At 53.9% G+C, this 119,073-nt stretch overlaps 41 protein-coding genes and 2 non-coding genes across 43 annotated transcripts; 26 read left to right on the top strand and 17 right to left on the bottom strand.

Annotated features, from left to right (window-relative positions):
* The first annotated feature begins 1,216 nt into the window (after nucleotides 1-1,216).
* On the top strand, nucleotides 1,217-1,287 carry BZA05DRAFT_t251. The gene has a single exon. It is a non-coding gene; the product is annotated as a tRNA-Gly (tRNA).
* Nucleotides 1,288-1,766: 479 nt separating this feature from the next.
* BZA05DRAFT_476185 (uncharacterized protein) lies at nucleotides 1,767-2,661 on the top strand. The gene is made up of 3 exons (XM_051488236.1): nucleotides 1,767-2,176; nucleotides 2,251-2,345; nucleotides 2,403-2,661. The coding sequence occupies exons 1-3, from the start codon at nucleotides 2,041-2,043 to the stop codon at nucleotides 2,526-2,528; spliced, it is 357 nt and encodes a 118-aa protein (XP_051336702.1). The 5' UTR covers nucleotides 1,767-2,040; the 3' UTR covers nucleotides 2,529-2,661.
* Nucleotides 2,662-4,273: 1,612 nt separating this feature from the next.
* On the bottom strand, nucleotides 4,274-6,698 carry BZA05DRAFT_458403 (uncharacterized protein; the record flags this gene model as incomplete). The annotated part of the gene is made up of 7 exons (XM_051487602.1): nucleotides 4,274-4,510; nucleotides 4,582-4,786; nucleotides 4,865-6,004; nucleotides 6,071-6,125; nucleotides 6,185-6,270; nucleotides 6,346-6,454; nucleotides 6,514-6,698. The coding sequence occupies 7 exons, from the start codon at nucleotides 6,696-6,698 to the stop codon at nucleotides 4,488-4,490; spliced, it is 1,803 nt and encodes a 600-aa protein (XP_051336701.1). The 3' UTR covers nucleotides 4,274-4,487.
* A 1,595-nt stretch (nucleotides 6,699-8,293) lies between these two features.
* On the top strand, nucleotides 8,294-9,256 carry BZA05DRAFT_137914 (uncharacterized protein). The gene is made up of 3 exons (XM_051478866.1): nucleotides 8,294-8,899; nucleotides 8,955-9,015; nucleotides 9,115-9,256. The coding sequence occupies exons 1-3, from the start codon at nucleotides 8,495-8,497 to the stop codon at nucleotides 9,147-9,149; spliced, it is 501 nt and encodes a 166-aa protein (XP_051336700.1). The 5' UTR covers nucleotides 8,294-8,494; the 3' UTR covers nucleotides 9,150-9,256.
* Nucleotides 9,257-9,762: 506 nt separating this feature from the next.
* BZA05DRAFT_377508 (Ctr copper transporter family-domain-containing protein) lies at nucleotides 9,763-10,828 on the bottom strand (the record flags this gene model as incomplete). The annotated part of the gene is made up of 3 exons (XM_051481839.1): nucleotides 10,048-10,828; nucleotides 9,926-10,011; nucleotides 9,763-9,871 (listed from the first exon to the last, which is right to left on the bottom strand). The coding sequence occupies exons 1-3, from the start codon at nucleotides 10,420-10,422 to the stop codon at nucleotides 9,763-9,765; spliced, it is 570 nt and encodes a 189-aa protein (XP_051336699.1). The 5' UTR covers nucleotides 10,423-10,828.
* Nucleotides 10,829-11,231: 403 nt separating this feature from the next.
* Nucleotides 11,232-14,017, top strand: BZA05DRAFT_406854 (FAD-binding domain-containing protein). The gene is made up of 2 exons (XM_051484562.1): nucleotides 11,232-11,710; nucleotides 11,776-14,017. The coding sequence occupies exons 1-2, from the start codon at nucleotides 11,556-11,558 to the stop codon at nucleotides 13,685-13,687; spliced, it is 2,067 nt and encodes a 688-aa protein (XP_051336698.1). The 5' UTR covers nucleotides 11,232-11,555; the 3' UTR covers nucleotides 13,688-14,017.
* Nucleotides 14,018-15,071: 1,054 nt separating this feature from the next.
* BZA05DRAFT_137745 (cytochrome P450) lies at nucleotides 15,072-17,104 on the bottom strand. Its single transcript, XM_051478865.1, has 6 exons — nucleotides 16,810-17,104; nucleotides 16,465-16,760; nucleotides 16,278-16,407; nucleotides 16,147-16,226; nucleotides 15,963-16,094; nucleotides 15,072-15,911 (listed from the first exon to the last, which is right to left on the bottom strand). The coding sequence occupies exons 1-6, from the start codon at nucleotides 16,928-16,930 to the stop codon at nucleotides 15,153-15,155; spliced, it is 1,518 nt and encodes a 505-aa protein (XP_051336697.1). The 5' UTR covers nucleotides 16,931-17,104; the 3' UTR covers nucleotides 15,072-15,152.
* Nucleotides 17,105-18,164: 1,060 nt separating this feature from the next.
* Nucleotides 18,165-19,023, top strand: BZA05DRAFT_406849 (thioredoxin-like protein). Its single transcript, XM_051484561.1, has 3 exons — nucleotides 18,165-18,330; nucleotides 18,408-18,753; nucleotides 18,824-19,023. Exons 1-3 carry the CDS (start codon nucleotides 18,319-18,321, stop codon nucleotides 18,877-18,879), a joined length of 414 nt encoding a protein of 137 aa, XP_051336696.1. The 5' UTR covers nucleotides 18,165-18,318; the 3' UTR covers nucleotides 18,880-19,023.
* A 352-nt stretch (nucleotides 19,024-19,375) lies between these two features.
* Nucleotides 19,376-21,698, top strand: BZA05DRAFT_137700 (kinase-like domain-containing protein). The gene is made up of 5 exons (XM_051478863.1): nucleotides 19,376-19,502; nucleotides 19,559-19,611; nucleotides 19,666-19,820; nucleotides 19,891-20,138; nucleotides 20,193-21,698. Exons 1-5 carry the CDS (start codon nucleotides 19,463-19,465, stop codon nucleotides 21,602-21,604), a joined length of 1,908 nt encoding a protein of 635 aa, XP_051336695.1. The 5' UTR covers nucleotides 19,376-19,462; the 3' UTR covers nucleotides 21,605-21,698.
* On the top strand, nucleotides 21,699-22,204 carry BZA05DRAFT_137701 (uncharacterized protein). Its single transcript, XM_051478864.1, has one exon. It carries the CDS (start codon nucleotides 21,793-21,795, stop codon nucleotides 22,153-22,155), a length of 363 nt encoding a protein of 120 aa, XP_051336694.1. The 5' UTR covers nucleotides 21,699-21,792; the 3' UTR covers nucleotides 22,156-22,204.
* A 630-nt stretch (nucleotides 22,205-22,834) lies between these two features.
* BZA05DRAFT_357447 (uncharacterized protein) lies at nucleotides 22,835-23,846 on the bottom strand. The gene is made up of 3 exons (XM_051481433.1): nucleotides 23,605-23,846; nucleotides 23,206-23,541; nucleotides 22,835-23,136 (listed from the first exon to the last, which is right to left on the bottom strand). The coding sequence occupies exons 1-3, from the start codon at nucleotides 23,607-23,609 to the stop codon at nucleotides 23,031-23,033; spliced, it is 447 nt and encodes a 148-aa protein (XP_051336693.1). The 5' UTR covers nucleotides 23,610-23,846; the 3' UTR covers nucleotides 22,835-23,030.
* Nucleotides 23,847-24,357: 511 nt separating this feature from the next.
* On the bottom strand, nucleotides 24,358-26,737 carry BZA05DRAFT_137663 (uncharacterized protein). The gene is made up of 2 exons (XM_051478862.1): nucleotides 26,426-26,737; nucleotides 24,358-26,340 (listed from the first exon to the last, which is right to left on the bottom strand). Exon 2 carries the CDS (start codon nucleotides 26,291-26,293, stop codon nucleotides 24,515-24,517), a length of 1,779 nt encoding a protein of 592 aa, XP_051336692.1. The 5' UTR covers nucleotides 26,294-26,340; nucleotides 26,426-26,737; the 3' UTR covers nucleotides 24,358-24,514.
* A 3,052-nt stretch (nucleotides 26,738-29,789) lies between these two features.
* BZA05DRAFT_137640 (SEN1 N terminal-domain-containing protein) lies at nucleotides 29,790-36,389 on the top strand. The gene is made up of 8 exons (XM_051478861.1): nucleotides 29,790-29,959; nucleotides 30,041-30,304; nucleotides 30,355-32,612; nucleotides 32,679-33,684; nucleotides 33,746-33,955; nucleotides 34,015-34,774; nucleotides 34,832-36,067; nucleotides 36,117-36,389. Exons 1-8 carry the CDS (start codon nucleotides 29,916-29,918, stop codon nucleotides 36,285-36,287), a joined length of 5,949 nt encoding a protein of 1,982 aa, XP_051336691.1. The 5' UTR covers nucleotides 29,790-29,915; the 3' UTR covers nucleotides 36,288-36,389.
* A 715-nt stretch (nucleotides 36,390-37,104) lies between these two features.
* On the top strand, nucleotides 37,105-38,859 carry BZA05DRAFT_438280 (uncharacterized protein). The gene is made up of 3 exons (XM_051486489.1): nucleotides 37,105-37,428; nucleotides 37,522-37,715; nucleotides 37,774-38,859. Exons 1-3 carry the CDS (start codon nucleotides 37,182-37,184, stop codon nucleotides 38,761-38,763), a joined length of 1,431 nt encoding a protein of 476 aa, XP_051336690.1. The 5' UTR covers nucleotides 37,105-37,181; the 3' UTR covers nucleotides 38,764-38,859.
* A 276-nt stretch (nucleotides 38,860-39,135) lies between these two features.
* BZA05DRAFT_377496 (uncharacterized protein) lies at nucleotides 39,136-39,940 on the top strand. Its single transcript, XM_051481838.1, has 2 exons — nucleotides 39,136-39,617; nucleotides 39,687-39,940. Exons 1-2 carry the CDS (start codon nucleotides 39,357-39,359, stop codon nucleotides 39,897-39,899), a joined length of 474 nt encoding a protein of 157 aa, XP_051336689.1. The 5' UTR covers nucleotides 39,136-39,356; the 3' UTR covers nucleotides 39,900-39,940.
* Nucleotides 39,941-40,910: 970 nt separating this feature from the next.
* On the bottom strand, nucleotides 40,911-41,019 carry BZA05DRAFT_t238. The gene has a single exon. It is a non-coding gene; the product is annotated as a tRNA-Ile (tRNA).
* Nucleotides 41,020-41,133: 114 nt separating this feature from the next.
* Nucleotides 41,134-42,030, bottom strand: BZA05DRAFT_406830 (uncharacterized protein). Its single transcript, XM_051484560.1, has 2 exons — nucleotides 41,713-42,030; nucleotides 41,134-41,650 (listed from the first exon to the last, which is right to left on the bottom strand). Exons 1-2 carry the CDS (start codon nucleotides 41,907-41,909, stop codon nucleotides 41,524-41,526), a joined length of 324 nt encoding a protein of 107 aa, XP_051336688.1. The 5' UTR covers nucleotides 41,910-42,030; the 3' UTR covers nucleotides 41,134-41,523.
* Nucleotides 42,031-42,109: 79 nt separating this feature from the next.
* BZA05DRAFT_406828 (uncharacterized protein) lies at nucleotides 42,110-43,718 on the top strand. Its single transcript, XM_051484559.1, has one exon. The coding sequence runs from the start codon at nucleotides 42,150-42,152 to the stop codon at nucleotides 43,548-43,550; it is 1,401 nt and encodes a 466-aa protein (XP_051336687.1). The 5' UTR covers nucleotides 42,110-42,149; the 3' UTR covers nucleotides 43,551-43,718.
* A 246-nt stretch (nucleotides 43,719-43,964) lies between these two features.
* On the bottom strand, nucleotides 43,965-45,505 carry BZA05DRAFT_406824 (NUDIX hydrolase domain-like protein). Its single transcript, XM_051484558.1, has 3 exons — nucleotides 45,392-45,505; nucleotides 44,547-45,345; nucleotides 43,965-44,497 (listed from the first exon to the last, which is right to left on the bottom strand). The coding sequence occupies exons 1-3, from the start codon at nucleotides 45,436-45,438 to the stop codon at nucleotides 44,387-44,389; spliced, it is 957 nt and encodes a 318-aa protein (XP_051336686.1). The 5' UTR covers nucleotides 45,439-45,505; the 3' UTR covers nucleotides 43,965-44,386.
* Nucleotides 45,506-45,564: 59 nt separating this feature from the next.
* BZA05DRAFT_406822 (uncharacterized protein) lies at nucleotides 45,565-48,021 on the top strand. The gene is made up of 4 exons (XM_051484557.1): nucleotides 45,565-45,890; nucleotides 45,951-45,991; nucleotides 46,048-46,085; nucleotides 46,138-48,021. Exons 1-4 carry the CDS (start codon nucleotides 45,600-45,602, stop codon nucleotides 47,781-47,783), a joined length of 2,016 nt encoding a protein of 671 aa, XP_051336685.1. The 5' UTR covers nucleotides 45,565-45,599; the 3' UTR covers nucleotides 47,784-48,021.
* An 89-nt stretch (nucleotides 48,022-48,110) lies between these two features.
* BZA05DRAFT_406820 (Elongator complex protein 4) lies at nucleotides 48,111-49,664 on the top strand. Its single transcript, XM_051484556.1, has 2 exons — nucleotides 48,111-48,672; nucleotides 48,728-49,664. Exons 1-2 carry the CDS (start codon nucleotides 48,189-48,191, stop codon nucleotides 49,447-49,449), a joined length of 1,206 nt encoding a protein of 401 aa, XP_051336684.1. The 5' UTR covers nucleotides 48,111-48,188; the 3' UTR covers nucleotides 49,450-49,664.
* A 623-nt stretch (nucleotides 49,665-50,287) lies between these two features.
* BZA05DRAFT_406817 (uncharacterized protein) lies at nucleotides 50,288-51,340 on the top strand. The gene is made up of 2 exons (XM_051484555.1): nucleotides 50,288-50,987; nucleotides 51,044-51,340. Exon 1 carries the CDS (start codon nucleotides 50,297-50,299, stop codon nucleotides 50,972-50,974), a length of 678 nt encoding a protein of 225 aa, XP_051336683.1. The 5' UTR covers nucleotides 50,288-50,296; the 3' UTR covers nucleotides 50,975-50,987; nucleotides 51,044-51,340.
* Nucleotides 51,341-52,144: 804 nt separating this feature from the next.
* Nucleotides 52,145-53,657, top strand: BZA05DRAFT_137526 (uncharacterized protein). Its single transcript, XM_051478860.1, has 3 exons — nucleotides 52,145-52,398; nucleotides 52,466-53,347; nucleotides 53,405-53,657. Exons 1-3 carry the CDS (start codon nucleotides 52,267-52,269, stop codon nucleotides 53,645-53,647), a joined length of 1,257 nt encoding a protein of 418 aa, XP_051336682.1. The 5' UTR covers nucleotides 52,145-52,266; the 3' UTR covers nucleotides 53,648-53,657.
* Nucleotides 53,658-54,439: 782 nt separating this feature from the next.
* On the top strand, nucleotides 54,440-55,695 carry BZA05DRAFT_406812 (leucine-rich repeat-domain-containing protein). The gene is made up of 5 exons (XM_051484554.1): nucleotides 54,440-54,606; nucleotides 54,679-54,719; nucleotides 54,791-55,051; nucleotides 55,125-55,259; nucleotides 55,320-55,695. The coding sequence occupies exons 1-5, from the start codon at nucleotides 54,528-54,530 to the stop codon at nucleotides 55,515-55,517; spliced, it is 714 nt and encodes a 237-aa protein (XP_051336681.1). The 5' UTR covers nucleotides 54,440-54,527; the 3' UTR covers nucleotides 55,518-55,695.
* A 104-nt stretch (nucleotides 55,696-55,799) lies between these two features.
* On the top strand, nucleotides 55,800-60,091 carry BZA05DRAFT_438272 (uncharacterized protein). Its single transcript, XM_051486488.1, has 22 exons — nucleotides 55,800-56,130; nucleotides 56,260-56,349; nucleotides 56,441-56,471; nucleotides 56,655-56,932; nucleotides 56,991-57,075; nucleotides 57,137-57,492; nucleotides 57,546-57,633; nucleotides 57,690-57,724; nucleotides 57,787-57,824; nucleotides 57,878-57,902; nucleotides 57,976-57,990; nucleotides 58,063-58,137; nucleotides 58,202-58,215; nucleotides 58,291-58,305; nucleotides 58,388-58,402; nucleotides 58,482-58,586; nucleotides 58,652-58,668; nucleotides 58,749-58,766; nucleotides 58,847-58,910; nucleotides 58,997-59,063; nucleotides 59,131-59,168; nucleotides 59,313-60,091. Exons 1-22 carry the CDS (start codon nucleotides 55,995-55,997, stop codon nucleotides 59,727-59,729), a joined length of 2,022 nt encoding a protein of 673 aa, XP_051336680.1. The 5' UTR covers nucleotides 55,800-55,994; the 3' UTR covers nucleotides 59,730-60,091.
* BZA05DRAFT_137285 (uncharacterized protein) lies at nucleotides 59,728-60,273 on the top strand. Its single transcript, XM_051478858.1, has one exon. The coding sequence runs from the start codon at nucleotides 59,876-59,878 to the stop codon at nucleotides 60,230-60,232; it is 357 nt and encodes a 118-aa protein (XP_051336679.1). The 5' UTR covers nucleotides 59,728-59,875; the 3' UTR covers nucleotides 60,233-60,273.
* Nucleotides 60,274-61,503: 1,230 nt separating this feature from the next.
* Nucleotides 61,504-62,677, top strand: BZA05DRAFT_341702 (uncharacterized protein; the record flags this gene model as incomplete). Its single annotated transcript, XM_051481009.1, has 2 exons — nucleotides 61,504-62,324; nucleotides 62,383-62,677. 2 exons carry the CDS (start codon nucleotides 61,504-61,506, stop codon nucleotides 62,675-62,677), a joined length of 1,116 nt encoding a protein of 371 aa, XP_051336678.1.
* Nucleotides 62,678-74,595: 11,918 nt separating this feature from the next.
* On the bottom strand, nucleotides 74,596-75,273 carry BZA05DRAFT_357422 (heat shock protein 9/12-domain-containing protein). The gene is made up of 3 exons (XM_051481432.1): nucleotides 75,223-75,273; nucleotides 75,015-75,141; nucleotides 74,596-74,956 (listed from the first exon to the last, which is right to left on the bottom strand). The coding sequence occupies exons 1-3, from the start codon at nucleotides 75,233-75,235 to the stop codon at nucleotides 74,785-74,787; spliced, it is 312 nt and encodes a 103-aa protein (XP_051336677.1). The 5' UTR covers nucleotides 75,236-75,273; the 3' UTR covers nucleotides 74,596-74,784.
* A 1,042-nt stretch (nucleotides 75,274-76,315) lies between these two features.
* Nucleotides 76,316-78,152, bottom strand: BZA05DRAFT_406775 (PI31 proteasome regulator N-terminal-domain-containing protein). Its single transcript, XM_051484553.1, has 4 exons — nucleotides 77,830-78,152; nucleotides 76,945-77,764; nucleotides 76,513-76,881; nucleotides 76,316-76,424 (listed from the first exon to the last, which is right to left on the bottom strand). Exons 1-3 carry the CDS (start codon nucleotides 78,002-78,004, stop codon nucleotides 76,716-76,718), a joined length of 1,161 nt encoding a protein of 386 aa, XP_051336676.1. The 5' UTR covers nucleotides 78,005-78,152; the 3' UTR covers nucleotides 76,316-76,424; nucleotides 76,513-76,715.
* Nucleotides 78,153-80,663: 2,511 nt separating this feature from the next.
* BZA05DRAFT_406770 (uncharacterized protein) lies at nucleotides 80,664-83,718 on the top strand. Its single transcript, XM_051484552.1, has 7 exons — nucleotides 80,664-81,240; nucleotides 81,308-81,463; nucleotides 81,520-82,091; nucleotides 82,150-82,326; nucleotides 82,394-82,426; nucleotides 82,491-82,991; nucleotides 83,044-83,718. Exons 1-7 carry the CDS (start codon nucleotides 81,000-81,002, stop codon nucleotides 83,329-83,331), a joined length of 1,968 nt encoding a protein of 655 aa, XP_051336675.1. The 5' UTR covers nucleotides 80,664-80,999; the 3' UTR covers nucleotides 83,332-83,718.
* Nucleotides 83,719-84,850: 1,132 nt separating this feature from the next.
* BZA05DRAFT_341869 (regulator of chromosome condensation 1/beta-lactamase-inhibitor protein II) lies at nucleotides 84,851-86,261 on the bottom strand (the record flags this gene model as incomplete). The annotated part of the gene is made up of 2 exons (XM_051481013.1): nucleotides 84,851-85,714; nucleotides 85,800-86,261. Coding segments are annotated over 2 exons (1,326 nt in total), but the record flags the coding sequence as incomplete, so codon positions are not given.
* A 2,967-nt stretch (nucleotides 86,262-89,228) lies between these two features.
* On the top strand, nucleotides 89,229-90,836 carry BZA05DRAFT_406761 (uncharacterized protein). Its single transcript, XM_051484551.1, has 4 exons — nucleotides 89,229-89,574; nucleotides 89,654-90,012; nucleotides 90,071-90,294; nucleotides 90,357-90,836. Exons 1-4 carry the CDS (start codon nucleotides 89,445-89,447, stop codon nucleotides 90,442-90,444), a joined length of 801 nt encoding a protein of 266 aa, XP_051336673.1. The 5' UTR covers nucleotides 89,229-89,444; the 3' UTR covers nucleotides 90,445-90,836.
* Nucleotides 90,837-91,393: 557 nt separating this feature from the next.
* On the top strand, nucleotides 91,394-96,613 carry BZA05DRAFT_137051 (uncharacterized protein). Its single transcript, XM_051478857.1, has 4 exons — nucleotides 91,394-91,863; nucleotides 91,925-93,093; nucleotides 93,145-93,984; nucleotides 94,050-96,613. The coding sequence occupies exons 1-4, from the start codon at nucleotides 91,644-91,646 to the stop codon at nucleotides 96,525-96,527; spliced, it is 4,707 nt and encodes a 1,568-aa protein (XP_051336672.1). The 5' UTR covers nucleotides 91,394-91,643; the 3' UTR covers nucleotides 96,528-96,613.
* A 23-nt stretch (nucleotides 96,614-96,636) lies between these two features.
* On the bottom strand, nucleotides 96,637-99,991 carry BZA05DRAFT_406758 (topoisomerase II-associated protein PAT1). Its single transcript, XM_051484550.1, has 7 exons — nucleotides 99,666-99,991; nucleotides 99,517-99,611; nucleotides 98,603-99,450; nucleotides 98,135-98,542; nucleotides 97,858-98,081; nucleotides 97,213-97,803; nucleotides 96,637-97,156 (listed from the first exon to the last, which is right to left on the bottom strand). Exons 1-7 carry the CDS (start codon nucleotides 99,797-99,799, stop codon nucleotides 97,033-97,035), a joined length of 2,424 nt encoding a protein of 807 aa, XP_051336671.1. The 5' UTR covers nucleotides 99,800-99,991; the 3' UTR covers nucleotides 96,637-97,032.
* Nucleotides 99,992-100,962: 971 nt separating this feature from the next.
* On the top strand, nucleotides 100,963-103,181 carry BZA05DRAFT_406755 (nucleotide-diphospho-sugar transferase). The gene is made up of 5 exons (XM_051484549.1): nucleotides 100,963-101,491; nucleotides 101,572-102,012; nucleotides 102,070-102,602; nucleotides 102,657-102,754; nucleotides 102,818-103,181. Exons 1-5 carry the CDS (start codon nucleotides 101,438-101,440, stop codon nucleotides 102,892-102,894), a joined length of 1,203 nt encoding a protein of 400 aa, XP_051336670.1. The 5' UTR covers nucleotides 100,963-101,437; the 3' UTR covers nucleotides 102,895-103,181.
* Nucleotides 103,182-103,183: 2 nt separating this feature from the next.
* Nucleotides 103,184-104,100, bottom strand: BZA05DRAFT_406751 (30S ribosomal protein S12). Its single transcript, XM_051484548.1, has 3 exons — nucleotides 103,716-104,100; nucleotides 103,548-103,648; nucleotides 103,184-103,484 (listed from the first exon to the last, which is right to left on the bottom strand). The coding sequence occupies exons 1-3, from the start codon at nucleotides 104,074-104,076 to the stop codon at nucleotides 103,422-103,424; spliced, it is 525 nt and encodes a 174-aa protein (XP_051336669.1). The 5' UTR covers nucleotides 104,077-104,100; the 3' UTR covers nucleotides 103,184-103,421.
* BZA05DRAFT_406749 (sensitive to high expression protein 9-like protein, mitochondrial) lies at nucleotides 104,101-106,015 on the bottom strand. Its single transcript, XM_051484547.1, has 2 exons — nucleotides 105,365-106,015; nucleotides 104,101-105,278 (listed from the first exon to the last, which is right to left on the bottom strand). Exons 1-2 carry the CDS (start codon nucleotides 105,843-105,845, stop codon nucleotides 104,338-104,340), a joined length of 1,422 nt encoding a protein of 473 aa, XP_051336668.1. The 5' UTR covers nucleotides 105,846-106,015; the 3' UTR covers nucleotides 104,101-104,337.
* Nucleotides 106,016-106,503: 488 nt separating this feature from the next.
* BZA05DRAFT_420993 (HAD-like domain-containing protein) lies at nucleotides 106,504-107,477 on the top strand (the record flags this gene model as incomplete). The annotated part of the gene is made up of 5 exons (XM_051485673.1): nucleotides 106,504-106,555; nucleotides 106,633-106,667; nucleotides 106,730-107,252; nucleotides 107,301-107,360; nucleotides 107,407-107,477. The coding sequence occupies 5 exons, from the start codon at nucleotides 106,504-106,506 to the stop codon at nucleotides 107,475-107,477; spliced, it is 741 nt and encodes a 246-aa protein (XP_051336667.1).
* A 63-nt stretch (nucleotides 107,478-107,540) lies between these two features.
* Nucleotides 107,541-110,710, bottom strand: BZA05DRAFT_406736 (chloride channel). The gene is made up of 10 exons (XM_051484546.1): nucleotides 110,395-110,710; nucleotides 110,328-110,343; nucleotides 110,114-110,272; nucleotides 109,931-110,059; nucleotides 109,797-109,864; nucleotides 109,360-109,719; nucleotides 109,230-109,307; nucleotides 108,852-109,177; nucleotides 108,246-108,793; nucleotides 107,541-108,193 (listed from the first exon to the last, which is right to left on the bottom strand). Exons 1-10 carry the CDS (start codon nucleotides 110,554-110,556, stop codon nucleotides 107,562-107,564), a joined length of 2,478 nt encoding a protein of 825 aa, XP_051336666.1. The 5' UTR covers nucleotides 110,557-110,710; the 3' UTR covers nucleotides 107,541-107,561.
* A 144-nt stretch (nucleotides 110,711-110,854) lies between these two features.
* On the top strand, nucleotides 110,855-111,598 carry BZA05DRAFT_447458 (histone-fold-containing protein; the record flags this gene model as incomplete). The annotated part of the gene is made up of 4 exons (XM_051487158.1): nucleotides 110,855-110,927; nucleotides 111,005-111,090; nucleotides 111,148-111,238; nucleotides 111,300-111,598. 4 exons carry the CDS (start codon nucleotides 110,855-110,857, stop codon nucleotides 111,596-111,598), a joined length of 549 nt encoding a protein of 182 aa, XP_051336665.1.
* A 145-nt stretch (nucleotides 111,599-111,743) lies between these two features.
* On the bottom strand, nucleotides 111,744-112,534 carry BZA05DRAFT_426825 (signal peptidase complex subunit 2; the record flags this gene model as incomplete). Its single annotated transcript, XM_051486030.1, has 4 exons — nucleotides 111,744-111,959; nucleotides 112,033-112,281; nucleotides 112,366-112,400; nucleotides 112,495-112,534. The coding sequence occupies 4 exons, from the start codon at nucleotides 112,532-112,534 to the stop codon at nucleotides 111,744-111,746; spliced, it is 540 nt and encodes a 179-aa protein (XP_051336664.1).
* Nucleotides 112,535-112,768: 234 nt separating this feature from the next.
* Nucleotides 112,769-114,140, top strand: BZA05DRAFT_406729 (ubiquinol-cytochrome c reductase). The gene is made up of 4 exons (XM_051484545.1): nucleotides 112,769-113,118; nucleotides 113,296-113,384; nucleotides 113,435-113,733; nucleotides 113,808-114,140. The coding sequence occupies exons 1-4, from the start codon at nucleotides 112,845-112,847 to the stop codon at nucleotides 113,839-113,841; spliced, it is 696 nt and encodes a 231-aa protein (XP_051336663.1). The 5' UTR covers nucleotides 112,769-112,844; the 3' UTR covers nucleotides 113,842-114,140.
* Nucleotides 114,141-114,587: 447 nt separating this feature from the next.
* Nucleotides 114,588-116,696, bottom strand: BZA05DRAFT_458347 (serine/threonine protein phosphatase PP2A-2 catalytic subunit; the record flags this gene model as incomplete). The annotated part of the gene is made up of 8 exons (XM_051487601.1): nucleotides 116,060-116,696; nucleotides 115,759-115,800; nucleotides 115,595-115,700; nucleotides 115,342-115,522; nucleotides 114,928-115,280; nucleotides 114,786-114,858; nucleotides 114,668-114,717; nucleotides 114,588-114,610 (listed from the first exon to the last, which is right to left on the bottom strand). Exons 1-8 carry the CDS (start codon nucleotides 116,216-116,218, stop codon nucleotides 114,588-114,590), a joined length of 987 nt encoding a protein of 328 aa, XP_051336662.1. The 5' UTR covers nucleotides 116,219-116,696.
* Between the last annotated feature and the right edge of the window lie 2,377 nt (nucleotides 116,697-119,073).

Genomic DNA, 119,073 nt, shown 5'->3' with positions numbered 1-119,073 from the left:
GTGCTCCCCCATGGTGCTCCGCGAAGGGGCGGACTCTGCCTACGGTATTTGGCGTGGCCATAGCGAGGAGGAGCGATGCTATGGGTGGTTCGTTGAGAAGTCCCAAGGGAAACCAACATCAATGACTTCACTAACTAGAAGTAGAGAGTCCTCCCGTACTTGGGTATTCCTGCAATTAGCCTAATATCAAAGACCTTTTAATTCTAACCTTACAGGACTACGTGGACCAAGTTTCTACTACTATACCTGTAGGAATATTCTTATTTCCCACACGAATTTCGGCACTAAGTAGTGTTTGAACTTAGTGGCGGGAAGAGCGGGCATAGATATTGCATATAGGGTCGGCGGGCATATGGGACCCGCATGCCCGCCCGCATTGGCGGCGAGCCATTATGTGCATCAATGGTCCCGCAAGCCGTCGGACCCACTGCTCAACACCAGACCGAAGTGCGCAGCTCTGGATCCCGGGAACGGGTCGCTCTTAAGTGAGTCTTGCCCTAGTCCTATGCCGCCGTCATCTGCAGCGTGAGAGGACAGCCATATGCCCACGACCGGACCGATCACCGGTAGGAAGCTCGCCAGCGCCGCATCCAGCCGAGTGACCGACATCACGTTTTAGACCGACCTACCTATGGGCCTATGGCCATTCTGAGCCTGGAACACCGGTCGTCATTCGCTGCCATGTAGGAAGTTGGAACCTGTATGTACGCATGTCGTCTTTGTGTACCTCCGAAGCCTTGTTCTCACTCGGAGTAGGTAGAATAGGGGAAGGGGGAGGGATCCGTAAAGTGTTCGGGTTTCTAAGGTTCGTCGTTGAGGAAACCCAACTTATCACTTGCTCCGATAGGTCGCTGCTTGTAGCGAGGATTTAGTACATACTCCTCTCGGTCGTGGTCAATGGTAACGTGAGGTTGCATCGCTACTCACTCCCAACATTGATGATAGGTTGGGGTTCAATAGCTCCGAAAGCCACTCGAGCTTCAATAGCCACTCGGCCTTCAATGGAAACTCGAGGTTTAATAGCACCTCGGAGGTCCGGGCAGATTGGTCAGCTCAGGTTCAATGGCAGCTCGGAGGTTCGGATATATTAGCTAACTCAGCTTCAATAGTAGATTGAGCTCTGATTGTGAGTCCCAGTACATAATTCGCTCGAGCTTCAATGGCGATTAACTACTTGATTACTATAATGGCATAAAGTCAAAACATCCAACAACCAGCTTCCGTGGTCCAACGGTAGGATAATTGCCTTCCAAGCAATTGGCTCGGGTTCGACTCCCGACGGATGCAGCGTTCTTTTTAGTCATCTTTTTAATCTCCCTCTTGCCACTTCCCATTCGCTTTTATGATGCACTGATGCACTCTTCTTTTGCCATTTTTTTGACCTCATACTTCTGCCACTTCCCATTCACCCATGCCTTTGCGCCTCGCGACATCAAACGGCGCTGGAGCGGTCATTCGGTTGAGTTGAATTGTGGTGAACTGCAAGATCTCGATATCCTCCCCCAAGCATCCTACTATAGCAACCCATGTAGGCATGGCCGCAACGTAGATGCCTTAATTGCTTTTAGACGCTCGTGCCAGGGTTCATTTGGAGTTACATACTCGGTAATCAGGACAGTGATGAAATCAGAACTCAGAAATCCGTGCAGCCTCTCGAGTCTCGGTCAGCGGATAGAAAACCACATACGCATGCTCGCGGTTGACGCGCACTTTCCATGTCTCCTACCGCGGCAGCCCCGTTGACGGTTGCACTGATGTTGTGGACGATCCTCGGGAGGGATCAACTTCACCGGAACTCTAGTTAGCGCGCGGAAGATCATCAGTAACGTCATCGGGGGTCGGCCAACTACGGTACCAACCATTACATCACGGCAACCTCACCTCACCTCAATCCAGCACATCTGAGTATTTAACACAGTCCTCCTCGAGCTCTCGTCTGGTCTCCTTCATACATACTCAATCCCAATCCCCACCAATCCCCGCATTCCGAAAGAAGAAAAATCCAACTTTCAATTTATCTACATACAACACGAAACCAAAATGACCAGCTCCCAAGTCGGCAACGCACAGACCTACGAGTCGAGCGACCAAAAGACCAGCAAGTCGACTGGAACGAAGCCCTCCGACTTCGCCTACGAGGTGGGCGTCAAGAACTCGCACAAGGATACGGATTCTAGTATGCCCATACCCACTACCCTTCCTTACAGTCCATCACTCGATGCGATATCTGACCGCAAAATAAATAAATAGAGGATCAGCGAACAATCGCCAACCGGCTCGCCGCCGCCGAGAAGAAGGATAAGGAGCGGCCCGACCATTCGGAGGATAGTGATCCGCGAGCTCCGGTAGGATTTCCCTAGGGCGGTGAGGTGCACGTGGGGATGTGGGCTAAAAGGGTGTAGGCACTCAAACATGGAAACGAGCCCTCGAAGGGCGCAAAGATCGATGCAGAGTTGCAGGCGGATGATGAGCTGTATCTCAAGCAGAAGGGAAAGAAGGATAAGGATACGCTGCCGGGGAAGAAGTAAGAGGGAGAGGGCCAGGCGAGCTGGCTGTGTACCTACATAATTTATGCGTGGAATGCGCACCGGATGAGAATCATGACGAGGAAACATAAGAGATTATTCGTCCGGATGGAAACACCTGGCCAACAAACTGGACAAATACACAAGCAGTAGGAGCGTCGCCATTGACAGTCTAGACAGGCCGTATGTGATAATCAATCGACGTTCAAATTCTCTCCCACACGCAAGCAGAAGTGAATTACAACCAGCCCGTGCCTTAATAGAATCGTGTCGATAGACAAATCCGCATCTCACAGGCCTCTCCTAGCTACAGTAATCGACATCCTTTTGCCGGCGGCCGGCCATCGGTTCACCCACCACTTCACACTATGTGCTTTTTCAGACGGCAGTACCGGTATTCGACATAGGTAGTCCAGTCCGTCCGTCCTGAGCCTCGGACTGGACTGGACTGTATCTTGGCCGTCCGTCCGGGGGCAGTGTTTGGACTGACTGGTCCAACAAAATTGAGGGCAGGACGGCCTGCAGTCGACTGCAGTCCGCACCTAGTCCACGGAATACATGGACCGGACGGACTACATTTATACATGCAGTCCGTCCAAATGGCCGAACAGGACCAGATCTTGGCAGGAATATGGCAGGATATGGATTGATATGAGTGGATATGTATTGATATGGGATTGATATGGATTGATATGGGAGGATATGGATTGATATGGTATTTATGGGCAGATATGGGTAGATATAGATTGATATAGTATTTATGGGTGGATATAGGAGGATATGGATTGATATGGTATTTACAGGTGGATATGGGAGGGTATGGATTGATATCGACAGCCCGGGGCGGAAGGCAAATTGATGTTCTCTCTCTCTCACACCCCCCCGTACTTGTACATGCCTCGGTCACGAAAAACTACCAGCCGGATCCCGTGTACTAGCATAGGTAGCTCTTTGACGGTTGTAATCTTGGCTTCGTAGTGATTGTTCTCACGGTGTTGGTGGAATAGGTGTGATCATGTGATGTTGGAGTGAAATCTGAACCACAAGTAGAGCTGTAGGTGTTCATTGATGATTGCGCTATGAAGCGGGTGACGAGGCTGGCCGCATATGTGTATCAACTAGCGTTTAATGATCTTGGTTGAAGAGAAGGAGTTGCATTGGGGTGGAGGCCATCGTTTTCCCGAGTCGCGACTCGAGATCGAGGGAGAAGTCATGATCACACAAGTTACAACTTCGGAGCTATATACTGTACAAGCTTCAACATTCCGTATGCACATCTCTATGTCAATACACCTCCAGTAAATACCATACGATCCCCAAAACAAGTTGCAACTATCAGATATCTACCTACCTAAATAGGCCTGTTCCGACTGAGTCACCAAGATTTAATATAGAGCCGGTAGTAGGTATCTTCGACCCGGTTTTGTAGAGCGGGGCGACACCGATTGCTATAAAGTAACCACCGATAACTATGTCGACCCGTCACCCAAAAGTCGGGAATCGACGGTGAGTAGATTTCTTGATTGAACCCACCGGAAGTCTGGAACCCCCCGTGATGGCAATGCCGAGTATCTCCGCGGAAATAACCAGTGTCTAACGCGTATGTGCATGTAAGTGTGGTTGCAGCTTACTGAAGTGCTCGCTGGCTTCTATTCCAGCACCATGGGGAATCGGATCGTCTCTTAGCCACGAGAGCGATTGAGAATAAGTCGATCTGTTGGTTGAGCAGGTCAATAGATGCATTTCACAGCGCCAGTGGGTACCGTAAGTCATCATGCCGTGCCTCTCATCTGTCTGTATGATTCACGAGCGCAAGAAGCTGTATCATACCGCGCGCTCGAGTGAAGCATATCCGTTTAGTTTATATCCATCTTCAGGCAGCATTCATGCCATATAAAAAGCATAATATGTCTATATGTACCCCATCCTCCATGTATGTACCTACCAATGTATTCACTGCGTCTACGCATCTAGATTCAAGCCCTCTGCAAAAAAAAAACGGTGTAATTAGCATCGCACATAACTATCCATTGCAAGCCGGTGGCCAGGAACATACCCAGCAACACATCGATCCTCGCCAGCAGCTCGTTCTGCAGCTGCTCCTGCCGCTCGAAGAAAGCATCATGCAGCCCCTCGTTGTCGCCATCATCGTCGTCTGGCTCGTCCATCTCCGCGAAGTCGTCCTCGATGCCGATTCGTTGGCGGAATCTGACGCCTAGGTAGTAGCGGATGTCGTCGAGGACTTCAATACTGTCGGTTTCCTTTGGTGGATTGTTATGTTAGCATTGTGCGTTGACGGTCACAGTGTGGTCAAGGTGGGGTGATGTGGAGTGGGGTACCTGGCGCTCTTTGATCCTCTCGGCACTCTCGGCCACAACCTCTGCTAGTTCGGGATCTGGGAGGTAGTTCTCGAGCCTCTCGGCGATATACTTTGCTCCGAACTCCTCGAGCCTCCTGACATGGCACAACCACCCAGCCCGAACAACGTCAAAGATGGAGTACGGTAGATCGTCGTTGCTGGGAGCGGTGCAGATAACATGGCTGCACTTCTGCTTGAGGCGGTCCAGGAACAGCTGATCGGCAAGGAAGAGCAGATCCAGCGCGTACTCCAGCGGGATTTCCGTCTTTTCCGAGTATAAGAAGGACAGCGCGAGCTCCAGAACAGCCGGGGATGCGTCGACGCGGATGATCGATAGCGCATCGGATTCGTGCTGCTTCTGTCCCTCGAGGAACCCCGACGCGAACATGGTTGTAAAGTACTCGGAGCGCAGCATTCCCTTGTGCACTGGATACAGCACTGTGACCGGTCCCTTGCGGGTCGTATCATCGGACCCATCTCCGTCACCATCTCCGTTCTCAAGCGGAGGATCCTCTTCCGCCTGAAGCAAGACATCCGCGAAGCTCTCGTTGCTCTGTTCCACGCGGATCTTGTTGGCCTCCTCGGGCGAATCAACCGTGATCTTCCTGCCGAGCACATACTCGCGGAAAAAGGCATCCATATCGCTCTGTGCCTTTTCGATGGTCGCGGTCCGTGTCTGTCTCCGCTTCCGCGGATCCCTGGCCACAGAAACCATAACCATATCCCACAGCCCCGGAATCTCCAGGTGCCGGCTCAGTCTCTCTATGCTCTTCAACACGTCCTGGTTGTTGATATCCGTTACTTCGCCCAGATACATGTACTTGACGGCTGTTTCGAGCGCGCGAGCATCGACAGTATTGGCCATACGCAAGCTTCGCACATTTTTCGGCCGGTCAGGGCCTGACTCCGAGGATTGTGAGGTCCGTGACTTCTGAAACTTATTCTGGAAGTAGCGGGATCGTGCGGCGAGTAGAAACTTGTGCAGACGGAACTCGTTCAGCACTACCGAGCCACTGTGGAAGGCGTGGATCGAGATGTCGGTCGAGTCGAGTGGCGTCCGCGCAAGCAGCGCGTTTATACCGGCGGCCCAGGGCTGTAGGGGATCCGACGATTTCGTGTACTACTGCACGTCAACATCCGGGACAGACTACCTAGATACCTATCCAGCAGGAATGGGGGTACCAACATCGTACTGCAACAGCAGAGACCGTATACGATTATTGAGCGCGTTGTATAGACACCTACGCAGCTTCGATATCAATCAATGGCGCCCCCCGCTGAGGCCCGTGAGATTACAGACCTCTCGCCCTGGAAAGTATCGCGCTCGCAGACAGCTCCGTTCTCAAGCAAGAGCTTGACAACGTCGTAGTGCCCGCAAAGACTAGCCTTGTCGTCCGACCGTCAGCACCGCAGCCCGTACTCATACCGTCGTACGCCGCCCGTGGGGATCGATCTGCGTACCAAGGTCAATGGCGGATAGTCGAATCTATCGACGGCATTTACGTTGACCTTTTCGAACGAGATGAGGGACTGGACAGCTTTGACATCTCCGCGACGGCAGGCGAGGCATCTGGCAGAGCACCTGTATCAGACACCGTAGCCGCAACAGAACAGGCGCTGGAACCCTACAATCGCTGAAACGGCTCGCTCTCGTCCAGAGGATTACGGTTCTGGAGGTCGCCACTCTCTTGTTCCCGGCGCTCTTCGATCAGCTGCGATATGAGATGGGTCTTGAGAGGATTCGCGGTCGGCGGAAGAGGCTGCGTGTCTTCGCCATATGTGTCTTCGCCATATCTGTATTCTTCCGTTACCATTTCGATCGATGTACGAGGAGGTATGTAGTGGTGTTAAGTCCGAGACCGCCAGGATGCGTGATGTTGCATGTTGGTCGGTGGTTAGGGTTGGATGTCTAATCGTTATCGACCGGGACACTACGTATGCGGGGTGGCCATTGCCCCGCCACAAGTTGCAGCGTCACCAAAAGTCACCATATGTAGCACATAGGTAAATTCGAACTGAAGATGAACTCGCATGTCAGCATCTCCAGGAAAGGCCGGGTCCCTGGTCTCCATAGTCTAGGTAGTAAGGCCGTATGCGACAACAAATTGATGTTCTCTCTCTCGATATCAGCATCTCTTAGAATGTATCTCGACCGGACCAGGCTGTAGGGCTTTAGGAAAATAGGAGCAAATGATCAATGCTGTCGGCCAACAATGGCCGAATGCAGAGATGACGAACACGACCCGGTACGCAATATCAAGAATACATACCCGTCTCTTCCCTTCGGTTCGGAATACCTATCCCTTCCAATGCGCAACCACTTGCTTATCCGAGTACAACCCGCACTAAATACCTGAAGCCCACATTCTTTGACGATGCCCGAGCAAGTTGCGGTAGTTACTCCCTATGCACCTGGGTGGGTAGGTACATCTACAGTAGGTATCACACCAACTGGCCGCGACCGGGCGTCATGTACTAAATACCTTACGGGCACTCTACGGAATTCGGCGGAGCAACTGGCGATAGTCTGATACACAACCCGAGCAGAATACCGGGTACATACCAGGGATGAATGTGAACTCGCCCGTCCTCTTTCTTCTAGAAATCAGCTTATCTTCTAGAAATCAGCTTGTCGTGTAGAGATGCTTGGTTGGCGGTAGCAAAGGAGCTGAACGCGCGCAATCGCACGGATCCTTACACCGCCAGACTCAACTCGACCATTCGCCCAGCCTCCGATGGGGCGAAAGGACGGGCTGAGTTGATTTCCGTGGCACAAAGAGACTGCGGAAGCCCCAGGCTTTATGGCGATGACGATGGCGATGACGATGATGTCGATGGCGGTCGTCGGCATGTAACCGAGTGACACGGAAACAACCAGTGAAGCACATCGGAGCATACGCGGATCATATGTATGATCCCGTGATCCTGCTTTTCAAACGTAGCGCACACAGTTCCTCCGATGTCCCAGTTCAAAGACATGGTCGTCTCTCTCTCTCAATCTACCTCATTCGACCCGAAGGTGTCACAGGTATCCGACGATCACTCACAGGGCACAGGGCACAAGAATCTCCTCGGCTGTCTCCGACCTGCCTTAGCCCCTTCACTTCACTTTCCTTCCCGCCGCCGCCACACTTTCCACGCTTGACGAGACCTCCTTCCGGGGTACCGGTTCCAATCGGGCCCCCACAGAACGTGCTCAAAAACTAGTTTAAACGCAAGCTTCTTTTTCCCAGGAACCTTGATGGTCTGTGATTGGCGGGGGCTGGTGTATTCGGCGCTAAACTTGTCTGGAATCGTAAACTCTCTCAAAAGCTCTCAACCTCCCCCCCCTCCCCCGCGATCCGATCATCGCAAACATCCGGCGGCACGCTCCTTGATGGTGGTGGTGGAGGAGGCGGTGGTGGTACTACAGGAATGGGCCGGTCCGCTACGGGCCATCGAAATGGCTTAGGCAGGTCGTAATGGATTCCCAAAAAAAAGAGTAGCAGTGACGACCCTTTTATACTGCGTTCGTGCCATTCGTTCTTCCACTCCACTCCTCGCACACCACACACACTCCTCCTCCTCCCTCCCCTCCCCGCAAAAGCAAATCCCCAGCAATCCCCTCAAAATGCGTACCACCGCCCTCTTCGCCATGCTGCTGCCGCTGGCCAGCGCGCACTTCACGCTCAACTACCCGGCGGACCGCGGCGACAACGGCGAGACGCAGTCCTCGTCGCCGTGCGGCGGAATGAACACGCCGTCGTCGAACCGCACGCGCTGGCCCACCACTGGCGGCGCCGTCAGCTTCGAGGCCGGCCACGACGAGGCAAACACCGCTGTCTACCTCGCCCTCGGAAATAACCCTACCAAGGACGACTTCACTATCGTCCTCAAGGATACCTTCCTCCAGGTTGGACTCGGAACGTTCTGCTGGAACGAACTCGAGGTCCCGAGCAGTGTCAATGCCACGGATGGCCAGAATGCTACTATTCAGGTCGTCCAGCAGGGCCATGACGGTGGTGGGCTCTACAACGTATGTTTCCCTCCCGCAAACTGTATTTACGCACAGGACTGATGCGAGAGAACAGTGCGCCGACATCACCTTCACCTCAGCCAGTGTCCGAGTCGATACCTGTTCGAACGGTACGGGCGTTACCGCCGAGGCCGCCAGCACCGGCACCTCCGACGCTGCCGCCGCTTCTGGCAGCAGCACCAGCGGCGGCAACACGCTCAAGTTTTCTGGGGGAGCCGTTGCTGTCGGTCTCCTTGCTTGGCTTCTCTAGATGATGATGGTGGATGATACATATGGTTGGTTGTACATGATATTACGATGACGAGGTTGCGGGCGGGGGTCGAAACTCTACTACGATTGTGTATGTTTCGCATGGCTGTGTTGCTTGCTTTCTTGAGCGGTTGTTTTTTTCTCTCTGGAATTGGGTTGTGGGTGATTGCTGCAGTTTGTATCTTTGAGCTTTACGGCGTTGGGTTGCGTTCCATCAATCATAATGAGACGGGTGGTACATCGCATGAACTGGTTCTTCAGCTTGTCGTAGTGTGCTATACATGGAAGAGAGGAAGGAAGACGCTGGACGGAATACGTCAGATGGCGGAGGATGCAGGCATGAGTGAAGCATTGAAGCAGCTACACTCCGGTCTGAAGCCATGTCCGAAATCCAGAGTCCAATCACATCCCACTCCCCACTGGTCCATCCGCACGCTCTCACGCCCGAATGCACGAGAATGAGAAATCCCACAACCAAGTAGTGAATTACGAAGTATCCGCGCAACAAAGACAGGATCCCAAACGCAGCAACCGAACGCCGAGAAAAAAAGCAGATAGATATTCCCAAAACCAAATAGTCCCCACCCCACCGCACCCCACCATGGTCCATTCCCTCAGTGACTCGAGCCAGTCATGAACCTCCCCCAAGCCAGCTCTCCGACAAACACGCCGGCAAGCACACTCATGAAGTATCCCACATTCATCGTCATCACCGCCAACATGCTATTTTTCGCCTATTAGCCTCTGATGCCGTATTGGGAGAGGAGAAAAACTCACAGGAGATACCCCAACCCCGTGCTCAGGACCGCCATCGCCGCTCTCGGCAGCTCCGTACCAAACCTCCAGGGCCTTCCCGCCCAGCCCTCCGGCCGCACCTTCTCAGCCGATGGCTGACCCACCCCCTCGCCCTCGCCCGCCTCTTTCGGCAGCTCATCCTCGCTCCCGCCCGCGTCCCCGTCCCCTAGCACGACGACAGGCTTCCTGTCCACCTCCCTCCTTGCCCACCGGTGCTCAAGCACCGCTTTCCACGCCAGCACGAAGCGGAACACGAAGGCGAGGACAATCAGGAATATGCACGCGCCAACGTACTGCCCCAGTGTGCGCGGCGTCCACGAGGTGCTGAATAATGGCGTCGTGGTCGAGGTGATGAACGTCATGGACATGGTCATTGACATGCTGTCGGACATGCTGTCGGAGCTGCTGGAGGAGGTGGTGGAGGTGCTGCTGGAGCTGGAGCTCGAGCCGGAAGAGGTGTTTTGCGTGAAGTCCGCCATTGTTTAGGTGTTGGGCTCGAGGGAGAGGGGGGGTTGGAGGAGGAGTGCTGCTGCTGCTGTGCGGGTGATGGGATGGGAGGATGGGAGGTTGACGTATGTGATATGATCGGACCTGTGCTGTGCTATGCTGTGCTATCGATAGTTATGGCTGGCCGGGTGGGATGGGATGGATGCGGCGGATGCGGTGGATGGTTGTGGTCGTCCGTCTAACGATCGAGTGGGTGCTCTATGTATCGTACCCGGATAGTGGAGTTGGGCTCGATTCTTTTTCCGCTCTTTTTCGTTCGTTCGTTCGTTCCTTCCTTTTTTTGCATCGGCATCGGCATCGGCGAGCTGCGTGGAGGGAGGGGGCACGCGTTAGATTTACGTATCTCTCTCATTCTTGCTCTTCACTTTTGCCCCCCCCCCCCCGCTATGATGGTGGTGGAGGTGGGGAGGGGAGGGGAAGGTGAGCGGATTGTTTTTGTTTTCGGAATTGGCTATCCAGCCAGCCCGTCTACCTGCCTATGACCTGATATCGAGGTTCTTTGCCACATCTACAGGCGTATGGTACCACAGTACACTCCACTATCCGCCTCAGCCTGCCCAGAACATCCAGAGAGCTCGCTCGACGCTCGTTCGCAAGGTCTCCATCCATCGACATCTTTTTCCTCGTCCTCTGAGGTCGGGATTCGTTAGTGCACCTTGTAGTCCAGGGTCACATCCCATCCCAGTTAGCTTAACGAACCAACCGCCCCCTGGCGGTGAGCAAGTTTTACGGAAACGGCAAGGATCGGCGGGTCCGAATTTGGTTATTGGTACAGACCGCAGAATAGTTATCTGTTGCGGGAGCTGGGAACCCCACTACGCACTCTGCATCTTACTTCTTGCTTATCACCTCGTGGATTCGGTACTCGAGGAGGCGAGCATACGCAGGATCACAGCATATAGCATATCCATCCACGCTTTCGCCTCGACCGACGCCTGACGACTGAAGAGTTGTTCCGCTACTAGTACTAGGACCTAGACCTCCCCCAACTCGACGAAGTGCCTGCTTTCTTCACTTCGTGCACCTGGATGGGCATCTGAAGCTCGAGCCGATCCATTTCATCCCACATCAAAATCCGAATCGAAGCGGCAGCTATACCGGAAAAATGAGCCACGCGGGGCACGGCGGTGGAGGTGGAAGCAGCGGAATCACGGTGCGGGAGGACCCGTTTCTGGCGGAGGTGTACTGGATGTTTGCGGGAGGAATCATTGCCATCGCTACACTGGTCAATCTGAAGGAGCACATTGAGTTCAAGATTAGGTTTGTGGTCCGGCGAGCGAGTGTTTGTTGGTGCGCGGATGCTGATGCTGATGGCGTGGCGACAGGATGCGGCAGGTTGTCAGTGGAAAGTGGGATCCTGCGAGGCCGAAGAACGCACTCTCGAAGACGTTTGCGACCATCACTGCTATCGCTAGGGAGTTTGTGAATTATCCCATCCCGCTGATACGACGGAGGGAGGGATGGCGGGGGAAGATCCTGACGTGGTTTCCAAGACTCACACACCTTCCGCCCTTCGGATACCTCTGGCTGATGGCGTCGAACCTGACGTTGCTCCTTGCTATCGTCTTCTTCGGGTACGATGTGAACAACGGCCGGATGTACGAAACGATTGGCGTGCGCGCTGGCTGGATGACGGTCACGCAGCTCCCGCTCGTGTTTTTGATGGCAGGGAAGGCCAACATCGTCGGGTTCCTCACCGGAACCTCCTATGAGCGGCTGAACTGGATGCACCGGTCTGTTTCAAGGTGTCTGTTCATCACCGCGCTGACGCATATGGCGTACTACCTACGGTCCTGGGCGCGCTTCGACTATATCGACCGGAAGCTCGAGATTGACATACACTCACGACGAGGGCTCGGCGCGTTCCTTGTTCTTGCCTGGTTGATGGTGTCGAGTGTCGCACCGTTAAGACGTTGGAGATATGAGCTCTTCGTGCTGCATCATATGATCGGCGCGATCGGGTTCTTGGTCATCGTGTGGATGCATGTTCCCGTCGAAGCCCAGTTGTACGTGTGGTTTCCCGTAGCTCTATGGGCCTTCGATCGCACGGTGCGCTGGGGATTCCTCGCATACCACAACTTGTCTATCTTCCACCCAAAGCCAGCGTCATCTTCCACCAAGCGCCCCTCCGTCTTCGCCTGCAAAGCCCTGTTCACACCAATGGCCGACAGAACAACCCGCATCACGATTCGAAACCCGCCAATGACCTGGCGCCCAGGCCAACATGCATTCCTCTCTTGCCACTCGTTGGCTCCCCTGCAATCCCACCCATTCACCATCTCCTCACTACCCTCCGACGGCGTCCTCGAGTTCGTCGTCCGCGCACACTCCGGAAGCACTGGGAAGGTTCACAATCACGCCTGCTGCCTCCCGCCGCAGTCCTCCGAGTGCAAAACCGTCTTCCTCGACGGCCCGTATGGACGACTCCGGCCGCTCGAGCAATTCGATTCCGTCATCCTGTTGGCCGGAAGCACCGGTGCGAGCTTCTGCATTCCGCTCCTGAGGGATCTCATTCGCCTGAGGGAGCTGGGCAAGCCGCTGGTCACTCGCCGCATTCGCTTTGTCTGGGTCGTCAAGAGTCGTGGACAAGTCCGTTGGTTCTCAAAGGCGCTTGGTGCAGCGCTCGAGTCGGTATTTAACACAAACGCCTCGGCCCCCAATCCCGGTCGCAGACTCGAGATAGAAGCAAGCATCTATGTGACCTGTGACCTGGAGTTGACGTCGGAGATTGATGGCTCCTCCTCCGCCACATCCTCCAAGACGACGCCGCGGTTGTCGTCGGACACCCAGCTCGACGGGAGAACAGAAAAGGACGCCGCACAGATCGAGGAGGCGGAGCAAACCAGCTGCGGGCCAAACGGAACCTGCTGCTGCAGAGCGGTGGTGGAAGATGAAGACTCCATCTCCCCCTCCGCATGCTGTTGCTGCACCACCACCACTCCACCTTCGAGCCCGCCAAAGCTCTCCCGTGCCCAGACGAGCACCAGCTCCGTCCATCGCACGCTCTCCCTCCCCCCGTCGGTCAATTTCCTCGCCGGACGGCCCATGGTGAGGAATCTCATACAGAAGGAGCTGGAGCGCGCTCGCGGCGAGAGTGCGGTCGTCGTCTGTGGTCCCCTCGGATTGGTACAGGCCACGCGTGAGGCCGCCGTGGGACTTAGCGATGAGAGGGCTGTGCATAAGGGGACGGGGGCGCAGGGTGTAGGTTTTCCACTTCCACTGCTGCATAGAGCATGAGGCTGACGGTGAATTCACAGATATATTTGCATACGGAGGCGTTTTCTTGGTAGTGATTATGGTTATGGTAATGGGAATGGGAATGAGAATGCACTGGGTTTGGTTTGGTTTGGCGTTGCGGTGGGATTTCGATTATCTTTATACTTGGTAGATTGTTGAAGCTTGTTTTTGGGATCGTCTGGCATCTACCGGAGGTCCGGAGGGGCACGTACATACACATGTTACATGTACATACAGATGTACATACGGAATGTTGAAGCTCGTGTCATACAGTAGCTCAAAATTTGTGTAATCATCATGACTTCTTACTCGATCCAGAGTTGTGACTCGGAAAAGTGGTGACCTCCACCCCGATGCAGCTCCTTCTCTTCAACCAAGACACTGTCCAACCCAACTTTCACTGAGTGGCCGGATGTGGCTTTCCCTGCCTTCCGCCCCGGCCTGTCCATATCAATCCGTATCCTCAAATACCCAGCCATATAAATCCGCATTTTCCCATATCCGCCCATATTAATCCATATCAATTCATATCCTCCCATGTCCACCCACAAACTATATCCTCCTATATCCGCCCATAAATACCATATCAATCCATAAATACCATATCAATCCATACCCTCCTATATCCGCCCATAAATGCCATATCGATCCATATCCTCCTATATCCATCGTAGTCAACACGCACACAAGGCCAACCTCGGCACCCACTTCATACATAGTGCAATCATCAATCATCAATCATCAATGAACACCTACCTAAGTACATACGGCTCTCGTTGTGATTCAGATTCATTCCACTTCAATAGATCTTCGCCATAGTCTAGATAGGCTGCATGCGAAACAAAACAGGAAGATCTCTCTCTCTCTCCCCACTTCAATAGCACACCCACTTCCATTCCACCAATACCTATGGCAGCACCTCGAGAATAATCACTATGTAGTTACGAAGCCAAAACTCCAACCGGCCACAGGATCTGGCTGTGCTTATATACATGTTAGTGCCGGGAGAACCATCCGCACCATCCGCCCCCTCATGCTGGGCACGTGTAGAAAGAAACAAGGCCGAGTGATAGTTACGTCCGAAAGCTCGCGGGGATACTCAGAATTGCCATCACCGAGGTTCCAGTGGTTTCAGTCAAGGAATCTCACTCACCGTCGATTCCCGACTTTTGGGTGAAGGGCCGATTCAACATGTAGGTATCAGTGGTTACCGCGTAGCAAGAGATGCTGCGTGGATGGAAGTTGCGTTAGTTACCCATGGTTTGGATGTATCATGTCCCGAGACATCTGGGACTTGTTGGTGGAGATGCCAGAATGGGGTTGCACGGTTTTCTACGGCGCGACGACGTATCACGGTACCAGTATGCCGAACATCGAATATCACCCACGCCTTTCACCCTTGGCGACGATTGCCACGGTTCTCTATTCTCTTCTTCCCAAAAACCTCCTCCGCCAGCCAACCCCCTCATCTTGGCGTCAAACTAACCAACAAATGCTCGACAGAGCAATGCACATGTGCGGTATCCAGCATTTCCAGGGTAACCGCCCTATCCACCAGTTCGGCATCAAACCTCCTCAGCACCTCAACAACGCCCTTCGCGATCTCCATGAGCGCGAGATTCTTGCCAACACACATCCTGCTGCTATTGGCGAATCCAAACGTGAACATCATATTATCCATATCCTTTGCGCGCTCGCCGTCGAGCGGCAGCCAGCGCTCGGGCCGGAACTCCTCGGCGTCGGGACCGAAGGCGTCAACGTTGCGGTTGGAGACGTACGCTGGGACGCCGACGGTGGTGCCTGCGGGCACGAATACGCCGGGGATGATCTCGTACCCGCCTGTGCCGTTGTCGGCGACGATGCGCGGCCATGGGCAGATGAACGCTGGGTAGAGGCGGAGGGATTCGCGGATTACGGCGTTGAGGTAGGGCATGGCCAGGGCTTCTTGGAACTTGACGGGCGAGGAGAGAGAGCTGGAGGTTATCTCCACGAGCAGCTTGCGGTGCACTGACGGGTGCTTGAGAACGTTGTAGAGGGAGGCGGTGAGCCCGATCGAGGTGCTGTGCGAGGCCGCGATGTGCACCGACATCATCTCGTTGATGGCGTAGCTGCGCGCGTATACTGGGTCAACGTCTCGGAGCGTTGACATGAGACCGTGGACGAGGGTTGATGTATTATCAATGGCGGCGCCTGAGATGATACTGGAAACAGCAGCTTGTGCTCGCTGCGGGAGTTTGTTAGCAGCAGTTTTTCGGCGTCAGAGGAAGGCTCGTACATTGTTCATGTCCACGAAACCGCCCTTATATTCGGTGTCCGGCTTGCGAAGGGCCAGCAGAGCCGTGAGTTTCTGGGTTAGGTTGATCAGGAGCGTCGAGGGAGCGGTGATTCCTATTGCCACGAAACCTGCCTGCGTTGGGTGAGTTATGCCTCCAGCCTCACCGTAATGAGCTTGGACTCACGTCTATGGTCTTGATATAATCATCCACATCCTCTCCTCGTTCAATGAATCCTTTGCGGCTTCCATATGACACAAGCTCGCCTGGTCGTGTCAGTTGACAGGACACCGATGGACAACCCACGGGAAACTCACTGACGTCCAGGGTAAGATACTGGGTCCACAGGCCTAGATCGACGGTCCCCAACTTCCCCAGTTTATTGACCCAGTCGGTAACAGCCTCGTCAATAGCCTCCTCATACGGCAAAAGTTTCTGCACGGTAAGCTGCTCATATCATCAGCAAGTCCCTTTGCCCCACGAAACCCCACAGTCAGCACCCACCAACGGCTTCATCCGCTTCTTTACGATTCTATGTTCCTCTGGATCCCTAATCACCAGCATGACCTCGGCGCCACCTGGAGGCTGCGGGAAGACATTATACCAGCTTGCCTTCCTGAACTCTTCGTTCCCCCTAGCTCCGTAGATCGCGGGGAGACATCTGGGATCCGCAAACGACAAGCTATTGGGGCCGTCCCGGTATACCGGACCGTACCGCTTGTGTCGAGCCAAGTCGTTCGTGTGGCATTTGCCCGTGTACACGCTATAGGATTTCCAGAGGTCTGTAAGGCTGGCGAGGACTGTGGATGGGTTAGTTCTGCTGTCGAGTATGGCGAGAGGGAAGCTCACAAGGTCCCGGGAATCTGCTGAGCGGGTGGAAGTACCGCTGGCGCACAATATATCCTCCCAGCGCGAGCAGTAGCAATGCCAGCGCATGGCTGGGTGTCGGGAGTATCGCACTCAGCGCCATTGCGAAGTTCTAATGCCGACTGACAAGACGGAAGCGGTGGTGTGCTGAGGCCGGTGAGAACTCGCGCTTCGATTGCTGTCTCGTGTCGTGGGGGTTGCGCGAAGTATCCGCTCTCTGCTGACGAGTTGAGTACCGGTGCTCTTGAGACGACGTGGGACACACGGTACGATACTCCGGATGGCGAGCCGGGAGGAGGCGGAGGGGAGGTTCTCATATATGTAGTGGAATTTGCACATACAGCAATTGAGTAGTACCTGCAGGTTTCCATGCGGATGCGAAATCCCCGACATTGCAATTGGAGGACCGCACAGATAAGGCAGGACCAAACACATCCATAGCAGCACCTACTTACTTGAGTAAGTAAGCAAGTACCCAAGGATCCGATTCCATGTGCCAGACTCCCAAGCGACCGATGCTGGAGCGAGGGTCAGCGCCGTTTGCGGGTATTGTACCAGTCGGTAGGCAAAAGCGCCGGCTCAAGTGGGAAGACTGCGGGCGTGTTCGCCATGCAGGACTCTCTCCGGAGTGGTTCCGCAGCAAAACGGAAGAGCACGAGGAGTTGATAGGGGAAGGCGAGGGGAGACTGAGACGCCTTTTTCTGCATGGACGAGGTACGTTCTGCGTTCTGCGCTCTGTACTCTGCACTCTGTGTTCCAGGGTCTCGGGCAGAGGCCTCTCTACGCATGCCACGCGTACCACAGCGGACTGCGGAGTAATCGATAATGGTGTTGGCCCAATGCGTCTATTCACCCGCGCTTCCGTTGATAAGAGCGGAAGCACCGGTAGGCGATACCTACGGAAGCCTCGGCCACATAGGTACCTGCTTCGCTTGACATGGAAAAGTGCATGTGGAGGAGGGAGGGAGGCTGTTTCAGACGGTGTTTTGGCAGAGAGCGAGAGTATGTGCACAAGCCGCAAGTAATTGACAGCCATTTGATCGATATTTCTAGCGGCCTCGGGCTTTGTTTGTTTCGTCATAATACATTCGGCCCTTTGTCCAAATACCTACCAGATACGCCCTGTCTGCCATCTGGATAACCAAGTACGGTGTACTCTAGCTCGAGGCAGCCGCTCACTTCCCGGCCCTCCGTCTAGGCAGCCAAAAGACAACCAAGAAGAGAACACAAGGAAGGAGAATGGAAAGACAAAAGCCTGAAGCTAGTTTCTCCATGACCGCTCACACGTGGCCATTCGCGATCGAAGAAATCCCGAGTGATAGTGCATATATGCATCGGAACTCGCCGTCACGTTACACGGGCTTCATCTTGCGACTATGACGCAAACAAATCCCCACACAGGCAAGCACAAGCAAAGCATCCCTCTGAAGTCCTCGACAACACCCACCAACCGAGTTCAAAGCACGCACCGTTAACACCCTCCCACCCACCATGTTTCGTTTCGTATGGGCCTCCGTCGTCCCCCTCCCACGAATGCGATGAGTGCCTTCTCGCTGACCGTCGCAATGTCTACGTCGTAGCACAAAACCCTCGACGTCCTGACGCTGTTCCACTCGCCGTCGAACCCGCAGTCGGCCAAGGTTCTGAACCTCCTCAAGTCCGCGTCCGCGCATGCCACCGACAGCAGCATCACTGGCAAAAACCCTACCGCATCGTTCGAGCTCGATGTCATCGAAGCTCCCACCGTTCCGACTCCCGACCAGCTTCGGTCCATCCTCGAGTTCATCGGCCCGAACAAGATCGGCGACATCGTGAAGGGCGCCAAGAGTGAGAGCGAGGCTGTAAGGATGCTGAAGCAGGGTGGAGAGGTCAGCAGCGAGAAAGTTCTGCGCCCGCTGTTGGTTGATTGGAACAATGGCCGCGTAGGTATGTTCTGAGCATGGTCGGCGTTGCGCTTCCACGAGCAAAGGCTAACTGCTGGTACGTGAAACTATAGTCCTTGGAGGTGATGAGAAAGCTATTCAGAAGCTAGTAGAAACCCTTCCCAAGTGAATATGAATTCTTGCAGAATAGAGTAGATTAGAGCTACATGGCTGGAACGGTTGCAATGTTGAGAGATGCATCCCTCTAACCAAGTAACCAACCTTTCACGTGAAGTATTCATCGGTGCCCATCTGATAAAGACCTCTTTGGGTATCGCTCCGGCTTATCTGATATGATTATCAAAGCTCGGGATTACTTGGGCGGGCGTGTCGTTTCGGCACGACTGCGTGCTCCCGGCGCCTGTTGCTGTGACAACCTTAGCGTTGCTTCTTTGCCTGACCTCCGACAGAGGAGCTGCTCTCACTCTCTCTCTCTTACTCCACTACACACACACCTGCTCACACCTCTCCACGCTCAACACAACTAAACCTCTCCGATACCACTTCGAACCGACTTCAAATCCACACCCGAACCTAGTCCTTGAACAGAGCAACATCCTGCCTCGCTCACCTGTTTCACCCTCTCAATCGTACTCCCCTCGCGGGTCAATATCTTCGACGCGACGGCTCCACTACTCCTCCTCCCCCTCCTCCTCCTCCTTCTCCTCCTCGGCCTCCCCCACCCGAGCGCGTCTCCCAAGACTGTTTCAGCCATGTCGCTCGCCGAGCAATTTGATGTCCTCGAAGTCATAGGTATTGCTGCTACTCTTCCCAATCGCACTGGGCAGCGCGCTAACCCAAAGAACCAGGACGTGGATCATTCGGCTTGGTCCACAGGGTGCGCCGGAAGCGCGATGGAAAAGTACGGACGCCCCTCACGATCGCGGTTGGTTTCGCATACTAATATGCCTCATAGATACTCGTCCGGAAAACCGTCTTCTACGGCGACATGAAGGACAAAGACAGACAGCAATTGACGGCGGAGTGTGGGATCCTTTCCCAAGTGAAACATCCGAATGTCGTCGAGTACTTTGATCGGGAGCATGATAAAGTCAACGCCACACTAAACCTGTAAGTATACTGTTGGTGGAAGGGGGATAGGGGAGCGCGGAGGACAGGGCTGACGGTTTGTGTGCGGCAGGTATATGGAGTACTGCGGGAATGGCGATCTTGGACACACCATCAAGCAGTGTCGCCGCGAATCAACGCTACTACCCGAACCGATTATTTGGACTTGGTTTACACAGATTGTCCTTGCGCTTTATCGGTGTCACAACGGGGTCAATCCACCCGAACTCGGAACCGTAAGCAACAATGCCCCGCATGCCCCGGTTCCATCGGACAGGCGGGCTCTCAAGATATTACATCGCGATTTGAAGCCTGGGAACAGTATGGCTCCTTGATGTGCTCTTGCGAAGACGGGCCACTAATATGTTCTTGCAGTTTTCCTAGGAGAGGGTGGAGATGTCAAGTTGGGCGACTTTGGCCTTTCAAAGATGATGGCCCCAGAACAACAGCTAGCGAACACGTACGTCGGTACACCCTACTACATGTCACCGGAGCTGGTTAGCGAGCAGCCTTACACGCATAAGTCGGACATATGGTCGCTCGGTTGCATCATCTATGAGCTCTGTTCCCTTGCGCCGCCGTTCGACGGTAGGAATATTTATTCCCTATGCGACAGAATCAAAAATGGACAGTACACACCTATACCAAAGAGCTATTCTTCAACCTTGAAGAACGTTATCGATCTGTGTCTTCAGGTGGATCCTCGAAAGAGGCCGGACACGAACGAACTTCTCGACATGGAAATTTTCAGGGTCATGCGGAAAGAGAGGGAATTGGTTCTCATTCGGCGGGAGTTGAAGAGTATCGAGGAGCAACTACAAGCGAGAGAGGATTCTATCCAGCAAAGGGAATCGCAGCTACAAAAGGATGTGGAGGATATGCGGGAAGCCCTGGTGCACCGCGAGCATCAAATGTGGGAGGAAATCGATGCTTCGCTGCGGGCGCAGTGGGAGGTTCTGGCAGCCAATGAGATCAAGCGGCATGTTGAAATTGAAGAGGCCAGACTGCAGTCCGAGTATGACGCCCGCCTTCAGGTGGAATTGGAGGCCCGCCTTCAGGTGGAATTGGAGGCCCGGCTCAACATCGAGTTACAGAGGAAGATTCGGGAATATGATCTTGTACCACGAAGTCAACGGGAGTCGTATTCTCCACCCACCACCACCTCGGCAGATTCGTCTGGGTCGTCATCCATCTTTTCGAACCAACATGATTCCCCACCGCAAAACCACCGCCGGGCACCTATTTTGATGCCCGACTCCCCCGCAGATGTCACGATGGCGTCCCCTTCCGCTTGGAACACCCCTGGAAACCGTCGCCACTACCACATGTCCGGAGAACCCCCAAAGTTCGGCCAGATGTTGCCCGATAGCGAGCCGAGAACGAGACCGGGTAGTACGGCAAACGTGCTAACATCGCCCACTCAAAGCCGCGCATCCTCCGCCGCTCAAATGCTCGACAATCCTCCACGACTCGAACCCACCGGTGGCTTCACACAACTCAGACGCCCGGCAATAGCATCGACTGGTTCGCCTTCCCGGGCTGCTTCTTCCCGCCGGGGTATCCAACGGGCAGAAACGACCGGACAGTTGCCTTCGAACAGGAGGGATTCAAATGGCAGCGGCAGTAGAGCCGGCAGTTCTGAAGGGACAGCGGGCGAAGCCAGAGGGAGGAGCATCATCGAGATCGGAAAGTCGAGACGCCTGGCACCAGCGCCCAAGTGGGACCCCAGCTCGGAGGACGCGCCGAGTCCGTTCCGGAAAGTAAATACTAGGAGAATGAGATCATAGTCGTCCTTCTTGCTTGTAGAAGTTCTCTACGCACATTCGTCTCAACCTCATACATACCCCATATCCTTTTTTTCTTCTCTCTCTTTTTGGCTTTGCTTGGCTTTACTTATCCTACCCATTGCTGACATTCTTGTACCTATTCATTACACCACCAGTCATACATACATGCATACCCACATCATGACTTCATGGGAGTTCGGTGTATCACTACGTTACTACCTCATCATTTTTTTCTTTTCTTTTCTTTGTTTTGGAGTTGGTTTTGTTGCGGTTTTCGGGCTTTGCTTTCGCAGGTTTTTTGGTTTTGGATTCCTATTGTTTCTTTTCGGTTTTGGATTCCTTTTTATTCCTTATTTTGTCTTATCGGCTTTGGATTCCTTCTGTTTCTGTTTGGTTTTTGGCTTTTGGCTTTTGGATTCCTTGTTTCTTTCGATTATACATATTGTTGGGAGGTTTCGTTTTGGATTGTGGATTGTGTTGTGTATTTTCTTTTTGGGTTCGGGGTTTTAGGATTGGCAGGATTAGAGTACCCGGATGATGAGCATTCCTAAGTACTTCTTGGACAGATAAACGTCCGAATAAACAATAAACACAGCTTCTAAACTATGGCCAGTCCGTTTTGGATATGTGATAAGTGATGGGTTCTGTTGGGGTTGGGAGTGCGGGAACTAGGGGAGTGGGAGGACAGGATTTCTTGGGGTCAGGACTTCAAGCTTCGACTCTTGCCAGGGGGTTTCTGGGATTCTGATTCTCAAGTCTCGGGGATACTTGGTTATCAAGGTAAACGGCTACTGGTAGATATTGTCGAAATGACTCCGGTACTCCAGGTCGGTATCGATGAACACGGAAGTAGTCTTTGTGTGTACCATACCTAGCCATACCGTCTTCCCCACTCTCCCACTCTCCCACTTCTCCAGATGGCTACTTCTCTGGATGGTTAAATGCCGCTACACTTCCTTCCCGTCGTGTCTACTCTGAAGCAGGAAGAAGGGCTATGTACCTGCGCAGTCCTATAATCTATTGCCACGTGGATGATGGATCCGCCGGCGATGTCGATGATTCGCACAGCGGTCACTCGGTCACTCGGCCACCGTGTCGACAGTCGCGCAGACTGCTGACCGGCCAGTACTCTACTATATCCTGGCACAAAGAGGTACGGAGTATTGTAAGGAGAGGGATCGTGATCACGCCACGGGTAGTGGTGGAGGGTGAGTGGTGGATACTGGGCGTGTCTACAGTCTACTTGGAAGAAAAAGAAATCGTAAAGCTCCAGTTTCGTCACGTCAAAGCGAAATCCCAGCATCCAACCCAGCGATACAATTCCATTATCATTGACTTTTGTTGCGCCCGAAAATGCCCCGTTCCCGTGCCCGTTCCCACTGCCCTGCCCCCACTGCCCCGTCTAGTCGTCGTGTCGTCTCATCGTCTATTTCTTCATCAAGAGGTAAATGTGCTCGTGCTTGAACGAGCTCAACCTCTTGTGCGGGCCCTCGATGAAAAGCAGCAGGCCCCCGAAGCTAGCGTAGACCTTTCTGTTCACGACCCCCTATTAGCCCCGCTCTCCCCCTCCCCCCCGCCCACCCAGTATGACAATCACTTACATCAAATCCCCCGCCCCCTCCTCGAACCTATACATCTTCCCGTAGCAGACGTAATCATACTGATCGGCAAGACTCGCCTCCGCGTTTCTGGGTGCATCTCTCCAGCCTCCCTTCGCGGCCTCGCTTTCTTTGCTAACGATCGTGCCGTCAAGGTTCAGGGTCGACGCGATGCTCAGCTGAATAGTCTCGTCAACGGATATGGGGTAGATCTCGCTGTTGATGTCCAATGTGAACTTGAGGTCTTCGCGGATTCCGGTTATGCGACAGACGCGGTCGTATTTTTGAGAGTTTACGGAGGTGATCCGGAAGGTGCTGTCTAGGAGGAGCGCGTCGGTCCTGGAGGCGGCGCGGGGGGTTAGTGGGGTGGGGCAAGGTGGGGCGCAGGGGACGGGGACGTACGACATGGTTCTTAGTGGATGGGGGGAGATGCGGGGTGGCGGAGGTGGTGCGGGGTAGTGTGGTGACTCGGTGGTGGTGGTGGTCGTTCAAAGGGTTGTATGAGTCGCGCGTTCGTGTGTTCGTCTGTTGGTTGACGTTGAAGTTGAATTAAGGTGTGTTGGGTGTGTAGGGTCGGGTCTTGAGTTCCTGCATGCCTGCCAAGAACTTTACTTTACTTTACTTCCCTTGCCTTCCCGCCTACCGCCAGCACCCGAACGAAACGAAGAATGAGCAAGTGTTTCGGATTTAGATGTCACGGGGCCCGGTACCGGTATGGCATTCACATTGTTGCAGCAGAGGACAAGTGTGAGAACATTCTATGTATCAGGTATCATACCGTACCGAGTGCTGAAACTGAAACAAGAGAGACCCGCTGCTATGTCTATAGGCACGTTATTGCATTCTGCCGCATCTCGAACAGAACAGAACAAGCAGCGCTCCGAAATTCCATCCCCACCACCCCCACAAAAAAAAAAAAGAACAGCATCTTCCTTTCTCGCTCGCCATACAGTACAATACTTGGTACATCAATACAGACAGAATCCACACCCAAAATAAAACTCCTCAGCCTTCCGCCGCCTCCCTATTAACGAAAAAATCGAAGTAAACAACCAAGGAACTAACCCAGTAGTCCCGATAATACACGAAGAGAAGTCGCCACCCGTAACGTGAACACATTTAGGAAACCCCAGAACCAAGGAAAAAGAAAGTAAGTAAGGCAAACTGGTATCTGTAACTTCAACAATAGAAAGGAGAAACCCAAGGAAAAAAAAGAAAGGTATCAATGGTACTAAAACACAAACAAGAATGAAATAAGTATGAAATGATAGTAGTAGCCGTGAATCATCAGACAGAAATGTTGGGGTGAGTGCTATGTGCTCTTAGTGGACACTACAGCTGTAGGAGTGCCCGCCGCCGAATTGGGGTCGACCATTCGCAGCTGCCGCAATATCTCCTCGAGGGAGTTCGCTCTCTGGAGCTCCGTTTGTCTCTGGTCATTGCCAACGGTGCCACGGATGACAGCAATCAACGCCTTCTCCAGCATTCTGTTCTTTCTTTCCACGGCTTCAATTCGGAGTTGCATCTCTTCCTCGGTCTTGTAGCTGCCTCTGGTGGACGGAGGAGGAGGAGGTAATGGTTTCGATCCTGCTGTCGATGGCGTAGGTGACTTTCGAGGGGGCTTCGGCGGGGAATTCGGAGGGGTTGGTACTCTGGCTACCCATCCCTTGAGGGATTGGCTGTTCTCTAGCGGTACCGGTGCTTTGAAAGGTGCCGATTTGTTTTTGGGTGACGGGGTTGGTAACGGCTGAGGCGCTTCATGTGGCGGGGTATTGGTTCTGTCGCTGCCGAGGGTGTAGACACTTTCCTGGTCGACGACTATCTGGCGACGTAATTTCACTTGTTGCATATCCCTGGCTTTCTTAGCCCTGACCTTCTGTTCGCGGGTCATGCCGTCGTGCTGAAGTCTGTCGAAATCCTCTCCTGGTAAACGGTGGTTGTAGATGCTGCTTCCCCTCAACGATGCCGTTGCCGTTGCCGAGACAAACGACCTGGGCGTAGTAGCATTCACGATCGAGCCGCGGCTTTCCGGAAGAGCCGGCAGGCCTCGTGCAGGAGGAGGGCCAGGCCGCGGGGGTGCCCTTTTGGACGCTTTACGGTGCGGATGAATGACGTTGCCATCGGCATCCAGCAACTCGTCGCCCGTTGCCGAGTACACCGATGACCGCGAGGATCCTCTCGATGTTCGCCGTAAACTGGATGACCGTTTCCGGACCTTGATGGGCGCCTTGTTCTGCGGGCTCGAGAGATAGCAATACGAATCGCTGCGACGTCTGGGTACAGCCTCTGACGACGGAGTCTTCTGATATGCGGTAGGTTTTAACCGATCGTTATTACCACCGGCCGCTTCGGTTGGGGCTGGCGCATGATTCGTTTCTCTATTGGGATGGAGGTCAAAGTCGGCGTTGCAGCTCTGGGAATTGAGGTATTTCCGATATATATCCACGGTCTCCGAGTCGAGTGTTTTCGCCGAGGTCGTAGAAGCCCACCGCGCATGGCTTAGGGTGGGTCTTTCCGCGTCGCCCATAGTGGATGGGGGCGGACTGATGATTGTGCTCGGAGCCATCAGGCTCTCACCGAATCCAAAATCGGCGGTAAAATCGGACATTCCGCTAGTGCTGGTCCTATCCGGCAGAGTAGTCCGTGGCTCTGCCTGGTCGTGCGCTCCGTCGTAATCGATCTGTATCTGAAGATAGGGCTTTCCCCACGAGGTCTTTTTAGCAAGGACGGTGGTGGGTAAGACTGGCGACTTGAGCTTGGTTTTCGACGCTGACGGGCGCAAGAAGCTAAAGCCCCTGCGAGACTTGCCGCCGAGAGAAAATAGCTGGTCGTCGGAAGGACTCCTTTTCAGAAACTTCCTAAAGTCCTGGGGACTTGAAGTTCTCAAGAACTCAGCGAGGTCCTGGGTGTCGGTCGCCATATACATATCGCTGTTGTGTAGGGAGCTCTCGGAGCGTGAGTGGGCTGCATGGGCGCGTGACCTCGAATACATGCCATTATCTGGTCGCAGGTGGTTGTTGGGCAAGTCAATCGCGTCCATAAGGCCGTTGCTCAAGTAGCTGTGTTGTGGGAAGTTTGGAGAGGGATACATGGTGTACCGGGTGAACGGTTCTCGGACAAGGGGGACCGGAGGGATCACTGTACACGGGTCAGTCAGTCATGGCCCTATTATAGGTAGGACGGGGTGGCCAGTGGCCACGCATGCAGCAGAATGAAATCATACAAGAATGTGCCAAGTGATATGCGCCGTTGTATGCAATCGTTTGCAGAAGTGTTTTTTTGCGCGACTGTTGAAGGGGGTTGAGAATGGACGAGAGATATGGGCGATGCAGCGCCACTCGGATGAACTGCACGCAAGATACGATTGGAATACACTACCAGAGGCCCCCCTCAGTTTCCTCCAAGAGGCGAGTATGGGTGTGGCTTTTTTTGGACGGAAGAGGGAGCTGGGAACAAGCTCTTGTGCACCGTTTCCGCGAACGCTTCCCGGGAAGCGGATTTCAACGTAAGCGATGTGCAACGCCGCGAACAGGCAGTGGAAGCCACCGACCGACGAATGTCGTGATTTGAAATGCGTCCACTGTAGGGCTCAAGGAGTCGGGCACCTGACGCCACCGGAGAAGGTGGAGGAGGATGAGGAGGAAGAACAGGAGGCAAGGGGTCGGGAGATCGGAGGCGGAATGGGGGGTCCGGGGGGAGGGGATATGGGGCGACTGAGGGCTGCTAAGGTCTCCTACAACGCGACGCGAGGGGGCGGGGCAGAGCTAGAGCAGCTGTTCGTGCTGACAGCGAGCGAAGGCGCAGAGGGGGCGATGGGTGGATAGATGGCCGCGGTGGCAGTAATGAGCGTTGCGATGGTTTTGGAGGAGGCCGCTCCAGGGACGTGGATGGCGAGATGATGGCGAAATTCAGATGCCATCAGAGGAAGGTGAAGCAGTTTAGTTATGTTGCGAAGCCCATAGGACGGTCAGTAACCATGGAAGCCTTCAGGGACACCGATGGTTGCTCCGCGCAGGCTCGAGTAGGGAGGAACGGATGTGGATCCCTTCGGACAGGAGCCAATGGCGGCCACGGGTCTGTTAGAAAAGGGACCTCGGAGGCTTTGCAACTTCAAGGCTCTTGTCGGCATCGCCTAACCAGATGCACCCCAGTGGTGTCCGTGCGCAGCGCAGAACCTGGCAATCTGGATCTTGGGCGTGGCACGTCTGAACACACGCTCGTTGCGCCGGATGCCGTAGTAATGTACGAAGTGTGTGCTATTGCGGGCCTTTTCGGAGGACTCTACTACTGCTCTGTATGCATCTGGCATCGCCGTCCCTGCGGGTCGGCGGAGATGCTGAGACCAGCACGGCAGCGTCAGTCTGGACTCTGGAGGTCGAGGCATATCGAGAGGAGAGAGGTGTTGGTTGGTGTTGGTTAGATGGCGATGGAGGTGAGCACCAACTTCTGCGTGTTTTAGAGTTGGCAAGCAGCCGATTGATACCTACCTATAAGGTGTCGGTGTCAGGACTCAGGCTACTCTAGCTGCATGGCCCGAGTTCTCCTTTCCGGATGAGGGCTGCTGATCATGAGGAAAACCGCAGTTCGACATGAATTCCCGTTGTTTGTCTCACTGAGGGATGACCGTCGACTGCTAGCAGGTAGCGAGTATTCACGAGAGAAGACTGCATTCCCGGCAGAACCAGTTGGACAACTTCATGGCTGCGATGCCGAGTCTTCACGAGACAAAACACCATCACCGGCAGGAATTAGTCGGACAAGTACACTCCATCACCGGTAGGAATCAGTCGGACAAGTCCGTGACGCCGATGCCGACAGCCACCAGAATACGCCTCTGGACCGTAACCTAAGGTAGTTACGTGGTCGGAGCGGAGATCACGACCATCAGCTGGATCCCCAATCGAAGTGCGGCTTTAGGGGACACGCGATAGCTGTACCGGGCAAGAATCTACACTCCGTCCGGTACTGCAGCTGAGAGGAAGATGCCCTGCATAAGTAAGTAGATATCCAGTAACTATATCCAGATTCCAATGCCAAACAACATTCGCATCGTAGGATTACATGTCCCTCCTTCATTACTCGGCAAGCAGTTTCAGCCCTCCTACCTATTTAGGGATGAATGTGTATATATCAGCAAGGAATCGTACGAGGCTCTGATGGTCCGTGTGGCGGAGAAATGCCTGGTTCACGATACCTAGGTTCGTTGACATCTCCATAACGTAAGCATGTCTGGTTCACGATATGCTGACATCTCCATAAGCATGCCTGTCCGTCCCAAAGTGCATATACAGAGGCAAACCGACGTCGTGCCTCCTGCTGGACTTCAGCAGCGGCACTTGATCGCGACGCCAAAAGGAATCACGGCTTCTTCACGAAATTGTGCGGAGATCTCCTCTAGCCAGATGCAGTGCATTCCCCCTAGTCCAACGCTCTGCCAAGGGCTTGACCGATGGCCTTCCCGACCCGCGATATATCTCGCGGCGGCGGGGATGATCTTTTTGCACTTGCGCAATCACTTCAGGAATCAGTAGGCACTTTCCGTTGCGCTGTAACTATTCCTCCCCCACTCTCCGAGCCTACAATGCAGATCGCAGCGAGGACCTCCACGTCCCGAGGCTTCGACTCAGATCCAGCTGTTCGTCCGGAGGGCCGTCGACCCGACGCCTGCAAAGTCCAACAAAACAAACGACACCCCCCCTACCGGTCCGGTAGTTAAGTCTCGACCACGAATGCAAACATCTACGTACCTACGCGGAACCGTGTCACGACGAGTCGGCTCTCATGCTCTTCAGCCACTGGTGTTTGACTCACCCGAGTATATGCACTATGTGACTACGGCATGATCGACGCGTGCTGCAATCGCTACGCCCTGCTCCGGGCTGCCTTGCGTGACGGCTCGTAGCCCGGAGGTCCTTGCGGTATTCGCAGATATGTGGGGGGCAACACCGTGGAAGGAGGGGTACTACCTATGATGATAGTACTGGTTGGCTGTGTGCAAAAATTATCTCCGTCGCCTTGTGATGATACCATGATCGCATCGTGATATGGCGTGTTTTGAGGACGAATGACTAGCGCGATATCTCCGACCCACGCCAACTGAAATACTGTTTATCGAATGGAGCGCTTGTGCAACGACGAAGAGAGTTTGCAATTGCGATTGCACTTTGCATGCTTCCAAGTCGAACTGTTGAAGTTGTCCGCCGAGCTCCCTTCCTCCACCTGCAACGTACCCTGGAGTCTATGATAGGTACATCGCAGCTTCCTCTCGATCCGTCATCCACGGCCCCAGCTGTGTGACTGAATTCCATATCACGTGAGTAAGCTACAGACATCTACTCACATGCAGCTAAGCGCCGTGACGCGAACGCGCCCCCGTATGTCCTGCGTAGTGCCGTTTGACGGTGAACCCAAAACCACGTTCTCTCTCTTCATCTCTCTTTTTACGGTTCAGTCTTTGTAACTGTAGCCACTACCCACTCTGCTCTGGGTACCATTTTGGTGCTCTGCCGTCTCCGTCCCCTGCACCGTACCTCCACGTAGCCCCCCTCAACTGAAAAGGCACTCTCTACTCGACCCGCACTGTCAATAATCTCATCACCGAGCCGCAAAAAACCCCACCTCCACCACTACCACCGCGTCGACGTCAGCTGAAAACCTTGGGGGGCAATACACACTCATCTAGACCTTCCGACGAGAGGGAGGAACGATCCACCATGGGCGACAGCAACGTAGCAGACGAGGTGCAGAAGGGGCTACAGTAAGTTGTCGGGTCGCTGGTCCGGTTGTTTCGTTTTGTAGGGGAGGAGGTCGGTTGCTGATGTCTTGGTTGTGCGTGTAGGATCTTGGCCACCCTCGACGATGAGGTTCACTGGCTGTGCAACAAGGTGGAACTCGGCGCGAACGGACGGATGATCATACCGGACGAGGACGAAGCTTCGCGGGTGGACTCGACCATGCACGCAATAATGCTGCTTTCCTTCAGCGATCAGGAAGACAACCAAGAGTGGCTCAAGGCACGGATAGCAGACCAACTTGCCCGGTGTCCGAAGTGTGTCGAGTCGTTCTACCCCGCAAAGCGTCTATTCTACCAGAAGCTACTACCGTTGTTGGTCCCGTTCCGCTGCGTGGCGCTGCAGACACTGATTTGTACAGACTACATGGCAAAGAAAACCTCGACATGTTCTTCACTTTCCTCGAGGACTGGGACATCGAACGAGTCACGCCGGTCGTCACCGAATGCGTCCGCGATCTGGACAGCGCCGACTCGGCCGAAGCCTGGTTGGAGACATTACAGAAGGACCCACGCCGCTTCAATGCGATCCACGAATGTTTCTGCGAGCCTACCATGCTGCGTGACGTCGAGCTTCGGAAGGCATTGAAGCGACTGTGTAGTGTCGTCGAGATATCGGGACCCGCCGAAGCTCTCGTCACATTCCTGTTCGAGGAAGATGATGACTTGCGGTCTGTGGCCGAGAGGTCTTGGAGAAATATAGGAGCATCGATCACCACCTCAGTCTTCGAAAATACCCTTTCGATGACTCTCGAGTCTGCCACCCGTACAGCCTACGCCGAGACGAATCCAATAAAACTGTCTCGTTTCTTCAGAGGAATCGCCAAGATCGTCGGTAGCGTTTCAAAGGAGGTTGTTCTGAAATGTATATCAGGTGCAGAAAAGGACCCCATCAAGCTGGCAGTGCATCGAATACAGCCGAACACTCCGTTTTGGCCTGCTATACTACGACTTTTCCAGGCGCTGATGTTAAAACTTCGACTGAGCGTTTGGGAGGTGATCTCACCACTCACGGCTTCAGCGTTTGGAGATATCATTTTCCACGACAAGTTGTTCGGGCAGCTTCTTCGCTCGGTGAAGCAGAATGTCGAGGGTGTTTCCCAGCTGTTGGACCTGACCGAGTGGATGTCTGAGTACATCAACTCTGTTGAGCCGCTACTCAGGCCAACGACCGCTCCATCACTACTTCGGCAGCTTTTCAGGACTGATTTACCAGCACTCAGTAGGGGGATGTGCTTCAAAGAGGGAATGAAGGTGCTCAATGCTACTTTGAAAGCTGTCGAGTCGGAAGTCACATCGAGCCATGAAGTGATTGTGCGGCAGGCAAACGATCTTTTCATGGAGTATCAGCGGCTGGTGACGGATGTGGCCTTCTCGTCGGAGTCGTTCGAAGACCCGCTCATGGAGGAGCATATGCTCATTGCCCAACGCGCCGCCCAGGAAACGGTCATCTCCGCTCTCAAACTGGATGTGCGGTTCCTTCAAGCGGACCACCACTGCCTGAGCGGGAAGCACCCCACCAAGCCGACGTATGGAATGGACTTACGAGCCGATCTGTGGGACTTGGTAGCAACGGAATTCCCGCTTAATGACGATGAATTTTGTGTAAATCTACTGGAGGCTGTTCGGGGTCTTACTGAGATTGACCGGCTCTATATCTCTCCAAAGGAAAAAGGCCTTGAGACGGAAATGCAGGCTTTTAATACCCGCCTGTCCGCTTTCGACGCACCGCTCGCCAGGATCCTCAGCAGCATGAGCAGGTGTTCCTTCGACACTCTGGACAGCGTTCTCAGTCAGCAACGCTCGTTCGAGACGTTGCTGTGCCTGATGATGTATCGCACCGAAGACGTGGCGATGTCGGCGGAAGACATCCTTCTTCTCGGAACCAAGGCGGAGGATAAAGCTGATTGTCTGCGACTGATGTTTTACAAGGACTTTTCGGTTCCAATTCTTTCTTTGAGTTCCATATCCCGCCAACAGGCCAAACTTAATCTCTTTGGCCTGATGCCCAGATGGACCAAAATTGGCATAACTGTACTTGAGCTCTTGTGCGACCGCACCGAAGGAATACTTAGAACGGACCTGGAGACGTGGCAACGGTCGATTCTGAGGGTTCATTGGGACACGCAATGGAGATGCCTGGGCGCCATATTCAAGAAGTGTCGTAGATGGGCGTTAGGCGAAGACAAGTCCGTAATGATAGAATTTCTGCGGAATGCCATGGACTACGCCGAAACGCTGTTTGACAACTTCTGGACCTACGAGCAGGCCCTCCGTGCCAGCATGGACGAGATCAAAAAATCACGAGAGGACAGCTGGACCCATCGCCTGCTGCAAGATGCGTCAAAGATCCTCAACCCTTTCACGCACATCTTGAGTATCCAGGACGACCATCTCCTGCAAACGGGGATGAAGCTCATGTGTAAAATTCTTGGACTCCTCGCAGAGAAGGATGTTCCAGTCGCCGACGATGGGTTCTTCGTGAACCTCAAGCAGTATCTATACCCCGAGACGTTCCCGGGCTACGATCCTACGAGAGCCACGCACACAAACCTGTCGGAGGCCCAAAAGACAGAGCTAGCAGTGTTCGCCAACCGCCTATCTCCAGATTTCATTCCAGGTGAGTTGCTGCCTTGTTCGAAGAATATATTCCACCGTATTTTGCTAACGCTGAGTTCGATATCAGTTAAGGAGAAACCCATCGTAGAAATATCGGACGACGACTATGCCGACTCTGATATTCCAGATGATGAGATGATAAAGGCTCTGGAGAGCCCTGCCGTGAAGAAGACCCAGTCGAAACTTGACTTCCAGCCGGCACCACGCGATCACCGGCCAGCCCCAGCTCCCAAGGCAGTGCCGAAGGTGGTGGGGGGCCCAATGCGAACCGTCAAAAAGCGAGATGCAGCCGCTGTGCAAGCCTTCCTGGAGAAACGGAAGGCGGAGAAGGCGGCGCTGCAGAAGAAGAAAGACGCTGTCCTCAAAACCAAACCGCAAACTACAACACTAGAGGATTCTTCTTCTGATGATGATGACTCGTCTGATGGCGATGGCACCGCACTATTCAAACTCGGTTCTCGCACGAAGACCGAGATCAAGGATAAGGTCGCCGAAGCTCCCAGAAAAACCCTGCCGCGTAAACCCCCCGCAATTAAGCGTGTCAAGGATAATCGTGCTAGACTGGCTCCGGACATGTCCGAGCTGTATAAACAGATCTTCAAGTGGGATTTCTTTCACGATGGTAAGTTTCCGCCGGGCATGTCGGTCAACCATTACACGTCCGTCCCAAAATCCTTCAGTACCTTTGGGGCATATCAGAAAACATTTGAGCCGTTGCTCTTGCTTGAAGCATGGCAATCGTTTCTGAAGTCCAAGGAGGATGCCATGCCCAGTGGTTGTCTGGAGGTCAAGATTGCCACCCGGATGAGATCGGATCATTTTGTCGAGTTGGAGTCCACCATCGAAAACATGCCTGATCGTAATCGCTGGTTTGAGGCGGATGTCGTGCTGCTTTCCGCGAGCAAAGATCCACTCGTTAATACCGGTGGACCGCATTGCATCGCTAGGGTGCATACCGTAAAGAGGAAGTTTACCGGCAACTGTGAAGTATCGCTGCGCTGCGAACCAGGGCCAGTGATGTTGCAGAACCATATGCGCAACGGTGGTACTCTGTACGGAGTCAAGATCATGAAGTATACTCCCAGTAACCCAGTTATGGACTACCTACCTACTTCAGTGCTGACATTGGTACAGTTTGACACCGCTGGAGAGAGAGTACGCGGCTCTGGTGTGCATGCAGTATTACGACCTCCGTGAGGAGATCTTAACGGCGAAGCCCAGTCCTTTGGTCGAACCTACGGAGAAACAGGTGGAAAAAACCATGAGCATCTACGATGTCAACGAACCACAGGCGAAAGCTATCATATCGGCCGTCTCAGGCACCGGGTTCAATTTGATCCAAGGGTATGGCGCCAAAATCCGTCCAAACTTGGCGGAACTGTATGCTGATATGATACTCCTAGACCTCCCGGAACCGGAAAGACAAAGACGGTCGTCGGTATTGTTGGTGCTTTGCTGAGTCCCAGCAGCGATATCATTCCGATCACAGGAGTGGCCTCGTCCGTGAAAACCCCCACGAAGAAAGTCCTTGTCTGCGCTCCCAGCAACGCTGCTGTCGATGAATTGGTGGTCCGTTTCATGCAGGGTCTGCAATCAGCCAAGGGCGAGAAATGGGTCCCTAAGATTGTTCGGCTCGGAAAGTCAGACGCCATCAATGCTGCAGTCAAGGAAGTTACGCTTGAGGTGCTAGTTGATGCTATAATGCAGCCAACCACGAACCAAACTCCAGGAGGTCAGAACACGGATGACTTGCGGCAACAGCATACCAAAGCTTGTGCAGAACGTGCCGAAAAACAGAAGGCTCTCGACGAAGCACGTGCACAGAAGATTGAGCCTCCTGTTGGACTGTTGCCCGAGGTCGACAAACTGAGTATGAACATTCGAGATCTGCGTCGTCAATTGGATCAGCAGCGAGACCAGAGGAAGGAGAGTGGGCGAAACGCCGAAATTCTGCGCCGTCAGTGCCAGCAGCAGATTATGAACGAATCGCAAATCATTTGTGCAACTCTGAGCGGAGCAGGTCACGAGATGCTCCGCAATATCAATGTCGACTTTGAGACTGTCATTATTGATGAAGCAGCCCAGTCCGTCGAATTGAGCGCTCTGATACCCCTCAAGTTTGGATGCGAAAAATGCATCTTGGTTGGAGATCCTCAGCAACTGGTGATTAAGCCCCGAGTTTCCGAAGCACTGCAGATATATATGTTAATACGCTTGTAGCCGCCCACAGTTCTGTCTCGAGATGCTGCGAGGTTCAGTTACGAGAAGTCACTGTTCGTCCGCATGCAGGAAAACTACCCTAAGCGCGTACACCTGTTGAGCATCCAGTACCGAATGCACCCGGCGATCAGTGCTTTCCCCAGCCGGTCTTTCTACGATTCCGGACTCATGGACGGAGAGGGTATGGCCGAGCTGCGCACACAGCCGTGGCACGACAGTACGGTTTTCGGACCGTATAGGTTCTTCAACGTCGCCGGTTCGGAGGCACGGCAGAAGACGTCGCTATACAACGCAGAGGAGGCACGGACCGCTCTTGATCTTTTCGACCGTATCACTCAGGACTTTAAGGATGTCAATTTTGACGGACGCATCGGCATTGTTACCCCGTACAAACAGCAGCTGGGCGAGCTCAGGAAGACGTTCATTAACCACTATGGAGAGAAAATTCTCACTGGTATCGAGTTCAACACTGTGGATGCGTTCCAGGGTCGTGAGCGAGATATCATCATCTTCTCGTGTGTCAGGGCGGCAGAAGAGGGAGGTGTGGGTTTCTTGAGCGATATCCGGCGTATGAACGTCGGTCTCACCAGATCGAAATCCTCGTTGTTCATCCTTGGAAACGCGAACTTCCTGGTTCGCAACCAGATGTGGCGAAGTTTGATAGAGGATGCTAAGGCTCGTAACTACTTCACGGATAACGTTCGTGGATTGTTCAATCGGAGCACTCGTGCCTCTAACAGAAAAATCGAAGCTCCCCCGGCTCCTCGAGCTGCCCCCGACGGTGGTCAACAGCAGGCAGCCGCAGACGACTGGGACCCAATGGATATCGACACTGACATGCCGCTCAAACAGCAGCCTCAGCCTCAGCCCCAACGTAGTTACAAACAGAATAACAATGCCATGGACGTCGACATACCCACTGGGCCTCGTGGGCGCGGAAACCAACGCCCTCCACGTCAGCCGCAGAATGCGAACCAGCGACCTCAGGGTGGTAATCAGCCTTCAAACGGCCTCCAGAACAGGGACGCCAATATCACTTGCAACGCTTGCGGAAACAAGGGACATAGATATGCCAACTGTACATTGCGCACGGGTTCGAATAATCCAACGCCCCCGGTGCAGCAGGCTCCGCGGAATCTAAAGCGCCCTGCCCACTTCGACGACGAGCGCGCAAGCAAGAAGATGGAAGTAGACCCTCCGGCCAACCCCGGTAATAACAGTTCAAGTTCGAGCACCGTAGGTTCTCTTCCTCACCAAAGAAAATTCTAAGACTGACCCATCGCAGGCTCCGCCCCCGGCCGCTGCCCCCGCTCCTGCTCCTGCTCCTGCTCCTGCTCCTGTGCCCAAGAAGGGTGTGGTTTACAGGAAGTCCGGACCGTCCGACGTCTTCGTTCGGAAGAAGCCCAGGCGTCCTTCTGGTTCTGGACCTCCACCCCCACCCCGTCCCTCGAACTAGGACACCACCATTCGTTTTCTTCATCTTCGTATCACGGAGACCAGAAGCACGCGGAGATTTCCATCTTCATCAAGACTCAATACCTTCGGATTTTCTTCTCTTCTTCTGTCTTTTCCCTACGCTAGCCGGACGTGAATACTACCTTAATCGTTGTTAACGCTTTCTACGTTTTCTTTTTTCTCCCTCTTTCTTTCGTTTGATGTCTATAGAATGCGTTTGAATATTGGTTGGGACCTGGCTGGGATGCCGTCATGTTGGGATTGCTTTGATATAATCTTTGGTATGCATATTTCTAGAACGTTGCCAGCACTATACATAGCAATAGGGATTGTTGGTTGGGTTCGGTTCGGGTCCCAGGATGGGAGGAGGTGATGATGGTATAGACCGAGATGGGGTTGTGGCGGTAAAGTATGGGTTGGAGGATGGTACATATAGTACTTAACCCGCGTAGTTATATGTAACCACAGGCGTCGTCGTGGTGGCGGTGGCCGTGAGCGAGTGATGTTCCAACTTCCGGGCGGATATCCGCGTTCGCGTCTGACATGCAGGCAGCATTGCAGCTGGGCAACAACCAACGAACGAATCGGAAATCCTCCATGGATGTACAGTCAATTCCTACATCTGATTCACCGGACCTGGCCCTGAAAGCTGAAACCAAACCAAACCATACCTAGCCAAACAAAATCAAGCTTATCGATTTCTACCCGCATCCAATCAGGAACCAGACGAGCCCTTTTTTCCCCGCAGCTAGATAGACAGCCAGATACATGATGGACTTGGCGCGCCACGAGCTCTCCATAGCTCCCCCCTGCCCTGCCCTGCCTGCTGCCCCGCCATCCTCGCCCCGCAACATAACCTTCCAACTGAAAAACGAAATTAACACCTACCAAGAAGATGATGTTCCTCCCGCGCCAATTCCAGAAGCCGCACGCAATAGGGCCGCGAGCGCACTCTTCCCACGCCTCCCACGCCTCCCACGCCCCAGCAGCAACGAAACCAGCAACGAAACCGGCGGCAGCAGCAGCGGCGGCGATAGATGAAACCGCCGCACGATCCCTAGTCCTCACGCTCGAGCAGCTGTTTTCCTCTGAGAACCCGTATACCCCGTGGCTTGCCGGGCGGGCTCGGGGGAAGGATGAGTGTCTGTTCCCCACTGTTCCCCACTGTTCCCCACTGTTTCCCGCTGTTTCCCTCTCTGTATCAAGCCCCAGGAGCTGATGGCGACGGGGGATAGATGTACACCTAGTATCAATCGTCGAATGCGAAATATTCGCGGAGCACCGTCCGCCCGTGACGCAGGTGCTGGTGAAGCGTGCGCTCGAAGCGGTGGGCTCCACGCTGCTAGAGATCGCGGAGGACGGGTATCACATACGCTTGCGCCCGGGACTGCAGCGGCAGCAGCTCGACGAGGAGCGAACGGTTTATATCGTACTTCCCCCCGCCCCCTCCCGCCCCCGCCCGATGTGTGGTAGCTGACCTCTCGCAGGAGCCCTCAACGCCCTCTTTACCCCTCCGCGCGCCCGGCAAAATCGCGCTCGAGCTCTCGCGCACGCTGCCCACACAGCTGCTGCCGGTCGTGTACACGAGCACCACAGCGCGCAGCTGGACGCTGGTCACGCTTGCTGCGGCGGTGAGCGAACAGGACGTGGCGGATCGTGTGCTGTGGCCAGCGGGGTGGATCGTGCTCACGCAGAAAGAGTGGGAGAGGCGCCAGGAGGAGTATCATAGCAGAAGGAGGGGCGCGGTGGAGGCGCGGTTGGTGCAGCCGCTATATGAGCTGGAGCAGGAGGGGGTGGGATATGCGGGAAATGCGGGAAATGCGGGGCACGGGGGCGGGAGTGCGAGGGAGTTTGAAAAAGGGCTGATTGTCCACATCGAGAGGTTGCATGGCGAGGTCAATAAGCCGTCGATCAGCTCGTTTGTTACGCGCAGCGTGGATAGGTATCTACGCAAGAAGGAGGGGAGGAACGCAGAGAAGAAGAAGAAGGAGAAGGAGAGCGCCGAGGAGAAGGAGGAGAATGATGAGAAGGAGAAGGACGAGGGTGCGCATGGTAATCCGAAGGTGCAGATTAACTACATTGATTACAAGAAGGGCGCGGACAGGTGCTACCTCCGACAATCGACCGCGGCGGACTCGGAGCTCATCGTTGCGGCGCTGAAGAAGAGGAAGAGGGCGATGAGGGATGGGAATGATGGCAGGGGTTTCAAGGAGAAGGAGCGGTTTGTGGTGGGGAGGATACTGGAGGGCGAAGAGGAGAAGCTGTATTGGAAGAAGGTGCATGATACGGTCAGTGAGACGGCGGCGGCGAAGAAGGGGAGGAAGGGGAAGGGCAGGGAGCAGACGGCGGGGACGGCGGGGACGGCGGGGGAGGCAGAGATGGTGGTGGATGTGGATGTGAGGCAGCCGGGGAAGAGGCCGAGACTGAGCACCGGATCGGTCGTGCTGGAGGGGAAGAGGAAGAAGCTCGATAGTTGAAGATGGCTGCTGTACGTATTCTGCACATGCTATTCTCACTGATGCTACTACGTTCTTGTATGCACCCAATCTGAAGACGCTCGACAGTTGAAGCCGACCACCGTAGGTGCTTTGCACATGATATTCTCACTGATACTACCACGTTCTGTATGTACTCAATCTGAAGAAGCTCGACAGTTGAAACCGGCTACGGTACATATTCTGCACATGCTATTCCCACTGATGCTCATTGCTACCACGTTCCGTATGCACCCAACAATCTATCTCCCGATCGATGCCGGAGCTGTAGTGTACTATAGTTGCATGTATGCCGCCGTCATAATAAGCCTCTTAACCCCCATCTGCAGGCGTCCCCCGCATTTGCGAATTCTCGTTTTCTGTCAGGTGTGGGATGAAAACGCTCGCTAGATACCCACACGTCGGCGACTCCAATCAACCCACGTTCCCAGTGCCCACATCCCACCCTATCTCCCACGCACCCCTACCTACCTCGGCTGCACCCCAACCTCATCCCATCATCAATCATCTCCCTCACCTTCCACCATACCGCCCCGTACCCTACCACCATCCCATCACCCAATGTCTCCAACGCAATGAACACCACCAGCGACCGCGAAAGAGACAGAGACAGAGACAGCCTGCTACACCACATCTCGCGCGAAGACCTCAGCTACATCGCACACACGCAGCGCACGCTGCGGCCGCGGCCGCCGCCGCCGTCGTCGTCCTCAACCGCCGCTAGCCACAGCTCTTCCCACACCAGCGCGGGAATCTCCCTCGATCCGCAGGCGCTCTCGCAGCTCTCGTCGCACTTCGACGCCCTGCTCTCGTCCATCACCTCGCGCGTCGAATCCGTACTTCCCCCCCCTCCTCCCCCCCTCCTCCCCCTCGCAACCCCCGTAACTAACACTTAGCCCCGACAGTTATCTTCGCAAACCCTCAAATCGACGACCGCGCACCACCGGCGGGCCAACAGCGTAGCCGAGCAGGCGAACCGCGAGATCGAGCGGCTGCGCGAGATCCTGCGACAGTGCGACGAGCTGCAGAATGAGTTTTTGAAGATCAAGCGTATCGGCGAGATCGTCAAGGGCTTCAGGAAGAGGGTCGAGGTCCTCGAGGGCAGGATTGGGAAGTAATTACGGACGGCCGGCTGGGAGGCGCCGGTCGCCGGGCGGGGCGGGAGGGGGGAGTGAGTTTGTGTGAGGGGGAGGGGGGGTTGTGGGAGAGGGTGTGTTTTACGGGTTGCGCATCGGAGTTATGGATTATGGAATTGGGGGGTTTGTAATTTGTCTTTTGTCGGTTCGTCTTGTGTGTATTTACTTGCCAGTGCTATGCTATGCTACCTATTTGGGGGGTGGGGGAGCGGAATTGGAATTTCCTTTCATTTGGATCGTTCATTCGCATCGCAGAGGAGGCGAGGAGAGGACCATTCATCGGGCGAGGATTACTCTACTCTACAGAATTCCTGGTTTCTACAGCATCACCGACCGCCCTCCCAAACACCAAACACGTGCTAAACCGCCCTCCGCCCACCGTCCCGCTCAAACGTCCCATGCCCTGCCCACTCCCGCGAAATATGCACGCCCATCCCAAAAAAACAAAAGCTACAGAAGCGATACGGTCCGCGGCCGAGCTGCATAACGCGCGCCGAAGGTAAAATGCCTATGGTAGTATGGTAAGTATGGTAATATGGTAGGTAATATGGTGATACCTATTGGTCGGTTGTTCTCGTAATCGTGCCAGTGCCAGTGCCAATGTATGTTATGCTGCCTGCCGTCTGCAGTCTGGACCAGAAGCGAGGGTTTATATCCCGCCCATAACTACACGGCATTCGCACATCTGCACACCCGCGTGTCTGCCTGCCTGCCTGAAATTCCGAACATGTACCATGTATGTAGGTTGGGACCAGGCCCAGGTGCCAGCTGGCCTGTTTCACTGGCTATGTACCGCACAATACAAGTTGGATGCATGCATGCATCCTCACTCGCTCACTCGTCCACTCACTCACTCACTCCAAGCACGGACCTCAACTCTCACTCGCCACCTCTGCTTCTATCTCGACCGACTGTCCGACTGCCCATCAGCAGCGACAAAAAATCCGCTCCGCCATCGAACCCCAACAGGGCCTTCAGGTAGGGGCTAAGGAATGATCACTACAGGGGTCGAACCTGTGACCTTGGCGTTGACCACCGGGCCCGCAAGAAGGACCGTGCGAAGGTATTAGCACCACGCTCTAACCAACTGAGCTAAGCGACCGGATTATACCAGACTGGCTGGGCGCGATTTTTGAGCAAATTTACTGTGGAGTAGAGAATATATGTTGTGTGTATCTGGGCCCGGCGAGTGGTGAGGACGGAAGCTCTTAGAAGTAGCACGATATTTCAACATCTATCACCCCCACCTCGGACCCAATTCCACCTACGATTGGAGGAGACGACTATAGTGAGCTGCAATAGATATGTACAGCTATTGATGGGCGACGTTCGTAGATTGCGAGCTTCATCGTCGGCCACAGAGCTATATAGCTACAGACTCGCAACCTTCCACTCTATGTACTCTCCGACACCTGCAGCCACTTTGTAATAGCTTGCGTGTGTTCGTCACGTTGCGTGCCTCCTAGTGTCGTGCGCTGCGAATTGAGCCTGGACCAGAAGCGAGTATGTAGAGAAGAGTCGGCATAGTACCACCGTCTATCTGTCTGCGCTGTGAGTGCGGGCAAGAAAGTGCGGGACCAGCAGGCAGAGGTGTGGTACGCGTCTATCAATCCGCCATTTCCATGTCTCCATCATCATCCTCCGCATGTCCGCTCTTACCGCCCCTCGCCGCCGGACTCGGCTTTCCATGGCCGATACCGGTCTCGCCCAGGACTTTCGACGCGGCCATTAACCTGCCGACGTTAGCCCCCGCCACCGTCCCCTACTAGGTGAATGTCGGGGAATGGGCCCGTACATGGCGCAGTTGAGACTCCCCAACACCTTAATGTTCTCCGCCTGCACGGCGGTGACGCGCGCGATGTCTTCGAGGTCGGCAAGGTTCGCTTGTAGCTGCGCGAGCTGGCTGGTCAGATGCGATACCTGTCGCGCCTTGGCATTGGAGGGCGCCATGCTGGGGCGGATCGAGGTGCGCGAGGGGTGGAGAGGAGGCATGTTGGTGTTGTTGTTGCTGTTGTGGGTGGTGGTGGTGAGGTGTTTGTTGTGGTCGTGTTGTTGTTGAAGGCAGGAGTGGTTAACGGCCACTGGTGGGGGTGAAGGGGCTTGTTGCTTGGCTGGGCGGAAGCTGACGTGCAGGGGTGCATGAGTTTTATTTATGGTGGGGGAATCTTATTGAAGATCCGACAATTCCTCTCCACCTCTGCCCCCACCGCCACCACTAGCACAAGTACAACGATGGCCTTCCGCGCGGCCCCCAGCACCGACGCGCTCACCAACGTCGCAGCCTCTCTCCTCCTGAGCCCCACCTCATACTTCCTGCGCAGCCAGATCCTCGCGCGGCAGCGTGCCGTGATCGAACCGATATGGCCACACTCGACCGTCATCTCCGTCGGCTCCTGGCCCACGGGCCTCGCCCTCCGCGGCAGTGACATCGACATCGTCATTTCCGTGCCACAAAACACCATAGTCCGCACGAGCACCTGGGCGCAGCGGCTGCACCGCGCCAACATCTTCGCCGGCCTCAGCGCCAACACGCCGATGTCACTCGTCGGACGGCTATCCCCAGCTCCCGTGCTGAAATACGTCGTGCCAGCCACAGAGGACACGGGGGAAGATGTAGCGGTTGACGTCTCGTACCAGCCGCTTGGGCCGATGGTAGCGCGCAACGACTTCATCACATTGCAGCTCGGGGCACGACCGGGTGCGAAGGAGGCGCTGGTGCTGCTCAAGGCGTGGATCAAGGCGGCAGACTTCGACCTGCCGCTGTACGGCGGAATCGGCAGCTACGGCCTCACGCTGAGCATGGTCGCGTTCCTGAACCGCTACGAGCGCGTCGGCAATAAACTCCCGAAGACCCCGTGGGCAGTGCTCACGGAGTACTTGCGCTTCTACACACATCCCGACCTCGAAATGTTCCGCGGGGTCGTGGATGTGAAGACCGGCGTGGTCCAGGAGCCCGGGCCGGTCGCGAACACGCTTGTTCTGGCGGATCCGGTGCTGCGGCTGCATAAGGTTGGGGAAAAGAGTGTGAGGATCATGGAGATGGTGAAGGCGATGACTAGGTTGTTGGAACGTTTGGAAAGCGCAGGTCCCGGGATTGCTGAGGATGAGGTGCTCAAGATGTTTACGAGTATAGAGAATCCTGTGGTGAAGACGGAGGAAGAGAGGGAGGCCCAGAGGATGTTGGCTGCACGAGCGGGAAATAAGGCAAGGAGGAGTGCGCAGCAAAAAACGGGGAATGTGCGGGTGTTGAAAATGGGAGAGAAGGTGGCGAATGTCGTGGAGAAATCAACGGAGGAAGCTGCCGAGGTGTCACAGGCGGAGGGGCTGGAGGGAGAGGTGGAGGTTCCAAAGACGGAAGAAGAATCAAAGGAAGTGGTGGAGAAGGAGGCGGAGAAGGTGGAGGAGGTGGTTGAGAAGGTGGTAGAGGCGGTGGATGTGCCGAAGGAGGAGGAGCAGGCTGCCCAAGTTGTGAAACAGACACCGAAGGCCGAGGAGGTGCCAAAAGTAGAGGAGACAATAGAGGCAACCCCCGAAGTGGCGCCCGAGGAGACGAAACCATCAGAGGAGGCTGCAGATGTATTGCCGGAGGTAAAAACCGAGGAGCCCCGGAAGGAAACGGCAGAGAACCGATGATCTAGACTCCAAGAACACTTTCGTGTACTATTTTAGAACTGGCAACAGGCGTTGGTTGGGGTGATATCACTGTCGCCTTCGTTATTATAGCTGTACCATAGACCTCATGTATAAGTAACAACTGCTGAGACACCATTCACACATCAATCCCGCTTATCTATGAATGGGCATGCGATTGAGATGCCATGACCACACTCCCTTTTACCTACCTAGCAAGCTCTGACGTGAGACCCATCGACCGGATATCTAGATTGCAGCAACCAAGAAGACGATCTATGTTCAAGGTAAAGGTATTGGCGGGGTTCCTCCTGCAGGAGCGGCATGACCGAAGATGCTAGTACGGTGTGGTAGTGTGCCAAATTCTTGCTAGTGAGGGTTGAGATTCGTCTGTGAGAGCGAAATTCGATAGATGCATAATGTGTAATATTCTCTCAAAACTTTCCATCCCTTCTCACCTCCGTATACCCTACCCACATCTTGAGGAGCGCACACATTGTACGATGTTGGCACAGTAGTGGATGCAGCGAATGACACCCAAACTCTTCCGACAACCGCAAACCAGTATCCATTGTGTACGCAGATTCCACCTCAAGACACACCCCGTCTATCAATGGACAACTCGTATTATGGGATTCCGTTTATTTTTAGTCTCCTCTGCTGCAGTACTCGACGCTCGTCCAGCATCATCTCCTCACTCTGCGTCTCGTGCCGTCGCAGCATAGATGTTGTTATTTTTTTCATCATTCTGTTTCGGCCGTGTTCAGCCATGACAGTTTAAGTACACACTCGGTTTCTTGGCCCACCAGTCACAGATAGTACTCTAGCACAGAAGTATCTCAGGTGTACTTCGCCAGCGGAAACTCCAGCGTTCTGTGAATCCTCGACGAAATCTCGATGTAGTCGGGTTCGTTCTCCGGCGTGATGATTCCATGTCGAATGAAGAAGTCCTGTGCATTGTCAGTTGCCGCGTCTACTACGTAGTATCAAGAGACCTACAATCAACACAACCGCGCAGTTTGGCTTAAACCGTCCCGCTCTCAACTCGCTCACCACCTCATCCATGGTAAGCAGGTGAAAATCCTGGACCTCGTCATCTCCGGGCCGTGGGACCACATCATCTCCCACCTCCATGTCGTACACATACTGCACCTCTGGCATGAGCAGCCCCGTTTCCCCTCCCGCCCTATGGTCCCGCACCATAAAATACGAGACCAGCCCCACACACCTCGCCTTCTCGCGCACGAGTGATTCAGGCAGGCTCGCCTCCTCGGCAGACTCCTTGATCAGCGTTTCAAACACGGTCATGCCGGAGGCGATCCCGCCGGCGACGGTGTTGTCGAGCATGCTGGGGTACGTAGACTTGGTGGGATTCCTGCGGGGCGTCCAGATCTTTAATCCGCCGTCGGCACGGACAAAGGCCGTCATGTGTACGCCGTACTGCACGACGCCGAACAGGGCTGCGCCGCTGCGCTCCATCTCGAGGTACAGCTCTCCATTGGGCGAGTAGACCGAGTACAGCTCGTTTCGCCAGCCCTTACCTGAGCACACCGCGAAGGTTTGCGCGTCGCGGAAGGACTCGAGCGTCGTGCGCATTTGCGTGCTGCGCTCGTCGACGGTGTGCCCCGTGAGCGAGACGGTGGAGGGCGTTATCGTCCAGTGCGGGGAGGACAGCGCGCGTAGTGCGGTTACGACGCTGGGAAGGACGTAGCCGAGTGTGTGCGTGCCGGATGTGAATAGCATGAGGGTGGAGAGGCGCTCCGTGTGCGCCGTGGGATTGAGGATGGCCGACGGGAAGCTGACATGTCAGTCGTGGGAGGAGATGCGGGGTGAGGAAGACGGACCCATCGAGCTCGTTGACGAGGTCGAGGTAGCTAAGTGACTGTGGCATTGCTTTGAGATTGTTGGGGGTGTTGGTTAAGATGTAGTGGTTGGAGATGGATGATATCAGCGTGCAGATGAAGGTGCGGTAAAGTGATAGCCTATTAGCTACATAGCATCATCTGCAACCCCGCAACCCCGCAATCGGCCACTCGACCTTATCATTCAACAATGACCTCCAAAACAACATTCACGGTAGCTGTCCTGATTGTCTCAACCACCGCCTCGAAGGACCCAAGCACCGACAGCTCCTCGGTGCTTCTCCGTTCCTTCTTCGCCAATGAGAACGAGTCCAATCCCAGCAGTAAATGGGCGTGGAGCGGAGACATCGAGGCGAAGATCGTGAGCGACGACCAGGCCGCGATTGAGGCGGCTATTGTCGAATGGGCCGATAAGAAGAAGATCAATTTGATTGTTACTACGGGAGGCACCGGTTTTTCGGTTACAGATTGTACGCCGGAGGTGAGCTTGAACTCGGACTGGCGGGGCAGGAACTAGCACTTTTGCTAAGGTAGATCACAGGCGGTGAGGCCACTGCTAGACAAAGAGGCCCCGGGACTTGTGTATAATACTCTCTCCTCGAGCTTCTTTATCGACAGCTAGCTAATTGACTTAATAGCCATGCGATGCTTGCGGCCTCACTCAATATCACGCCTTGTACGTTTCCATCCGCCCTGGCCTGACACATGCGGCTCAACTAACCTTTCAGTCGCCATGATGTCCCGACCCGTTGCCGGAGTCCGCAATGGCTCGATAATCCTCACCGTCCCCGGTTCGCCGAAAGGAGCAACGGAGAATTTGGATGCAGTGATAAAGTTCTTGCCGCACGCCTGCGGACAAGCTGCCAGTGTAGCTTCATCTCGCGCTATGCATTCCGGTGGCACCAAGAAACTAGAGGAGGAAGCTGGTGTACGCTCACACCGCCACTCACATGGATCTTCAGCGGACGGAGGACATCATCATCACCACCACCATCATGGACATAAAGCGCCCAGGCCACTAACAACGCCCGATCAGCGATCAAACAAGCTGGATGCCTCCGTCACACAACGGTACAGGGAGAGTCCTTACCCGATGCTTTCGGTGAATGAGGCGAATGCCATCATTGCTACCGAGACTCGACATGGGAAAATCGTCGAGATGCAGGTGGACGAGAACCTCGTAGGATATGTACTCGCCAAGGACGTGACAGCTGCCGAGGCAGTCCCAGCATTCAGAGCTTCGATAGTGGATGGATACGCAATCCACCATACTGCTAAAGCTGGCGTCTACCCCGTCGTCTCCGTCTCCCACGCAGCCCCAGGAACAGCCCCCCCTCTCGAGCCAGGACAAGTAGCACGGATCACTACTGGTGCGCCGCTGCCTGCCGGCGCAACCGCAGTGATAATGGTAGAAGACACAGTTCTCAAGTCGTCAACCGCCGACGGCGTCGAGGAAGCTACTGTGGAGTTGCTCGCGTCTGGTCTTGAACCCGGCGAAAACGTACGTGAGATTGGTAGCGACGTCCAGTCTGGCACCGTCATCCTGCGTGCTGGCGATGTCATAAGTGCAGTAGGCGGCGAAATCGGACTTCTCGCTTCCGTCGGTGTCGCAAAGGTGTCTGTTTACCAGAAACTAACCGTAGGTGTGCTGTCCACCGGCGACGAAGTCGTCTCGCACCTCCGTCCGGGAGAATTAAAAATTGGAGAGATCCGGGACAGCAACCGGCCGGCACTCCTCTCAGCGATAAAGAGCGCCGGCTACCCCGCTATCGACCTCCAGATCGCAGCTGACAAACCCGGTGCACTCGAATCCATGCTCAAAGACGCGCTCTCGGTGGTCGACGTAATCATTACCACGGGTGGCGTAAGCATGGGGGAGCTGGACCTCCTCAAGCCGACGATCGAACAATCACTCGACGGAACGATCCACTTCGGGCGGGTAGCGATGAAGCCCGGAAAGCCGACCACCTTCGCCACCATCGGCGAGAAGAAGATATTTGCGCTCCCCGGCAATCCAGCCAGTGCGCTAGTAACATTCAACCTCTTCGTTCTGCCGTCGCTTCGGAAGGCGGCCGGTTACGAGCCTTGGGAATTACCGAAGGTCCGCGTCGTCGCGGAACAAGACTTCCCTCTGGATCCGAGACCAGAGTTTCACCGCGTCTTTGTGGCGATGCGGCCGGACGGACGTCTGGGTGCGCGCAGTACGGGCGGACAAAGAAGTAGCCGGATCGGGAGCACTATGGCTGCGAATGCAGTGGTCGCATTGCCAGCGAAGGGGGCTGTGGGTGAGAAGCGGGAGAAGGTTGGAGTTATCCCGAAGGGAGAGATGGTTGAAGCGATCCTGTGGGGGCAGATTGGTGGAAGTGCCGTTTAGAGTAGGGTGCGCAAAAATTAGTCGGATTGATGTCCAAAGACGCTGTCGATTCGACGCCATTCTCCGATTGTTGGAAACCTCGATTCAGCGACGTTTTCCGATCCAACGACGTGCCCCTTGTTAGCGAATGAGTGAGATCTTGTGATTTTCCGGACGTGATAGCGACGTGTGAGGACAACATATAGTTTCGAAAATCCGTATATAGGGCTGAACACTGTGGCTCAGCGGCGGACCAAGGCTGTCACGTCTCAAACTTCTTCCACCGTACATAGGGGTATGGGTGCAAATTACGGCGCCCTGCGCTATGGCGTCATAGTCAAACTCTTGAACCAGAGCCTCAACCCCACCACCCCACCAACCTCGCGCGTCACCTACGTCAACTTAACCACGATACACCCATCCACGATGGCCAGCTTCCGCAAGCGCAACGTAATAGTCAACGCGCGCGGTCCGCCAGGCACCGCCGCTTCTACAGCCTCCTCTTCCCCCTCTCCACCGCCCGCACAAAAACCTGACCCACCAGTCCCGGGTATCCGTCCGTCACCCATAAATGGCCAACCCACCACTTCAACGGGCACACCAAGCCTCGACTCCCTCCTTGCTGGCCACGCCGGGCTTCCCCTTGGCTGCTCGTTCCTCATAGAAGAGCCAGGAACAACTGACTACGGCGGCGCACTGCTACGGTACTATGCGGCGGAGGGCATTGTGCAAGGACACGCAGTCACTGTCGTGGGTTTTGGAGAGCAGTGGGTGCGGGACCTTCCCGCCCTAGTGGGTGATGCTGAGGGCAGCGGGAAGCGGAAGGATTCGGGGGGCTCAGAGAGAATGAAGATTGCCTGGCGGTACGAGCGGTTGGGAGAGTTTGGAAGTGGGATTGGTGGCAGTCGTGGTATACTCTGGACACAATCGGCTGGGGGAGGGTGAGAGCTGATTTATCTGCACAGCGCAATCCCACACACCGACGCGCACGCCCGTCGCATCTACCACATCCACCCCGTTCTGCCACACCTTCGATCTCACAAAGCGGCTGGCAATCCCACCCAGCGCATCCCTCAAGTTCCTCCCTGCTCCCACAGCCTCTACCGCCCCCTACTCCACACTCCTCGCTCAGCTCTCAACACACCTCGCCAGCACCCCCTCCACAACCCCCCACCGCGTCCTCATTCCTTCTCTCCTTAACCCTGCCTTGTATTCACCGCATGCCTGCGCCCCACAGCACCTTCTCCAATTCCTACACTCCCTCCGCGCGCTGCTTCGCGAGTACCCGCGGCAACTAACCGTGATGATATCGCTTCCTACCGAGTTGTACCCACGGGCCACGGCACTGATCCGGTGGGCTGAGATTCTCTCGGACGGGGTGATAGAGCTCCTTCCCTTGCCGCGTCGCACAGCATCAAAGGCGCAAGGGAAGCAGGAGGAGCCTCAAGGACTGGTGAAGCTGTGGAAGCTTCCCGTTCTTGGGGAGAAAGGTGGTGGTGTCGGTGCCGCACTCGGTGCGGGCGAGGATTTGGCGTTTTTGGTCACTAGGAGGAGGTTTGAGATCATGGCGTATTCGTTACCGCCGGCGGATGAGGATGAGGAGGAGGCTGGGCCTGGGGCGGCGGTGGGAGCGGGAGGGCATGGCCATGGCCATGGGAAGGCCACGAAGGTGGATTTAGAGTTTTAGACGCGAGTGTGCCGTGGATATCAATTCTGTTCCGTGCCTATATTGTACTTAGAATTCTAAAGCTCATGGAGGCTGCCAATTATAACTAAGCCAGTCGAAACAATCATCACTGAAATTAATGGATCACTCGACTCTTGTCCTCAGTATTCGCAGGTCATCGCCCGGTGCTGTTTCCAGGGCCAAAAGCTTCCCGCAAAGCCGTGGAAGCAGAAGCCTATGGCGTATCAAATGAACTACCTATATCCTCGAATCAGCAAGGGAGGGTACCACCCTAGGCGGCCCGAGGCGCGAGGCACTGTCAGTTGGATGGCGGTCGCCATCAAGCGGGGACGTTCGCTACTCTACTGCCTGCTCGGGTTACATATCTCTAACATCTGTATCCGGCGCTACATATTACTCGGTAGTCTACACCTGGTACTTCGGTTAGGTGCGGATAGTCTTCGCCTTGTTTTCTAGTCAGAAACCGTAATTTAACGACTAATATGGTGCCTGCGGCCAAGAAAGGCCATCTTTTTGCGGTTCCAATTTCAAGCCAGCCAGCAGCAGGTAGCAGATGTGAAATCCGTGGAGTAGAAAAGGCACAGGTTATGCAATACCTACCACCATATGGATTTAGATTCCTGATCTGATGTTTATGTGAAGTTCTTTTACCAGAAGAAACATCGGGGTTTTTATGGAAATCATGCTTGAGTGCACCAAACTCCCATGAGTGGCGACTGATTTCACTCTAAAGTTGAATGATGTAGTGGTCACATGTACTCGGTTGGAGTATGGTATGAACTTAAAAGCTCGGAGAACCTCTTCGGACCCGGAACTCAGCTATTTAACTGCACCTACCATCCAAAATATGGGCCGCCGATCTAGACTCTACCAGCAGCGCATGAATGCATTGGCTCATGTCCAGAATCCGGGAAGAAAGAAAAGCCATCCTTCAGTAGCCGAAGACCTCCCCGCTCCTCCTCCAACATCCGATAATGGTTCTTCTCAGGATACAGTCGCCCCGCTCGAGAACATGCATAGCCCGCCCCAGGATATGCATAGTCCACCACCAATAATAGTCGGCCCTCGTGGTGGAACATCTAGATGGACGGCAACGAGACTTCGGCGGCGGGCCCAGGACGAAAATGCAACAGAGCTGCAAATGTTGCCACCGGCGAGTCCGCCACATCAGCCGCTGATGGATGAAGAAGAAGCAAGTGGGTCGTTGGTCACCAGTACCGATACTGACCCGGACACGGATCCGTTCAGTGTTCCAATACTTGAAGATGCACGTTCCCGGCTGGAGAAAAAGCTCCGATCCGTTCTTCAGAGACCAAGCGGTTTGCAGGATCAAAACTGGCACCGGCAAGTCCTTGAGCTGCTCAATAAGCAACTAGTCGAACCAGAGAAGAGCCGGAGGCGGTTGGATTTGGAAGTTGTACACGGCTACCACCTTAAGGAAAAGGCTGCCCGTCGGTTGCTGGCTCACGAGAAGGAGTGGATCACCGTAGGAGTTATTCCACTAAGCAGGAAAGGACGACATTAGGTAAATGTGTGTGCTCGTTCTTGTGACACTTGACTTCACCTTTCACCGCTGACTCGCAGCATACCTGACCTAGTCTTACCGGAAGGGATACTCATTTGGCAGCGAGGGATACAAGGAACGGGTGTATACTAGTCATCGCCGGGTGGCGAAGTTGCATGTTTGAGAGTTGTCAATTGTTTTTTGTATTTTTTTTTGGCGGGGCCGTTGCCATGTAGAACAATTAGATGCTAGCTATCTAACGGGTTGGGTTTTCAGCCCTGGGATGGGAGCTGTGGGCGGTCACATCTTGCGAAGAAAATAATTCTATATACCGCGTAACCACGCTTCTTCCTCCCGAGTGATAAAAATATAAGAAGTTCTATCAACCCAAACTCGCGATGGCTATCTTCTCGGAGGTGATGATGGCCGTCCGTTCGTCTACTTGGCTTTATCGAAATCGTCAAATCGTTGAACCGAGAGGAGCCACTTGGATTCGAGGAAGAATCAGATTGGAAGCCGAGTCCACCGGCAACTAGGTAATCGGTGACCGACATTCCTAGGTCCACATTTGACCGCATACATAAGGGATTCTGTATCTACCTCAGATTATGTAAAACGGCGCTGCCCTAAAACTTACCACCAAACAAGAAAGATTCGGTCCCATGTACATCTGGTGGTCATGAGATATAACTCGCTTGAGGTTCGAGTAACTTTTTGTGAGCGTAATTGATGACACGACTTCACCGGAGACTTGCATAAAATGCGAACGTGGAGCAGGCAGCAACAACGATCACGTGGCCGCACTCCCCTATTAATTCTGTGCGGTGCATCGCGGGTTAACATTCCGGCGTCACTTGTTGATTATCTGTTGGGGTTTATCATATGCACATGATGCGCTTTAAGGCATCGCCTATTGCACAAATCAATAAAGATGACAGTTTATATGTTTTTGACCTGTCAGTTGGATATGTGAGGTAGTCGCTGCTGTTGGCGTGGGTGGATTCTCCATATCATCGTCGCCCCCTGCTTGCAGCTACCGCTACCGCGGACGCAACATCCCAGCCGCATCAACTTCAGCTCTCCCCGCTGTCCGCCTCCTTCCTCCACAACAGCCAACCAACACCGATTATCGCTACTCCGCCGCCGCCGTCGCTGTTATCGGAGCTGTCGCCATCCCCGACGAGCTCTTGCAAGATCCCTCGCTCCACGGAACTCTACCGGCGCGCCCGTTTAATCCCGTCATTCCTCCCGTCCGGTAGTGGTGTGGGACCGAGCATCCCACACCTTCTCCGCCCAACTGAGAATACCAGGCCATGTCGGACCTTACAACGAGCTTCGGTCGTGTCGGCAGCGGGGCGTCACCTCCGGTCATAGCTTTTGTGCGTGTCTCCGGCCCGCCAAATAGCAACTTCCTCGTGGGATACCCCGGTATATCCGCGACACTGGTAACTTCTCCTTCTTTCGTCGCGCCTCCGGGGTTCAGAAGCATTGACGTTGGCGGTACGCCGTTAGCCGCGGATAGAGGGCAAGGTTGAGATCCGTCCACAAGGCGGTGTCAGTGCTCCGGTCGGAATATCATACGTGTCCATCGGACTCTATCGACGAGAATCAATTCACCCTCACGCCGACAAAGTCATCGGGAACCACCTCGCAGCGCCACGAAAGGATACTCGAGATTTGGTCGGGAAGGAGATGCGGTTGTTTCAGTGCATACCTGGCAAGCCATTCGAGGATGTCCTCGCTATGGACTTACCGTTCGTCCTGTTCATTCCCTTCGCGAGGGCTGGGGACGATATCGTAAAGGTGCCGCCTGCGAGCTTGCAATTGCCATCGCGAGTCGCCGAAACATACTATGAGCTGGTGGTTTCCGTGCAGCAGGGCCACGCCGACCTCAAAAAGCACGCCTTCCCCGTGCCGCTCTGTCGATACGATACGCTGTCAACATTCGGCATGTACAATAGACCCGAGTCGCAAGAGCGAGTGTCCGATCATGTTGTCACTTTGGGGACTAGTTTGTCGCGCTGGTCGTTTGGACCGAATGATCCTGTGGAAATTTTTGTACGCTTGACACCGAACCCTGATTGGATGACCAAAGCGAGGAAGGTATCGATCTCGAGGATCGTGGCCACCATTGAAGAGCAAATCACCTACAATCCAGAAGGAGACGAGCCAACGACCAAGACCAACAAGCTCATATCGAAGAAGGAGGTTGTGGGGATGAAGCTACCTGAAAAAGGTTACATGTCGACCATAAATTTGAGATTCCCCGCCAAGGAGTTGCGCGACAGCGACGGGTTCTTGCCACGCGTCAAATCGGCATTTCCACTTAACGCGATATCCGGCTTCACTACGACGGCGAGTTTATACAAAATTGAATACTTTGTTTGCGTCAAAGTTTGTCCGCAGTACCCTCTCGAGCTCCGGATCATGTGTCGCTGACAAGCTTCCAAGGCCCATCTGTCTAGTTGCAAAGATATCCAAGTCCGACAGAGGATAATAGTCTCGCCCTTTGACCACCAAACTTGCATGGACGAGATGGATGCCATAGAGCTCGCCGCGAGAGATGCATATCACATCAACATCGAAAACCCCATGCTGCCCGCGCCCACGATTATACGGCCCTATGATACCAACGCACTACACTGCCTCGGAATGACGATGGTTGGAGACAAACGAAAGCTGTTAATTGAATGAGCCACAATGTTTACGCCGTTTCAATGTTTGGAGAGATGTGGAAGGAGTCGATATACAGGGCTGGCAGGTTCTACGGCCTCGATTACTGGGCACGACTGCACCACGAATTGAGCGGGTTGAAGTTGGGTCAATGTTGGAGCTCCTAGCTCGCGCACCGTGTATATGTTCGATATCTGTCTCCTGGAGTGAGGCGTTATCTGGTTCATCTTTTCTTCCCCTTTTCTCACCTTTTGTTTTCTCGCAGTTACTACTTTCGTGAAGGGTGATACCCCCTTTGGTTCAGACTATTCATTTCTTCATATCCCTAGCAAACTTGGAATCCGCGGGAGAGGGGTGGGGGGCTCGGCGAATGGCATCTGTTTTGTTTTGTGGAGTTTTGGGCACGGGTTATTTTCCTTTCTCTTTTCTTTCCTTCTTTCCCTCTTTAAACGACTTTTTGTAGGGCGGACCCAAGGCCGGCGGAAGCATATGCAGAGATGAATGGGTATGTGTACGATGAATAGGTGCTTCGCAGGCTTTGGGAAGTTGATGATGGAGGCCTGTACCTTACCACCCTATAATGTAGTACGTTTGCGTCCTGGCCGGATAGTTGGAGAGAATAAAAAGCTAGAGGGCCATGTGTGTGATACATACAACCCGAGGGCCCCGGTTGATGGAGTTCCAAATTTCGACGGAACCAAAACATGACGAGACACATGTCGTCACTCGCAATAACAAACTCGTCTTAGCGCATGCCAAGCCAAGCGAATCCCGCACTGTGCTCTCCACGCCCAAGCCCACTGCAAAGCCAACACCAACATCCATCCACGCAACCCGCCAAACACCGTCGCGCTCCCTCCCGTCATCTACACTTCCGAATCAGTTCGCCGTTCCCGACACCATGAGATTGACGAGTGAGATTCTTGCGGCGACGCCGAGTTTCCTTAACCCCATCAACGATAGAGAGCTGGATCTCAGAGGTGCGTTTCCCAAAGAGCAGGTACTACACTTTTGATCTATGAGCTATATTGAACATATACACATTCTTGAAGGCCACAAGATTCCCGCGATTGAGAATCTTGGTGTTGCGGGGGTGCGTACTCCCCACTCCAAACCTCTATGGATTGACCCGATTGACATATTGTTTCGTTTTTTTGGTTGAAGCCCCAAGATGCGATAGATTTCACCGACAACGATATCCAGCAGCTGGGAAACTTCCCGCTGTCTGAGCGACTACATACTCTGCTGCTCGCCAGAAACCGAATATCCGTCATCCAGCCGACGCTCGTGAAGTCGATACCAAATCTCACGGTGTTGATCCTGACGGCGAACAACCTCTCCGAACTGGGCGATCTGGAGCCGTTGAGCAAGTTCAGGAGGCTTGTACACTTGTCTCTGTTGGAGAATCCGGTGACGAGGAAAGACGTAAGGGCCCCACGTCTTGTGAATGATCGGGGATTGGCGATTGGCGATGGGGCTAATCGAACTGCGGATCCAGCATTACAGGCACTGGGTGATATGGAAGTGTCCGACTGTTAGATTTCTCGATTACCAGAAGGTGAAGGATGTCGAGCGGAAGCGCGCCGAGGAGCTATTTGGAACCGAGAAGGAGCCATCACCGCTTGCGTCAAAGGTATGGAACACCCACTCGCAGCTATCCACAGGCGAAGCTTTGAGCTAACCAGCGCAACAGATCATGGGCATCAAGTCGCGCACATTCGACTTGGGCGAATCGTCAGGAAGCGGAAACAAGGAGTATGCGGTCAGGTTGACGGCGGCCGAAAAGAAGAAGATCGAAGACAAGATCAGGGCCGCGAAAAGCTTGGAGGAGATTGCGAGGTTGGAGAAGGTGCTGAGGGAGGGACCTTCGGCGGATCTCATGGAGGAATAGAGAGAGACGGCAGGATACATACCTCGTACTTTAATGATCAAAGGAAGGCTGGGTTCGTCAAACGGTTTTTTGGGGTGATAGTTGGGGTTCTTGTACAAAATACATTACATAGGGCGCTACATCGCTACTTGCCTTCCTCGTTCTGGACCGCGCCGAAGTATTTGAGCGATCTCTTGTGACGACACGAGTCACACGGGGTATAGATAAACGTGATTGGAGGCCCTGCGCGCTACCCACGCAGTTCCCTTGTAGTTACCAGGATAAGGCAGTTAACCTGACGCCCCGGGTTCACTCCAGCAACCTCACCGCCAAATCGCCCGGAACGCCTGAGGAATTTCATTCTCTCCTCCTTCCCTCCCTCCTTATCTCCCTACTTAAAGAGTCTCTCACAGCCACCCCCCCAGCTCTTGACCCCCGAGTCAAATTTTCCTCTCCACGCACCCAAATTCTTCATTACTGAAGTGCTACCTCGGCTGCATGCCGTCGTATGTACGAACCCCCCATCGCTCGCCGCGACCAGAGTTCGATGGATTCGATGCATCCGTCGTAAATCCGCCAATAATTCACGATGACATGAATTTCTCGGAGATGTGTGATACGTTCATATCGTTTTGTAAGTTACCATACAGCGCGGCAAACAATATATATAACGTAACCGCATGCCCAGCGGAGTCCGGACGGGGTAGATACAGTGAGCTAACGTGTTGGCACGACGTTCGTGCGCTCTTTCGTTTTCTTTTAGTCAGTGAACACATCGAAGCACCACAGACATTGAGCTCGCTAAAGCTCGTGCCGGCTGTGTCGCATCTCGGCGTACAGCTTGCGGAACGAAGTGAGAGCTCTCTCCGCACTTATCTAGTGCCCGCACTGTTCACTGTCCATGATTCGGTTTGCTAATGGGAACTCGATTGCGACTTGATTAGGCCATAACCCGGCTACCGTCGCCGCGCTCCTGTAACTACACCCGTCCTTTTTGCATTTGATATTTACCCAGCAGACGACGGATCCGTCAGTCTGAACTCCCAAAACCGAAGACATACAAAATCTGCATGCGACGGGCGACGGCGGCGATGACGACGACGAGATTCTTACTCCCGTAGTTACGAAGAGCTGATTTCTGACTGTGCGGATATATAGTTGGTGTCGTGCGGAGTTTGCGTCGGGCGACGAAGATGGGGAGGGCTTCGGCGTGGGTGTCTATATGACGAGAGCGCTGGCATGTGAAGTCGTCGCGTGCGATTTGACGTCCAGTCTCTCTGCGGCGGAAGCCTTGCAGTATCTCTGTCACGAGTTGTCGGTATTAGATGTGAGCGGTGCGGAGCCGACGGAATCGTCGTACCTGCTGAGTGGCCAGTCGAACGGAGGTGGTTCCGGTGGCGCGGATGTCGAGAACGGTAGAAGGAAGCGATATGAAGGTGCGTCGGAAGTAAAACGGGCTGCGGAACTAGGCGCTGATGGAGTTGCTTCTCGTAGGAATGACGACGCTGGAAATTGCTGTCCTGGCGGACTGTAAGAAGTTCATCTCGCATCGACCTGTTCAGAAGATCATCAACGGAATGTGGGTAGACGTTCTGTCTGTCTGATTGGTATCTGTCTCTTTGATGCTGACGATCGTGAAGCTGGGACGGCTCGATATCATTCTGGAAGTCACTGGACGTTGATGGATCCAAGTCTCCCCATTTCTTCAATCCCCGGAAAGCCGATCCGTTCTGCAGACTTAGGGTTCCCAAGTATCAGAAGGCATTCGAAGCGCTGTTCTTTGCCACGTTACTCGGACTCTATTATTTCGTTCTCGTGGAGCGGAACCCGTATCGCATCATGCCATCGGAGATAGCTTTGATTGTATTCTTCACTGCTTTTGCCGTGGACGAGTTCTCGTCCATGAAGGACTCGGGTGTCACGTTTTATGCGGCCGACTTCTGGAGCTGGCTGGACATGTTTATCATCCTTATCGGAGTGATATTCCTCGGTTTCCGTATATACGGCCCCGATGACTGTTGCTATCTGTATTCGACTAACGTATTTCAGGTATATCCGGAGTGGTGAAGGACAGCGATGATATCACGGACACGGCATTCGATATTCTCTCACTGGAGGCACTGCTGCTCGTACCAAGGTATACTCGTATTCCAAGTTTATCCGGCAAACATGATTTTAATAACGATACTCCAGGCTGTTTTCACTGTTCACTTTGGATCCATACTTCGGTATCCGGGAAATCACTTGACTTCCTCGACGCGGGGAGTTTGGCTAACGAGAGACTACGCAGGGGTTCTGATTCCTTGCCTGAAGCAAATGACCAAAGAGGTGAGAGGTTTCTTGCTGGCTAGACCGACCTCATTGCTGATGCGTAGTAATAGTTTATGAAATTCTCCGTATTGGTCCGTGCAGTCGTATTTCCCGATTGAGTTTTTGGTTTGCCAAAGCCCACTGACAAGTACCGACCTCGCATAGATCCTGATCCTATACTTCGGTATGCGGCAACTCGAGCTTCACTTTTCCCGAGATGCCGACGTGGCCGTGTGACTGACCCACTGTAATCAAGGCTTTCTCACTACGTTCTCCCTACTGGCCCGCGACCGCATGTCGTTCAAAGACGTATCATGGATGTTGATCAATGGTTCGTTCAATCGTTGCTCCCCTGCTGCTATCCCGGAATGGAAGCTGATTCGTATACTCACCAGTGTTCTTCGGTTCGGTGAGCATGAGAAATGAGCCCAGTGGACTACTGATGCTGGCAACACCATTGGACTAATTCGACTCCGTCTTTTAGAGCTATGTCGGATTTGTGAGTTCCTTGCCAATCTTTCCAGCAAGCACAACCCGCGTTCACCAGTCATTACTCGTGTCGCTGACCATCGCACCACTAGGATGCAATGAGAGAAGTATGTGATTCAAGGATCGGATTGGCGTTGTGGTGTCCTATGGTTAGCCCGAGTCTCCAAGACACTGATGTTCCGACAGATTTCACCCATCCTCGGGCCGCCATTGATGCTCATCTTCGTAATTATGACCAACATCTTGCTCATCACGTCGCTCATCAGTCTGCTCTCAAACAGTCTGACCAATGTTAGTACTTATTGCCCATTGAGCGTACGATTCTCACTACCAACATGGGCTAATTTCAGATATAGATGATGGCGAACGCTAGGTAAATTGTCCTCGCCCATTGCCCGTTCCCTGTTCCCGCGTAGTGCAACCTCCCGCTAAACGATCCCGTTGGGTTCTAAGAGAGGAGTATCTGTTCATGTATGTTCCGCCCCCCGCCCCACCTCCCCTGGCAGCTGCACGTCGATATGGAAAACTCACACCGGTAATAAACCTAAAAGGTTTTCTACGATGGTCCTGGAGGCGTCTACGAGCAACCGGCTCGTTGTGTTTTATCCGCCGCTGGTAGGTGTATCTTCACATGCATGCAGGATCGGAAGTTTCCGCTGGTCAGGGCGTCAATCGTGTTTATATTCTGACACGGCGTCCAGAACCTATTACCGTTGATCCTCTTGCGCCCACTTCGGCTAGTGGTGTCGTCGCAGAAGCTCCGAAAATGTAGGCGAATTCCAAGACTTGCAGATATACAGTAAGCCCTACGCGACAGCTGACTTTTGGGTCACAGGGAGAATCACACTACTCAAGTTCTCGCACTGCCTCTTTGTAGGAATCCCCTTCCCCCTCCGCCGGCCCTAACCTTAGCCGTTTCGTACATATGTGGTAGAAAGAGAGTGGCTTGAGCTTGTTGGTGTTGGAGCTCGTTCACATCGCGGATGGTAACTAATGTTAATGTATTCGGATTTACAGGCACTGGCTATTTTGATCTTTGAGAGAATCAAAGGGAGAAATGCGAACGCTCGCAGCAGGGGATTCTCATGGGGTCCGAGCAACGACAAAAAGCCAGTCCATCACGGACTTGGCATAGGCGGCATCGGGATTCTCAATCGCCACTCGATGTGGGTCGGGGCGACTGGGCGCTTAGGCGCAGGCCGACTGGCCGGCGGTCGGCTGGGGTTCGGGAACGGAGGGCTCCAGGCCGCCGGCGGCGGCGCACCGACCAGCTCGTCGAGCATAGACGAACGGCTTGAAACTGCCGAGCCTCCTGTCGAATCTAGGTTTAATCGCCTCGCGCCTAAAGATCAGGAGGAACTCAGGCGAGTGAGAATATCGGTCGAAGAGCTAACGAGGAAGATGGATGCGATTTTGTCACAGACCCGTGAGTGAGAGGACAGATTGGGGGGTGATAGGGAGGACCTGGTAGGGGGTGTGGGTTCGGGGGGTGTGAGTGGGAACAACCTACCGAGTAAGAAGTACTCGTATCTACTACAAGTTGGGGACCGAATAACAGTGGGATCATATGGGAGGATCATATGGGAGGGGATAATTGGGTCACACCACCTTTTCTTTTTTCTTTTCTTTTCTTTCTTTTCTTTTTCTCTCTCTCTTTCTTTCCCATCTTGTCATCTTCTTTCGTTTGGGTGGAATGGGGAACCCATCAGAGGGAGAATGCAGTGGCATGGAAGTATACGAGTAGGTGTCAATTAAATGCACCCTCGGTGCCGCTAGACGCACGCATGAATCCAGGGTTGCCAGGGGGTGGTGTCGCAGCTCGCATTGTTGACGCGGTTAAACCACAGCACACCCAGCGTTCTCGCCGGCAGGGATTCCGAGCTGCAGCCAGCGCCGCGCTGGGCGTCTGTTCTCGACCATTTTTTTTTATTGAGTAGCTTGCCACTCTGCGAGGGTGGATGAGCAGCAGCACACACAGCGGCAGTCCCAGGCAGTCCCAGTTCGGTCCCACTCAGTCCCAGTGGCTGCAAAACTGCTACTTACCCACTCCCTCTTCGCTAACCTTGTCTAATTCACGACATGGGTCTCTCTTGCGCTCTCTCCTCTCTCTCCCTCTCCCTCGCTCTCTCTGTCTCTGTCTCTGTCTCTGTCTCGCCCTGTCCCATGGCTGGCTGGCTGGCCCTAACTGGCTGTCTGGCCCGGCTTGTTCGTACTGTGGTTATTCCGGTCAAGACCATCTCTCATTCTGCCACCCCCCCCCCCCCCCCCCAAATACCATACCATGCCATTCCGTACCAGGCCCTACCACATCCACATCCACATCCACATCCATCCTATCCACCACAAGCCTCTCACACAGCACCAGCAGCAGCACCAACTGCTCACCTTCTCCCAAGTGCTGCGTGTACATATTAAAGCCAGCTTGGGTGGCCTGTGTCTCGCACCTACAAAGCGTGAAGCCCTCCCCACCTCCATCGATTCCCAGACTGCTAGAGTTGGTGCAGTGCGTCAACCTCAACATCACCAGTTCAATCAGTCAATCGGTCAATCAGTCCAAATACTCCCATCATCCCCACCCATATCTTGCCATCACCGCATCTCAAACTCATAGTTCCCTCCTCCAACTTGGTTGCGAAAGAAATATAATACTGCTGCCCCCCCGGAACCACCCGTCAACTTGAACAAGTTCTTCAGAAGAGACATTCCGCCAATACGCCAATCCGCCCCCCCTCCCCCCCCCCCTACCCCCCCTCCCCCCTCCCAAGCCAGCAAGCACTTCCGTAATTCGTCAGGCCCGGACGGAAAAGCCCTAAGTCATCTATACGCCGCTTACAGCCGCTCCCGCACCTGCCATAGGTTCCAGTACGGAAATAGCAAATTGTCGCCTCGAACCTCAGAAACCTTCGACATCCCGTTGTTATTATTATTTTCGTTCTCGAGTCCAGCAAAGATGTCCATGATGGGTTCGACAAAGCCGCAAGTTTCGCCAGCTGCATATCGGTCCCCACAACACACTCCGGAGCTTGGCTGTGGAAGTCTGTCCGCGTCTCAGAGCAGTGATGGAAGAGGGTATGGAGGTGGAGGTGGAAGTGGAGGAGGCAATGGCAATGGCAATGGCAGCGGTGGGTGGGAGCAGCAGCGTTGGCACGAGGTACCTTCACGACACCGGAGCGTCCCGTCCTTCTCCTCGTCGAGGCTCGATCCTACCATGCAATTTCACTACCAGAGACACCAGTCGTTACCGTCTCCTCCCCAGCAACACCAGACAGCGTTTGCACATCCGCCAGCCCCCGGATACAAATACTCCTCCGCCCGGAATGCCCACAACCTCGGTACCCTGCCTCTCTCTCCGCCTGCCTCCGACGAGGAGGGTCTGATGTCGCCTCCTAGCAGACGCGAGCTCGACAATAAGCGCGAATACGACGATAAAGTTGTCGACTATAGCAAGGACGGCATGTGGCTCCCCACCAGCTACAATAACGTCAAGCCCGGCATGGCCGGCATTGGACCGCACTCACCACCGATCCAGTTCATCGAAGACATCCTCCAACAGGAGGACGACGAGCAGATGCACGAACAACACCTTCAACAACACCGTCTGTTCGCATCGGGGTACGAGGAACACGCCCTCGGAATCGTCTCGAGCAATGGCAACAGCAATCCCCTGAAACGGCAACGTGGTGATGACTTCATGCTACCCTCACCGTACTCCAGCTCGGCGGAGCCATCCTCACCACAGTCTTCATCGCGGCACAAGAAGAAGCGACAACTCACGGAAGCCAGCGAAGCAACTTGGACATGTGAGAAGTGCGGCAAGCACTTCTCGCGGATCTGGAACTACAATGCCCACTTGGAGACGCACAACCCCGACCGACCGAGGCCCCATACGTGTCCGTACCAGGACTGCGGGAAGGCTTTCGTCAGGAAGACGGATCTCACCAGACATACCCAGTGCGTCCACGCCAAGGACAAGAAGTTCCAGTGTGATCTCTGCGGAAATACTTTTGCGCGCAAGGACACCCTTCGCAGGTAAGATCAAGCCTTCCGGTTTCCCCTGACAGCCCCAGTTACTAACGAGAAATAATAGGCACGAAGACGACGGCTGTCCTCAGCGAGTAGACATCATCTCTCGCCACTCACGAAATAATCCGCTGAACGTACACTCGCAAGCTCTGAGCTGCTTCCTCGGTCGCCGCGAATCGGAACAGCAGATGTTTCTCGGTAGTCAGCAGCAGCCGCAGCAAAATCAACAGCAGCAGCAGTACGATTGTCACCAGCAACAACCCAGAAACGTATCGTACGATACGGCCAGCTTCAACTCGTGTCTCCCACCTCTGTCCGGCATGGTTTCGATCCAAAAGACGGCTTCCTGGGGCGTATAGAAACAATTTGCCGGGCTGGCCCTGCTTTCCCATAACGATCGTGTGTCACGAGTGCCCTAGATGCTGTCATTTCTTAGCTGTGCCCTCGTTAGCGGTTCGGGGGATTAATACGGTTTGCTTTTTGGGGGGGTTTTGGGTGTGGCCGTTTCTTTTGTATTTTGTTAAGGTTCCTTTACTTTACTGTGTGCGTGAAAAAGGTTAGCGGGGCGGGCGTATTTGATTTTTTGGGCTTCAATTGTGTTTTCTTTTTCTTTTTCTTGATCTTGATCTTAATCTTCTTCTTCTTCTTCTTTACCTTCTTCTTCTTGATGTGTACATACTTCTTAGACTAGTCCATAGTTTCCCTTTCGGTCTGTGGTTTGAGTGTTCGGCGTCGGGCCACGGTCTCACCACTGTGGTCCGTCCCTTGTTTTTTCCCCGCTTTTCTTTACCTTTATTCGACTATATAGTACCGGTGCAGATTGTGGCTCTGTCATGGGCACGAAGGCAGAATGAAAAGTACGAATAACTTTAAACTATCTAAACACTTACCTGCATCCTTGTGTTTCCAGCCATGTGTATTCAGCCATGTGAGATACAAATTGTGCATATGGGCACTAACTGTGGAGAGTTGCTTCGCACATGGGAGAGAACGTGGATATGAAGATACCAATGACATTGGCAGGGAGGGATTCTCCGTTCATCCGATATGTATGTAGGGGCGCGGATTCGGACCGTCCGGTGCGACACGTGTGCAGATTGCAGATGGCGGTCTTGGATATGTAGATGGCGGTCTTGGATATGTAGATGGCGGTCTTGGATATGGATATAGAGTACGTGAAGCACGCAAGTAAGCAAGCAGAAAGGCCTTTTTTGTGTGTTTCGATGATCCGAGGGGCCTTTCTTACTCATGTCCCCTGGGGGAGAGGATAGGATGGGGGGATGGGAGGGCAAATGTAATTGTAAACAAGTGCAAGTGCAGTACTTCTTACCTAGAATCCTAAAATCCTATGGTAGATACCGTGGATACTGTAGATACCGAAGATACCGAAGATTCCTAGATAGTTACACACCACCCACTTTTCCACCCACTTTGCCATCCTCCTCTGGCATCTTCCTCCTCCTCCTCCTCCACTTCGTCCTCCTCCTCCATTAGCAGCAGCAGTAGAAGCTCCCCTGATGCAGCCAGCAAGCAAGCCAGCAGCCAGCTCGAGAGCCGACCTCGCTTACGATACGCTCGGTGCCTCTCTGCTCGGCGCGTGGTGGTAAGGGACTCCGATACCGTACCGACATAGGTACATTAGGTAGACACATAGAGCTCGGCACTTCTATGTACCACTTGCTAGATACTAGTAGTATAGAGATAGTCACCTCGTTTCCCCGTCTCGTGAGGTAGTTACGGCAGCTATTCACTAGTTGCCGTAGTTAGTATAGATATAGAGCATCACTACCAGCACTGGCGCCAGCACCAGCATCCGCACCAGCATCCGCACCAGCACCAGCACTACTATCCTTATTACGATCACCACCACCACCACCACCACCACCATCGTGATCAAGCGCCAGCTAAATAAACGCGCCCCACCCCCCTCCCATCCCCCATATCCCCCATCCCCCATCCCCCATCCCCCACCCCAGACCCTCCACAGCGCCGCGCACCACCAGGCCACATTACATACCCGCACTCATCACGCACTCATCACGCCCTCATCAAGCCCGTCTGTCTTGTCTCCCCATCCCTCCCCCTCGTCTCTCCCTTCACCGCGAAGAGAAGGAAGGAAAATAATTCTACGGCTACCGCCCCCGGCCGCTTGTGCGAATTACTGGGGTGGCGGCGTAAGGTGTGGGTATTTCTGCTGGTATTTGCGCTGCTGGTATTTGTGTTGCTGGTGGTGCGAGTGTGAGTGGGGGGGGGGGGGGGGGGGGGGGGGGGGCAGGTGCTGCAGCTGCGCGGCGGGTGACACTGCTCTGGTGGAGCTGCGGCTATTACTAGTACTCAGTACTCGAGTAGAGGGACAGCCTACAGGGTGGGCCGGGGGGGCGAGAGGGGGGCGGGTAATTTAATGACGGTTTTCGGAGGGAGGGACGGGAGATTGTTGTAGAGTAGAGTAGAGGAGTAGAGTAGCATAGATCAGTAGAGTAGAGACTGTAGAGTATTTAGCGCAGCAGCGGCACTCTAGAGTGGATGGATGGGGCGAGGTGAATTGCAAGAGTGGATACTGCGCGCGCTGGTTCCGGATCGGGATGGATGGGGATGGATTAGTTGGGGAGGAGATGTGCGTGTGTGCGTGTGCGTTTGTGCGTGTGCGGGTGTGCGGGTGTGTGGGGGGTTGGCTCCGAGGTAGGATTTCAAGAACCCGTGTGTGACTCGACGACTCGCGGCTCGCCCGAACTTATCCGTCCGTTCGTTTGTTCGAGCGTCTGTTTCGATTCGATCCAAGTCGTTAATATTGCCATTGTTTCGATTCGATCCAGGTAACCAACCAACCAACTTCCCAGGAAGTAACGAACCACCATCGACCTACCTGCACCGACACCGACACCGACACGCGGTGGATGGCGGGTATCGCACTGTCGCACATGTTCCGCGCTGGCTGGCTACGGTATGCACACAATGCGCATCGTGTCCCTCTTCGCCCTTCGCCCATCCGTTCTCTTTTGTCTCGTCTTGTCTTGTCTTGGATTCCTTGGCCCGTTGCTGCCCACCGGCCACCGCATTGTGATTTCGTGGGTGGGTGGCTTACCTACCTTCCTCTCGCACACACGTCTGGCTGTCTGGCTGTCTGGTTGTCTGACCCAACCCAGCGGTTCAGCACATGCACCTGTCGAGCACGTCGAGCACACATACGCCGAACACGTAAGGAATGCTGACCACCCACTACGGGCCAACCAGCTAACTGCCGCTGTGCGCGAGTGTGCACCGTGTGACGGTGCACGATTAGCGCGGAGGGAGGGAGGGAGGGAGGGAGGGAGGGAGGGAGGGACGAACGGGTTGTGCATCTTTTTTACTCGGCCATATATGATATGATACGGTACACAAGTACTTCTTACTTGTGTGCATACTGCCCTCGAAGGCGGGGCTGGATGATATTTCGCCGGTGGAGATTTGTGATCTTCCCCACGCCTGAAACCGCACCGCGCCGAAGTTCGAACAGCTGCGAAGGCGCATGTCAGCCACTTCCATTCAGCGACGCCAGACGATATGCGCCAGCAAATATTATGTATGTACCTAGGAAGCACCCACACGCTTGAAACCGAACTGCACTGGACTGCACCGGTCTGAACCGCTGCGATGGCGCATGTCAGCCACTCCTGATTCAGCGGTGCAAGAAGTTAGAGTAGAGCCAAAAGTGCACTCTGATAGACTTTCTCCCTCGCCAAGATGGGCAAGAGGTCGGGCGAACGACGAATGGTGGCTTGCACTGTGCACTGTGCCCTGTGCACTGTATGTACGTGCACACGACTCGCTTCTTGAGCTGCAGCGAGAGGTCCCTCACTTCATGTAGCTGACAGGAGAGTCGTCTGGCGATGTGCCTCCTACCGTACTCCAGAGTCCACGGTCCCCACGGTCCCCACGGTCCCCACAGTCTCCAGTCTCCACAGGTCGAATACACCCCTCTTGCTCTAAATTTTCTGTGGTACATAGAGCACCTCAGCCGCAGCCAGCGCGGGCTAGTTACATGCACAAACGACGGACCTCAAACATGCAATAAGCGCCGGCCTGCAGAGCGGCCGCCACTAGTTACGCCCATCAGTGCCATGGCTCGGGCCAATCAGTGGTCACTTGACTCACGAGCCAACCAAGCGACCCGCAAGGCCGCAGGGCCGCGCTGGACTCCATCCACCCCTCCCCACGCCACTCTAGTTACACTACACTACGTACTCTACTAGATGGCAATGCGCAACGTCCCAATCAACGGGCGTGTTTGGCGACAGAAAACGGCGCGGTCTTGGAATGCGCAGAGATGTTTCTGTTTTTCCTTTTGCTGAGGGAACTAGTTTTGGTTTTGGTCTTGGGTAAGGTTTCGTGATCGTGAGGGAACGGGCGCGGCTGAGCGTTTCAACACAGCGCCGATAGGTAAACTTCACTCTTTAGGTAACGGGATGGGACGTGGCAGCAGGGGAGCCGGAGGGGCGGAACGTCAGTTCGATTACCGCTGTCTGTCTGGTTGACTTCGTATTTGCTGGTGGAACGGGGTGGAGTTGATGGAGGAGTCCCTTTGGCGATCGTTCCCATTCAGTCAACGGAACGGGGTGCAGTTGATGGGGAAGTTTCTTTATCGATCGTTGCCTTCCGTCAACAAGCTGACTTCTCATTCTCCTCCCGGCTGATCCACCGGCCACCATTTCGGTGTTTGCATGCATATCTACGCCCATCGATTATTGAGGTGCATCGGCCACTACGCCATATCGGGTTTGTGGTCGCCATAGTCTAAAATCGATCCTCTCTCCCCCTCTTACTACGTCCTATTCGTGAGCCCTTCGAGAACACCATATGCACCTACGGTACCTATCTATCCATCACGCATGTAAGCCCGTGCTTCGTTCGGGTGCATATTCGCAACTCGTCTCCGTCCACTCACCACCATTGAGCTTTACACTTTTCACTTTCACTTCTGGCCCTCCAAAGTGCACACTTTTCACTTTCACTTCTGGCCCTCCAAAGTGCACACTTTTCACTTTCACTTCTGGCCCTCCAAAGTGCACACTACACACTGCACACACATATGATGGCTTCTGTTGTACAACAACCCGCTGAGCACGTAAGTACATACTGTATTCGTCAAAACTGTACTCGTCAAAGTTGTGGAGATTTTTATTCGCACTGCACTTGCATTGTCGGTTCATGAAAATGCTCTGAATGTATTAGGTATGCAAGCCCGGTTCCTTCACTGAAGGGACGGGGGAGGGGTTGTCCTGTTGGTGGCTTCTGACGTGAGTTCCCCTCTTGCTCCAGCTCCGGCTGCTTGTGGCACGCCGATACTCTCCACAGTCTCCACGCATCATACGTCGAGAAGGGTCTATGCAGGGTATATGCACCGAGTTCTTCATTCTAACGTGCCAAAATGGTCGTGAAGACCACGGTCACGCAACGTCGTCTGCAAAGTGGAAAGCCTCAATTCCAAAAAGCATGCAAGGGAGAGGATATTCCGTGAGCGAGCGCAGCGGACGCCCGGCGTGTTGTGTGTGGGGGGCTGGAAGGTGGCTGCTTTGTGAATTGTGCAAGAGTAAGCCGGCCATTTTGGGATGTAAGTATGTAGGAGGTCGGATGCTACCCAGAGAAGCAATGGAAGCTTTTTATTTTCGGTGACGCACCCCCCCCCCCCCCCCCCCCCCCCCCCCCTCCCCCCCGGCTCGTCAGCCTCCAGACTCCAGAATCCAGACTCCAGAGGGGGGTCCACTCGATGGATGGTGGATCGTGATGGGACCGTTACATGTAGCGAGCGATGGCTGCGCATCCTGGCCCGGTCACATACCTACCACGGTCCACCGAGGACACTGGTGCTTGCCTGCAACTCTTGAATGCCCCTTGGGCTCTTCACTCAATTTGCCGCGTGCATGGCACAGGCTCGACGAGAAGTGCAATATCCGCGCTCGGCAAGGGAGAGAGGGAGCGAGAGAGCGAGATTACCGCGGCTTGCACTCCGATTAACCGCGGACGGAGCTACCTACTATAAGCAGTGTGTATTTTTACTCTCGTCATCCGGATGGATCATGGGTGCACTCTTTGAGTACTGCAACCTGCTAGGTACCGCTGCTTGCCGCGCTTGACTGGGTACGTACAGTACTCTACACACTCGACAGGAGCCAGGGCTGTAACTACTGTACTGTACTGTACTCTACATACGGCGGCCATCCTCAAGGAGATAGTTGTGCGCACACTGTCCAGTGCCCAGTACAGTACATAGACCCATACAGCCGCGATGCATCCGCGGCTGGGACAGGAACTGGGGCCATCTATTTCGATAGTGGAGCATGTGCTAGGAACTCACTGCCGCTTCATGCCGCGCTTACGCCATTGTTCGCACGGTTAATCCACTAACCACGGCTGCTACGGATAAATCCCCGCGGATACGCATGCCGGTACATAGCAAGGTCTGGGGGAAAATAAAAAGCCGCTGGCCCGTACGTACAGATCGGAGTACGCATGCCGGTACATAGCAAGGTCTGGGGGAAAATAAAAAGCCGCTGGCCCGTACGTACAGATCGGAGTACGCATCGGAGAACTGCCGCATATGGCGCCTTCCTGAGCGGCACAACCGTACATACGCACATACCTAGGCACCTAGCCACGAGACAGACGCCGCATATGGCGCCTTCCTGAGCGGCACAACCGTACATACGCACATACCTAGGCACCTAGCCACGAGACAGACGCCGTAAACGGCGGCAGTTGACTACGCCGTGAGCCCGTCCTCTGCGCCGCCACCACGCCATTCTGATCCTCTGATCCTCCAATCCTCCAGGTAGTTAATCCTCGCTGATCACCATGGGCTCCCCCTCGAGAGTCGGGTCTCGCCTCCCTCGCGATCCATGGATGAAAACAGCGCTATCCACGATATCTACACTAACAAGTATGCACAAGTATCCAAGTAATTAACTATATATTGGTAATTCTGCCGGATACCACGGTCCACGGAAACGCGCAACTTCCTAAACGGTCGGAGCTCGGCACTGGTATGATATGGTATGGTCGCAAAGCCGCTCCCTCACACCCACCACCCTCCACCCTCTACCCTCCACCCTCCCGATAAGCGCGCTAGGTATTCGTGCCTCGAGGCGAATAATGGTCCATGGTCGGCATGAGTTTTGTCAGTGCCGCCGCGGCACGGTGATCGCCAGCTTACTCAGGGCCGAGTAGATACATACTTAATTGTGTACTTCTGTAGGCACGGGACTAATTAGTGCTCCGGGAAGTAGGATACTATCTAGCCACTAAACTCTGGTAACCAAGTAAGCACCCACTTGCGCTCCGGTGGAGCGTGGAGCCTGGGGGAGGTCTGGGGGAGGTCTGGGGCATCTGGGGGTGGGGGGTGGGGGGTGGGGGGTGGGGGGTAGAGCTCAGCACAGCAAAGCACAATTAATCCGCCTACCTATCGATGATATTCTAGAATCCCGATTCCCGAGTCCTGACCAAGAACCAACATCCGCACTGCTCTGGGACCCAAAACCAAAAAAAACATATGATAAGTAAATAACCAGCACCAGCACCGTTGACGAATGAATGAAGGAAACCTATACACCCGCCCTTATGGCGACACCTACCTACCTAAAGTACCAGCCTATTCCAGTGAGCAAGTACTTACCTACATAGATGTACATAGAGTACAATACCGTTACCACGCATGCGTGCATGCATAAGTACCATACTCAACCGTGCCCTCGGGAAGACGGTGGCATTAAATTAAGCCTGTCCGTTAAGGTATGTACAATACAGTGTACCAGTACTTGTTTCCACCACCGCAGGTCCACAAGTGGTCGTAAGCAGAGTACCTACCGTATGTATATACGGTATACCAAGTAGTATATAGTAGTAAAGTAACCCCCACTCCCCCCCTTTCGCTGTAACTATAGTACTACTACTAGGTACAGTGTTGATCGCACCCCACCCAGCCAGCACCAAGCAAGTTGCTTGCTACTTCTTACTTGGATATGTAGAGTACAAGTACACATAGCCGCTCCGCGGTTAAAAACGAAATATGTCGATCGGTCGGTCGGTCGGTCGGTCGGTCGGTTGGTTGGTCGGTGGTTGGTCGGTCGGTTTGGGTAGGGTATGTAGGGTAGGGTACTGTATCATCCGGATTTTTTGCGAATCGTACGATTCGGCTCGTACCGTCGTACTCTACCGTACATAAGCGCAAGTAGCGTAGGTACTTGGGTACTTGGGTAGTTGCTTGGGTGGGTACTGACTGACTGATGTATATTACTCTGGGTATGGAGGCTCACCGGAGCTCTGGAGAAACAGAAACGAACAAGCAGAGTCGACACTCGATACTCGTTTGGTAACCAGGTGGTTACACGTACCCACTCTGTGGACGACGGTTTACTTAGACAGCGGTTTACTTACCTATCAGGACCTACATACTGGTGGAATGTATCATCTACGACTGAGAGCAGATACCTGTAACCTATGCAGGTGGGTAGGTAGAGGTCAGGTAACGTGCCAATACTGGTCGGTGCTATCCATTCGATCGTTCGTATGATACCTATGTTTGGACCTGGGGAATCCCATAATGCCACCCGGACTCCCTAAAGACCTCACCGCTGCGAAGCACGACGAATCACCCACCCATCCAGCCAGCCATCCCCCAATCCGCACTTTCGCTTCACTTTTCACTTTCACTTCCACATTTTTTCATTTTCCCCCAGGAGGCTACATAATTTATGTAAGCCCTGGTGGCGGATCATCTTCTCCTACATATGCCTTGGGCCCGCGGGAGGGATAGCATAACGCCATAGTCCCCATCACCTCGTGACCGTTGCATAAGGTCGGACTCGGAAGGTCGGACGCGGAACGGGGGGTGCGTCGGTAGGTATGTAAGCACTTAATTGCTCGGCCAGAAAACGCTTCGTTAGATACATACTGGTTGCTGGTTGCTGGTTGTTGATTGCCGGTTGCTGGGCTACTACGGGTTGGAGGAGAGGTATTATGGATAACTACTACTTACTTAGTTACCATAGGCATGTATGTAGGTACCGGCTGATCTACGCGCGACGTGTAAGGGGGCGGACAGTGAAGATTTGCTCGACGACCAGGGCCCTGCAGTCTTCTGGGAGGGGGGTAGATATTGGTGGTGATGGTGGTGATGGTGGTGGTGGTACCGTGGTGGTGATGATGATGCAAGGAGGAAGAGGAGGAGGAGGGGTGAGGGAACTTGTGCTTCGGCCCACATACTATCGCACGTCCATGTATTTATGTATGTACATGCTACATGGGTAGAAGTTGGAACTTGGGAGGGCTCCCGTGATTCATGCACTGGCACTGGCATAGTCCGCCTCATATGTAGAGTACTGTACTCCGGTGTCCCCAACGTCAGATGTCACGCAGGGTGCGCAGTCCGAGACTAGGCGTCGAGACTTGAGGCGTGGGGCGGGAGCACTGGGAGGTCCGGCCTGTCGTTGGTCTCGACGATCGGGGGCTGCCGGAGGGCACTTTTGTGTAACCTGTAGCTCCCGCCTTCTGCTCCTCCTCCTCCTCCTCCTCCTCCTCCTCCTCCTCTTCGCTGCCGAATCGTTACCGGCCAGCTCACTGGTCAAAAGATATTGACATGTCCGCGGAGGACATCGCCAGAGTCGTAGAGTGCTTCCACCGTCCAACGCAACTCCTCAGATCTCTGACCGAGCACTGGTATGTATCCTCGCAGAATTCCCCGTAGCCCACCCGTACTCACTCAAGCAGCCAGGTATTCCACCAAAACAACCGTGCAGCATCACCCACCAGTGGTGGATGCGGCCCTGCTTCTCGATGGAAGTGTCAACACCAGCGCTCATCATCGGTCGATTGACTCGGTCACGAATCTGCGATATCCTCTTCGGTTGGTTGGTTGGTTGAACGGGGGTGGAGTCTAGACGAGTGCTTTCCCTGTCCCTCATCGATCGAGGTCTCCTTCACCGCGGCTGGTGCTGATTCGCCCGGAAGGCCGCAGTAAAATGATAAATCCAAAGTACATACCAGCTCGTTGAAGCTGCATGTTGCATTGATGGTTGGCGACCTAGCACCCAGCCTCCCCAGGTCGAAACCCCGTCTCAAACTTTGAGGCCTGGCCTGTGTGATATATTCATGCGCATACGTTCATGCCGCCCAGCTGCGCCGATGCGTAGGTATGCCACCGCGGTGTTCGCCGCTGTCCACTCGTCGTTGGGTTCCCCGCACTCGCACGCATAACTACTAGTATCGCTGGAATTTCGGGTGCAGGATCGCCCAATCACGGGTAGGTTCAGCGCTTCCTGTCCAATTGCTGGCGGCACGAGGATAGTTACGCGCGAGTGCGCTGGACGGCACAGCCGCGCCGTCTCGTCATGTGTGACCGTCTTCCGCACCTGCGCTCCGCCGGTAGTTGGTCGTGGGCTGAACTGGTAGATCAGTGAGAACGTCTTTTGCGAGGGCTCTTTCGTCAATGCCTTTCCTGGCCGGGAAGCGGGTCGAGAGAAGGAGAAGGAGAACACACAAGGAGAGAGAGGGTGTAGAGGTTGATCGTCTGTTCTGTAGATGATGATCCAGAGAAGAAGACGAAGAAGAAAAAGGAGAAGAAGACCCCGCCATGGCCGCCAACGTTGATGCCCACCGCTACCAACCACATCTGTTTGCTCCCACCGACAAGTCCTCCTTTCGCTGCCTCCTCTCATGATTGACCCAAGATGTATGTGCTAATATCCCATCGACCCAATCACCTATGAGGGAGAGAGAGATAGATCTTCAGTTTATTTCGCATGCAGCCTATCTAGACCATGGCGAAGCCCAATCACCTATGGTTCCGCTCGATACAGCCATAGCTACGCCCACCGAGTGAGAGATATCGATGGCTTCCCCGGCGGCGGCAGCGGCAGTGGCGGGAAAACCCGTGCAAGAATTCGTGATCTGCCTGCATTCATGCGTTCTCGCTCACTCTTTGACCGCCGGTACCTACCAGCCTTCAGGTCATCTGGTGGACCGGGTCACTCATGGAGTCACGCTTCAGACATTGCAATCAATCCGTCGTCCCGGGCAAGTACCTGGTACATAAGATGTAGCCAGTCGATCACCGATTGGCCGCCGGGAAGCATTGTGCCTCGGTGTCTGTTGGCGGCAGAGGTGAGGTGAGGTCCCAACAGACGCTGACGCGGAGGGGCCGTCTTCGGTGATGTGATAGGTAGCACCACCACCACCACCACCACCACCACCACGACGGGACGAAGTGGCCGACCGATCAGCAGCGCTTCTCGCATCCCGCCAAGTACCCGCACTATTCAAACTGTCCACAATGCACATACCCACCAGCGACCACTCCGTACCCAGCACCAGCTTGCCCACAGTCTACAGTCTACCAACTGCGTATAGTACCTGGACTCGCAAGTCCGCAACTACACTGTGGCAACGGCCGACCGACCATCGCCCGGAGCTCGGTCCTACAGTCCTACTCGCCGCGGGAAACCTGGAAGCGCACATCTAGATCAGATTCCACACTGAGTCACCGCCAGATGAACCCCGAGCCACCGAATGCCCCAATACAATGTGATGCAATGTGATGCAATGTGATCCATACTACCCGCCGTCCCCGTTCCCATCCCCGTCTCGGTCCGGAAAGGATGCGAACACTGCCCTGGAATACCTAGTAGGCAGCGGCTCTATCGCAGTCCAAGAAGCAAGTACCTACCGTAGTTAAGGAACCCCCGATCAGGTATGCCGAATGCTGACTAGTGACCGGTTTCCGTTACGCGGGAGGCCGAGGAACCGCAATTGCTGCAGAATAGGTACGGTAGGTGAGTATGTGAAGTATCTGCCTCTCCAATCATACGGTCGTAAGCTGTTTTTACAGGAAAAATACCTGCTGAATTCAAGCGTCATGCATGTTCCTGTTGGCTGAAGACGCTGTATGATGTATTGTACGCCATCCACTTCCGTGGGCTGAGACATTTAGATTCTGCACACTGCTGCGGCGTACTCTATCGAGATTACCGATGCGGCTCTAGACCTGATCGTCCACATGAGTTCGAATCGTTTCAGAGATCGCTCAACTGCCGGTGGGGAAAGCCATGTTACGTACTGTTTTCTGGAAGAAAAAAGGTGGGGATCGATTGACTACCGACCCTCATGTTTGGAAGGGTCGATGAGGAAGCGAGCTGATCGATGGAGATGGTGAGCCAAGCGTGGAATAGGTGGGAAAAGATCGCGGGGGTCGAAGTGATGCAGCTTGAGGAATCCCACAATTTGTCACGTATCGTTTTGAGAACACAAGTTTGCCAGGACCCAATCGATTCAATTCCCAAATTCTCGTCTAGCTATTTCATCCGATGCGAATCCCAATTGTCCCATCTCCGTCATGTAATCAGAGCAAGAAAAAAAGCAAAAAAAAGCACAAGTAGAAGAAACAAGAACACCCATTTACGCCATCAAATCATATCTGGTGGTCGTCATGATGAACCCCCATTTACAATTCCTTGTTGCTGCCAGTGTTGCCAGACACGGTATCCTTGACGGCCTGAGCGGCGTTGGAGACGGTGTCGGAAACGGTCTGAGCGACGCTCTTGGACTGGTCCTTGGTCTCGTCGGAACCGCTGCGGAGGTGGTCACCGGCCTTCTGGGTAGTGGACTTCTCCGACCTGGGAGGAATGGGTTAGCAACAGTAGTGGTGAAGTAAGGAGTGTGCGGAGAGCGTACTGAGGCTGGAGAGTGTCAGCAACACGGTCGTAGGTGCCGGCGGCCTTGTCACCGATGTGTTCGGTGGTCGACTTCTGGGAGTCAGGCTTGAGGGCAGACGAAGCCTTGTCGGTCATGGACTGGCGGCCTATAGATGAAGATGGAGTGATTAGCAAGCTGATCGATCGGACTAGACCGGAAGGAAGAAGATTGGAAGGAAAGAACGAACCGAGATCAGACATGTTGATTGAGTTGTTTGGAGGTAGTTTTTGTTTGGGGAAGGTGTTGTTGTTTGAGATTGTGAGGATGTGAAGGTGCAAGTGTGTGTTGAGTGGATGAGAAAGAAGCGGTGGAGGGGGGAAGTAGAAGGGTTTTATAGATGGTGTACGTCCGGACTCGGTGAGTGGGAGATCGGCCAAATTTTTAGGGCTCTAGCTTCAACGTTTCGCGTGCTGCTTGCTGCTGCTGCTGCTGCTGCTGCTGCTGCTGCTGCTGCTGCTGCTGCTGCTGCTGCTGCTGCTGCTGCTGCTGCTGCTGTTGCTGTTGCTGCCGCTGTTGCTGCTGCTGTTGCTGCTTCGACGACGATGATCATCGTCATCGTCATCGAAACGTCACTGTTTGCTCGCCGCGAGTGCGGCGCCATGCTTTAGATGGGTGGTTACGACATAGCCGCTAAGCCCAGTTTGGCCTGGGACGGCGCCACATCAAGGCAGCAACACCACCACAGCAAGGCGGGCACAAAGAAATGCAAGCCGCCCGTAACCGCAACCCCACAATCCGCTACTGTATCTAGCAAGTTCTGCATGAGCGTGTTTACTAGTACCCGGAGTAGAGTAGGGTGGAGCGAAGCACGCTGGGGCTTGCGTGCGTCCGCCACTGCTCCCAAACCTGTGCGGATCACATCTCCGTGACAAGGACGAATCGTCAATCCATCCTCTCAGGACATGGAGGGGAACATCGATGGGCCCTTGCATCATCCCCCACCAGCGTCCTCTGCGATCGCAATCAGCGTCGCGTGATTCAACAACCCCATGGCGGGACACGGGGGCATCTCGAAACTGGGAAAATCGAGAAAGTGCTCTGCACGGTGACACGGTGCCTGGAGAATCCATGATCGACGTAGAGTACCTAGATTGCGGTCTGTAGAGTAAAGTACCCACTCTACATACCAAGTACATCGTATGGATATCCGCTCGTACATACATACGGAGCTTATCACATGGAAGTTGAACCATCGCCGTTGTGTAGATCATCCTTGCCATGACGTAGCCGCCCCCCACAAGGCTCCGGCGATGGGTTGCGCAGCTTCAACCTCGGCCGCACGCCCAGCACTAAGTCTACCCGGGAACGGGATGCAGAAGAGTGATGTCTGTCTCCGGGGCCCGGACTCTTGGATCGACGTCTTGGTATGCCGCAATAATCTAATATTGGTAACACTACTGGCTCCAGTGACCGCACTGCAGATATAGTGGCTCTAGAGTGCTCGCTGGTAGTACGTAGCTAACTGTGTAATCGCAGGCTATTCCGTGTTCGATGTTTCATCACAGATCATTATGGGACCGAGAGAACGCAAGATCGCAAGATCGCAACGAAGCGTCGTCATTTCATGAGGGACAACCAGAACCGGAAGAGAGGAAGCACAAAAGAAGGTGATGAGACACGACGCCATCATATGAACCCAAAGAATGAGAAGCATACATGAAAGCAAGAAACGCGGTTCCATCACATGAAATCCCCACTTCCGTAGCTGGAGAACGGATTGTGCGGCCCGCTCCCCCCGAATCCGGGACCACCCCCAGGTCCACCCGGTCCTCGAGGGCCTCTCAATCCTCCCATCGGCTGCTCGTCTCCTGGGCCAATCGGATCGTAACGCGAGCCCGGTGGCCCCCTAAGGTTGGACACAGGTCAGCGGTTTGTCCGGAATATTGAAAGTCAGAGTCAAGGCACGTACCGTCCATATCCTCCTCTCATTCCCATTCTACCTCCCCCATTACCTCCAAATATCGGGTGATCGCCCGTTGGATGCATCCCGCTCGATCCGCTTCCTTCACCGAAGAAAGGACCCACCATCGGGGGATTCGGTCCCAGGCCAGGCGGGTTCAAGTCGTCTGCTCCGATGCTGAGCGGATTCCTACCCCCCGGAGGATATCCATATCCGCCTCTGCCTCTGGGTGGCTGATAGATTCCGTATTCATCGTCAAACCCGGGGATATGCTCGCCGCCTGCAGGGATAGGTGGCGGTCCGCCTCTCGGGAGTCCGCCGTATGGGCTTCCGTACGGCGGGGGTACGGGTAGAGGATTATTGCCGTCGTCATGGTGGGGGCGCGGTTGCTGCTGTTGACGCGAAGCTTGTCCGCCACCACCACCACCACCCTTGGTTTCCTCCGCCTCTTCCTCGTAGCCCGGCTTAATTATTCCCGGCACGAGTTTCTGGACAATGTTGATCTTAACGAGGATAGCGAGATCTGACATCCTGTTGGTGGAAATGAATCCGTCCTGAAGGATTTCCAGCTGATCTCCTTCGCTGCCGATGCTGCTGTATGGGAAGAAGCTCTCGCTCGTGAAATCTTTGGTGACTATATCGAAACTGGTGGTCTTGTCGTCGCCCAGTCCGAGACCCATGATCACGGTCTTCCCGCCGAGCCGGTTGATCTTAACGAGAAATACCATCGATGACTGCGAGTGCGAGTATCGGAAGCCATAGCTACTGCCACTGCTCGAATTCCAGTTCGACGGCAACGGCTGGGGCGCCGATTCGTCGGAGGGCGAAGCTAACGAAGCTCCACGTTAGCATATAGGCCCGAGACAGGGGGCACCGCGACGGGTGGATGCATACATATCCGGTCATCCTCACTGAGCCCGACCAACCTGAAGCCCACGGTGAGCATGCAGGCGTGGATGAAGATTGCGATGGCATCTTGGGGATTTTTGAGCTGCGGCTGCTCGTCGGACGGGAGGCTTTCGGATATCAGCCGCAGAATCGTCGAAGGGCTGAATGGATTGATGGACATTGTTTCTGGCTGTTGCTTGTTGAGATGGTGTGGTTGCTTGTGATGAGTGGCGGTTTATTGTGGGGAAGGTGACTACAGTCCTGTGGGCAACCGTTGCTGTCATCACGAACGTCTCGCCTAATTAGCGGCCTTTGTTAACCGCGAATTAGCGCGACTTGTGCTCCATGAGCTGCCAAACGCTCACTGACGGTGAAGATTCTGCGAGCATATGACGGATTGCATTCTTTAAGAACTAACCCACCTCACAATCCGAATAAAATCTAGTCCTGTACATACCATAGAAGAGCTACGCACAAATGTATGTACCAGCCCCAGACACAAGTGATATCGCGGATTCGGCGAATAGCACCCAAGAGCTTACTTGAATGTCTTGTACGATGCTTGCAGCTTATTTACTTACATAGATGATAGGTAGACATGTACCGGTAGTAATGTATGTACATACCGCGCTGATTCCAACGCTACTAGACGGACTGCTACCGTGAATCGCCTCTTCCTCCAAGTGCGCAGTGGCACATCAATCCCCCTTGGCTCGGGTCCCACGTCTCCCAGGACCGTCAGCAGTGTTTTAGGTTCGGCTGCCCAGAGCACATCCGGCCTGGCAGGCGAATACCTAATACTAGCCTAATTATACCGGCGGTAAGGATCCTCCAGTCTTCGTCTCTTCCGCGGACACCAGCTAATCACTTAGTACGCCGTGTAGGGAGCCCATTCGCCCGGATGGATGTAGAGTAAGTGCCAACACATGACATCGTGTGCCGTCTCGCTACATTCCATCCTACATCCAGGCGTGAGTGGCCAACTGCAAAGAATTCGCGAACCAAACCCGACAACCCGTTTCCGGGACGCCTTACCCAATGCAAGCTTCCGCGGAGCACTGCTCTTCCAGCCTACCCCGTACTAGGCCATTACAAGCAGGATTGACAGTTACAGAGTGTCCCACCGCGAGATTCTGAGCGTAAGCGCGCGACAGTGGTTTCAGCAAGCGCTTCTGCAGGTCATGGGTGATCACTCGGTCTGGGCTTCCAGCTCCCTTCCCGCCTCTCCCCGCACTATCCAGTTCGTCGGTGCAATACGCCGATCCGGTGGGAGATAAGCCAGATAAGCCACATGTGCTTGTAGGCATCAGTAATGAAGCTTACGGTTTTCTGCGTCGCCGGTCGAGGGATGGGTGTTACTGGTGCAGATATATCTGCACCAGTAACACCCATCCATACCACAATCACGGTGCCCCGATACTTCGCCAGCCTCGCCTACACTGCTTCCCTGTGGGGAGGGGATCAGCCGTCAGATCCTGTGCTAACAAACACCAACTGCAGAGACATGCCAGGGAGCGCAACAGAACGGAACCGAGTCAGCTTGGAATGCACTGCGGCTTTGAGCTCTGGAATGTTTCGTAGCTGGGTAGTGCCGGGGGGGTGGCATTCTGGTGATTACTCGCTCTGCCCTTCCCTAACATGATCGGAGTGCACTTGCTGCGCTATCTATTCGTAGTCTGGAGGCGCGATCATCGATTTTGAGTTTTTCTATGCGCGACTGGCAGCCGCAGCTCCTTCATGCGTAGCCGCGTCTTTCTCGGCCGACTCGTTGAAGTTACGTAAACCATTAGGTACTTGGGTACGTATGGCCGAGTGTAATGGTAGATCTTATTGCTGTTGAATGTGCCTTTACCCGAGCATTGCCGACGTGGCTATTGTACAATACATCAATAACTAGTGGACCATCGGCGGGAAATATTATTGGAGTGCAGGCTGGCTTGAGGCGACATCAAGCTCTGCTCTTCTTCGATGACTACAGCAAATTCTCAGGATGCTACCAGAAGACAATACCTAATATCTGAGCCGCTAGATTGCTGCTGGATGACATAGGTGAACACTTGGAGAGAGGAATCACACTTGACGGTGGTACAAGTAGTGTTCTACATATCTAGAGGGGATTAGTCCAGTCCCGTCCGCCGTTTCACTGGAAAAGTTTCAATATTTTCAGCCCATATCCGACGTAATACTTAGGACCGTTCGGATATATAGGCTCACTTTTCAGTTCCAGTTTTAGAGCCAAATTCAGTTTCCCGCCGGACACCAAATACTGTTCAGTTACAGTTTCCGGAAAATCTTGAGGTGAACGGAGTGTTTGGCAGTTCTCAGTATACTCAGCCATAAGCCTGAATAATAGGGTTCACCGAAATTTTAATAGTAGATACATTGCAGCCCCGCTTTTTTCTCTTCCCCGTGCCTCAGTGAAGACACCGGCCATGGTTGAAGTTAAAATGCGGTACTGAGTGGCGGTGAAGAAACTGACCTCCAGGAGTCAGTTCCCGTTTCATCGCCGGAGCCGCATAGTTCCAGTTTTTCTCTCTCAGTTTTTGTGCCATCCAAACAGGGTTACAGTTTTATTTGCTCAGTTTTTCGAAATACTAACAGTTGAAGTGTTCATGCATTCTCACCCGTAACCTGCAGTGATTCACTCAATTTCACCGTTTGCTTAGCTAAGCCGCACTGAAACGAATGCGGCTCTGGGGGCTTGGCAGTCTGTGCTCGTTGTGAGTTATCGCGAACTTCAAAATTCGATGTCGCCCAGAAACAGAGCTAGCAGTGAGGGATACACAGCAATCAAGAACGAGGCGAAGAAAGAGCAAGAGCTTGTCTTCGCCGAGTAGCCTCATATTCTTCAAGCTTGAAGAACGAATCCTCGACTCTTCCATTCTTCCTTCCTCCACATCCCTACCCGTCTGCGACCATCCCTACCACCCCTACCACCACACCCACCCCTCCCCATCGATCCGTCTACACAGCATAGCATTGCATCTCTCCTGCTCGACTGGTGACTACGCGCGTGGCTCAATCAACATAACGTCTAGCCCAAGCACCCACCGCTTGTCGCGTCATCGCAACAACCACCGTCTGCAATCATCGCCGCGCACCGCAGCCGCCTCCGACAAACAAGCCAACAACGACCGTCCACATAGCCTTGGGACGGTACCATCCTCATACGTAGGATGGATTCCGCAGCCATTGACTCTCCACACTCCTCGCCATCGCCACAACCGCAACCTCCAAAGTTTGCGCGCGCCCCTTCCCCGACCTCCGTCGCGTCTTCGACGAGCTCGCGAAAAAGATCGTACGACGAGATGAGTGATGCCGACGAAGTAGACTGCGTTCCCGAACGCGCGCCGATACGTCGGCGGACTGGATTCTGGGGACGAGCAGTGGACGGTTTAAGCTGGATATTCAGCTTTGGTATTCAAACTCTTTCCCCTACCCTATGGGGGGTGCCCATTTCTAATCCAAGTTGGCGGAGCTATAGTTTCTCTTGGCCGGCCAACAAGTACCACGGCCGCACCGGACGATGGCGATGACGACCAGTCGGCAGAATCAGAGTATAAAACAGCTACAGGGGACGAGGCAGCTGTAAAGGACGGGGCGGTTACAGAGGGGAAGGAGGGCGTCTTAGAAGGCCAAGGTTTGTTCGATCCCTACAGGTCAGTTTGTAACGTGTTCGTCGCTGACACTTGACAGCGAAGCATAAAGATACCATCGAAACTGCCACTCAGCGTGCAACAGGTGGCAATGATAGCGGTGCCGCATCACAGGTCAATACCGAGCGACTAAAGATCGGGATCCCCGGACCCGATGAGATATCAATAAAGAAACTACCTGCGCACCATCAGTTGCCGTCGCCGCTTGCCTCCGAGGATGAAACGCCTGTGCGAAAGGTGGTGGCGCATACACCTTTGCTCTCAAAGAAACTCACACAGATGTCAAGGGTCGAACATGATGGTGTGACTACGTTTCTGTTCGGACAGGCCGAGAAGCCCTTCAATCCCAAGAGGCGGCCACGGAAGAATGCCAGTCAGATATATGAAAGCGCTCTCATCCGCCGAGAAGAAGCTGAGGACATTAAGACAACTATACGGGGGAATCGACAGCAAGCATTTCAGACTGGAACTCCTGGGAGAAGCCAGATACGAAAACCCACTATGGGAATACCGCTTTCGACGCCCCATTCCACGCCCCGGCGCCCGTCGGACAGGCTTGGATCTCGAGTAAAGAAGCCTGAGAAGAAGAAGGAAGCTAGAACTATCAGAGCGGTATGTTTATGGGGTTCGGGCTTGATCCCTTGGGTAATTTACTCACAGTTGGCGGTAGATTGAGCGAGCGAGAGACGCAGGTAGCGCAATAGAGGAGATCCTCGGAGCAACTATCGGTAAATTGCAAACGGAAACCAATGGCTTCCAAACGTTGGACGCTGCTCGGGTTAGACAGCAGGAGATAGATGCCGAGGTGGAACGGATACGTGCAGAGGAGGAACAAAAACGTGCAGAGGTGCGTTTCTTTCCGGGCCCACCACCGCAGTTTACACGTGTTGACGTATTATATGGCGGACTTCTAGGCAGAGTTGGCAAGGATAGAAGAAAAGAGAAGGGTTCGTGTCTTTTTTGAAGTGTTCAAGTCTTTGATGCTGACGTGTATATTTGCCGGACTTCTAGGCGCAGCGGGAGGTTATAAGGCCTCTACGCGGTAAAGAACTGGAGGAAGTCGGCAAATTAGTCGTTAGGATTAGAGCGGATGCCCTGGCGAAAAAGGAAGTTGTCTACAAGCAGGTGTGCTTCATGGACCCGCGCGAATTCATCGGAATCACCACTACCGCTCTTTGGAGAGTGGTTTCAAACAACTTTCAAGGTTGGCTGAATGACGACGCAATTAACCATTACTGCAGACTTGTCTTCGAACGGGAAAAGCCTAGAGTCATGACCTTTACCCATTGGTTTTTCAACTCGTTGAGAGAACCAAACGGCTACCTAAGGGTCCAAAACTTCGCGACGAAACGGGGTTGCGGGGGGATGAAGCTTCTGGAGTGCTCGTTAATCATTTTCCCCATGATCGAAAATAATAATCATTGGACCCTGGCGGCCATTAATCCACCAGCCAAACGGTTCGAATACTACGATTCTATGCGGCGACGCCATGGTGTTAACGCACCTTTCAATGTATATCCCACCCATTCCCTCCTCCCGTCTCCATCACTAACCAATGTAATAGGTTCTGCGGTATTATCTCCACAACGAAACTCGGGGACAGGTCAACCTGGACGAATGGGAGAATTACGAGATGCCCGACTATCCGCAGCAGGCCAACACCAACGACTGCGGCGTCTTCGTGTTGAAGACCATGGAGGTCATCTCGCGGGGTGGGATCCCAAATTACCCTAGCCAGGATATCCATCACGCGCGAGTTCGAATACTGTGGGAGCTGCGGAACTTAGAGTTGTTGCCCCTCGACTACGGCAAGGCGGAAGATGATGCCAAGAAGAAAAAAGTAGGACAGTGAGATACGGGCTGTGTTGGTTTGCAATATTATTTTGGCTTTTCACTTCGTTTGGTATTGGTTTTTACTGGCGCAATTTCACCCTTATTCTTTTTTTTTCTTCTGACCATCTCCTTCCTACTCTATGATACGTATTTTTTTCTTTTCTTTTCTTTTCTTTCTGACTCCTTTGGAAGGCGTTTCGGTCGGCGTGTTTGTTTGTTTGTTTGCGGGGCTACTATATGCTTTGCCAAAGCTTTGGCTGCTTTTTTTTCTGTATTGACTAAATACCTGTTGCTCTTTCTTTTATCTCTATCTACCTATCCAAAGGGTTCAGGTGGGTTGTATTTCTATGTTCTACAGTTATTAGTTCTCGATATATGTACAATCTGGTGGGTGGGCCGTGGGGCATGGCTGGAGGAAGGAGGGAGGGAGGAGGAAGGGGGTAGAGTGTCTACTAGTATTTCCGCCGTTAGACCTGGAATACACTTTCTGATAGGCACAAGAATGTACAAGAGTATTCACTATGCAAGAACTCAACGTTTGGCAACGTGTAAGAAACTGGGTAAACAGCATATTATTTCCCGTATCCATCCCACGCTGGGTATGGCTACTCGACCCCGGCCACGCAAAGAACGAGAAGATCATGACCCTCCGTTCCGCACCATCTGCTGGTTCTATGTATGTACGAAGGACCCGCCCACATAGCTCCAGAGTGTGCTCGATATTACCGGGGGGACAGGTCGGCCCGAGACTGTGAGTTGTGAGTTGTGAGTTGTGCCACACGCAGAATCGAGATGCTGTGCTCCGACTACTACAAGATCCGAATCTTGCGCTCCGGAGCAGCAGGAATCGACTTGAACCGGCTCGAGCCGGCTTGGACCCTTCGCAGCCGGTCCCGGAGGAGTATATACGCTTGGTTCGCTCGTTTGCTAGGTAGTGGTAGGCTCTAATAGATACCAGTCCGCATCGTACAACAATGGTTTCTTCTAGAGCCATCTACGCGATATCACTCGCACTTAGAGGTTTCCACAAAGAACGATCTTTTGACCCCCCGAAACCATAATAGTTTGAGCAAAACCAAAAATGTGAGATTAAGGACCAGGACCACAAGAGGACAATACACAATGGAGTCGATACCGGAGAGGGAGAGGATGTCTATGGTACAAACTTGAAAGAAAAAAACAAATATGCCCCTCGAATCGAATCTCAAAAAACAAAACTCCGATGGATCCCCTCCCAGCCTCTCCTTCGCCCACTCCCCCCCCTCCTCCCCTTCTCTCCCCTCACCACTGGATGATAGGAAATGACCAATAAAACCCCCGCTCCAGACTAGGAAAAAGAACGAAAGACAAAGAAAAAAGAAAAAAGTAAGAATTTTGAAAAAAAAACTAAAAAAACAGAAAAGAAAAAAAAAAGACAACGAGCCTTCCCGCTCGTGTCATCAGTAATATCTCCTCCCCCCTCTTCCACCCCTCTTCCGCCCCCCGCCCGACCACCCGATCCTCCCGACCCCCCCTCTAAGACAACCTTACGGATGTCTTTAAACACCGTTCGGCGCCCCAGAGGAAGGAGCAGGAAGACCAGCAAGGACCGTGACTTGGCCACCGCAAGCGGCGCCAGTCATGCGAACACCTTTGGTAGCGGTGTTCTCGATCTTGGTCGGGACGGCGACATCCACCCCGCTGGGCCCCTGCCCGCACTGGAAGAGGTCCCCAAAGCCCCACGAGTACGCCGAGCCATCCTCCCTGGCGAGAGCGATGCTGTGGTTGGACCCGGACGCGATGAAGTCAAAGACTCCATCGCAGACCTTGTGTGGGACGATGAGGCAGCGGGGCTTTCCGGAAACGTCAAGGATGACATCCTCGACGGGGAGCTTCTCGTGGTCGATTCCGACCTGGTGAGCATCCATGCGTCCCCAGGCCAGAAGCTCTCCCTTGCTGGTGAGAGCGATCGAGTGACGGTCACCTCCCTCTACCTGGATGACATCCTTGTCGTCGAGGGCACGCACGCGCGTCGGGACAGGAACAACCAGAGTCGTCGTGTCGTCCTTGGCCTCCTCGTAGATACCGCACTGGGCGAACGAATTCAAGCCCCAAGAATAGACCAAACCATCGGTCGTGATGGCGAAGGAGTGGAACGAACCAGAGTGGATCGACTTGACCTTCTTGCGGGGGATACCGAGCTCGCGGGGCCTAAGACCGTTCATGCGCGTGCGCTCAACGACACGACGACCGAGCTGGTTCTGTTGTCCGTTGCCCCACGCCCAAGCCTTGCCCTTGACATCGAGAGCGAGAGCATGGTCGTTGCCGCAAACAACATTGATGATGTTCTTGAGATTGTCGACGAGCGCGGGAGTCTGCTGGATGCGGACATGTTCGGAGAAGCCCAAAACACCGTCGTTAGACTAGAAAAAGGTCAGCATGGAGAAAAAGAAAGAAAGAAAAGAAGCAAAGCAAGCAATTCCTCCGGGGGAATAGAAGTGGACTCACCCTGAAGGTACCCCAACCATACACTTGACCCGTGTTGGTGACCGCGAGCGAAAGACTGTCTCCAGCGGCAATCCTCGTGATGACAGTTCCCTCGGGAAACTCGACCATCTTTGGCGTACTCTCGTCCTCGTTGAGTGGTACCTCATCTTCATCGTCACTATCGATGGAGTCGGCATCGGCATCCTTGAGTTTCTCGTCTTTCGCCTTGGTGATTCTGCCCAGAGCACCCAAGTCGTTCACTCCCCACGTGTAGACCTTGCCGTCATGGGTCAAGACCATTCCGTGCATGCCACCGTAAGCGACAGCGACGACGCCAACGGAGTCGATTGGTAGCAGCGCATTCAATCTAGGCCTTCCCACAGTCTTTGCCTTTGGCGACGGACCGAGACCGAGTTCACCGTACTCTCCAGTTCCGCACGCGAACACGTTCACACGGTCGCTCGGAACGGCGGTGAGAATCGGCACAGGCTTAGCAACTTTGGCCTTCGGCGCGGCTTTGGAAGCGGGCTTGGGAGCAGCTTTGGGAGCGGCTTTGGGCGCAGCGCCTTTCGGCGCGGCTTTGGTCACAGCGGCTTTTGGCTTGGCCGGAGACTTAGCTTTTGGCGAAGCGCGTGCCTTCTTAGTCGGGGGCTCGATGTTCTCGGGGGTCTTTTCCTTGAGACGGGAACTCTCACGCGCCGATGGCGGAGGAGTGACTTCTGGCGCGAAAGTAGCAGCTTTGGGTTTCGCGACCTTTCTCGGAGCGGCGGCAGTCTTCTTTGGCTTTGCGACGGCGGCAGTGGATTTAGTCGTGGTGGTGGTCTTCTCGGTTTCCGTTTTGGTTGCAGCGCGACCCTTGCGCGTCGCCGTGGTTGCAGTCGCGCTCGTCTTTTTCACGGTCTCCTCGGTAACAGCAGGAGCGACGCCATTGGTTGCGGAAGTGGATTCATCCAAAGCGTCAGCCTTGCGCTTGGGAGCGCCACGTCGCGGAGCTACCATTGTCGTTTATATACGATTTGTTGTAGTAGGTTAAGTGTGGTTAGGAGGGGGGGTGTGTGTGAGGGTTAAGGCGGTGAGGGAAATTCTTTGCGCGCGAAGAGTAAGCGAGGAAGGAGAGGAAGCATCGGGGGAGGATTGGAAATTACCGGAATAGAAGGGAAGCAAGTTGAGTGTAACAACAATTGCCAGAAAGTAGAAGTTTGATTGTTTGAGGGAAAAGAAGTTTGGAGAGTGGTTGTTGTTTTTGTTAGGAGGAGTGGGGGAAGAAAGAGGGAGGTAGTAGGGGAAGTGGTAGTTGTCTGTCAGAGAGAAGAATGGGGTGGTGGTGGTTGTGGTGTTGGTGAGTAGTGAGTTTTTGCTGAGGGAAAGGAAGGATGGATGGTAGTGGTTGTGTGATGTGTGGGAGTTGGGTGTGGGTGGTAGTGCGTGTTGGCGGACGACAGCGGTGGTTGGGCGAACGGATGTTGTTGGCGTTCGGAGGGATGCGGTTTGTGTGTGAGTAGGAGTGGGAGAGAGAGAAGTGTTCTTTTCGGCGAAAACACGAGAAGAAAAAGGGATGGCGGAGACGTCTAAGACTGAGGAGAGTGGGAGGAGAGGTGAGCGAGAAAGGGGGGTTCTCAGCGCAGGAGAGTGAGCCCAAAGCAGGGCAAGAGAGATAATAGATTGATAACGGATGATGCTCAGCTGCGATTCACCGTCACCGATTGTTTACTTTGCTGGTTGTTTGCTTTCGCTCAGCAGCGAGTGACTTCACGATATCTTATTTGCATCCTTCTCCATCGTCTTTTCCCGTGGAGCCCTATTGTTTTCGTCATCTCTGCTCCACGAGGGAACCTACTTCTAGCCGCATGGAAAAGTTTGCTGTCCGCGTTCTTACACGAGTCTCCTCACGTGGAATAACATGTCCAAGCATAACGGACGACTCGAGGACTCGGGTCGAGGGCGGACTCATCGAGAAAATATAAGTGCATACCGTACGTAAGACAGCGAGTAGGTCAAGACGAACTCTCCCGTGGTGTTCTGTGAAGGAAGGACGCTCCTATCCGTGTTCATTTCCCCCCGACGGCTCATGATCCCACAATACCGGCAATCCTGTGCTCATCCTGCGGGAAACCCACAAAACTCCCTTTCTCCGAACAAACACCCCTTTTTCTTCGCGGGGCATGCGCAGCGAGATTGATCAATGATTCGTATGCATCTACGGGAAAGCCGAGTAGAATTCGTGCTATCGAGTGTAATTACGAGTTGAGAGGTTACAGTGAGCCACATCTGGAGGATGCTTAGCCACAGGATCGGCTTCGAGGACAGCCGGTTTAGAGTAGATTGGCCCCGGCAGCTTTTGACTTCTCTCGTCTCAGTTTTGGAACCGGCAGCTTCCTTATTTTCCTCGTTTCGCCCGGAATCAGACTGCCGGTACGGTAGTCGAAGATCAAGGAGGCTCGAATACAGCGTCATCGGATCCAATGTTGTGCCACATCCGTTGTAACGAAGACTGTCGTCATGAGATGAGAACAGGTTACCTAGATGAATTATTAAGAGCCCCGACGATTAGATAGCAGCGATCAGTCCTGAGACAGGGTTTAGGGCTCTCTTTCGGGTGTAATCATTGTTTTTCCATCATCACACTTGGTATCCGGCTTTCTTTATGGGTGAATCTACTGTGTTATTACAGTTGTTGGCATTGCTTGTGCTCCTCACTTCGACCCTCCGACTCGACCAAACCACAGGTTCTCAGACCCTTGCGATGGTTTTCTTTCTTCATTGAGACGAAATGTGTGTATGTTGTGCGATAGATCTACTGCTTCTCAGTTGGGCCACCATTACCTGGATCTTCATTGAGAAATGCGGCGATGAAGTCTTGGTTGAAACCGGTTGTAGCGCTAGGTCTGTGAGACAGTATTGGAAATGCCATTATGTTGTTCCGCTCCGAGCATGGGAATGGACACACCTTGGCCACTTGTGAGCCGCAAATGGTTGAATGCAACATGCAGATTTGCCCGATTCATTGGTGGGGAGATGGGGGGATATGGACGGGGGTAATATACCTATGATGAACTTGTTCCTTGCCATCAGGTCCGTCTTTTGGATGTGGTTGGGCTGAGAAGAGGCTCCTTCGCCTTTGCAAATTGCAAGTTTACAATCGAATCATTTGAATCTCATGTTGTTTCGAACCAGTTCAGTCCTTCCAACCGCTTTTTTTTTGTTGAATCATCAATGCATTCGACCGTAGGTATACCGATACCATGGCAGTTACAAGACCGGATCGCGCACCAAAGAATCAGATCCCCACTATTCTCCCCGTATTATGTATGTTTGGGGCTCGATATGAGTTCCCCATTGCCCCGTACACCCAACCGCCCCGCATCCAATACACCACCACCATCGTAGCCTGCGTGATAACCTATGACCGATGGGCAAGGGTTCCCCCACTAGAGCATTCTCCTGCATGTACATCTCCCGTGACCACCACCACCGAGGATTCATCGAGTCCGTTTTCTGAAAGCGGACACCACAATCTACCCCGCCAATCAGAGGGTGGGTATGGTGGGGGTGAATGTGCGGGGCAGAGTGGAAAGAAGAGGAGAAAAGCCTATTCATAACAGCGACATCGCCCCCCAGCTTAACTCTAAACTGTAACTTCGAGCGGATATATCATACATCATCATAATGGCAGAGCAAACTTCCACCGAGCGCCTCCCCGAGTTCAAGCTCGACGGACGGGTCATCGTTGTTTCCGGAGGAGCTCGGGGACTGGGACTGACACAGGCGGAGGCACTGCTCGAAGCCGGGGCAATCGGTATGCACACATGCGCACGTTCCAACACTCTTCCGCAGAGGTTGCACTGCTGATGATGACTGGATTGGGAATGTGATAGTCCACGCAATTGACCTGCTCACCACGCCCAGCGACGACTTCTCGCGTGTCGCCGCGCGGGCAACGGAACTCGGGACGTCGATTACCTACCACCGGGTGGACGTCCGCGACAACGCGGTGCTGAACGCCACAATCTCCTCGCTGGGCCCGATCCATGGGCTGATCGCGGCCGCCGGGATCCAGCAGGAGACGTCGGCGCTGGATTATACCCCGCAGGATGTGAACCGCATGCTGGAGGTCAATGTCACCGGCGTGTTCATGACCGCCCAGGCGGTGGCCAAGGCCATGATCCAGCATAGGACTGCGAAGGGCGGCAGTATCTGCCTGATTGCGAGCATGAGCGCAACGATTGCGAATAAGGTGGGGAAGGGAGATGATGTTCCCTGGTTGGATTAATGCTCATGGTGCGATGTGCTAGGGATTGATATGTCCCGCCTACAACGCCTCCAAGGCGGGCGTAAAGCAATTGGCCAAGAATCTGGCGAGTGAGTGGGGCCAGTATGGCATTCGCGTTAACTCTCTGAGTCCTGGGTACATCGTCACGGCAATGGTCGAGGATCTGTTCATCAAGTTTCCAGAACGCCAGACGGATTGGGCTACGCAGAATATGCTCGGCAGGTTGAGTTCGCCGAAGGAGTTTAGGTACGTTTTTACCCAACCCTCGGTTTGGAATGATTGGGTTGGTTGATTGATGGTGGACAAAGGGGTGCGGCCGTGTTTTTGATGTCTGCAGCGAGCTCGTTTATGACCGGGTCGGATTTAATTATTGATGGTGGTCACTCTGCGTGGTAGAGTCGAGGTGGATTCTTATATGATAGGATCTACTCGTGCTATTCTGTTGACGAGAAAGTAAAGATTTATTTCCCATCATTTCGACGATGCCGTCCCGTGCAGCACTCTCCCGGCGGTAGTGTGACTTCAGAGATATATATCAGCTACCAGGCCATGTAGCTCCTCCCCTTCTTGGAGGAGCTGTGTGTAGTTCGTTATTTTGGATTTCTCCTTGAAGCTATCTCATGATAGAATATGTATCTTTACACACCAGAGTGCTGCTCGGATATTTGTTTGTTGATGATCGATGCGTTCAACCTATGCAGAGTACCTATGGTAAAGAGTACTGTGATATTTTCGTTTGCACATTGATTGCATGCGACATATCTAGATCATGGCAATATACAGACACACACTCCGTTTCCCGTCCAGAGTACTATGATGTATCCTTAGCTGCGACTATTCAGCGTTGTATAATGAAGTTTACGAGATTTCTGATAAAAACGAGTGATGACGCATGACACGTCGAGGATCGGCGCGCCATCCAATGTCCAGGTCCTTTGAACGTGTTGCGCTTCCAATAAACCGAGTGTCCCAATCTATATCGGTAAAGTTTGACCGTCAGAAGTTGTGGGGAAATAGTAGGGAGGAGCCTACTGTAACTTACTTGTGTCCCAATCATAGTCGTGCTATGAAATTAGGTTGGAATCATCGCAGCATAGTCATGCCATGAGATCGAGCCTAGAATCCAACACAACGATGATGGTTTCGTTTTCGCCGCCTTGGTGAATCTATTGGAGTTGCTTCTTCTAGCAGTTTTATCCCTCCTTGATGAATTAAGTTTTGTCATAGGACGTTCGAAAAACAGTCAAATTCACCATAACCGCCTCGGAAGACAAATTGCAGATACGCATTCCTGAGAGTCATTGGTTGGTGACATGACAAGTGGGACAGATGACCCTTGTCATTGCTCGGAGGCTAACGAAATAGAAGGCTTCCGGGTAAACCATGTTATGTAACATCGTATCGAGCTTCCCTCGAGCTCTAGTCTTCACCGTCACTTCAACGCCGCCAGAACTCCATCCTCGCGCACGTCGCCAACCTCTCGATCACCGCTGTGCGCCCGCTGTCGCCAAACTCCGAATCATGCTCGTCTGAACTTCTCATGAAATCTACGCCCTTGAACCTTCGCCGTTGTCACACGCCAGTGACACCTAGAGATGGGCCAGAACTACTCCACCACCGCCGCTGACGGCAATACCCGAGCGGGGATCGATATTCCAGAGCTTGTCGACCTCTCTTACGAGAAATCCCTGGGCTCGGCACGATTTCTCAAAACCATCAGAGCTCGGCATGCCGATGGTCTCGTTGCAGTCAAGGTTTTCGCGAAACCGCTGCTCGCCGGCTTCAACCTTGATCTCCACCGGCAGCAGATCGAACGTGTGTAGCTGCCAGCTCTCTCGTCGGATTGTGGCTACGGTCGTAAGCTGACAGCTTGTAGGCGAACAGGAAGCGCTGCTGAACATACCTAACGCCTTCACGTATGACAGGGTTGTGGAGACGGAACGGGCAGCATATCTAGTTCGGCAATATCTCTACAGCAGCTTATACGATCGTATCAGCACCCGGCCGTTTTTGGAAGAGATCGAGAAGCGATGGATAGCCTTTCAGCTCCTGTGCGGAATCCGGGATTGCCATGCTCAGGGTGTACACCATGGCGATATCAAAGCTGAAAATGTTCTCGTCACGTCCTGGAACTGGATATACCTCACGGACTTTGCGCCCTTCAAGCCGACATACCTTCCGGCAGATAACCCGGCGGATTTCTCCTACTTCTTCGATACGTCGAGCAGGCGGATATGTTACATAGCCCCAGAGCGGTTTCTCGATCCCAACCAGGAACGGGAGGACACTAGTATTACGGACGAGATGGACATCTTCAGTCTTGGCTGTGTCATTGCGGAGCTTTTCTTGGAGGGAACGCCGCTCTTTACTCTGTCCCAGCTCTTCAAGTATCGCTCAGGAGATTATGACCCCGCGCCACAATTGGCCAAGATCGAGGACCCAGAAATTCGACAGCTTATACAGCACATGATCAGCCTCGATTCGTCCAAGAGGTATTCGGCGGAGAAATATTTGAATGAGTGGAGGCGAAAGGCATTTCCAGAGTACTTTTACAGCTTTTTGCATCAATACATTGGCTTTGTCACAGACCCCACCTCTGGTCGCACTCATCTTCCCGAGGAGGGTAATGATGCGCATGACCGTGCGGACCACAGAATAGACAGAATATACCACGATTTCGATAAGATCTCCTTCTTCCTCGGATTCGAGCTTAACGAGGAGGCACCGAAGAAGACGTCCGCAAGCGATGACATAATTCCCATTCATCTTGATATCCCAAACTACCAGCGACACTCTTCGGCTGTGCGTAGGAGACATGTTATTTCGGACGACGGGACTTTAATATTCCTGAGTCTTCTGGCTTCTTCGCTAAGAAACACAACCCGCACCGGTTCTCGAGTGAGAGGATGTGATGTAATGTTGGCCTTCGCGGAACGGATCACCGACGAGGCGAAGATGGATCGGTGCTTGCCATATCTAGTCTCTCTTCTGGGCGATGAGAGTGTAATTGTACAGGTGGCTGTCATCCGGACCATTACACAACTGGTTAGTATAGGTCCTGCCTTATAATGAATTACCCCCTGACGTGGAATGCAGATGGAAATCGTCGAAGTTGCATCTCCTACCAATGCAGATGTCTTCCCTGAATATATCCTTCCCAAGCTTGAACACTTTGCTATAAGTGAGAGCACGCTGGTTCGTGCCACATATGCGTCGTGCCTTGCATCACTGGCCAACAGCGCTGCGCGGTTTCTCGATATGACCCAAGCTCTACGCGCGGACGGTGTTTTACCCACCACAGATCCCGAAGCCGAGGCATCTAGCGATACGGCATCGGCTCAAGCACTTTTCGATACTTCACGGAATATTCTTGTGCGGTACTTCCAGGACCACGCAAAACTGCTTTTGACCGATAGTGATTCTGCGGTGCGCCGTGCGTTCCTGAGGTCGGTGTCCAGGCTTTGCGTCTTCTTCGGGAGGAACAAGGCAAATGATATCATCCTGAGCCATCTCAACACCTACCTAAACGACAAAGATTGGATCCTGCGATGTGCGTTCTTCGAAACCATCACGGGAATCGCCACGTACCTGGGAAGCGTGGCTTTGGAGGAGTATATCATGCCACTGATGGTTCAGAGTTTGACCGACCCGGAGGAATTCGTTGTTGAGAAAGTACTGCGTTCACTTGCAAGTATGGCAGAGCTGGGGTTGTTCCAAAGAAGTAAGATATGGGAGATGGTCGATGTCGTGGGAAGATTTACGATGCATCCCAATATATGGATCCGGCAAGGGGCCGTCGGGTTTATCGCAGCCAGCACAAAATGGCTGGCACCGGCAGACATTCATTGCATCGTCTTCCCGCTTCTGGCGCCGTTCCTGAGGACTAAGATGGTTGATCTCTCCGCCCTGAATCTACTGGAGAATCTTAAGAAGCCGGTATGCATATTTTTCCTTTTAGCTCACTCCGACCGCAATGGCGCTAATCTAGTTCGCGCCTACAGCTTTCACGAAGTGTCTTTGAAATGGCGGTGAACTGGGCTATGCAAGCTCGGGATGGCCACTTCTGGGCCAGTGCTCAAGGACAACGCACGTTTGTATTCGGATCCGTGACCGATTCGGTCCCGAAAATATCTACCAGAGATGCGCAGGCTCGGATACCCAAAAACCAAGAGGATGAAGTCTGGCTCGGCAAGCTTAGGAATATGGGGATGCCACCGGACGACGAATGGAAGATCGTGGCCTTGAGGGAGTACATCTGGAGGATGGCTCAATCCAAACCTCGATTACTCTCTGATAGCACAACTTCGTCAATAGGGGCAACAATCTCACTTCAGAACCTCAACATCACACCGTATACTATCTTCTTTGATGAGAATGAGAGTCTCTTCAAACTCCTGGCACCGCGGTCGGACAATCCTTCGAGACCCCTCACAATCTCCGACGCTCTCATGGATGCATCGAGGACAATTGACAAGCCTCTCCGGAAGTCCGCATCAAAACTACATCTGAAGCGGATGGCGGAGGATATTCGCCGGCAGCAACGGAACGTTGAAGGCAGCGGAAGTCTGTCTGGTTCCGGGTCGACCACTCCCACTATCACTGCAGTCGACACTGGCACTACGACTAAGCCTTTGCAGATCCCCGCGGTCAGGATAAGTGGTACCGACAGTGCACCGGTCACGCCCAACTCTGTGGAAAATCACCTGGTTTTGCGCCATAAGGGGAGCAAAAATAGCTTGTTGAACAGAGGAATGGGCCCTTCGAAAGCACCGGCGGAAACGAGTACTGTATCGACCACTGCCGTTGGAAGGGTGGGAGCACCGCTCTCGAAGGGTACCAATGGAGAGCCGACGATCACTCCGTCCCTGGAACCGCAGTTCCCATTCCGAGCGGCTCATTCGTATGATGGAAATGACCCACACATTCTTCATCTCTTGGACACTATGTACCTGCAGAACTATCCGAGCGATATCGTCGAGTTCGGGCCGACGATTATTCCAGCTCAGCGACAACAACCCATCAAGAAGAGCAATGGCCGTCTTGCTAGCGGCATGTGGAAACCGGAGGGCACTTTCGTCGCCTCGTTCGGAGAGCACACGGAGCCCATCAACCGAGTCGTGGTGGCACCCGACCATAATTTCTTCGTAACGGCGTCAGATGATAGTACGGTCAGGATTTGGGACACGACAAGGCTGGAGAAGAACGTTGGCTTCCGGGCGCGGCAGTCATACAAGCATGGCAACAACGTCAAAGTGAAGGCACTCTGTTTCGTAGAGAACACCAGATGCTTTGTGTCTGGCGCCACCGATGGCAGCGTTCACGTCGTCAAAGTCGAATTTTCCACCTCGGCAGCCAAATACGGAAAGCTTCGAGTTATGAGGGAATTCCAGCTTCCTGGCTCCCAGGAATATGCGGTCTGGATGGAACATTTCAAAGCAGACAATGGTTCCAACCTTCTCATCGCCACGAATGCATCAAATATCTATGCGCTGGACCTGCGAACCATGCAGATCCTCTACACACTCAAGAATCCCGTCTACCATGGCACACCGACCTGCTTCTGCATAGACAAGAAGCGCAACTGGCTTGTCGTTGGCACTTCTCACGGGATTCTGGACCTCTGGGACATCCGCTACCAGCTGCGCCTCAAAGCCTGGGGCCTCCCCGGGTCCACACCCATCCATCGCCTCCAATCCTACCCTCTCAAAGGCCGCAACCGTTGGATCCTCGTCGCCGGCGGCACAGGCCCGGGCGAACTCTCCGTCTGGGATTGCGACAAGGTCGTCTGCAAAGAAGTGTACCGCGCGGGCTCCCCCAGCAGCAAAGACTGGTCCAAGCCATACGACGCCTGGAACGTCGACGACGAGTCGCCGGAGACGATTCTGCAACGCTTCGCCACATCTCTCACGCACCTCGATACACCGACCTCCTCCACGCCGCCAGACCGCGGCGTCCGCGCCTTCGTTGTAGAACCCGACTTCGAAGCCAACGCCGAACCCCGCTCCGTCACGCCCGGCTTCATCATCGCCACCGGCGGCAACGACCGGAAAATCCGCTACTGGAACACCGCGCGCATCGAGAACTCGACCATCATCTCCGGCCTCGAGGTCGACGAGGCGAAGCCGTCGTACGTCACCACGCACCCCTCCCAGGGCCTCGCCATCTTCTCCGAGAAGGCCTCGCACGGCGATACAGAGTCCGTCTCGTCTACCGGCTCCGGGGGGATTAGGGCTTTCCTTGGTGTTGGCGGTAGCTCCGCTGCTGCTACCTCCGCCAGCAGTAACAGCAACGGGAGGAAAAAGAGCTCCTCGTCTTCAGGTAACAATGGGAGGTCGTCCAGGAGCACGGTTATCAGCCAGCAGCAGCAGCAGTTGCTGAAGTCTCATCTCGACACGGTTACGGATGTGGCGTTCCTGGAGGTGCCGTATGGAATGGTTGTGAGCGTGGACAAAGGGGGGATGGTTTTTGTGTATCAGTGATTGCGATTTCTTTTTGAGGGATGGCGTTTGATTTCTATAGCGTTCTATAGCGAAGGGATATTATGTACTACATCGAGTTCCGTATGATCGATCGCGAGTGGGATGAAATTATGCTTCAATGACTGCCTCTCTCTCATCAATTCTTTTTTCCATGCACCACACACACACACACATCCACAGAGCATATCTGTCATACTCATCCCATGCGAGAAATCCCTCCATCCATACAACCCGTATACTCATCACACACACACGTAGAGAACATACATTCAACCCCCATTTCCTCTTCCCCCAAAAACCACATGCAAAACAATGCGCGCAGACAAGACAGAAGGTGGGTAACAAATGCCGAACCCAAACAAGAGCACACCCCGAAGAAGAAGAAGAAGAAGAAGAAGAAGAAGAAGAAGAAACAAAAAACACCCACAAGAAGAAAAAAAGAACTGGCACATAAAAAAACGGAAGACCTCGGTCTGTTTAGCTATCAAGACAAACGGGAACATCATCATCCCAAAAGATCAACATCCAGCCCCATCGCGCGCATGAAAAGGTTCACATTCTCACGTTTCTGCACACCGATCTCCGGCGGGAGGATCTTGCTTGCTTGAACGTTTTCCATTACGCGGTCCCTATTGATGGTCAATCAACTGGAAACTTCCTAAAAGAAAGGGAGGAGGAGACATACTTTACAGCCGACACCAGCGTCTGCTGCTGCAACATATTCGCGCCGACGGCCATGCTCGCAAGGAACTGCCAGACATACTGGTCATCCGAGAAGTTTCCGTTTGGCGGGAAGCAGTTATTCCAGTGGCCGTTGAGAGTGTTGAACAAGCGGTCGTACACGCCCTGCCACTCATGGAGCGCGTGGTCGTCTAGGTGTCCGCTCTGCTTCAGAATCTCGGCGCGAGAGAGGAACATGGTTAAGAATTGTAAGCCGATTTTGGTCATGCATACTGGCTGCAGGTCCACGCGGTCGAGCATGATCTTGAGGAGACCGCATACGATCTCGTAGGACGCTTCGTACATGTATCCGAGCAGCGGAGGGAGCACGTGATTGGCGAAGATTTCTATTTCTTCGCGGTGCGCGGAGGGGAGTTGAGTCTCCTCGGGGCGGTAGATGCCGTTTTTGACGACATCCAAAATGTCGAGGTGCACGACGATCATGGTGAGAACGGTTAGACGCTGCTCTTGATCTAGATGCCGGAAGATTCGTGGCATGGCGCGCTTCATCTTGGAGAAGGACAGAATAGCGATGAAGGGGTGCGTGTAATGCGAGCTGTCATTGTGTCAGGAGGTTGCAAAATCATTGGGAGCTGGCAGAGGATCTTACGCTAGATCAATTGGTTGATGGATCTTGGTCTCCGAGTAGAGCTTGTTAGCCAATTGATCACGCTTGTTTGACCATTCTTGGTGCATTTCCGTCGGAGATTGTCCAGGTGGTAAGACTGGCAGCTTCGAATGGTCTCGCTCGTGGATTTCCAGTTCCAAAAGGGCATCATAGACATTCTCGATGGCTCGCAGTAGCGACTTTCTGTCGGCCAAAGATGGTTTTGCCTGCTGTGTGATTAGCAAACATATCCTATACGTGTAAGGGATAATTATTGTACCTTCTTGCCCTGGTCGACACCACTTTCGGACTTCTTAATGTTCAACATCGGCCTCGGCGTCTTGACATTGCTGAACGAAATCTTCCCCAGACTACCCTCCAGAACCAACTGGCTGGCCTTCGGTCTCGCCTTAGCGGCAGCCACCGCACGCGCGACTTGTTGCTCCATGCGCTGCAAGTGGTTGTCCTGTCGCCTGTTTCCCCGACCGCCATGGCGGAAGAGGTAGGTTTGGGCAAGTTGACTCAATGGCTGTTGTGGGTTTGACCGGGCCCGGATGGCGGAGTGAACTATGTAGTAGAAGTCTTCATTAACGTTGTCTTCTGCATTATTAATGGAGACAAGTTGTTGAAGCTGTATTCTCTGGATGAAGTTCTTGTCTTGAGGGGTCATCAGGCCGTTATACCGAGCCTGCAGGAATGGGTTAGCAATTCGATGATAGAACTTGCAACAAAGAAATATAGCACGTACAAGTAGCGCGATCTTGTGGTTTCTTTTCAACCGTTTGCTTTCCTCCTCCAGATATCTTAGACGGTCGGTTTCCGACATAGTCTGCAGCTGCTGAGCAGGCAAGTGTGTGGCCATTCCGTACTGATTGCGTCCCTGGGGAGCACCGGCAGGATCCTGCTCACGCGGCGGCACCCGTTGCTGTTGCATGGGCAGCATTGGCGGCATCGCCGTTATCGGCGGCGCCGGCGACTGCCGTCCGATGGCACGATCCGGAAGCATCTGGGGAAGCTGTGCCGACTGTTGTGTCTGATGCATCATCTGCTGCATGTGTGGAGGCAGCTGATGTTGCGGGAATCCCCGCAGATCAACGGGCGGCGGCGCAAACTGAGGCACCTGGTGGCTGGGAGACGGGGTGTGCTGGGGTATTTGGTGCTGGAACTGGTGCATCGGCTGGTTGGGAGGACCTTGCGATTGGTAATGCTGCTGCTGCTGCTGAAGCGGCGGTTGGACCGGTGGCGGCTTTTGGCTCATGGCCAGTATCTGAGCTTCCACTTCCTCAAGACTCATAAACCTTTTACCCATACCCGGGATTGCAAGCGCTGGAGCAGGTGGTGGTGTCGGCTCATACTGGTGCTGATGATACTGTTCCTGCTGCATTGGCACGGGAGAGGTTCCCCACAACGACATGTCTGGCACGAGTGCGGGGAGCTGTCCTGTTTCGGTCATCATCGACGTCGGCTTAGCCGCAGCCGCCGTCTTTACGGGTTTTGCGGGCTGCTTCCTGGTGTTCGACCGAGTGTATACCGCATGTTCTTCCTGGATGACTTCGGCTACCTTCGCGGTGGCACCGGCGAAGTCGAAGTCTCGATCTGATGGCATCCACGATGTCTTAGCAAAGCAGATCCAAAGGATCTTCGGGCATGATGACGGCCTACCAGTGCTCGTCCCGCCAAAAGTGTCATCGTTGAATGCATCGTCAGTCTCGTCAAGGGCATCGCCGAGCCCATCGTAGGTATCCTCAAAATCAATGCTGCTCCAGAATCAGCACCAATTCAAGCCGCTATGCTATCAGAGGCAAACCGACCCATCTTCATCATCATCGATCGACTTTCCTTGCAATCCAGCGAAAGGGTCGGGAGTCTCTCCAAACCCGGGTGCCCTGGAGGGATGACCTCGCTGGCGGGGATTTTGAGTGGGCTCGAAGCCAAAAAATGACATGCCCGATCAATCGAGAGCCGTAGATATAGGCGCCGGCGTAGCTAGGGAAAAAGGACAAAGAAATAGCAAAATATCTAAGAGTCAATATTTGAGAAACAAGTGGTAGAGAAGCTGGGCGATTATGTGGAAGTCGGATTGCGCTGGAGGACAAAGACAACGCGGGGGTTGGTGGTTGTGGTGGGTCTGGTGGGGTGATGGAGTGCGGCCGGGTAAGCTCGACGGTGAAGTCGCCCTGACGTGGAGCTGCAGCAGCTCCCAATGCGGACCTCCCGCGGACCTCCCGCTGGCCACAGCAACCGCGACTCCGCAACTCCGCGGTTGCCGAGATCTGAGAGTACCATTAAGCTTATCGACTCAAGCAATCGCACTGGTGTTGGCGAGATAGTACGGTACAGTATGGCCAGCTTATCCACGTGCGGATCCGTTGAGGCTCTCGGGCAAAGCTCAAAGATCCCCACAAAATCCGCGCGCCAACCGGACAGATCCTTCCAGATCACCGATAACTGGCTAGGTAGATACCATATTTCTCCTTTCTTCTTCATCGCAGCTTCTTTCGCGTGAGGTGAAGAGACCTCGGTGTACCAAGCCATTCGCATCGACATTCAAAATTCTTCTCCTTCGAGCTCCCGCGCACGCTCGTTCCACCTTTGCCATGCCTGCGCTGTGACTCCGCGTCATCTCAAGCCTCCACCATCCGTGGCCACCGTCGGCGATCGCTGCACAGCCTCCCAGAACCGGCCCGAGCAGTTTCTCTCGTGTGTTCTGCTCACGCGTTGTCACTCGGCCTGCCGATGTGGGCGCCCCCAGGTTACGCGCGGCCTGACGTGATGGCTCGGAGCGATTGGCCGTGGGGGCCGGACCGGCTTCACTTGCTCGTGATACTCTACTCAACTCTACTCTATGTCGACCGGAAGAATCGAGTATGTACCTGCATGTCCAGTGCCATTTAACGCAGTGGACACTACCGTGTTCTTTCCGAGTGTACTTTCTATGCAGAAGAACGGCCCGAGCTTCGGGCCTGGGCGAGACCGTTGCGCACTGCCTGCAACGGGCGTTAAATTTGGCCTCCTATTCGCAAGTACGTGCCACTTGCTTACCTCCTGCAAAAAAGCAATCCTAAATCTACGTATGCGCGCATAGCTCTGTTTGAGCCCCAAAAATAAAATAAATTCTCCTTCCTTATATGTGAAGCTCAGCTCAGCTTCCAGAACACCTATTGAACGAACACACAACCGCAACGCAACCGCTAGTTATATCTTCCATTCCCCCCAGACAGCGTGCTTGTGTACCTGTCCTTGTCTTCGCGGTACTTTCAGTACCTCCCACCTCCATTACTGCTTGTTCTGCGAACCGTCACATCCCCACCGCTACATTACGTCCTTCCTTCTACGACCGTTCGCTTCCGCACCCCCGACAGAGAGAGAGACACACACACTGAGAGAAGAGTCCCTCTTGTCCCGACTTTCTCTTCCCCGTCTGGTCCGCTCTTCCACCGCCATCGCTCTTATAGTACTCTCCGGTCTTCTCGTGCTCATGCGATAGGAAATAGCATAGGCCAGATCCACCACGCACTCGTTCCCTCTGTCCTCATAGTGACGACGACCTCGCTTCGTCGGTCGCCGCCTACAATCCGTCAACATGCCAACTCCACAGAACACCCGCACTCTGCGCTTCGCCCTACTGGCATTCTTCGTATGTGTTTGAAAGTCTGGCCTCTCTGAGGCACTCCTCGTCGTAGTAGCAAGCTGACCAGAATCTGTCGTCGTTTCCAGTCCCTCATCGTATTCTACAAGGTCTACACCAGTGCCTACGACACCAAGGTCCCACTTCCAGACGTCGCTGAAATCCAGAGGGCGCAACGGCTGGCCGCAGCTGCCAACACACCAGCTAAGGACACGACTGTGAACACACCTGCTGGCTTCCCCCAGGCCGTCTTTCCCGGTGAGCGGGCAAATGCCACCTTCGTCACCCTCGCCCGCAACAACGATATCTGGGAGATCGCCAAGTCGATCCGCATGGTTGAGGACCGCTTCAACCGCAAGTTCCACTACGATTGGGTTTTCTTGAACGACCAGCCTTTCGATGACGACTTCAAAAAGGTTACTACTGCGCTCGTCAGCGGCACAGCGAAGTATGGTGAGATCCCGAAGAAGCACTGGAGCTTCCCCGATCACATCGATCAGGATAAGGCCAAGCAAGTCCGCGAGGATATGGTATGTATCAACAGTTGTGCTCTGATCGTATAACTGCTGATAGGATTCCTTCCACAGCACAAGAAAGGCATCATCTACGGAGACTCGATCTCGTACCGCCACATGTGCCGCTTCGAGTCTGGCTTCTTCTTCCAACAGGAGCTGATGCTTGACTACGAATACTACTGGCGTGTCGAGCCCTCCATTGAGCTGTACTGCGACATCGACTACGACGTGTTCAAGTACATGAAGGACAACAAGAAGAACTATGGCTTTACTCTGTCGCTCTACGAATACGTCGAGACCATTCCCACACTTTGGAATAGCGTCAAGACCTTTATGAAGGAGCACCCAGAGCACATTGCTAAGAATAATGGAATGCAATTCGTCAGCGACGACGCCGGTGTCAATTACAACCGCTGCCACTTCTGGTCCAACTTCGAGGTCGGCAACCTTAACTTCTGGCGAGGCAAGGCGTACACGGAATTCTTCAACAGGCTTGATCAGGATGGTGGTTTCTTCTACGAGAGATGGGGTGATGCACCTGTTCACAGTATCGCCGCTGCATTGCTACTGCCCAAGGATGAGATCCACTTCTTCAACGATATAGGGTATGCTTGACTCACTCTGCCACTGCAATTGAACCATTCGCTGACCGATTGAAGTTACTACCACGTCCCCTTCACCCACTGTCCCACCTCTGAGGAGGACAGGCTGAAGCTCAAGTGCACCTGCGACCCCAAGAAGAACTTTGACTGGAAGGGTGCGTTGCCTACCCCCGCCCCCACGTATACCCCCGCATAAATACTAATATTGTGCGTTTCAGGTTATTCATGCACGTCACGATTCTTTGAGATGAACGGCTTGGTGAAGCCGGCGGGATACGAAAAGCAGATGGACTAAAAAAACTTCCTTCACGTGTATTCCGTTTTTTATTTTTTATTTTCCTACTGTTTTGTTGTACCTACTTTTTCTGATTTGATACGACGGGATTGTATCGGACATAACTAGGGATAGATGAGATATGGACGGACCAGCTATTCAACAGTGCGGCGGGAATGTGGAATAAAGTGGTCCGATACCGATAACGTATTGTTTATTAGCTGAAGATGTGGAGGTGAGGATGCATTGCGGCTGCGGCTGTGAACTGTTGCCTCACGGCTGAAAATGACTGAACTTACGCAGAAGGCGTCGTCACCTCTCACAGCCCGACAGGCCTAGAATCCTTGCATACCCCACACACCATGAATTATCCAGTGCCGGAACAGCATGGAAATAGCTGCTGACTGGCGATCGATTTCACAACTCCGAGTGACACCACATGGACTAGGTATCCAAACCTCTCCTCCAATCGAGAAAGCCCAAATCCGTCCACCATGTGCCATTGCCCTCTATAGTACAACACCGTAACCCCCTCCTCATCAACAGCTCTAAGCTTTCGTCTTCTTGGTTCCATACTTGGACCTGGACGTAATCCTGTTCGGTACACCGCCCTTCACGCAGTCAGCATTCCACCCAACCCCATCATACTCTCACTTCCAGCCACAGGGACATACCAAATCCATAGCACCCCGAATAAGATGGTATCTGACACCAGGACAATCCTGGGCCCTTCCACCGCGCACCAGCACGACCGAATGCTGCTGCACATTGTGACCTAGGTATACAATCAGCCCCAACCCTCCATCCCGCCATCCCACCACCCGCCATCACTCTCCACTCACCTTCACCAGGAATGTACGCCGTAACGACTTGATCGCTGCTGAGCTTGACACGGGCGATCTTTCGCTCCGCAGAATTGGGTTTCTTAGGCTTCATGACAGTGACACGGATGCACACGCCCTTCATGCACGGTCGCTTTCCCTTCGACAGTGCGGGGGACACGGGCTTGCGCGCCCGCGCCTGCTTGCGGCAGCCCTTGAGCACCTGGTTGAAGGTTGCCCAGCGCCGGGGGATCGTCGGTGCGATGATGGGTGCGGGAACGCGCGTGAGCATCGGCAGCCGTGGAGAAAGGTGCACGGCGGAGGTGGCGGCGGTGGCGGCGGTCAGCCGGACGTGGGCGAAGGCAGTGCGGAGGGCGAACATTGTGCGGGCGTGGGGAGGTGAGCTTGCGGATTTTTTGGAGGTGGGACAGACGGGTTCTGGAGAGCAGGTAATGACAACCGGGTAAGCGGCGGTGCTTCGGAAGTTGCCGAGTCGGATGGTGGAACCGCGGGGTCGAGTGATGTCCTCACGGTGGTATGAATGATGGTGGCATCTAACGGCCACCGTACTTTACTGTAGTATAGATACACCATCTTCTCTAGCCAGAATTCTACAATGCAACTGAAATCCAACGGAACTTCGCTACCGGCTCGCTATGAAATAGCGAACAATGGTCACACCCAATCCCGTGAGCAGCGCTCCTACGGCAACACCCTCCGCCGCAATCGTCGTCAGCTCCCTCTGCGTGAGCACCACCTCATGCTCGCTCACGAGTGCCTTAGCCTTCTCTTTCATAAGTTTCACCTTCTCCCAGGTCAGCTCGCCCAGTGCCCAGGCTTGGTGCTCTACTGCCGACTCGCCTCGTGACCATGCCTGTTGCTCCTGCTGCTCGGCGACGGACTCTCCTTCTCCGACCGCGGTGACCTCGGGCTCGGGTTCTAGAGTAACGGGGATGGGTGCCTCCTCGATGGCCGCGACTTCAACCAGGTCTGATGTGACCTCCTCCATTGTCTCCGTCGCCGTTTCGTTCGGTGTAGATATTTCGGTGGTGTTCTCCGCAACCAACAACACCTCCCCATCCTCGGGTGCCAGCGCCGTTGGTACGCTGGACAGCACGTACTTCTTGTTTTCCTCCTGGATCACCTCCCTGACCTTCTCCTCAAAGCCACCAACAAGCCTCCGCCTCTTCCATGGCTCCAGCCCCAATTGGACTACAATAAACAGCAGGACGTTGAATCCCATTAATCCCCACGTACCCCACGTACTGGCTCTCCGAATCTTATCAGACCAAATCTGCTCCTCGTGGTACCGGGCAAGTATGCTCCTCGCCAGCTGATCCTGCGCCTCATCCGCCGTTCTCTCCGCCTGTGACAGTTGCTCCTCCGCCGCGCGCTCCGCCTGCTCGTTGGTGTGGTCGGACCGGTACAGCTGCGTGAAGCGTTCCAGATCCGTTGTTGACCACGCATGCTTCCGCTGTAGGAGCTCGTTGACTTCGCGCTGCGATGCGGACCGCCGGTTGATCGCGTTTTGGTACTCCTCCTTCGCGTTCCGTACGGCAAGGCGCGAGGCTTGAACGTGGCGCTCTACAAATCATTCTCCCCACTCATTAGCCCCGTCATGCTCCCCCTACCCCCCCCCTCCCCCCGTTCCCGTCAACAATGAGCCATACCAAGCGCATCAATCGCCTTCTTCAATGTCTCAATGTCCGAGTACCCCGTCAGGATGTTGAGCTTCTGTCCCGCGGTGAACACGGCAGTCTGTAGGTCGTCCATTGCCTTCGAGAACCGTTTTGACGCCTCGGAGCGGCGCAGTTCTCGCTGCGAGGGGAGGTTGCGAAGGCTGTTGGTAGGTGGGACACTCGATTCCGGTGTGGGTTTCGATTCCGGCGTGACCTTGGATTCCGGTGTGGTTTCCGACTCCGACACCCCTTCTACGGGCTTCTTATCCGCATCTTTTGGTTTATCTATCTCCGAAGAGTAGAATCGCAATTGACGAGTCCATGCGAGCTGGAGCTGGCTAGTGTGAGATTGACATCGGAGACATGTTGAAGGTGCTGACTGCTGCTGCTGCCGGAAGTTTGCCAGGTGGCCAGTGCGCGGGAGGAGAGTCGACGTGGGTCTCGCCACGAGTGTTCGTAGAAGCGGCCTCATCGCGGCGGAGAAGGACGATGTTGACTGGGTCAATGGGTGGAAGATTGCTCGTCGAGCATGGGGAGTTGAGGCTCGGTCGCTGGTGGAGAGACATCTTGCGGGCGACGTCAATTCCGGCTAGCCGGAGACGGTAATCCGTACACGAGTGATGGAACGTGTAGCACCGCCGGGTTTTAATGGGGCTTCAAAACTTCCGGGGCCAGGACCGACAACTCCATTGAAGCTAAAATTCTACAGCACACGAAAGCCAAAGCTGCGATACAGAGGCTGTTGCAACGTCTCATTCTGTGCCACTTTCTGAACCGTAAGGACCGCCGTACCACCCATTCCAGCACGTGTATTTTTACGGGCCGCTTTCGGTATTAAAAAGCCCCGGTCAAGCAGCGTCATAGACCCACCACAAAGCCCTCAATCAACTCCACCGCCAAGTGCCATAATCTCACCCGCACCGAACACGCCCTTCCCTCGGCATTTAGGGGAAGATAACGGCAGAAGGCACAGCGAAGATCTACACTTCCGCATCACTAGGCACTGAACAAACGGGAAAGCATGCCGAGCCATGTGTGTACGAACCATCATGGGTGGGGCCCTGAAGTAGAGTACAAATGGCGGGGGTACACCTCACCCAAAGTCTCCACATACATTCACAGAAGCAACCATGGCCACCGTCGATTTGAACCACAAGGCGATTGTCTTCACCGATTTTGACGGTATGAACGGCCGGCCGGAAGAAGGAACGGGTTCGGGTTCGAGAGATAGAGACAGAGGCTGACTGGAACTGCGATAGGAACGATCACATTGACGGATAGCAATGACTACCTTGTGCGCCTTCCCCCTGCTCCTCCTCCTCCTCCCCCAGTCCCTCCCTTACTCACCCATCGTAGGTCGACAACATCGGCTTCGGCTACACTCAACGGCGCACGCTCGGCGCCGAGATCCTCGCAGGGCGTCTCAGCTTCCGCGACGGCTTCCACGCGATGCTGAGCTCCGTGTCTCCGCACAAGACGATGAGCGAATGCCGCGACATCCTCCTGTCGCACATCCAGCTAGACCCCGGCTTCAAAGTATTCTACGAATGGTGCCAAACGCAGGATATCCCCGTGATCATTTTGTCGTCCGGCATGGAGCCACTGATCCGTGCGCTGCTCGAGAAGCTGCTGGGCCCCGACGAGAAGATCGAGATCCTCGCGAACGGCGTCAAGGAGTGGGAGGGCGGTTGGGAGATCGTGTTTCATGATGAGTCGCATTTTGGACATGATAAGAGTAGGGCCATTAAACCCTTTAAGGAGGCGAGGGGGAAGTTGGCGGAGGGCGTGGAGAAGCCGGTCTTCTTTTACTGTGGAGACGGTGTGTCAGATCTTAGTGCGGCAAGAGAAACGGATTTGCTGTTTGCAAAGGCGGGACATGGTGAGTACGGTGAGAAAGCTGGAGGGGCGCAGGGCTGATATGTGACAGATCTCATCAAGTATTGTCAGGCAGAGAATGTGCCGTACAAGGTGTTCGATGATTTCAGCGGTAAGGATCCATCCAATTCATCGTCGACACGAGCTGACTATTGCAGACATCATGAGAGACGTTAAGAGCGTAGTAGAGGGAGTCAAGACGGCCGCCGACGTTGCGGAGAACCGTTGAGCGTTCTTTCCTTGATCTAGAGCACTTCCATTCCACAGAAATCGAACTAGAACTATAGACATAACCTCCAAGTCGTTTCCATTATCATCTTCTGCGATCATCAAGCTCCACCTCACCATCGCCATCTACACCATCATTAATCTCCCCCTCCGGACTTGGTGGCGTCCTCCTTTGCCTCTCCCAAAACCGTAGCTTCCTCTTCGCCCACGCCGCCGAGCGCGCAATAAGCTCCCACAGCTTCTCCTCTCTGTATCGATCTTCCTCGATATCATCTTCATTCCTGGGGTGCTCGCGATTCTCCATCTTGAACTGGAAGCGGAGCACATCCTTTCTCGTGACGATACCACAGAGCTTTCCACGATGCTCGACCAGCACAACCCGAGGCCCGACTTTCTTAAAGATCTCCATAACGGTTTCCAGGGGAAGGCGTGGGTGCACTGTTAACGGAGTTGGGTCGACGAAGCGTGCGAAATCGACGGAGAAGCCGCCACCGGAGAAGGAAGACGCGGAAACTGTGATTGTCGCGGTTGCGGGAGTGAGATTCTGCTGTGGTGGGGTAAAGAAACAACGTGCGTTGAAGGGGATGGAGCGTTGGCGTTTTGCGCGATCAACGCCGTAATTGAGCTCTGACCGGTTGAGGTAGCCCATGATCAGTTTCGAGGTGCGATCTTGGACTATGGGGAAACCTTGGTATTTGGTTGTTGCAAGTATTTGCTCTATTGGAGAGTCAGCTGGAACACCCTCCTACCAGAGAAAACGCAAACAAACCTAGTTCTCCCAAAGTCATCCCTGACGCAGGTATCACACATAGATCATCGTTCATAACTTGGGACACAGGGACACCAAAAGAGTGATCCTCCTTATGATCCAAAAATGGAAACCCATTGAACCAGATCATCCTATCCGCAATGCCACCCTTCCCCAGGCGTTCCGAGACAGCCTTGGTAACGCCAACAACGATCATGGTGGGGAGGATATACGTCAGCGCGCCTGTGAGCTCGAACATGATGACCACCACAGACACAGTGATGTGCATTATCCCACTGAGAGCTGCAGCCGCCCCAAGAAATGCGTACGTGCCTGGTGTGATGCACGGAATGTCGGGTTGGCAGCTGGCGAAGAAGCGGGAGTTCGGAGCGGCTTCGTGGAGCGCTTGAACAAGGATTCCAACTGTTCGGCCGAACGAGGCACCGATAGCCATGGACGGGACAAAGATACCGGCTGGGACTTTACATCCGTACGATATTATGACGAAAAAGATACGGATAACGGTGGCCATGATGAGGGAAAACACCATCGACCAACGATGGCTGGGTCTGTAGACACATCATTAGTTCGCAATCGCAACAACAACACCAGGACGGACGAGCGTACTGGCAGAGTCCATTGTAATCGTGGGCACCTTCACACTCTCTGAACAGAATCTCCATGCTCTCGGTCATATCGATTCTGAGGAACATGTTGAAGTAGCATATCACCGCAGTAGCACCCGCCAGGAACGTTGCCTCGGCGATAGCATATTTCGTGAGATAGTGTTTCCGGAAAGCCTGTGCACGGAGATTCCACTTGATCACGAATTCACCATACAAGCCACCAAAGATACCGAGTATGATGAAGAAAACCACTTCGAAGAAGTGCCAATCTCGGTCGTAGTGGACTTGGAACATGACGAGTTGTCCTGTACGGAATGGATTCATGGCCTACGTACTGCGGTCAGACATCGTAGCCCCAGGAAGTAAGTGGGGTACATACCGCCAACACGGCTGTAGCAACCAGCGCACAGAAGTAACTGCGCCACATAGTCTTCAACGGGAAATTGGTGGACATTTCCTTCGGGAATCGTCAGTATGGCCGTCCAGTATACTTAGGACAGAGGTCTAACCTCGAGGGAGAACAAAACGCCACCGATAGGCGATCCAAAAGCCACACCCACACCCGCCGCCGCACATGCCGACATGATCTCTCGCATCTTCGAGGCATTCCTCTTGTACTTATCAAAGCACCTGCTGATGACGTTTCCTGCGCAGACGGCATAATGGACACTGGGCCCTTCCTTTCCGACGCTCAGTCCAGACGCAATAGCCAGTGGCAGCCCGATCGATTTGATAAACAGTGTCCACCATCCGAGGAAGCCCTTCATCACGAAGCCGGCAATAATGCATTTGATCTCTGAGATTCCGGAGCCGGCAGCGTATGGTGCGAAGGACTTAACTAAGATTGCGGAGGTGAAGGCGAAGAGTATCTATGTGGTCCCACTCATTCAATTTCGCGCCCGGTAGAGCGGAGAGAGACCGACGGTTGGACGAACACAAGACGTACAGAAAACAATATGTAGAGAATGTAACTTATGGGCCAGATCCTACTCCAAGGCTTCCACTCGGCGCATGCTGCATACAATGCTCGTTAGCTCTCCCCGGAAGCTCTCGGCCTAAAACTGACAGGCGGCTACCTACTGCCTTCGGCCCCCCAGCAGCAAAAGTTTTCGTTCAAGTAAAATGCCGTGGTGCAGTGACCGTGTTTAATGTCCGCCAGCCACTCGGTGACGATGTTCAGAAACGAAGCGTTAAGACCGATGGCGGCACCTGTATAAAATCTCAGCCTTATGACCTCTCCTCCACAGTAGCAGCAGCGCCAACCTATTATCGTAATCACAATCCACGCCTGTCCAGCATCATAGGATTCGTACAGCTTCCTCCGCCAGCCCGTTGCACCTCCGCCCCGACGGAAGAACCCATCTCTATTCTTTCTCGAGATCCTCCGTTGTAGCTGGGCGCGCGCAGCATCCTGAACCCAGTCTGTGAAGCTACCGTCAGCTATCGGTCAGCTGCCGTGGGGACGAGAGCGTCGAACCTATAGTGGTAAAATCCTGTTCCCATCAGCACCGCGCCCTCCTTCACTTCACTCGACAGAGACACACCTCATATCTCCGAATCTCCTCAATCTCCTCAACATGTTCGTGGGTGCCGGCAACGTCTTCGCGGGCAGCGCCGGCCTCAGCTGAGTGCGTAGAGATCGCGAACGAGAGGCGCGACGAGATGGAGGGTCGGCGCAGGTGGGTGCGCAAGTGAGGTGTGGTCATGACATCCGAGTCCGCGTTTGGCGGGGTGGTAGGTGGGGGGGATCGGAATGTGTTTCGTTTTAGCTTGAGACAGCCCCGACGGATGGCGTTGTATATAGGGTGGTGGATGATGGTCGACGCTCCCTCCGGACTGGACGGGGATGATAGGGTTAGATAGCTCGGTGAGAGCGTGCGTGTCATACCTACTTTAGCACCACCACGTCTCCCAGTTTCACTACGCGTCGAGACTTCGAGATACATGCAACTGCAACTTCTTCAGTTACTATTCCCTTGAGAGTCACTCCCACCAACTTCTACAATGCCTCCCAAACCCGCTGTGTCCGCAAACTACCTGGACCCCGACAGCGCCACGGGCCACTCCATGCTGCCTCGTACCTCCATCCCTTACTCTCCTCAGTCTTCAATCCGCCGCCCCACTCTTTGCGTACTGACCATTCCATGCATGTAGGAGCTCGAGTGATGAAAATTATCAAGACCGACGAAGACGTATACCAATGCAACAAGCAGGCGACCCACCTCATCTCCATAGCGACAGTGAGTCCACACCGCCCCAACCAGTTTCGCACTGGCTGATTCACTCGATGTCTACAGGAGATGTTTATACAATACCTCGCTGAGCAAGGCGTCAAAACTCTCGCCGCGGAGCGGAAACAGCGCAAGACGGTGCAATACAAAGACCTCGGTGCGTAGGTGCGTTTCCACGCCGTCTACTATGGCTTACAGTATGTCCGTGGGGAATGCAGCAAACGCCGTGGCTCGGATAGATAATCTAGAGTTTCTGTCGGACGTCGTGCCCCAGACAGTGGCGGTTAAGCAGACGAGGGAGACGAAGGCGGCGAAGTCGAAAAAGAAGACGGCTGTGGCTGAGACGGGACAGACGACGCTGAGCACGCTAATGAAGCCGAAGCAAGCAGCGGTAGATCGGGTGGAGGCTACGCCGGAGCCGGAGTTGGATGAGGGAGCGTCTTCACAGAAGGGGAAGGGGAAGGCGGAAGAGACTGGAGTGGAGATTTCGGACGATGAGGATGTGGTTATGGGATGATTGCAGGATTGTTTCGTGCACAATAGCACGACCATCCCGTACTCGAACCACCAGAACGCCTTAGATATCCTTAAGCTAAGCAATCGTACAAGTCTTGCATGTGGAAACAGAACCGCCAGTGCCCATCCGCCCACTATTTCTTGCTCTAGTTCGCCTTGGTAACCTCGTCCACACTCGAAAGTCCCGGAATCGTGTTCTGCAGGAACGCCATGAACGGCTTCTCGACAAAGTATCCCTGCTGATCATACCAGCCCGAGAATGGGTTCTTTGCTGTCGTAGTGGTTGTCTTTCCCTTCTCGGTCTTAGTGACCTTAAGCTCGTAGACGGGCGTGTACTTCTCGGAGGAGCTCTCGAGGACGATCTACAATGCGGCCCAACACACACAAGTCAGTCATCATACCTCTGCATGCACTCGTTCATACGCAGAGGCGCACCTTGACCCCGTTGCGCTCGCCGACAAACACCTTGCTGCCCTCAACTCCCCATATCCACCACGTCAAGATGGTGTTGAGAACGAAGTACGCGACGACGGCGTACAGTGTGTATTCCTTGGTCTTCTCGAAGTTCGCGACGGTGTAGTCGAAGTAGAAGGTTGCGCCGGCTATCGCGCATGCGGTGAAGCCGATCGCTAGACGCACGTCCGTGTAGATGTTGGATTGCTTGAAGCCGAGAGACTTCATGTACTGTTGGGGAAGATGTTAGCTAAGCTTCTTCTTCTTCTTTCCTCGGCACAGCTTTGGTGAGGACGGGATAGGATAGAGACGCACAGGTGGAATGGCATCGTCGGTAGTGTTCTTGAGCTCTGTTTGGCGTCGAGTCAACGAACGGTTAGCGGAAATTCATCGGGCGCATGGAAGGTGTGTAGGGTGTGTGGAGACACAGCACGCGCAACTTACCGGAGATCGCATACAAGTTAACCTTTGGTTTATCGGCCATGACTGCTGAGTGAATAATTCGCTGGTGAGTGAAGGTATCAATCGGGAGTTCTGTTCGTTCGTTCGGTGGTGGTTGTTTATTTCTCCCTATGCCTCCGTTGCGGTGGTACTATACGGTCTCGAGTTCTGGCCACGGTTGTTGTGGTTGCGGTCTTGGGTCACCAATCAGCGTCCGGTTATCGGCATTAGTCAAAAAAAAGAAAGCGCCTCAAAGTCTCTCCGACATCACCCAATTCTCTCCGAAACCGCCGCAACCCACCCTCTGCACCCATCCACCATCTCCCCTCACGTTCACGAACCACACCACAACAATGAGCTCCGCCGTCCGCACCACCGCCACGCGCGCCCTCCGCACTCTGCGCCCCACCGCCGCGGCCGCCATGCAGGCCCGCAACTCTTCCTCGGATACTGCGGATACCTACAAGAGCCCGTTCGCGGGTGCTTCCGCTCACCAGACCACAAAAATCCCGGACTTCTCGAAGTACCGGTCCTCGACTGGAACCCGTGGCAATCAGGTGTTTGGGTACTTCATGGTCGGAACTATGGGTGCTCTGTCGGCGGCCGGAGCGAAGGCTACTGTTCAGGGTAGGTTGACTTGCTGCCGGGGTGGAGGGGGTGAGGGGTGGAGGGGGTGAGAACGGATGCATGATGCAATTATGTCCAACTCTACAATCCCACAATTTCACTCCTCCACCTAGCAATACGAGATCGGATGCGATCAATTCCACAAGGGATTGATGGATGGCTGACTCACCACCACAGACTTCCTCGTCAACATGTCCGCCTCAGCCGATGTCCTTGCCATGGCCAAGGTAGAAGTCGACCTCAGCAGCATCCCAGAGGGCAAGAACGTCGGTCCCACCGCCCCTCCATTTCCCACACACGCACTCACACTTTACAGGTTATCATCAAATGGCGCGGCAAGCCAGTCTTCATCCGCCACCGCACACCCGACGAGATCGAGGAGGCGAACAAAGTGAAGATCGAGTCGCTCCGCGACCCGCAGGCCGACGCCGACCGCGTCAAGAACCCCGAGTGGCTGATCATGCTCGGAATCTGCACCCACTTAGGTTGTGTGCCCATCGGCGAGGCCGGTGATTTCGGTGGTTGGTTCTGTCCTTGCCACGGATCGCACTACGATATCTCTGGACGTATCCGACGGGGCCCCGCGCCGCTGAATCTGGAGATTCCCGAGTATGAGTATGTCACCCCCATGCACCCGCTACTCCATAGCCCTCCCCCCCGCATATGTGTGTGCTTACACGGATATATAGCTTCCCCGAGGATGGAAAGCTCATCATCGGTTAAACCTCGGCTTCTTGGATCGGTTTCCGTCGGCCTTCGATTGGTTTCTAGACTGTAGAGAGGGAGCAGAGGGAAGCAGTAAAAATGCCATTTGTATCAAACGGGGTGAGAGGGGTTTAGAAGTGTCGGTGTCAACAAGCCCATTTTTTCCTCATCTTCAAATTCTATCTACCATATGGGGATTTACAATCAAGCGTTGTATTCTGTTGCGAGGTGGAGGTCGTCGTTATTGCAGTTTACTTACTTACAATACCTCTCTTTCATGCTTTCACAAACGAGGACAAACGGGATAGCGCAAGGTCAATGTAGATATGCGACGGAATAATCTCGATTAGAAGGAAAGAAAATGGAGAATTCTATCCCCGTACTGCACCACAACCTCCCGACAAAACAACCGAAAAGCAAGGTGTAAAAAGAACAAGCTGCGAACACAAAGGAAAGCACACGAGGGTACCATAGACAGCAACAGAGAAAACTACAAAGCACTAAAGAGATATATACAAGCATCAATCGAACGGACGGATCTCAGCTCAGCAACGTGGGATGTAATGGCAGGCAAAGGAACACGAGGGGTCGAACAAAGTTATTAGGGATTCAGAAGTCGCCGTGACACATGCTTTTTGACAGTACGCACACAAACCCCAGCATCCTCCTCCTCCCCCTCCTCCCCCCATCTATGATGACGCTTTTGGTGGTGGTAGGATGTGTATTCTGCTCCCGCATTCTTTGTACTATTTCTAATCCATGATCTAGAGGAAGTAATCCGGTGTACCTAAGAGCATACTGTTAATATGGGCACAATCGAAGTAAGGAGGGCGAGGAAACGTACGCCTTGAAACCATCGGCTCGCCGGCTCTCGGGCAAGGATCAAACTGCAGGCTGTGCACCAAGTCAGTACAATGTCATTCCAATTTTTTGCTGCGTTCTTCTCGGCGGGGTCTGCATACAAAGTGTATTTGAGATGTTCGTCAATCTCCATGATCGCCGCTTGATTACCACATCGATAACAATAGTTCGGTGCTATTGGTCGGTGTCAGCATACACCAAGGATGTGGTTGAATGAGATACCCCGGGCACAAGACGACATACCTGAGAAAATAGTGACGACATTACGGTCTTGCGACCAGTTATACCCCTCCATGACCAACTGATGGGCTCGTGCGACAAGTGTGAGCCCGTTGTTTTGGTTGAACGCCTCGGATATGTCCTGTCCGAACGTGTATCCAGCTCCTCGAGGCGATATTCCCCATCCGCAGCGGTCGTCGGGGTCTGACCATAGCAGATCGCACATCGGCCCCTCGTGGGGCACCTCTTGGATACGGTCGAGCGCCCTAATGTTGTCTAGAGTGTCGATGCTGGGTGACAGACCGCCGTGAAGACAGAAGATCTGGTTGTCGATCAGGGCGGTGAGGGGTAGGTAGTCAAACAGGTCCGTGAATAATCTGCGCAGCTTTCCGTCAGCAATCGTACACATCCCAAGCTCGAGTGCAAAGGTTCTCATACTTCCAGACGTTCGCGTTGCCGTACTTGCGCAAGCACTCATCGTAGAAACCATACACCTGCGTGATCTGCCTAGACTCGTGGTTTCCTCGCAATATGGTGATTCGCTGGGGGTAACGAATCTTCAGAGCTACCAGCAGCGTGACTGTCTCCACCGAATAGTATCCACGATCGACGTAGTCACCTGGGTTTTCATACTTTTAGAGCGGCACGGTATTTATCAAAGAGATGTGAATTGATGGTGGTGGTAGCGTACCCATGAAGAGATAGTTGGTGTCTGGGTTAGGCCCTCCGATTCGGAAAAGCTCCATGAGGTCGTGGAACTGTCCATGGATATCTCCACACACTGTCACCGGGCATCTCTTGGGTGCTCATCAGTTTCTGGGGGAATCTCAGAGGGATGATGGTGGGCCAACATACCACCGGCTGAACGTTGGACTCGTCTTGGAGGATCTCCCTAGCCTACCGCCGCAGCCAACAAAGGGAAGAAGTCAGCAAGACTTCCTTCAACATGACTATTTTTTCGCAACCTCATCGTCCGCCCGCCGCATGCATCCATCATTCCCATCCGATCCCATCCCATCCCGCGCCAGTTCGGAGCAAGCTTCCCGCCCGGAAGCAGAGATGCGTTGTATCAGATAATTTGAGTCCGGTCCGGGCGGACAGGAGGGAGGAAAAGATCGCGATCGAGATCATTGTGGGTGTGATAGTGTGATAGTACCTTCTCGCAGAGCCGCTGCACGTCCAACTCGCTGAGCTGCTTGCACTGCATCAACGTCGCAATCCAACCATCCAGCTCGTTTATCGACGAAGAATCCTGAACAGCTATGCTCGAGGGTGGAGGGGGGGCTCCCCCGACGTCTTCCATCTTGGTATCCATGCCTCTTTCTTGGTTGTGGGGGGTTGCTGCTGGTGGTAGTGGTGGTAGGAGAAGGAGATCGGTTGGGTGTGCTTGTAGTGGTAGTTTTGCGTTGGGTTGTCCTAAGTGAGACGGGGCTTGTGGGGAGGCAGATGCGGGGGGATGGAGGGGGGTATGTAACGAGGACGTTATTCGATCTCGTGGGTGAGGTTCGACGAGTCAAGTTCCGCGACTGGAGTTTTTTTTTGATGATGATGATGAGGCTGGGTTGGGTTGGGGGAGGGGGGGGTGGTGGTAGTTGTTTGTGTTGGTAGTGGTTGTTGTGTGGGGGGGTAAGGTAAGGTAAGGAGGGGTTGGATAGGAAGCAAATTGGAGGTAGGAGTTGGAAAGGTGAAAGCAACAACTCTGAAGTAGAGTAGACCGACAGCGACCGGCCGACCGAAGAAACACAACACAACACACCTCACAAGGGGCAATGAGCGAGATAAGCGGGGCGGGGTGAGCGCGACTGGCGGGCGACAACGGCAATAGCCATGCCAAAAGCGGTAACCAAGAGGAATTAGCAGCCATTAGAGCGGCAAACAATACGAGCTGAGTAAGTTCCCCAGGTCCTGGAACCTGCAGCGAAATAGAAGAGGCTGTAACCACAGCTCAGCTTGCTTTCGGCTCGTGAACTTTCCCCACGGAAGCTGATCTTGGCTGTCACGTGGCCACGCAATAGAGTTTAACTTTTTCTCCTGCCCCTCCACCTGCTCGCTCCGTCTTCGCTGCGTGACCCCTGCACCTCTGACCTCACTCCACCTCAAACCCTCACCATGAAGACCTTTGATCCGCCGAACAAAATCCTCAACATGAAGACCTTTGATCCTCCGAACACAATTCCAACAGCCACACTTCCGCGATGCCCGAGATTCGCCAGCGAAGCACCTTTCTATGCGTTGACCCCACCGACATAGAATGCTCCGTTACGGTATCCTTGATCCGCACGTTCATCCGCGCAGCTGGAGAACGCAATCACAAGGCGAGACTACAATAGGATACCAGGTGCCCTTGAACCACGTCGAAGAGACCCACGTCGAGGTCAACCGCAACCGCACCTTTGTCGGATATTTCTAGCGCTCGATTCTCCGCGATGCTTTTCGCTTCCAGTTTTGGAGTGATGTTGGGCCGTACTATAGCTAGGTCGAGGGTGGTGAGGGTGAGGGTGAGGGTGGGGGTGAGGGTGAAGGATGAAGGATGAAGGGTGGAGGGTGGAGGTTGGAGGGTGGATGGTGGAGAGGGGTGCCGTTGTAACTCTACTTGGCCTTTTTGTCATTGTGGGCACGAACGAGCTCGAACCTTCCCGCTTCATCGGCCGTCCGCTGCACCGGTTATATAGGACTGCCAACCCATCGGAATGCATAGCTTGCTCCGGCTCCTTAGTAGTCTTGGAGGTAGTACGGTAGTTGAAAGTGCCATGGAGTATTTGGGGAGGATCCTTTGTTCTATGTTCAACCAACCCACTGGCTGGGAGTGAGCTCGCCAGCGAGGGCTTTTTGGCGTAGATTCTCTGGGCTCCTCGGATATCCCCCATAGTATGTAGCAGTGAGAGCCCCAGATGAGACCGAGCGGAAGGATTGGCCTCTCCGTGCTCCAGTAGCTATAGTGAATCATGAAATAGCACTCGGGTATGGACTCCAGAATACCCGAACCATCATGTGCCTCCGTGAAAGTGCGTCATCATGGTCTTGCGTAGGCTGAAAATGTGGTCCAGATGTGTCGGGAGCATGGGTATTCGTACATATGTATGTGCATGCGCTGCCATGATGTGGATGGTCGCATGCACTTATCGGGACTCGGTGAACCAAAAAAAAAACCTTCGTGAAAGTGCTTTGTATCATACTCTATAGATCGCAGTATTAAGAAGCGAGAAACACCTCCGTGAGTACCTAGATCAGGGTAGGACAAGTTTCAACGTCGTGGATGAATGGACAGGCGCCGCCACAGCACATCACTCGACATCCGCCGCCGCTGCCGGCGATCACTTTCGAGGGGGACCATTGTAAGTCCGGTGAAGATACTTCTCGAATCGGACTTCATTGACGAGGAAGAACGGACAAGTGGAATCGCCATGTCATCCAATCGGTATTGCGTCCTATCTCGGGAGTGGCCACTATGAGCTCCACATACGTACCGTGATTCGACTTTGCAAAACCGTGTGATGTACTGGATATGTACATGCAATCGCCATGATCTAGAGATGCATGTCTACGGTTGGATTGCCAGCTCCCCCTGCCGAGCTCACTTCGGGAACAATGGTGGGCCAAATCTACCGTAGGCTTCACCAATTCCCCCCAATGGATCGGTTGCTGAACTCCCACTCTCCCCAAACTTCTGCACAACCCCTCCCCCAGCTAGTTCGACCGCAATCTACGTGGTACGTACTGGTGCACGATGGCCGTGGGCGAATACCTAAGCGCGCTCTCGCCGCAACTCGGATACCTACGATAGAGCACCTACCTCCCTCGAAGAAAATGAAAGCGTTGGGTTTCCAAGCTCCCGGAATAGCGGTTGCGTGGGCAGCAGGGGGAAACGCAGCTGTTATGCTCCTGCTCGCATGCGATGCGCGAACAATGGGAGAGCTGAGAGCTCCATCACCTGGCGCGGGTGTGAGATATCATAGAGGAAATCTCAGAGAAGCGTAGGTCATTTGACGGAACGATAAGCCGCCAAAGGGAGTATAGGATACGTCCTATCGACCAGAGGAAAAGCAAGCAAGCAAGCGTGAAGAAGAAGGTGAAGAAGCGGTCGTGAAGTGCTTCCGGCCACGCCGAAGGGCTTCGACTGGCTAGGTATATTTGTAAGCTTATTCAAATGTTTACTAAATCCTCGCATTG

This window comes from Tricharina praecox (assembly GCF_024521635.1).
Source record: "Tricharina praecox strain CBS 144465 chromosome Unknown BZA05scaffold_24, whole genome shotgun sequence".
NCBI lineage: Eukaryota > Fungi > Ascomycota > Pezizomycetes > Pezizales > Pyronemataceae > Tricharina > Tricharina praecox.
The sequence above is the reverse complement of the archived record's forward strand: the minus strand, read 5'-3'. Positions and strand labels throughout refer to the sequence as shown.

Coding starts and splice junctions, on each gene's coding strand:
- BZA05DRAFT_438272 (XM_051486488.1), top strand. CDS start 55,995: ATGCCGTCGTATGTACGAACCCCCCATCGCTCGCCGCGACCAGAGTTC. Junction 56,933..56,990: donor TAGAAGGAAGCGATATGAAG/GTGCGTCGGAAG, acceptor TGCTTCTCGTAG/GAATGACGACGCTGGAAATT. Junction 57,825..57,877: donor TGAAGCAAATGACCAAAGAG/GTGAGAGGTTTC, acceptor GCGTAGTAATAG/TTTATGAAATTCTCCGTATT.
- BZA05DRAFT_406736 (XM_051484546.1), bottom strand. CDS start 110,556: ATGACCACACCTCACTTGCGCACCCACCTGCGCCGACCCTCCATCTCG. Junction 110,060..110,113: donor GATTGTGATTACGATAATAG/GTTGGCGCTGCT, acceptor GATTTTATACAG/GTGCCGCCATCGGTCTTAAC. Junction 109,178..109,229: donor TTGCTACAGCCGTGTTGGCG/GTATGTACCCCA, acceptor CGCAGTACGTAG/GCCATGAATCCATTCCGTAC.
- BZA05DRAFT_406830 (XM_051484560.1), bottom strand. CDS start 41,909: ATGCCTCCTCTCCACCCCTCGCGCACCTCGATCCGCCCCAGCATGGCG. Junction 41,651..41,712: donor GGGAGTCTCAACTGCGCCAT/GTACGGGCCCAT, acceptor TAACGTCGGCAG/GTTAATGGCCGCGTCGAAAG.
- BZA05DRAFT_137701 (XM_051478864.1), top strand. CDS start 21,793: ATGGGAGTTCGGTGTATCACTACGTTACTACCTCATCATTTTTTTCTT.
- BZA05DRAFT_137640 (XM_051478861.1), top strand. CDS start 29,916: ATGGGCGACAGCAACGTAGCAGACGAGGTGCAGAAGGGGCTACA. Junction 34,775..34,831: donor TTGGAGATCCTCAGCAACTG/GTGATTAAGCCC, acceptor ATACGCTTGTAG/CCGCCCACAGTTCTGTCTCG. Junction 36,068..36,116: donor ACAGTTCAAGTTCGAGCACC/GTAGGTTCTCTT, acceptor GACCCATCGCAG/GCTCCGCCCCCGGCCGCTGC.
- BZA05DRAFT_406812 (XM_051484554.1), top strand. CDS start 54,528: ATGAGATTGACGAGTGAGATTCTTGCGGCGACGCCGAGTTTCCTTAAC. Junction 54,607..54,678: donor TAGAGAGCTGGATCTCAGAG/GTGCGTTTCCCA, acceptor ACATTCTTGAAG/GCCACAAGATTCCCGCGATT. Junction 55,052..55,124: donor ATCCGGTGACGAGGAAAGAC/GTAAGGGCCCCA, acceptor CTGCGGATCCAG/CATTACAGGCACTGGGTGAT.
- BZA05DRAFT_406770 (XM_051484552.1), top strand. CDS start 81,000: ATGGATTCCGCAGCCATTGACTCTCCACACTCCTCGCCATCGCCACAA. Junction 82,327..82,393: donor AGGAACAAAAACGTGCAGAG/GTGCGTTTCTTT, acceptor GCGGACTTCTAG/GCAGAGTTGGCAAGGATAGA. Junction 82,427..82,490: donor GGATAGAAGAAAAGAGAAGG/GTTCGTGTCTTT, acceptor CCGGACTTCTAG/GCGCAGCGGGAGGTTATAAG.
- BZA05DRAFT_406729 (XM_051484545.1), top strand. CDS start 112,845: ATGAGCTCCGCCGTCCGCACCACCGCCACGCGCGCCCTCCGCACTCTG. Junction 113,385..113,434: donor GCATCCCAGAGGGCAAGAAC/GTCGGTCCCACC, acceptor CACACTTTACAG/GTTATCATCAAATGGCGCGG. Junction 113,734..113,807: donor CTGGAGATTCCCGAGTATGA/GTATGTCACCCC, acceptor ACGGATATATAG/CTTCCCCGAGGATGGAAAGC.
- BZA05DRAFT_406849 (XM_051484561.1), top strand. Junction 18,754..18,823: donor TTGGAACAATGGCCGCGTAG/GTATGTTCTGAG, acceptor GTGAAACTATAG/TCCTTGGAGGTGATGAGAAA.
- BZA05DRAFT_406775 (XM_051484553.1), bottom strand. CDS start 78,004: ATGTCCATCAATCCATTCAGCCCTTCGACGATTCTGCGGCTGATATCC. Junction 77,765..77,829: donor CAGTGAGGATGACCGGATAT/GTATGCATCCAC, acceptor GAGCTTCGTTAG/CTTCGCCCTCCGACGAATCG. Junction 76,882..76,944: donor ATGAGAGGAGGATATGGACG/GTACGTGCCTTG, acceptor GTCCAACCTTAG/GGGGCCACCGGGCTCGCGTT.
- BZA05DRAFT_406761 (XM_051484551.1), top strand. CDS start 89,445: ATGGCAGAGCAAACTTCCACCGAGCGCCTCCCCGAGTTCAAGCTCGAC. Junction 89,575..89,653: donor GCTCGAAGCCGGGGCAATCG/GTATGCACACAT, acceptor GGAATGTGATAG/TCCACGCAATTGACCTGCTC. Junction 90,013..90,070: donor GCGCAACGATTGCGAATAAG/GTGGGGAAGGGA, acceptor GCGATGTGCTAG/GGATTGATATGTCCCGCCTA.
- BZA05DRAFT_137663 (XM_051478862.1), bottom strand. CDS start 26,293: ATGTATCCCTCTCCAAACTTCCCACAACACAGCTACTTGAGCAACGGC.
- BZA05DRAFT_377496 (XM_051481838.1), top strand. CDS start 39,357: ATGAACACCACCAGCGACCGCGAAAGAGACAGAGACAGAGACAGCCTG. Junction 39,618..39,686: donor TCACCTCGCGCGTCGAATCC/GTACTTCCCCCC, acceptor TAGCCCCGACAG/TTATCTTCGCAAACCCTCAA.
- BZA05DRAFT_137051 (XM_051478857.1), top strand. CDS start 91,644: ATGGGCCAGAACTACTCCACCACCGCCGCTGACGGCAATACCCGAGCG. Junction 91,864..91,924: donor CCACCGGCAGCAGATCGAAC/GTGTGTAGCTGC, acceptor GACAGCTTGTAG/GCGAACAGGAAGCGCTGCTG. Junction 93,094..93,144: donor TCCGGACCATTACACAACTG/GTTAGTATAGGT, acceptor CGTGGAATGCAG/ATGGAAATCGTCGAAGTTGC.
- BZA05DRAFT_406828 (XM_051484559.1), top strand. CDS start 42,150: ATGGCCTTCCGCGCGGCCCCCAGCACCGACGCGCTCACCAACGTCGCA.
- BZA05DRAFT_137914 (XM_051478866.1), top strand. CDS start 8,495: ATGCGTACCACCGCCCTCTTCGCCATGCTGCTGCCGCTGGCCAGCGCG. Junction 8,900..8,954: donor ACGGTGGTGGGCTCTACAAC/GTATGTTTCCCT, acceptor GCGAGAGAACAG/TGCGCCGACATCACCTTCAC. Junction 9,016..9,114: donor TACCTGTTCGAACGGTACGG/GCGTTACCGCCG, acceptor TTTCTGGGGGAG/CCGTTGCTGTCGGTCTCCTT.
- BZA05DRAFT_357447 (XM_051481433.1), bottom strand. Junction 23,137..23,205: donor GAGGGGGCGGGGGATTTGAT/GTAAGTGATTGT, acceptor GGTCGTGAACAG/AAAGGTCTACGCTAGCTTCG.
- BZA05DRAFT_406824 (XM_051484558.1), bottom strand. CDS start 45,438: ATGCCACAGTCACTTAGCTACCTCGACCTCGTCAACGAGCTCGATGG. Junction 45,346..45,391: donor CTCGTCAACGAGCTCGATGG/GTCCGTCTTCCT, acceptor CTGACATGTCAG/CTTCCCGTCGGCCATCCTCA. Junction 44,498..44,546: donor ACTGCGCGGTTGTGTTGATT/GTAGGTCTCTTG, acceptor GACAATGCACAG/GACTTCTTCATTCGACATGG.
- BZA05DRAFT_357422 (XM_051481432.1), bottom strand. Junction 74,957..75,014: donor GCTGACACTCTCCAGCCTCA/GTACGCTCTCCG, acceptor CATTCCTCCCAG/GTCGGAGAAGTCCACTACCC.
- BZA05DRAFT_476185 (XM_051488236.1), top strand. CDS start 2,041: ATGACCAGCTCCCAAGTCGGCAACGCACAGACCTACGAGTCGAGCGAC. Junction 2,177..2,250: donor GCACAAGGATACGGATTCTA/GTATGCCCATAC, acceptor ATAAATAAATAG/AGGATCAGCGAACAATCGCC. Junction 2,346..2,402: donor ATAGTGATCCGCGAGCTCCG/GTAGGATTTCCC, acceptor AAAAGGGTGTAG/GCACTCAAACATGGAAACGA.
- BZA05DRAFT_406758 (XM_051484550.1), bottom strand. CDS start 99,799: ATGTCATTTTTTGGCTTCGAGCCCACTCAAAATCCCCGCCAGCGAGGT. Junction 99,451..99,516: donor TTTTGGCGGGACGAGCACTG/GTAGGCCGTCAT, acceptor GGATGCCATCAG/ATCGAGACTTCGACTTCGCC. Junction 97,157..97,212: donor ACGCTGGTGTCGGCTGTAAA/GTATGTCTCCTC, acceptor GACCATCAATAG/GGACCGCGTAATGGAAAACG.
- BZA05DRAFT_137526 (XM_051478860.1), top strand. CDS start 52,267: ATGTCGGACCTTACAACGAGCTTCGGTCGTGTCGGCAGCGGGGCGTCA. Junction 52,399..52,465: donor CCGGTATATCCGCGACACTG/GTAACTTCTCCT, acceptor GTACGCCGTTAG/CCGCGGATAGAGGGCAAGGT. Junction 53,348..53,404: donor AATACTTTGTTTGCGTCAAA/GTTTGTCCGCAG, acceptor CAAGCTTCCAAG/GCCCATCTGTCTAGTTGCAA.
- BZA05DRAFT_406755 (XM_051484549.1), top strand. CDS start 101,438: ATGCCAACTCCACAGAACACCCGCACTCTGCGCTTCGCCCTACTGGCA. Junction 102,013..102,069: donor AGCAAGTCCGCGAGGATATG/GTATGTATCAAC, acceptor TTCCTTCCACAG/CACAAGAAAGGCATCATCTA. Junction 102,603..102,656: donor CACTTCTTCAACGATATAGG/GTATGCTTGACT, acceptor GACCGATTGAAG/TTACTACCACGTCCCCTTCA.
- BZA05DRAFT_406751 (XM_051484548.1), bottom strand. CDS start 104,076: ATGTTCGCCCTCCGCACTGCCTTCGCCCACGTCCGGCTGACCGCCGCC. Junction 103,649..103,715: donor GGCGTACATTCCTGGTGAAG/GTGAGTGGAGAG, acceptor TTGTATACCTAG/GTCACAATGTGCAGCAGCAT. Junction 103,485..103,547: donor TTCGGGGTGCTATGGATTTG/GTATGTCCCTGT, acceptor GACTGCGTGAAG/GGCGGTGTACCGAACAGGAT.
- BZA05DRAFT_406822 (XM_051484557.1), top strand. CDS start 45,600: ATGACCTCCAAAACAACATTCACGGTAGCTGTCCTGATTGTCTCAACC. Junction 45,992..46,047: donor AAAGAGGCCCCGGGACTTGT/GTATAATACTCT, acceptor TTGACTTAATAG/CCATGCGATGCTTGCGGCCT. Junction 46,086..46,137: donor CTCACTCAATATCACGCCTT/GTACGTTTCCAT, acceptor CTAACCTTTCAG/TCGCCATGATGTCCCGACCC.
- BZA05DRAFT_137700 (XM_051478863.1), top strand. CDS start 19,463: ATGTCGCTCGCCGAGCAATTTGATGTCCTCGAAGTCATAG. Junction 19,612..19,665: donor GCCGGAAGCGCGATGGAAAA/GTACGGACGCCC, acceptor TATGCCTCATAG/ATACTCGTCCGGAAAACCGT. Junction 19,821..19,890: donor GTCAACGCCACACTAAACCT/GTAAGTATACTG, acceptor TGTGTGCGGCAG/GTATATGGAGTACTGCGGGA.
- BZA05DRAFT_406817 (XM_051484555.1), top strand. CDS start 50,297: ATGGGCCGCCGATCTAGACTCTACCAGCAGCGCATGAATGCATTGGCT.
- BZA05DRAFT_406854 (XM_051484562.1), top strand. CDS start 11,556: ATGAGCCACGCGGGGCACGGCGGTGGAGGTGGAAGCAGCGGAATCACG. Junction 11,711..11,775: donor CACATTGAGTTCAAGATTAG/GTTTGTGGTCCG, acceptor GCGTGGCGACAG/GATGCGGCAGGTTGTCAGTG.
- BZA05DRAFT_137745 (XM_051478865.1), bottom strand. CDS start 16,930: ATGGCGCTGAGTGCGATACTCCCGACACCCAGCCATGCGCTGGCATTG. Junction 16,408..16,464: donor AGAAGCGGATGAAGCCGTTG/GTGGGTGCTGAC, acceptor TGATATGAGCAG/CTTACCGTGCAGAAACTTTT. Junction 16,227..16,277: donor GTATCTTACCCTGGACGTCA/GTGAGTTTCCCG, acceptor TGACACGACCAG/GCGAGCTTGTGTCATATGGA.
- BZA05DRAFT_137285 (XM_051478858.1), top strand. CDS start 59,876: ATGGGAGGGGATAATTGGGTCACACCACCTTTTCTTTTTTCTTTTCTT.
- BZA05DRAFT_406749 (XM_051484547.1), bottom strand. CDS start 105,845: ATGAGGCCGCTTCTACGAACACTCGTGGCGAGACCCACGTCGACTCTC. Junction 105,279..105,364: donor GAAGGCGATTGATGCGCTTG/GTATGGCTCATT, acceptor AATGATTTGTAG/AGCGCCACGTTCAAGCCTCG.
- BZA05DRAFT_406820 (XM_051484556.1), top strand. CDS start 48,189: ATGGCCAGCTTCCGCAAGCGCAACGTAATAGTCAACGCGCGCGGTCCG. Junction 48,673..48,727: donor TGGGATTGGTGGCAGTCGTG/GTATACTCTGGA, acceptor TTATCTGCACAG/CGCAATCCCACACACCGACG.
- BZA05DRAFT_438280 (XM_051486489.1), top strand. CDS start 37,182: ATGATGTTCCTCCCGCGCCAATTCCAGAAGCCGCACGCAATAGGGCCG. Junction 37,429..37,521: donor GGCTCGGGGGAAGGATGAGT/GTCTGTTCCCCA, acceptor GACGGGGGATAG/ATGTACACCTAGTATCAATC. Junction 37,716..37,773: donor AGGAGCGAACGGTTTATATC/GTACTTCCCCCC, acceptor GACCTCTCGCAG/GAGCCCTCAACGCCCTCTTT.